The 144,179-nt window shown below is 41.1% G+C and overlaps 5 protein-coding genes across 9 annotated transcripts; 3 read left to right on the forward strand and 2 right to left on the reverse strand.

Moving 5' to 3' along the window:
• Positions 1-23,966: 23,966 nt before the first annotated feature.
• On the forward strand, positions 23,967-32,795 carry cbfa2t2 (CBFA2/RUNX1 partner transcriptional co-repressor 2). 2 transcript variants are annotated; one of them, XM_070902729.1, is made up of 11 exons: positions 23,988-24,141; positions 24,286-24,527; positions 24,682-24,771; positions 26,842-27,026; positions 27,128-27,381; positions 29,285-29,370; positions 29,820-30,016; positions 30,973-30,977; positions 31,525-31,593; positions 31,802-31,992; positions 32,445-32,795. In XM_070902729.1, the coding sequence occupies exons 1-11, from the start codon at positions 24,006-24,008 to the stop codon at positions 32,793-32,795; spliced, it is 1,806 nt and encodes a 601-aa protein (XP_070758830.1). In that variant the 5' UTR covers positions 23,988-24,005. The 2 variants fall into 2 exon arrangements, with proteins under 2 accessions (XP_070758829.1, XP_070758830.1); XM_070902728.1 differs by lacking the exon at positions 30,973-30,977 and having other exon boundaries at positions 23,967-24,141; positions 29,820-30,012.
• An 11,052-nt stretch (positions 32,796-43,847) lies between these two features.
• Positions 43,848-79,039, reverse strand: necab3 (N-terminal EF-hand calcium binding protein 3). The gene is made up of 13 exons (XM_070903292.1): positions 78,908-79,039; positions 73,337-73,361; positions 63,208-63,316; positions 61,361-61,386; positions 59,668-59,765; positions 58,199-58,335; positions 54,853-54,974; positions 53,138-53,217; positions 50,975-51,028; positions 48,051-48,163; positions 47,587-47,664; positions 46,892-46,983; positions 43,848-43,876 (listed from the first exon to the last, which is right to left on the reverse strand). The coding sequence occupies exons 1-13, from the start codon at positions 79,037-79,039 to the stop codon at positions 43,848-43,850; spliced, it is 1,095 nt and encodes a 364-aa protein (XP_070759393.1).
• A 1,037-nt stretch (positions 79,040-80,076) lies between these two features.
• Positions 80,077-87,573, forward strand: rbck1 (RanBP-type and C3HC4-type zinc finger containing 1). The gene is made up of 13 exons (XM_070902552.1): positions 80,077-80,254; positions 80,337-80,384; positions 80,799-80,943; positions 81,191-81,287; positions 81,630-81,828; positions 82,309-82,436; positions 82,539-82,712; positions 83,825-83,985; positions 84,120-84,216; positions 84,744-84,923; positions 85,024-85,122; positions 86,165-86,308; positions 86,436-87,573. The coding sequence occupies exons 2-13, from the start codon at positions 80,345-80,347 to the stop codon at positions 86,514-86,516; spliced, it is 1,545 nt and encodes a 514-aa protein (XP_070758653.1). The 5' UTR covers positions 80,077-80,254; positions 80,337-80,344; the 3' UTR covers positions 86,517-87,573.
• Positions 87,574-87,706: 133 nt separating this feature from the next.
• tbc1d20 (TBC1 domain family, member 20) lies at positions 87,707-94,537 on the reverse strand. Of its 3 annotated transcripts, none has more exons than XM_070902554.1 (9): positions 94,210-94,537; positions 93,753-93,938; positions 93,442-93,522; positions 92,301-92,487; positions 92,003-92,104; positions 90,859-91,000; positions 90,269-90,372; positions 89,705-90,027; positions 87,857-87,961 (listed from the first exon to the last, which is right to left on the reverse strand). In XM_070902554.1, the coding sequence occupies exons 1-8, from the start codon at positions 94,271-94,273 to the stop codon at positions 89,763-89,765; spliced, it is 1,131 nt and encodes a 376-aa protein (XP_070758655.1). In that variant the 5' UTR covers positions 94,274-94,537; the 3' UTR covers positions 87,857-87,961; positions 89,705-89,762. The 3 variants fall into 3 exon arrangements, with proteins under 3 accessions (XP_070758657.1, XP_070758655.1, XP_070758654.1); XM_070902553.1 differs by having other exon boundaries at positions 90,269-90,447; XM_070902556.1 differs by lacking the exon at positions 89,705-90,027 and having other exon boundaries at positions 87,707-87,961; positions 90,269-90,447; positions 94,210-94,529.
• Positions 94,538-96,812: 2,275 nt separating this feature from the next.
• znfx1 (zinc finger, NFX1-type containing 1) lies at positions 96,813-112,735 on the forward strand. Of its 2 annotated transcripts, XM_070902536.1 has the most exons (19): positions 96,813-96,936; positions 97,741-97,832; positions 97,943-98,862; positions 99,669-99,903; positions 100,066-100,421; positions 100,590-100,769; positions 100,878-100,984; positions 101,909-102,147; positions 102,319-102,450; positions 102,735-102,883; positions 103,211-103,354; positions 103,480-103,597; positions 104,686-104,915; positions 105,632-105,771; positions 106,317-106,449; positions 107,309-107,476; positions 109,261-109,371; positions 109,469-109,564; positions 109,800-112,735. In XM_070902536.1, exons 2-19 carry the CDS (start codon positions 97,793-97,795, stop codon positions 112,251-112,253), a joined length of 5,952 nt encoding a protein of 1,983 aa, XP_070758637.1. In that variant the 5' UTR covers positions 96,813-96,936; positions 97,741-97,792; the 3' UTR covers positions 112,254-112,735. The 2 variants fall into 2 exon arrangements, with proteins under 2 accessions (XP_070758637.1, XP_070758638.1); XM_070902537.1 differs by lacking the exons at positions 96,813-96,936; positions 97,741-97,832 and having other exon boundaries at positions 98,321-98,862; positions 104,683-104,915.
• The last annotated feature ends 31,444 nt before the right edge of the window (positions 112,736-144,179 follow it).

A 144,179-nucleotide genomic window follows, 5' to 3' on the forward strand; every position in this document is an offset into this window, starting at 1 on the left:
TAACTCTGGCGAAACTGGTACTCAATGACGCGGTGTACTTCGAGTGGACTTCACGGCAGCTGTGTCTCAATTCAGGTGCCACATCCTTCAAAGGCTGTATATGAAGCGTGTTCTTAAAATACATCCGTGATTTGAAGACGAATGCATCACAGCGGCGCGACAAGGCTGTCGCATGTTCCTGATTTCTGTGTTACAAGAGATACTCCCCCTGATGCTTTCATCCCGGTCCTAACGACCACGCGCAGCTCCCGAATGGAGTTTGAGGGAGGTTTTTTTTTTCTGCGACTAACCGACCAATGAAAACTTGATCGACTAAGACTCAAAGGTTTGGTCGACCATTAGGGGTCAGACCCAGTATTTTCAGGTATGTATGTTGAAAATGTGTGGAAATGCATGTGGCTGGCTGTGTTTTGTTTCTGTGTGTTGCTATGTGTCATGCATGCAGTTGGCTGTGTTTTCGTAATATGCGTGTGCTTGGGTGTGTGTTTGTGTGTTTCAGGCTGTGAGCCCAGTATCCTTCTCACTCCCTCTGGTCTCTGCGTGGGTCTTTTCCACCAGCGCTACCACCTGTTTGTGTTTTACTCGGGCCCCAGGGCTACAATGACTGCAGAACCTTCCAGATTTGCTCATCAAGCCCATCAGACCTTACCTCAAATCTGGCTCCCATTTCCTATTGCAGGACCAATCTGAGCTTTATTCCCCGGTGCAGTTTAGCTGAGTCAAGATGGTGTGCAGTTGAACTGGTTTGAGCTGAGCAGAGTTTGATTAATGACTCATGAGCGACAACATTTTATTCAGTGTGTTGCACTGCTGGATCACACTTTAGTGTTTGCTAAGTGTGGTTTTAGTGGGAAAAGACTGGATTTATGGGGTCACTTTGTTGCCCAGTGCTCCACATGCGAGAACCACAACAAAGAATCTGGCATCTTCTGTTTGAGTAGTAATATGTGACCAAATGACAATTTAAACAGACTTTAATTACATGGTGTCACATATCTACTGTTGGGGTAACATGCTGTGAAAATTGGAGTCTAAGATTGAACTGTAATGAAGCATTTATTACCCAATGACAGAAAATATATCATCTCTGCATCTTATTATCAAGTTCCCTTGTGTTAAATCCCAAACGTCTGCAAACAGCGTCATCAGCCTTTTCAAACAGATAGGATTTGTCATGTTCTGTGTTTCGTGAGACCTCCGAGCTTTCTGTCCCATTGCCTGTTTCCAATTCAGCACACTGTGTTCCCCTGTCTATTACTTCAGACAGTGCGGCAACCTGAAGCAAAGTTGAAAATAAAAAAAAAAAAAGAGAAAGAGAGGAGTGACCAAACAGTTAAAGGGGGGAAAAACAGTGAGAGAAGGAGAGTAGAAAGGGATTAACTGTCAGGGAGAATGTGAGGCTAATTGAAGCCAGTTTTGCACAGCTGTTTCTTGTTGCTGTGCGGCACTGCACGGAGCGGCTGGGAGGATAGGATCCAGATGTGATCTTGCACCGAGGATCACCCGCCAATAACAATCCTCAGAAATACCAGCCGTACAGGAGACGAGGGCTATTAAGAGTGTCCGTGTTGCCCCCCCGCCCCCCCGGACTAAACATCTCTTCTCCGCCTCTGAAAGATAACCCAACTCTGTGCTTTTTACTCTTGATTGCAGCTCTCGGCTCGGCTCCTGAGCGTTGTTAACACTGTCATTTTGTTATACTGCCAGCCACTGCCACGACCTCTGTATTCAGGTGTCACAAGGCAGCGTAAACATCGCTTTGACACATTTGACTATTCCAAAAAGGCGGCTCGCAGGGTTTGAGAGCGGTTTTGCATATTTGTCATATGGCTTTTGAAACATCCAACCAAAAGGGATTAAAGCGTCTTTTGTGTGTTCTTCTGTGTTTCATTTAAATCATCATGGAAAAAAAAAAAGAATCATGTATCCTTTATCATGACGGCGGCATGCAAAGTCCCAGGATTGTGTGCAGGCATTTATTCGGCCCTCTACTTTAAGTGGAGGGAACAAAAGGGCCCAGTCACTTCAGAGTGAATCTGAGTGGTCAGGCAAAAAAAAAAGCAAGTGAAAGGAACTTATCACCACATTATGCTTTTTTAATGCCCCTGTCTCTCTTTTCCCACTGCTCATGCCTTTCACCCCCCTTCCATCATTTCCCACTTGGCCCAGACAAAGAGGAGTTAGCATTGGTTCCCCCTTTTCTCCACGCCTTCCAGGGTTACTGCAGCGCTTCTTTCTCACCTCCTGTTTCTGTCTGACGTCCGGCCTCCCTCCTTCCATCCGTCTTTGTTTCCTCTTCTTCCCTCTTTCTGCCCCCATTCCGTTTCCATATCTCGACTTATCTGTCCTTATCCTTCTCTCCGTCCCCGCTCGTCCGTCTTGGCCACCATGCAGAGAGTCGGACTGCAGCTGGCCTGTCATCCCCCAGACGAAAGCTGACATCCAACTGCGTATGAGCTCTTATTAAAGACTCAAGTCTCAGTTCATGGTTTGACAAGATATACACTTTTTTTAACCCTTCTTTTTTTCCTCTTTCCATTTTCCCTATTTTTTTTATAGAAGGTTTCATAAGTTGTCACTCACCTCTTCTTCAGTTCTGTCAGTGATACCTCTGTATATTCGGAATAGATATTTCTTTGGCATTATCAGAGGAAAGACATGTAATGCTTATGTAAAGCATATGCAACAAGCATATCCAGCAAAGTCTCTGACCCAGATAATGCCTGCTTCACACACTGACAGATAACGATGAAGATGATGTGTGGCCTTGGACTAGTCTCACTTTATCAGACACACACACACGCACACACACACACACACACACACAGTAAATGTGACAGAGGATCTTAGCCTTAGCCAATATCATTCCCGAGCTCTTCTCCCCACGTGTCAGTTGTGAGTTTTATGACTTTTGTCAAGTTCACCTCATCTGTCCCTTCTCTGATTTCACTCCTGCTGGGCCTTGTGCTGTCAGAGAACAGGACCTGTTCTCCTGCTACACACACACACACACACACACACACATATACACTTGCTTTTCACTCTGTCTGCTCTTGCTCCCAGGGTGGAATGTGTTCTGGGTGCTGTTGTTTATGTGTCTTGTCCTCAGCTGGTGTCTCTGCTTGTTGTCTTTGCTTGTCTCCTTGTTTGTCCTAGCAGAGTTCTGTAGCGAGATGTCATACCCGCAGTGGGTCTGCAAAGCAACAACAAAGCAGGTGCTGCCACAGTCGCCTGTTGTTCTGTTAGGAGATATTTGTACCATTCGGTCCACAAAACTAAGCAGGAACAACTGGGAAGGCAGGAGGAGGTTTAGGTTTGGTTTGTTATGTCTTGATATGAAAAAGAATCTGAACAAGTAAAACTGAAAATTCACCCCCTCTCTCCTCTACACACACACACAAATGGAAGATTGTAATGCAACATTGACAAGCCCAAACATCCCAGAGGCTTAACCTTGGGAAATGCCAACACATGTCTCTGAATGTGTGTTTGTGTGTGTGTGTGTGTGTGTGTGAGCAAAGCCAGCCGTTATCTTCCCTCAACTTTAATTGAGCCCTTCAGAAATCCCCCAAACTATTACACACACACACAAACACATGCCGAGAGTAAAGCCTGTAGGCTCTATCTCTGCCTGGCCAGGTGTTCCCGGCCCTGCTGCCAGATGAGCCACCTGCAGATCACAGGTGTGGCCATCGCCAGGGAAGAGAACAACACAGCTGCTCCTGCAGCCTCAGGGAGAGAAAATAGAGAGATGGAAGGTTTATATAGAATCAACTGCAGGTAGCAGGAAACTCCACACACAGGATAAAGTAACATTATATGTGGTGTTGTCATCGCCTGCCTTTCAGTTAAGACAACTTTCCCTTTCTTAGCCCGCTGGCAATGTGCAATTGTTTGAAGCAGCTGAGTGTGATGGCTTTGACAATAGTGGGAGTTGTTAGGAACCTTGACACAACATGTAAGTCCATTTATTGCAATGACATTGAAAACAGAAAGCGATATCCATGCTATTGCGTTCTTTTACTTTTTTTTGTGGCTCCCCTCTTTAAAGGCTGCTTCCATTTCTGACAATTAGTGGGACAACCGATCATCTACAAGTGGACAACCAAGTTCTGGGAACACAGATTAACTGATACTACACATTCATCTTTGTTTTTGGATGAAATATTCAGTTTTGTCAGTTTACTGACTGACTTTCGCCCCACTAATTATTTATTGATTATCATAATTATTTAATCATGCTTTTCATAATGTAATTTTTAAATATCTAAACAAAATGTATGTGTTGTATTAGTGAGTATAGTGACAGTGGGAACAAGGAGGTATTAGCTTGCCTTCATAAGGTGACACCCTCTACAAAGACTGGTGGCAAACTATAAATGATGTAATTGATGAATTTGAGTTTTGGACCATCATTAATTCCCTATAAAAAGAAAAAAGGTGGCAAAGTCACAACTCTTTTACTGGCCAGCTGTGAACAATATACAGTACTGTCACTGGAATAAAGCCTGTTGTACTGAGAGGAATGTCCAGTGCGTAGTTACTCACTGTATGTGTTGCGTCTGTGTGTGGGCTTGTCCGAGCGCTCACTAATTTAACACACAGCTTCTCCCGAACATGGAGTTGTTTATGAGAACTATTCATGTTTATGTGCCGACAATTGGGTGAGGCTGGCAACGCGGAGCAAGTTCTGATCCGTGGTATCATTTTCTAATTAGCCAAACTGCTGCATTTAAGGATTTAACTGTGAGTGCCATAGATGGATATCCCTGTCAGCGTATCTGGTACTTAAGTTAAACAGAAGAGCGGCTGGAGAGACTTCGAAAAGCCCGTGGTTGTTGAATATCGTTTAGGCGGAGTTATTGGTGAGAAGGGTTTGGCGTCTGGCTACGCGCTTGGCTTCCCTGCGTGGAAACTTTCGGAAGATGCAGCCAAGTGAGCGTGAGACCCACCGCTCATAAATTTTAAGCACACATGCAGCCATTCTCTCATTCTGTCTCTCTCTCTCTCTCTCTCTCTCTCTCTCGTACCAACGCTCAAACACTCCCTCACTCACTTTCCCTCTCACTCATAAACACACACTCATGCATGCATTTCTCTCTCCCTCCCTCATACCAGCACTTCTTATATTTACTCATCTCTATTTGTCTCTGTCTAGTATTTACACACATGCACACACTCGTTGCACCCGAAGAGCAGCCGTGTGTCTCCCCTCTGTGCACGGAGTGTAATAGGAGATCTGAGGGTTTTCCGTGGGTGAGTAGGCGGGTCAGACCTTACTTAAACTAATGGCTCCCAGCAGTGTTGAATAGCCAGACACACTGGAGCCGAGGCCTGAGGTTTTGGAATGCCACTGCCGGCTCAATGCCTGCCTTTCATCGGCACCGAGTGAAGGAGAGAAAGAGAGAGAGAAAATAAGAGAACGGAGGGGGAGGAGGAGGAGAGGGAGGAAAATACGGGACCCATTTGTTTTGGGTGATATGAGGATGCCTGAAAAGGAGGGCACAATAGTCGTGGAATGGCAGGACAGAGGGGGGGCAAGGGCGGGTCGGTGGACTGTGGGGAGGGGAGAGGCGTGTTTGGGCTGGTGGGATGTCAGGAGGGGGTAAAGTACCAGTCAGTGGTTGTTTTGTGTCAGAGCACAGTGAGACCCCCCCGACCAGCCACCCATTTGTTGTTAATGTCTGTGGGATGAGCTGTGAATGAGTCCTGAGGGAATCAATATAGTTTTGAACTAAGGTCATGTCCATACTAATGAAGATAATTTAAATGTTTTTCCTTCTTTATGGCCTTCCATCAGAACTACGTCAGCACTGTTGACGAAGAAAAACACATCTTGTCGGAAATGCCCGAAAAAGTGACTACATTTGAAAATAGTGTGATGACATATGATATACCTTTCACAAAAGTTGTGTTTTTGACTACGAGTGGTGTTATGGAGCGATGCTTTGATGAGCCCATTTTTCTTTCTATCTCATGCTCTACTGGCATGCGCATGATGATGCAGATGTAGTTGTAGTACAGCTGGTTACAGTGAAGCGCCAAGAAATGTAGCATTGTACCAGGAACAGGCAGAGACAAAGACAACTGCTAGCCAATTAAAAAATGGACATTTGGAAATAATTAAAAAAAGACTGGCTTGTTTTACCCAAAATCCACACATGACGTGAGTCATCAGTGGCACATAAGCTCTACTAAAGCCATTTATTCAATTCACACCAACTCCAACCTCACTGTCCTCAGAAGCAGCTGTCGTAACATCAGCTGGTATCAAAAATTCAAATGAACCTCATACTAAGTGGTAACAGAAAGAGGCACAGAATTAGAAGCTTTGCCATGAAAACTAAGCCTACGTCATTTACAAGTTCGCTGTGGAGTTGTAGACCTCTAGTAGCGCTATGGAGGTGTTTTTTCGATGAGTCGACCCCCGTTTTGTTTATCTCATGTACGCACATGAGGACTCACACACACGTGCGGAAAACGTATCGTTATTCCACTGATCAACAGGTGGCGATGACACGCCAAGATATGCAGAATTGAGCAGGCAAAGGCAGGAGAGAAGAAGACTGCAAGCTAGAAAACATGGATGTAAATAATGCTGCATTTAAAATACTTTGAAAATTGACTTTGCAAATGTTTTATGAGGAAGGAAATGCACTTGATGCTTTTGTTAGACCTCAAGGACACACAATGAGCTTTGGTGAGTAACACTGAATGTAAACATAACTTTTGTTTGTTTACAAGAGAACTCCACAGGGCCTCTTTAAATAGAAGTGGTGTAAGAAGAGATTCAAATGTTGTTTCTATTTCTTTGGTGTTTGAGAACATTGAAGTAGAAGCAAAAGTGTGGGTGGGAGGGTGATGTTCTGGGAACCTCACCCTTCCCCTTGCCATCCTCCAATGCTACGCTTTAAATTTCACTGCCCAGAACCAACACATACAGTAAAATCTGTTTATATGACCTATCATTTATCTGACCCTGCAGACAGACAGAAAATAGCCCTCAGTTTAGCTTCGAATACTACCGAGAAGCATCTTATTTGATCTTTGTGTTTTTTTCGTTGTTTTTTTTTTTTTTTTTTTTTACAGTAAATGGTCCTCCAGACAGACATGGACCTGGAAAATGACGTGTCCCTATTAGATAAATATGCTGTAGGAGATGTAATGGAAAATGTGGCCATGATCAGACAGGGAAATCTATGGCTGCATCAGATTAGCCAACATCGGGAGTCTGAACAGTGATGAGATGGAGGGAAAGAGGGGAAGGAGAGGGAGGGGAGCCATGCTGGTAAAATAGTTAGAGAGAAGGGGGGGCAGTAATGATGAGGCTTAGTGGGAAAAATCGCAACAACATGAACAATTAACCAAAAGAGACATTTTTATCTGATAGCCAGGAAGAGAGACGCATAGAGGGGAGACAGAGAGACATCCAGGTAGGTAACAATTTTATACACAATAAACCAACTGTCTTTGTCCATTGTTGAGCACCTGCAGGTGACAGAACAGGTGTTCTCTTCTCTTACTGGCAGCCATTTAGCCCATTCACCAATCTGATTGTTCTGGTTGTTCAACTTAGCAAAACAGTGATTGAACTCATTTGATGTGGTTTCTCCTTAATTTCCAGCTCTGTTTTGTTTTCATCGTCCCCAAGCAAAAGATGACAGGCTGAAAATGCCAAGGGCAATGCAAAGCAACATTTTAGTGGCAGATGCAACTGTTAAACACACCACTGTTTAAACAGATTTGCAGAGATGAGAATTTCTTGATGGTTTGTTTTGGTTGTCTCTGAGCTTGGTGTGTCAGGGCCTTATAGAGATCTCCTGGCCAGTGAAGTTGAGGTTGGTGGGAGTCCAGCCAGAATTGTTCCGGCTCACTTTCCACACTGTGTGACGATAGACAACTTGATAACTGATAAGGCCACATTCATATCACAGACACATGAACCACATGCACACAAATTCTCACAAAAATTGACTTAACACAGTGTGAAGGGGGGAAAGCCTCTGACTGTAGGAAGCTGTGGCTGGGAAAAGACTACGAAGTGGCAGCATAGTTTTTTCTTTTTTAATTTATGAAAATCTCTTTCATCATTTCACACTGATTTAGCAGCAACTCCCAGCGAGACCCCATCACCCCGATTACCCTTTCAAACTCCTCCAGTGAGTGTTGAGAACAAAACGCTCTCGCCATGTGTGAGTTGTATTTCCTTATGAAAATGAATGTGGTTCCAGTTGCACAGTGTGTCTTGGAGGCAGAGTTTCTGCTTTCTTCAACACCTAGCGGCGCTGATGTGGCCAGTTTCCCAAGAGACCTGGTTTCTTCAGGATGTCTCAGATTTTCGTCTTGACGTTAGCTACACTAGAAAACAGCTGATGAAAATATAAATTGGGTTATCCATGCAAGATCAGGATCATTCGTATGCAATTCAAAGGGGGTGGGGGAATTTGACAGTCCTATTGTCTGTGGCAAAAAAGCCCACAGGTTCCTTATTCACTGGACCAGTTGACAGAGTGGAAAATCCACAGCTCTGCGGTCATCTGGAAATGCATTGTGTTTCCCAATCAAATATTGGCATGCACATTTAGCATACTAGAAACCTTGTTGCATGTACCATCTATCATTGGGCTAATTTACTGCATGAGTTGCACAATCCTGACTCAAAGGAGTATAAACCACCTCTATATAGTGTATTTGCATTTGTTAAGCCTTGAAATTGGTATTTTGTCTTTGTTACCTGTTGCAACATGCCCACAGAAGTAGAGATCCTTGTTGTTGTTTTACTGCACTGCCATTGTTGGCGTGAAAGCCCAGCTATCCAGAGTTAATTAGCGTCTTAGTAAATTGAAGGTTAGCCATTGGTCCCCTTTTACAGATGCAGTCTCCCACTTCTGTCTGCCATTCCTGCAGCCATAGGCAGGCTGCATGAGCATCTATTGTCATGATAATGTCACCTTAGAAAACACTGTTTTCACTCGAAGCTCGTGTGCATCCTGTAATTCAAAGACTGTGTTAAAGGTGAACGGAGGGAGTTTGTGATCAGTTACAAATTAGTTTTCTTGCTGCATGAAATATCATATGGCTGAGGCCAGTGGCCACATTGAATAACATTGAACAATACTTTGAAAATGTCTTTAAGCCAGATCGTACACGAATGACGTAACTGAAAAAAGCAATCCAAATGCAAGTAAATGGATCATTTAAACACAATACAATGAACCTTTATTTCTTCTTTTCAAACTTTCTGTGGTTTTAAATGGATATATTCAGAAAACCCATGTTCTGATTTCAGTGATTCCTATCTCGTGTACTCAATCACCAACTCTTAAAATCCCTTATTCCCTCTTTTCCTCCTTCTCCTCCTCTCATTTTTTTCTGTCCTCTCTAAAAAATGCTGTTTACTTTTTCTAAAAGTGGAAGTTTGGCGAGGGAGCGTGTGAACAGAAACAGATGCTGCATACTCTCTTGCTCTGTCGTCTCTTTATCTCACACACATACACACAATGGCAAACAGCTGCATGAGGCTTGAGCAGCTACAGTAAAAGGCCATACAGTATGCATACATACAGCACGCTGACTTTCCATTACAAAGATGGTATGTATAGCACAGTGTAGTTTACTCTCCTTGGTGGGGGGGCCTTTTGAAAGGAGCAGTGCTTTGACTTATGGCCAATATACTTCAAAGTGCTGCAAAAGATTTTCGAACATGTAAAAGTGGTCATACGTACCTTTTTGATGATCACACATGGGGGAAGAGATGTGGCTACTTGTGTGCTAGCTGTAAATCCAATATTGGATTTACTGTAGCATCTTTATTGATCTCTTGTAAAAATGGCTGCTTCTGCTAAATAATGGAAAGTTACCATGACAGCAACTGATTAGACCACTACCATTTGACTATTTTAACAATTATGAGGTAAACAGTAGAAATACAGCGTTCACGTTACGAAGTAATCTACCAGGAATGTATGCTTGCACGTATTTGATTGGCCAACACAGTACTTTGCCGAAAGACATCGCGTTGCAGTAAAAATTTAGCCTGGTTCAACTTTTTTGCTGGACTCCCCCCGCTGCTTCAACGGACCGGCTCCATTATTGTTAGCTGATGAAGTGGTTAGTCTTTTTTTGATTACACAATTTTGGTAATCAATTATTTCTTCCCTCATCTCAAAAGTGGCTGCTTTTCTTACTTTTCTATGTGTAATAAGTGTTACTTAGACAAAGTAAGCCATTTGAAGACATCACTTGAGGCCTTGCTCGTTTTTAAATGTATCTAGACTGAACAATAAAAAGAGAATAGTTGATTTTCATTAATTTGCAGCCATAGTGTTGTTATATGGCTAATTAGTTTTGTTTCAAAATAAGATGCTGGTGGAACAGAATTATAGGGATTGTGGTACTTAAGGAAAAACAGTTGGTGAATTAATTAGGTGGTGTACCAAAATTATATAGCTTATTCTATTGAGATATTGAAAGAAGTCTATTTTTTATATTGCCACTGTTGTGCAGACACCTTTTAGTTACTCTAAGTTCCAAAGTACCCTTCTGGAGAAATGATAAAGGTAAAATCAGACATGGTTTAGCTTGGATGTGGGCTACTCAAGGTGTAACTTGAGTGAAATGAGCTTTCAGCCTATGATAGAGAAACTGGCAAAGGACTGTAATGAGCATGTTCACTCATCTGCCACCTGCGTCATTACACCTGGGTTTTAATCTAAATCTGCTTGTAGCCTCTGTCCGTCAGCAGGGTCAGTTGCAGCTCACCACCTTCTACGTGCTACAATAGCATGTGTGCTACAGTATATAGCTTCTGATACAAGGCCTTCCTCGTTTCTCCATCTTTCCACCCCCTCCCTCTCTCACAGCCACCTGGCCCTGCCTCTGAGCCTGCTGGCTGACCAGATGCACCCTGAATAAAGCAGGCCTACAAGGAGAGAGGAGGGAACATAGAGGTTATTATGGGTGATTATGCAGTCAAATCTAGTTTTTGAGAAATATAGTAACCCACAATAAGCCTTTTTGCGATTGCTTAAAAACAATTGGATATCACTTTAGTGTGGATTTTCCCTACGTTCCTTAAAGGCGTAAAGTTATTCAGTGCTGTAAAGAAGTGTGTATTCAGTTGTACATGACGGCAAAGAGAAGGGGCAGCACCTTTTCTTAATGAACTGTTTGTGTTTCTCCAACAGCATTTGCTTGTTTGTTTACACAGCCAAGTGCATGTGGATTCTCACACGTTGATCATGTTCTCTCAATTGTCAGTTGTCTCATTAAAAACAGATTAATCTCTTATTTACCCCAGACTTAGAATGAACTTAGCACCATCCTCTGCGCTTTCTAGAAGTAAACTTGTGGAGGGAAGAATAGGTAGGAGTGAATGAAGCATGCAGGCTGCCCACTCTCAGCCAGGCTCCATTATCTTAACCTGCATTGTCTCTACGGCAGCACTTGTGCGCGAGGCATAAATCAGACAGTGATTTAAGTTTAACTCAGTGAAGATGGAGCGCAGAGGATAAGAGAGTAGAAGAGGAGAGAAGAATAACTCATTCATGCTCCTCAAGTGTCTCCCAATGGGTTGGCTGGCGAGGCAGCGCTGAGCCGCATTAAGGAGCTGAGACAAAAGACGGCATCAATGAAAGAGCCTGGAAGGGGGGGGGGGGGGGGTAGTTAGTATAAAAACATTTTAAAAGGAGATCCCCTCTTCTCTTGAAGGGGCAGAGGGGAGGGTGATAGGGAGTGGGGTTGCAAAGGACCCCCTCCCTCACACACACACACACATGCAGATGCACACACACTTTTGTCTCCCTTGGCATGGCCTCTTGTTTAGCCTTTAGGTGCCAAAGCAATTAGTTATGTTAATTGCAGGGGCCATTGCCGGTGAATGCAGGTTGAATAGAGCCAGTCAGCAGTGGATGATTGGCCAGGATCCATGGGGGAATGGGTGGGGGAGGGGGGTCCAGGGAGGGTGGGGGTTGTGACGTAGCCAGAGCACCCGGCCCATGAAAACAGAGGAGAGGACAGTGTGTGGGAAAACAGGGGAGGAGCTAGAGCCGAAAGAGAGAGATTGAGAGAGTGGGAAGCTCAGAGCTTGAGAGAGCGAGCGCGAGAGAGGACGCAAATTCAATGAGAGAGAGTTAAAGAAAATAAGTACAACAGCGGAGGACGATTGAGCAAAGGAGATAGCAAGAGTGAGAGAGAGAGCTTCACATGAGACAAAGAGAAACAACGAAGACACAGAAAGAAAGTACGAGAGAGATAGTGTGTGTGTGTAGTGCAGCGTTGCGCTGGTCTGCTCGGTTATCTGTCTCCATCTGGGTGCCATCTGTGTCTCTGGCTCTGGCCCTCGCCACACTGGAGCTCACATATGTGGGAATGCAAACACATGCCTGACATATGAAGGCGTGGAGTCACAGAAGAGACAAAAAGGAAAGGATAAGAAAGCAAAACCCCGCCACTGCAGCTGACTTTCTCAAAGGACTGAAGAGTGGACTCTACTAGAGTGGAGGTAGGAGAGAAGAGTGGGGGTTTTAACATGGAATTTGTGCTTGTGTATTTCTGGGTGGATTTTCTGCAAATTGTGGTCATTTATCTCTATTTGTGTGAGTGAGCGTGTGCACTTTTGCAAACAGTGCATTTATGTGCGTAGTGTGTGTGTGTGTTCCATCCTAATTCCCAAAGCTGCTCTGCACTGTACAGATGGTGCCTCATCCTCTCCTCTTTATCGCTTCATCTCTTCATCCATGTCCTCTGAGGTAGAAGGGAAGGAGGGATGCATTTGTCTGCCTGCTTCCTTTAACAGTGCACAGAAACTTCTCCTGCCATATGGACAAAAAACCATATCTTGTTTAGATTATGGTCATTTTCTTGAGTGTTATTGAGATGTTTAGCTCTGAGGAAGAATCTCTCAGCAACTGTATAGAGGTAGTCTAAATTTTCCCATGTCTGTTTTTCTCACTCCATATAGCCCCTTTCCCAAATTCAACCCTTAAATGCTTTGGCAACTTTCAGTGTTTGGCACAATGTGGTAACATCAGTAGCAGATTTTTTGAAAACGATGCTGTGGCAATTGGACAACTGAGGTTTAGATTTTTTTCCCCCAGAAAATCCTCTTCACATCTTTAGTGAGCACAAGAGCAGATACATTCCCAGGTCTAGCAGCCAAAACATGGAGCCTTCTGTTGTTTCTTTATTTTTCAACTTGCCTCTGATTCCCCCCCATCTGCTTCCATGTGACAAGTAGAAGAAAAGCAGAATCTACCTGGAATGATTATGATATGTGGGAACAGATCTTTTCTTTCTTTCTTTTTTTTCTATGAGTAATACTTTAAAAACCTGCTTCCTCAACCTGATAAATGAACACAGTAATGTGATTGGCTCCTTGTGTGAAAGGGGCATATGACTCTCAGCTGTCATTTACTCAGATAGTAATCCGCTTTTCCACATGGCAAGCAGAGCTGAAGAAAATAGGTAAAGAAGACTTGTGCATCTGTCGTACAGTATCCCAGACATATGGGAAGAGGAGGGGAACTGCTGTGTCTGTCTTTCATGCTGTGCCTACATGTTATACAACACCGACATCAGTGGGAACGTGGATCCCAACAGAGTGCAAATGTCACATTGTTGTTACACGGATATTGTGTAGAAGTAACTTGAGTTAGTTACCCGTCGACAGTACCTTGCAGGAGAAAACGTGTTCATGGTTTTGTGCGTGAAGGGAGGAGGAGGAGGTGTGTGAGGGAGAAGCAGACAGAGAAAAGGCAGAGAGACCTGGCTAGTGTCACACAGGGCCAGGCCAGTCCATCAGGGAGATAGGAGCGACTAACTGTCGGCTGCACAGCCTCAAACCAGAGACCCCTGTCTGGTCTGCTGGACTCTGTCACACTCCTGACAGCAGGCACTGTTCTGTATCTGTGTGCGTATGAGTCTGTGTGTTTGTTTGTATAATATCTTTTTATAATATTTTTTCATATCTTATTGTATCAATTTTGTATTTTTGACTTGCAGTACTTGCTTTATTTTTCTTTATAGTTTCTGTTTATTGTTATGCACCAAAATACTGGTTTATGCAAAGATTTATTTTACCTCCGTTCATGCCTGACGGGCAGTTACTGTTTTTGTCATGGATGCATGTGGCTTTTTGATCACATACTTTGTTAAGTGTATGGTTGAGTCTAAGGAAGTGAGTGTGTGTGTGTGTGTGTGTGTGTGTGTGTGCATGTGGGTACCAGGTGTCTTGTAGACATTGTGTCTGCTAAAGTACAAGGTTGCTTGTCTTATAGCTTTCTGTAGCTTTTTTTCTTTTCTTTTTGACCTCACTCCCAGCTGTGACTTTCTCTACTGAAAGTGTAGTAATAAATGGAGTAACAGAGCACCATGACCCTTGCTCACCATGCTATTATCTGAAGAATTCATCCACAGAATAACCCTTTTTTCAACACACACATATACACACAGAATAGAGCAGCTGCTTCAAGAGTTTGATACAGGAAGTGCTCTATTAGTTCCAGTGGCAAGGACTGTGATATCTGGCCCCAGGGGTTCAATGAGAGGTTGTGTGTTTGAATGTGTGCGCTCGCTTGTGTGTGTGTGTGTGTGTGTGGACATGAAAGGGCTAGGTCATTTACTCAACAGAAACCACTCAGTCACTACAAGTAGCGCTCTGAAATATTGTTTCATCATGGGTAATGTCTCCTGACTGTGTAAATGGCTGTGTGTGTGTGTGTATGTTAATGAATGTGCAGACGCATATCTGTGTCAATGAGCATCTAACCACCTGCGCTCCCTAATCTTTCCTATTGCAGCCCCATTGACATTGTATGGGAGCCCCTCTCCTTGTGCTAAGTGCATGAGTCAGAGGTCTCTTGCAGGGGTCTAGTGACCCTTTGCCGGCCTGAGAGACTCGCTCAGTGACCCAAGACAAGACCTTTATTTACTGGGTTGCTGCGGTCTGAGAGGGAAGAGTATCAGCACATGCTTCAAAGGCTATGAAATGACCCCAAATCAATTCAACTTCTGAATTTGAGATTAATTGACTGCATAAATAAAAGAATAGTAAATTACATACAACTTAATTGGTACAAAAATGTGATATGATACTGAAGGGCCTTTCATGGGAAAATTAAAAAGTTTAAAGTGAGCTCTGAAAACAATCTCACAAAAACACAGCTGCTAACATGTTAGCGAACAGTTGCCTACTTAGTCCTCCAACAGACACAGATCAACATGAGCATCCCACTGCTGTTGCTTTTCTGGCTACTGAGTGTAAGTTCAATATCTGTTAGCCTTTTAGCTATTGTTTAGTCCACCAATTAATGAGAAAAAAACATCTGTCTTTAGCTTGCGAACCAGTTCGGCTTTCTTCACTGGACATTGTCTGATTCAGGTAGCATAAACACGGTTTGTTGTTGGCTCAAAATGGCTGCCTTCACTTTTATATTGGGTTGATGGGAGCGGTGAGACGTAACTTACAGTCTGTATGATCAGATCAGAGAATCCAAAAAATTAGCTGAAATCTGCGTAGAGGTACAGAGTATGTTGTTTTCACAGACATATTATGTAAAGGAGCCTTTAAGCTAAATTTTCCAATGCTTAACCAAGGAGGCACGGATAGACAGAAGGAACAGTGACATTTTGTAATAGGATGCATTTAAGCTTGTGTAACTTTCTTGGAAAGACAGTGTTGTTTTTCCAATGCAATCTAGATACTCAAGAGGACTTGCAAGAGCAAATAAATTGTATTTGCTTGTGTTGTTGGGTTTGTGGGTGGACAAGAAATGGGTGGTGCAACCTCCTTCCATGAATTGTCTGTCATAGTCGTTATTTTCTTTCTTTCTCTCTCTTCCTTTCCCTTTTTCCCCTTCTGAGAAAGTGTGGACAAAAGTGGGTGTATTTTCACCTACAAAAGCAAAAAGAAACTCATCTTGCCTATTATCATTCCCTTTGCTGAGACTAAACACTTTAAGTAGACACACACACTTTGCAGTAACCCATTTTATGTTGAAACTACAGTATAATCCTACTTCACCATCAAGAAGAGCTGTGTTTGTTGTCAGAACTCAGAAATACACTGTGTTCTTAAACATATGTGCACTCAAACCCATATATATGCATACACACTGATAACGCTCATGTCATGGCACAAAACATGCCTCTGCCCACACGTTCACAAACACGCACTCATCCTCCACAGCTATCTCTGTCTCATTCTCCTCATTGTTTTGAGCACAGCTGGCCTCTTTGTTTTACTTATCTGTCTCTCTCAGCGGCTGTTGAGCTCTGGTCTTTTATACAGCTGGGCTAAGCAGCTCTGTTTATGGACTCTGTGGATCAAACCTACTGCTCAGCTTTGATTCACTGCATCCCCAAAACCTGAGGGTGACAGATTGGTCATCTGCATAGACCATGCTTGGGGGGAAAAGATAATGTCTTTGTTTTACTACAGTACAATAAGTGGAATTGTTTTGTAGTTTTTCATGAGCTTTGCTTATGTGCTCAGCGATGTGACTCACTTCCAATGGGCTTCACAACTTTTTTGGAAGCCTAATCTGAAAAATGCGAGTATTGCACAACTTGTCTCTAGGCAAAATACCATTTCTCCAAAGATCTCCAAAAACTTGTGTACATCCATCAACTGTCATGTTTACTGTTATGAAACTCTGACCTTCTACCTGCTGATTCACTGTATGTCGCTCTGGATAAATGTCAGTGAAATGCCTAAAATGTAATAGTAAAGGTCTTGAGATGAACCTAAAAACAAAGCCTATTGCGTCATTGTACCAACGCTCTCAGTCTGGCCCGTGGTGATAGCAACATCTGGTTGGACCTGAGCCCAGGCCATTTGGCTGTTAAGGCCTCTGACACCTGGTCTGAAACAGGCCAGTCTTAATGTGTGCTTTGTTTTCTCATGTCTAGAGCTTGTATTTTGTTTTATGGACTACTGGAAGTTACGAGTTCAGTGTGTGTTGCTGCGTATGTCTACCATAGTACGGAGTCGAGGAAAAACAGTATTTTGCCTGGCTGCAGGTTAAGTAGATTGTCTGGGTTTATAATGTATAGGAGCCACCCAGTCTTAATCCTCCAGACACACACGATGATATACATCTTCACCGTGTGTCAGGGGAGCTCTATAAGTCTGCTTTGACATATGATTTTCTTTCACCCTGAGAATAAACTAGCTGGGGGAAAAAAAGAAAATAAGAACAACCAAACGCTTTAACGCCGTGCTTCCATAAACGCAATTCCTGCGTGTTTTTCACTTTGCAGTCTTGGGTTTAAAGAATCACTCGGCTCATGGTGATTGATGGGCAGGCTAACCAATTAGTTACGGAGAGGTGAGAAGGGTTGTAACCAGATAGGCAGATAATCTACTGGCCCTCTGAGAAGGGGAGCTGGTGTGAGAGAGTCTATGTGTGTGTGTGTGTGTGTGTGTGTCTCAGCTTTTGTGGTTTCAGGTCATGATTGACAGATTTGAATTGTCCCTGTTATGTCACAGTTGTTATTTGTGTGGGTGTGTGTACACGTGCCTCAGGCAGGCCATTTCACAGGTGTGTGTCTGTTACTTCAAGGATAACTGTCCTCTCTTTCCACTAAGCTGATGACAAACCCGACACCTGGTAAATGGGGCCAACACACACACACACACGATGACACACATCCTCTTCCAGCTCTATCCCTCGTGGCCCAGCTGTGTGTTTTAAAGTTTGTGCCACTCTGAATATCACGCATTTGACCCAGTGACAATGGAGCCCGTAACAGAGGCCAATGCGACTACGTCAGCTACACGCAATTTTACACCTACATTTACTCAGTCCCCAGCCAGGCTAGTATCTTCAATGTCCCTCAACATAGGAGCATGGGTGCCTCTTGGATCATTGAATAACGCTTTAGGTTTATGTTATAGTTCTTTATCAAAGAACCAGATATTTTTCAATGTAGTTGCTCAATGTTTTGTACTGATTCAACCGTGAGAGTTTCATCCCCATCCAAGCCTGGGAAGTGCTTCAAAGTTAGTGCTTCAAGAAACTTAAAGTTGTCTGTTCAGAAAATGAACTTTTCCTCCCACTTTGCTGCTATATAATAGGTGCTGGTGTCACATTAAGTTTTAGTCCTCGCTGATACAGTGATAGGGTTTGAAGAAGTTCCCAACTCCCAAAAATGTGAATTATCTTTGACTGTGGTGTTTTGGTCTGTTTGTAAAGTCGCTAACTTCGAATCCAATCCAGTATATTCCCCTTGCTCTTCTCCCTGCAGTCTGACCTCATGTACACGTGGACACTGTCCGTTCTCGCTGTCCAACCTCTGCCAAACCTCCTCTCCCTCCCCTTGCTTCCAGCATCACATCACTGTGCCTCTTTTACTGCTCATTCTTGGTTTTTATGGACGACGTCTGTCTGCCTTGCCGTCCCCTCTTTCGTTTTCTCTCTCGCTCTGCCACTAAGTACATTTCCATCCCTGGGTCCCTTTTTTTTTCAATATGTGGCATGCTGGATTACAGCAGTGTTATTGTAATTATCCCACTGAGTGGCGAGGTTATGCGAGGGCTTCTCTCACCAACACTGTCTCAGGGAAATGTGACTTCAACAACACATCTGTGTGTGCATTAAAGTCACATACTGTCCCTTTTCTGTCCCTTCCTTCACCTACAGCTCTCTTTTTCCTCCAAAAGCGTCCCTTACTCCTTTCCCTGTCTATGTGTATACCCCCCCCCCCCCACACACACACTGTCAACCTTGCCACCTCCCCATCTCTCCCCTCCCTAGCAGAGTGAGGAGCAGAGTGTTGATATTGGGTTTTGTCCAAATATGTAGTCTACGGGGCTGGAAGGTGGTAATGAGAGCCAAGAAAAACAGGCTGGCTCTGAGTCTGACAACTAAACTTGTCTTTCAGATGAAACCAAATGAAAACAGTATTTTCTATGCTTGTTATTCCCTTCCTCCCATCCTCCATCCTTCTCTTCCTGCGTGCATCCCTCCTTCTCCACCTCTGGCGCCTCTAATTTGCAGACTAATTTCTTATTCCTGTAGGTGCTTGTTTAATACTCAGTAAAGGTGTTACTGCCATAATACACAGGCAACCTTGGTTCAAATGTAACTGTGAGTGAGAAAAGTTGAAATGACTGTTTTGGTTTAATACAGAACTTAAGTTGAAACTAATGCAAGTATGGATGTATTTTTAAATGACCCGTATAAACATAGATTTGTAACATGTAACCAGAATACTCTAAACCATATTGTAAAAAGTATCTGGCCACTGCTTATGTGGAAGTGGGGCAGAACGTATCGCGGCAGTGTAACAGTTGAGGGGGTGTCGGTCCCAAGAGAGCAATAATATAAATTAAGTTGATTGAAATAAGCAGAGGGGACACGTGTCTCCTGATTTTCAGAAATTTGACGCCATACACTCACAGAAAAGCCTCTAAAATACTTAAGTCCTTGAACCTGTTGTTTAGCTATGAGGTTATAAAAACAACCTGACACTGAGAGAGACCACGCACTGTCGAATGATCTGTTTTATAAGTGGATGTGGTTGTGTGAGTGTTGATGCATGCACCCTTGTCTTTGCAGTGTGTGTGTGTGTGTGTGTGTGTGTGTGTGTGTGTGTGTGTGGGTGGAGGTCAGGAGGGAGCGCAGGATAGAGGAACAGATGTGTGCTGTATTGTGGTGGTGTGCGTGGACGGACGGGGACCAGGTGCAGCCTTTGTCTCCCTGGCATTTAAGTCCACTCGCTTGCATTCAGCCGCCTCGTGCCTCCCCTCCCCTCCTCGACCTCCTCCTTCCTCCTCTCCTTGGAGGGAAGGCAGAATCAGTGTGTGGAGGAGGGGGCTGCTTTGGCTTAGTGGTGGAGGCTCCAGCAGTCCTTTCTGCACCCCCCTCCTCCTCCCTCACAGGTGACTGTTGGAGGTCCCAGCTGGCCAGCTCTTGGCCGATTAGATCCATATGGTACGGGAGGAGGAGGAGGAGAGAGAAGTGCCCATCAGTTGCATGGGTGCTAAGGGGGCTGTTAGCTTGTCCCTTTTTTGCCCTGAGCTTCAAGACAATTCCTCTTTTTTTTTTTTTTTTTTATCTTCCTCATTTATCACTTTTTTCCCCTCCCTCATCATGCCTCATCATTTTTTATGTTTACTCTGGGGGGGTTTGTTTTAATATAATTCCTCGTAGCTAATTTTCAAATCTCTTGCTTTTGTCTCTGTCTTAGTTGAGATGTTGTTTTCATTGCTGATAACTATGCTCTGTTAGTTGTTCAAAATGAGGGATTATGTTTTTGTTTCAAATAGTGCGATTTTTGGGGTGATAGAAGACAGAATGATGCTTTTAATAAAGCCAAAGAATACACCAATATTGGAACTTGTGTGCTGTGTATTGAGAGTTAGACAGTAAAAAAAGAAAGAAAGATAAACTTACTGCTACTCAAAATATCTCATTTATGTGTGTTGGCTTGTTAGCTGTCAAGCTACTCACCAAAACACCCAAGGTTTTGTTCAGGGTTAGGAAAATGAGGAGGACATTGCTTAAGTTCTGTTTTAATTTTGCGGTACATTAAACACGCAAGATACAACCTGTATTTATGACAGCTTTGGAGTTGTTGTCGTAAGGCTTTTTTCTATGAGGCTAGGTTAGTGTTCCCGTGTTTGCGTTAAGCTAGGCTAAACATGCCGTATCCTTATCTTCTCGTCTAACTCCTGGTAAGAAAACATGTATTTGACAAAATGTCTTTCTCAAGCTATTTTAAAGTTTGATTCAGTTAGCTGTGTTGCATGTTAATGTGTGCGTCTGTCTGCGTTAGCTAAGTGTCTGAGTCCACGCAGCTGTAGCATTGCACATACTCTGAATTGTCTTTTGGCTCACTGATGAATTAGTCAGGCCTGCGTTACATCTTCTCTCACCTCATCTACGTGACAGGACAGAGATAGCAGTACGGCACACAATCCCACTTGCGCACACATGCCCCGTGACTCACAGCTGCCAGAGAGTTTAAACTTCAGAGTTAAACCATGAGCTTAATAGACCCTAACACTGAACACGTGTATTTATATATCACATCAAGTGTAATTTATTTGTGCTGACTCAAAGTAGGTAATCCATCCTCACTTAACATAAGGAGGTAAATGAATGTTCGCTGCACTTTATTTGTCTTGTCATTTCCAATTTCATTATTGAACGGATGGCTTTCAGTCACAGTAGTAGTTCAGTAGGAATAGCCCCACTCTGTTTCTATCTCTCTCCATCCCTCTCTCTTTCTCTTTCTGAGCCTCATTCTGAATCATCACCTGCAGAGGCAATTAAAGCTGATTGAATGTTTTAATGCAGACGAGCGTCACCTGAAGCTGAACAAACAAGAAACACCTGGCTAGCAACAACAGCCATCACCACAGATGCACATTACCTTTCCATCCCTGAAATAACAACTGTTGTAGAAAGCAAATGAGTTAGCTCCAGTAACTTTTAAAACATTATATGTATGTCATCTGTTTGAGAAGAGATGACAGACGACAATAGGAAGAACAGCAGCACTGAACGGTATGAGCTGAATTTGTCATTATTTTTTGTTAGTATTCTCTTTCTCTCGTTTAAAGAGCGTAGGTGAAGCCGTCTGCTCGACAGTTTGATATTCAGTATGCATTGGGCTGCTTACGGTGTTTTCCCCTTTGCTTCAAAGTGTTGTCTATGCATCATGGCATTTCCATGTAATCCTGTTGATGTGTGGTGAGGAGCTTTGTGTACCTTGTCTTTGTTCCATTAGAACAAAGATGACAGGTGGCATTTAGACCAGACAAACACCCCACATCCTCCTTTAAGCCAATATTCACCTGAGTTAACATTAGACCACTTTGTACACTGTGTGTGTGTTTTGTGGCTGCTGTGACAGCTGCCTCCCCTGACAGTCCTGTGACTATATATGGTGGACTCAGGTGCTCGCAAGCCAGATGAAGTCATCCAGCTATGTACGCTGTCTAATTGACAAGCAGAGGCAATTCTCTATGGGCTGTCAGCACTACATGCACACACACCTGATGTCTCCTGTTTTGGCCATTACCTCTGGCACGGCTAACAACAGACCATGCCACATCTTAAGATTGCATGAACACAGCTGTAACCTAATTTCTCATTTCTGTAATGAAGTGGGACGCACAGTAAGACGTGTACAATATGTTAATGTATGTATTTACATTCTATGGCCTCATGTAGACCTGTCAGTCAAACACAACAGGCTTCCAAGAAGCTTTACAAGGATAACAGTCATTTGGACACAGAACTACCGTTCACTGCCAGTGGAGAACTGTTGATGATGTGTCAACATGTCAACAAAGTACTTGTGAACACATTTCCAGGCAACACTACTGTATAGCACACGCTGAATGCCCAAATACTAGCTCTTGTATATATATAAAGTTGTTTACATGGTAACAGTGTTGACACTAAGGCCATATGCCCCGTTGAGTCTGTTATTGAGATGTCAGTCTAATTTCCTGGCCATACGGACAGAGTGTGCAGAGCTTTGGAACCGGTGTGTGTGTGTGTGCGTGCTGCAGGCTGCTTCCTGCGGTGCACTGGCAGGCCGCGTGTGTGGTGGGTATGACAGTCCAAATGTCTGCATAGATCCCTCCTTCCTGCCCCCTATGTTGGTGAACAGGTGGAGTGATGGCAGGCAGGCCATGGGGCTGAGAAAGAATGAGAGAGAAGGAGGCAGAGGAAGAGAGAGGGTGAAGAGGACTACAAAACAGAAGGAAGAACAGTCAAAGCTGTATAATGAGTTGCAGACATGACAGATGAGTTGCATATAAGGCGGATTGGGAAAGTGTGCAGATAGATTGACTCTGGAGAGAGATTTGTTGTGAGAGTTAAGTTTTTTATGTGTGCAAGCTTGTAATTTAACTTTTCTCTGAATTCTTAATGCATTGATTTCTCTACGTTTTTACATATTTTTTTGCTCTCACAAAACCTAGAATGCTTTTTATTCATTCAATAAGTGTAATTCCTCCTTTTGAGTTCTCTTGAGTTACCTACTAACGGCTTAAGCCTTTATAAACTGGAACCCTGTGGCTCAAGGCCATGCAGAGTTCATAGCTGTGAAAAAGATATAAAGGGTGCCATTGAAGCCAAAGCCCTAAAACCATGAATCCACATTTAAAAAGCTGCTCTCTGCTAACCCATGACCTGTGAGACCATGCTTGTCTATTAATCGTCCATTCTTGAAGCAGTTAGAAAAGTCTGATCCACTCTAAATGGAGACGGGACCCGGCCTTCATGGATCTCCAGGAGACAAAGACAGCTTCTGATCCCACATCTCCCCACCGCCACACCCCTATTTCACTTTCTCCATACCCCCTTATCTGGTGGTCTCATTCAGCGGCAATAGCATATTGAGAAGTTGCGTTTAACATTCAAAAGCTTTGCCGATCTTGTTAGTAAAGCGTGAAATAGCCTCGTCCCTTTCTCTCTCTGTCTCATTTTTTTTCTGCCCCCCCCTCCCCTATTTGCTGGGGAGCTCAATGAGGGGGCATTCTTCTCCCACACAATAGGCTTCTTCAGTATTTCTTCTGTTATTGATCTGAATGGTCGGGAGTGAGGGGCTAAACTTTAGACATCTGGCTCTTTGATGGAGGGGGCAGGGTGGTTGATGCCCTGGCAGTATGTGTTGTATGATGTGAAGTGGGTTGGGGGGGTGGGCATTTTTGTTTTCTTTTGTGGCTACAGACCTGAAGTTTTTGCATTGATTTAAACTATAGAGCTGATAGGGAAAGGAAAAGTGGGCTTTTTATTTGCTTCTTTATTTCTCATGTGGACGCTTTAATGAGTCAATTCCTTAATTTCTATGATTTTCAATAAAATGGTTATCTATCAACTTGGATACGTGGAGTGAGATTTAAGCTGTAAAAACCTGGTTTTAATTTTCATTCACTGTCGTGCCCACAGGACAGCAACCTTTTTAAAAGCGTTGTGGTTTTTGACCGACAGCTGACCTCTCTTTCCTCCCTCTCTGCAGACAGTAGAGAGAAGAAGAGCCCTGCCATGCCCGGTTCTCCTGTGGATGCTAAGACTCATTCCAGATCAGCCCCCAGCAGCAGCAGCGCCAGCTCCACTATGCCACCCCTGCCTTCTGTCAACCCCAGCGGCCCTCGCCCGGCCTCCTTTTCCACCACAGCATGTAAGGGTCACTCTTGACCTCTTTCTTGTCCAGAGTGTCTACTTGTTTGAGCTGAAAATAAATAAGTGGGTTGAAAGCATATGTCCACTCTAAGGAGGGATTGTCCTAATTTCTCCCCTCTTTTTCTCACCTTTCCTCCCCCAGTGACCAATGGGAATCATCATTCCCCACCAACCCTTAATGCCGTGCCATCTCCACCGCAGCGTTACAGCAACGGACCATCCTCTTCCTCTTCCTCATCGCTGGCTAACCAGCAGCTGCCGGCCACCTGTGGGGCTCGCCAGCTGAGCAAGCTGAAGCGTTTCCTGACCACGCTGCAGCAGTTTGGCAACGACATCTCTCCTGAGATTGGAGACAGCGTCCGAAGCCTAGTTTTGGCCCTCGTGGTAAGTTCTTCGCTATCATGTTAACAATAACGTCTTGTTGAAAATCTGACATTTCATCTTCATGACTTGGATTGACTTTGTTTCAGAAGGGGTTTTACCCACATTTGACATTTAGCATTGATAATTGTATCTTGAACTTCACTTTCACTCCTAGAATTCGACAGTTACCATTGAGGAGTTCCATTCACGGCTTCAGGAGGCCACCAACTTCCCCCTGCGGCCCTTTGTTATTCCTTTTCTCAAGGTAAACACCTCCTCTCCTCCTTCCTATATTTGCTTTGCATTATTCGGTTGGATTACTTCCTCTTTTCTTTGTAGCAGTGTTTTTCTTCCCCCTCTCAGTTAAGCCGTACATCCTATGGTTAGCCTATCAGAATCATGTAACCCTGGTAAAAGCATCACTCTTGGCTGAGGTTGTCAACCATGCTGCATTATTAATCACAGAATAACAAGTGATAAAGAGAAGGTCCTTGACATCAGCACAACCCTCTTTCAGTATGACCTGGATAATCTATGTGCAATCACATGACAGCTTGTGAGTCATGATGGAAAAGTAATTCATTAAACGTTATCGCCGTGTTTCCAGGACACAATGCGGTCGTCTATAAATAGGCATCTGTGTAGGTTTTCTAATTGAATAAACGGCTTCTCTGCAGTTCAAAGTAACTATCAAGATTTGCGTGTTAACTTGACAAGCAACAGATGAGTGTGTGTGTGTGTGTGTGTGTGTTAAACAACCTCTTGAGCCCCTTTTGTAACCGGGGGAGTCTGCAAGAGTATACTTTTTAGGAGCTCCCCTCCGTAAAGCAGCCCATAAATCTTCAGTCAGTTGTACCGCTGTAACTTCAAGCAGTCAAAATCTACTCTTTTTCCACACTTACCTCTTACTCACCTTTGGAGCCCCTCCATCTGTCTGTCTTAGAGTGCTGAGACAAGAAACCTCTGTTCCCCCTCCTTCTACTAATTTATTACGAGGGGGTGGGGTCCCCACAACTTGATTCCAACTCCTTGAGAGTAGTCTGTCTTGAGAAAGAGTGGGGGAGAAATTGACAGATGGGACAAAGTCATGGGGTGAGGAAGAGGAAAAGAGAGAGCGAGAGAGGTGGGTGAGGAGGAGAGAGGGAAAAGTGGGAACTCGGAAGTGTGAAACATGCCTATAAAGCGTTCCCTTCCCTTTTTATGGGTTTCAGTGCGCCATATGGAGCCGCTGTCCCGTTAAAAGAGCATTCAGCTGCCAAGGCGCCGCCAATCTAGCATCCGCCCCGCTGAACCCCAGAGAGCCCTCTGCTCAACTGACACACAGCACATGTGTTCGCTAGCTGGGGCCCCAGGGAAAGAAGGGAGGCAGAGGAACATGGGAGACGGGCAAAAGAGAGCACAGGGGTGTAATACAGAGTAGACCATAAAGTGGAGGTATCGGCATCTTTGTGAAGAAGGTACACTAATAGATGGAAGCGCCAGAGATGCTGTAAGTAATAGCTAGTTGAAAATGTCAGATTAAAGGAGAAAGGGGTCTAGGTTTACAGAATCTGCTAGATGATGGTTGAAAGTGCTTTGTGATACGAGAAGGTCAGAGCCACAAAATGAGAACGGTATGGTTATTTAGTTGGTTACTTGAGAAGAGGGAGTGAGGAAGTGGTGTAATTGCAAACACACCAGAGTCTGTTCCTAATTAGGGAAATGCAAGGAACAAAAGCAAGATGGAAAGATAGGACGGAGACAGTCACAGATAAATATATATATAAAAAGAAGGTAAGGAATGAGGGAGAAGTGGAGTCTGTGTATCATTTGTTTTGAAATGTTTCTAAGTTCATAAGCCTCTGTATCATGGTGCATATCTATGCTGTGAGCAGCATATTGTTCTCAGCACTTATTCCGCGTGCAAGCGGTTAGTAACCAACTTCAGCAGCAGCTTAGAAAACTGAGCCATTTTCATTTGAGCCGCAGCCACCATGGAGGCAGCCACAGAACAACACCCAGACCCAAATTGAGTCTTGCAGCCAGACCTCAGGGAGTCAATGCCCCCCCCCCCAAACCCCCTCACTCCCAGCCAGACGGTCCCCAGGAGGCAGATCTACACTGTGTCTCTTAGCTACAGTGTACAACAAGTTCTGCTGTGTGTGTTCTGAATGAGTAAGTGAGGTTATGACTGATATGTGAGTGGCAGACGACGGACATTTACCCTGGTACAACAAGGCTCTCTATCAAATATAGGAAGATTTCTTGATTTTTCTCTTCTTAATCGCTAGACTGGGAATTAGATTAATTCTGCAAATTAGGATGTCTCCTCAACAATTTATTTCTTTCTTGCCAGGCAAATCTGCCCCTTCTGCAGAGGGAGCTACTCCACTGTGCACGGGCAGCCAAGCAGACCCCAGCCCAATACCTGTCCCAGCATGAGCATCTCCTGCTAAGCACCACCATGGCCTCCTCTCCAGACTCCTCTGAGCTGCTGATGGAGCCTCCTGATGCTGTAACCAAGAGACACAGCCCCAGCAGGTTGGATAAAAGTACAACTTATATCATTAGTGGAAGCATGCATATACAACCTTCATCCCACTGCTCATGTTTTAACCACCCACTGCCCCTCTCTTCTTCAGAGGTAAAGAGAATGGTTTCCACGAACGTCCACCCGTAGCCATGGAGCCCGCCGCAAAACGAATTTGCACCATCAGCCCTGCTCCCCGACACAGCCCTGCCCATCCGCTGCCCCTCAACACCCAGCTCCACCCGACCCCGCCACCCCTGCAGCACTACGCCCTGGATGACATCGCAGCACCACACATCCTACACCGCGAGCACAGCCAACGCATGTTGGAGATCCGTGAGCTCAAAGACAGGCCCAGGCTCCCTGGTACGTGATGCTGAAGCAAAGTTATGCTTATTAAGTTGTTTTTTTGCCAGGTTTCCTTGAGTCATTTTTCCCTTCAGATTTAAAGTTAATTACTGCTGACATGATGAGATGTTCAATCTCATGGCTGGTGGTAGTGGAAAAGTTCAGCTCATTAAAACAAACAAACAAGACATTATTTATCTATTTTTCCTCCCACTTTCTCTCACTCTGTGGCGGTAATAAATGATAGCTGCAGGCTGCTATACATTGTTGAGGACATTCAACCAGTCGGATCATGTAAACTCAAATTATTCAAGAAACAAGATTCCTGCACCTCTTAAACACCAAAAACCGTAATTTGGTTCCTCACAGCAGTGTTAATGCAACTGGCTGATTCATTTAGAAATGACCACACTTGCATGAAAACAGACACACACACATTCTGTGAGTGATAACGGGTGGTCTGTGTAGCCGTCCCCGTATATCTCTGGAGTCCACGTGTGTGTATAAACAGAGCCATACTGTCCAGGCAGGGAGGGTTGGATCTACTCTGGTGTATATCTACCCTCCATTTGGGGCTTGTCAGCACACAGTGGAAACAGCAGTAGCTCACAGACACAGGCACACACACACATACAGAAACACACCTTGATATGTTCATGGTAGAGGTGCTGTGTTTACGAGGCCTTAGTCCCTTGTCTGACAGCCTCCCGCCCGCCTGCCGCCACTTAACTCATAGGCACACACACACACATAAACACATCAGTCCACACACTCGTTGCTTTGAACTGATGAACACTGATGAGAACCAGGAGTAGAGAAGAGGTCGAGGGGAAGGCTTGTGTGTGTGTGTGTGTGTGTGTGTGTGTGTGTGTGTGTGTGTGTGTGTGTGTGTGTGTGTGTGTGTGTGTGTGTGTGAGAGGAAATCATTATTCTCTTCAGCAGGCCTAGTGTGCATGTGGCCTCTTGATGGCTGTTTGTTTTTAAGAGTTTGTGGTTTGCTGAGTCTTTTCTAGTCAGTGTGTATGGACATGTATCAAGACGTTTTTGGGGCTCTGCATGAGCACGAGCTTGTGTGTGCAAACTATTATTACTGTTAAATGTACAATTAGATATTGCTTAAGTCATAGTATTGTGTAATAACTGAATTGGAATCAGATAGTTCAGTAAATTACTGTGTGTGTGTGTGTGTGTGTGTGTGTGTGTGTGTGTGTGTGTGTGTGTGTGTGTGTGTGTGTGTGTGTGTGTGTGTGTGTGTGTGTGTGTGTGTGTGTTGTGTGTGTTTGTGTGTGTGTTTATGGTTGTAATGGTCCACAGTGAGTGTCAGACCGGCTGGTTGTGTTTAGAAGTGGAGCCACTCCACTCAGCCTGAGTGTCTCCCTACTGGAATGCTGTGAGCTCCAGGAGGGGAGGTGCTAAGGGAGCAGTTTGGGGAGTGTGTGTGTGTGTGTGTGTGTGTGTGTGTGTGTGGTTGACAGCTGACTTCCAGATGTGTGCAGGCTCTGGGTACTGGAAGTCTGTTTTGCATCACAGGCTTCTCCTTTTCTCTTTCACCGCACTTTCCTCGCTTACAATCCCTCAGTCCATCTCGCATCTTTTGTTATTTTTTATTCCCTTGTCTAAAGTTGTCACTCTTAATTCTGGATGTAAGTAGGTGCTGCCTTTTTGACTTTTAAGCCATGTCTCTTCTGCTATGTGAGGAAAATGTGAGCCAAATTTATGATCATCACAGGATATTTTGTGGCGAAATAATGAAGCTACTGTATCTCAAATTGTAAAGAAAAGTTAAGAAGTTTTTGTCTTCTTAACAAAGCACGGATTTGCCACACCTTTCACTCACTTACTGTCACTTGTGGCTTCTCTTACATTAAGAAGAATGTTAATCACATTGGCCTGTGGTCTGTCGTGTGTGTGTTTTAATCAGGCACTAACGGAGGCTACCGCGAGGAGCCAGTGGACCACAGACTGACAGACCGAGAGTGGGCTGATGAATGGAGGCATCTGGACCATGTAAGTCTGTAGACAAGCACCACTACTGCTAATGGCTCGCGATATCGAAAGAATGTAATTTGTTTTACTGGGGTCCTATGTTAAGGAGGGTTTTAACTTCTCACAGCATGAAAGCAGTGACACATCTATAGCACATCTGGGCGGTTTGCATTGCAATGAGGCATTTGTGTTTTGCTACTAAATGGGATGATTTTCAAGTCATGGCAATGTTATAATTGGTTCTTGGTTCTTTGCTATGAAGATTTAGACACTTTTTTACAAGTAAAACAGATCAAGTATTATGCCATGTGAAGTCAGAGTTTCACTGAGAAGCAATAACCCTCCCCTAACATAGTGGCCTCAAATTACATTTAATTTTAAGTAGTTATAAGATTTGGTTATACTTCTTTCAGAAATAGTTAAAAGCAAAAGTCAATAAAATGTTGTGTGTCCTTCTTCATCCTTTTTAGGTGTTGAACTGCATTGTGGACATGGTGGAAAAGACACGGAGGTCAGTGAGCGTGCTCAGACGATGCCAGGAGTCAGATCGCGAGGAGCTCAACTACTGGAGACGGCGTTCGAGCGAGCAGGAGGACGCACGCAAAGGAGGCTCGGGCTCCGCTCCCTTCTCCAAGACACACAGCCCACACTCTGCAGAGCCGGGTGGGTACCGCTGTTTTCAATTCAATTATGTTGGTGCGCTGCAGAGACCAATAATTTTGTTATCATGTCTGTGATTGGCGCCTAATGTTTTGCACAAGAGAATATTGCTTCATGAAACCTGGGATGAAGCCAAACCAATGAGAATCAGTTCGTTGTTCCACTTTTAAAGGGTCGCTTCACCCAAATTACAAAAAATGTATTGAGCCCGATGGTACTGTCTAGCCATGCAGATGGTTTTACATGATATCCACCCCTATACTTGTGCCACACAAGAGCATGAGAATGAATAGAATTTTGTTTGTGTGCCCCATGATTTGAGTTTTGGATGCTGGACACTGATTTGAGCAGCATCAATGAATTTCCATTCACCTCAAGTGTAAATGAGAAAGTTTTCTTTTCAAATTTTGGTGATCACAGATGAGCATCAGTCTCAGATCATGAAAAGAAAATATTTATTTGCAGGAAAGTGTGTCAGGGACACGGAGGTTAGATAGTTACATTAAGCCTGTTACAAAACCTGAAATTAAATTAAGTGTATTCTTAATAAGATATACTTATCTGAACATCTTGAGGTGTAATTGCATGATACTAAAAGGTCTGAACACCAACCAGGGCAGCCTGTCTTCTAGTTCATACCCTGTACACCGTCTAGTGGTCATTGATAGAATTGCAGCTAAGTCACATGTCAGTGTGTTAGTCCCTCCACAGTTAGTCCCCCAGTCTGCTGTGTACTGGCACGGTTCTCTTTCAGTGCCAGCCTTGCCTTCCCCCTGCTGGTCCATAGTCACAGACAGGTGCCAGGACTGGCCTCGGCCATATCGGCCACAGAAGGACCGTCCTGCCGTCCTGCAGGCTCAGAGACCCAGAGCTGGCTGACTCGCCAGAGCACCATCTGGGCCCCCAGCCGGGAAGCCTGCCTGCCTGCCTGCCTTCCTGGGCTCGGGCTGAGGAAGACTGTAGTGGGGGTGGAGATGGCGGCAGGGAGGGTGTATGCAGGCTTGGTTGAAGGGAGAGGATGTAAAGGAAGGAAAAGAGGGAAAGCGGTGGTGAGACGGAGGATATCAGAGATGGGGAAAGAAGAGATGAGCCAGGCGGCAGTGTTGGAGAGGCAGAGCCTGCTAGTGACACACAAATGAATTGAGATGCAGGGAGAGGGAGAGATTTGCGGGAACAGACAGAATGTTGACACAGCTTGTTGGTCCGCAATTCCCTCCAAGCCAAACACATTCCTTTCTAAAGCTGTCAGATCACAGATCAGTCCAAGACTCTGCTAAACAACAATTACGTTAGTTGTGTGGCCTAGATACGCAGACTTGTTTGCATCGACCACAAAATATAAGACTAGATGACAAAGATAATATCACTGCCTGTCTCTGGCTTTTCTTCATGAGCACCTGTTACCTTGATTGAGCCGTCAGTCACAAAGTCAACCATTGTTTTAACAATTAATCATCTTAATATCTTTATAAGCCCTGGCAGGTGCTAATCCCTTCTGTCTCTGCTTTCCCGCAGACTCCCAGCGCGACTTTGCTCCACGGCCAGGCTCAGCATACGTTACAGATGAGATCTGGAGGAAAGCTGGTAAGAATCGCCTTTTTGATATTGAAATTACTGACGTGTTATTGAAAAAAATGTTGGATAGAAAGGTAATCATAATGTATTTCAGGCAAGACATGAATGTATTGGAGATAGAACACGCGTAACAGCTGTGTGCTGATCCGTGGTCTGTTTTTACAGATTTTAAACAAGCTGAGCTCAACTTAAAACACTTGTCTCCCCTGATATATAGAAGAGGCAGTGAATGAGGTGAAGCGCCAGGCCATGGATGAGGTCCAGAAAGCAGTAGCAGAGGCTGAACAGAAGGCCTTTGAGATGATTGCTGCAGAGAGGGCTAAGATGGAAAAGACTCTGACTGAGGCAAAGAGGAAGGCTCAAGAGGATGCCATCATGGTCATCAATGAACAGGAGGATTCCAGTGAGGTGAGCAGAGATATTGTGGAGATAGAAGTGCATTGAAAAGAGCGTTTCTGCACATCAGATTCTTTTTTTTTTTTTTTTTTTACATCCAGTTAACAAGACATAGTGGAGACTTTAGCAGCTAAAAAGCTATATTAGTGTGAATATTTCCCTCAGGGGATGATGCAGAGCAAAACAGAGCTCAAAGGAGGGTAAATATTGGACTTAACTTTCTCAGATTACCCGGAATACGCTGCTCCATACCTGCTGGATGTGTAAACAGGCAACTGTTTGCTAACAAGTTCACCATATGAACTGAAAAGGTGATAATAAGTCAATGTTAAGATCACAGCTTGTTTACGTTTCTATGTTGGCAGAGGCTTACTCGAATAAAGACACAAATCTGCACGTGAGACACTTGTTTCCCGGCTTTACATTCCTGTGAAAACTTACAGTTGTCTCCTTTTTTTTTTCAGTGTTGCTGGAATTGTGGCCGCAAAGCTAGTGAGACGTGTAGCGGCTGCAATGCCGCTCGCTACTGCGGCTCCTTCTGCCAGCATAAAGACTGGGAGAGGCATCACCTCATCTGCAGCCCAGGACTTCAGGCTCAACCCAAACCAGTTTCTGCCATCACTGCGAGCAGGGTAGCCGCTGTAGCTACAGCGGCGGCGGCAGCAGCCGGGGTTTCGCCTGTTGGTCTTGCCGGAGTCAAGGTCCCCGACAGTGTGCCCTCAGTCTCCAGTCCTGGTGGAGAGAAGGCTTCAGTCGCTTCTCGCTCCTCCACTCCTTCCACCCCCGCCTTGGCCCCCGAGACCAACGGACACTAGGTGGTGAAGGACATCAGTGGAGAACATGTCACCTATCCTCTTTCTAAATGGGGAAGAACTGAATCAGCAGCAAGAGGGGAACTGTTTGTGGGTTAAGTTAGGATAACAGATTTTTCATCATACTCTTTGGCAGATAAAAAAGGACAGATTATGGAAGACTGTTTGAGTGATATGTCAACTGGGACTTTGGCTTTGGCACAGAACAGAAGGACTCGTCTCCAATGCATCTATTGGATGAACAGATCTCCCTAACAGATGGAAACGGGTTTGTCTTCGTCCAAAACCCCAGATCTTGGATCTGCGAGGGTCAGGGGGAAAAAAACTGCCGATTGATCAGAGTCTATCTCTAGCTGCGTGGCGGAAGTTATGAAAGGAAGGCATATGAGAAAAGACAGAGGAGATGAAAAAAGTGAGGTATGAAGACGCCTCCCCCTCAAACCAATATTCTCACTTTGGTGTGTATAAATGTAAGATAGGGAGGTGGTGGTGGAAAATGTAAACAGTGTAATAGTACCAGCCATAAAGCATCTGTCTTTGTCCTGTAGGGAAAACCTGACAGCAGACCACATAAGAGCCGTCTCTGCAGCTCTCCTGTGTATATATAAATATTTGCTTGCCAACTTCTTGTCAGGTCTTCATATGTACGCGTGTCAAACGGTGGTGCCGTCAGTGAAATATTGTACAGCATATGATTACTTTTGTCAAAGCAATATTAAAGTGAAGTGTTCAGGTATCTCAAGCCGTTTCTGCATCACCAAAGTTTTCAGTCACTAAAGAGAGAGAGTCGTTGTGATTGCCTGTAACTGTCCTTGTGGAACAAGAGATGATTATACACTAACCCCACATCATATCTACTTTTATAATGAGCTTAACTAGGAACTCTGGTCACTATTTTTCATTCCTGATCATTAGACACCTTCAAAGAACAGAAGAAGAGAGAGAAAGGTGGTGGTGATTGGATCAAGCGAGCGCAGGAAGATGCAGTTAAGACTTTATTCTGGTTGCAGTTTCATTTTGGCACTTGTTCACGTCACCAGTCGTATATGACAGGGTCAGATGTTGCTCCAAATCTTCCACCATTGCAATAATTGCATCAGGGGACAAGAGTGGCTTGTAATACAGCTTTTTTTAAGCACTGTTTTCAACAAAAGCAGAGATAAGGAACGCCACATTAAATCCATTTGACTTCATTTGAAATTCTCAAAAGGGAGAATATTCTCACTGGTGCTTGCATTGCCGTGGAGCAGGTTTAGAGCAGCGACTCTGTCCCACGGAGAATCTCAGGAGCTAAATTGTATTTGTGTGTACAGATCATTCTGTTCTTTTTACTTTTTTTCTTCTGTCACAGTTAGGTTCAAGTCAAAAGTTTAGTGAGGAACTTTGATCTATCGTACTGTTACAACTGAGACATTGTTCTTGTTTTTGTTCGTTGTAAGATGACTTTGTAAAGAATATTATGAGAGAACGCCTTTATTTTGTGAGCCACGATTTGTCTTCGTTCTTTAAAACACGTTCTTTTGTTATGAGGCATAACTTCACATGAAAAAAAGATATCTTGACATGAAGTATGAAATAAAGTAATAGAATTACTTCAAAATTGTTTTTTTCTCATTTTCTCTGACTTTATATTAGGAATATGTGATGAAATAATCATAAGTCAGGGTGTTAGAAGTAAAGTCTGACATAAACCATTTGTCCATTAATATACAATTAAATATTCTCATATCTGACATTGAATTAAAATGTCCTGCCACAGTCAGTAGATATCAGAAGTAACTGTACTTGATCAATATTAATCAAAAATATAAAAATCTGCTTCAGTCTGTCAGAAACCCAAAAGGCTTGATACAAAAGGCTACATATCCATTTAGACACTAAATAAAATTCTAATAAATAATAAAATTATACAGAATCCCAAATGTAGAGTCTAGTCTTTAAGGCTGTTAAGTCAGCACAGCATTTATGAGGGTTATATTATTTCTTAGCTGCAATATAAAGAGCACAAGCAGCTTTAATTATGTGCTATTTTCAACAGGGCTCTTAATATTTCAGCTATTTGGTTTTGGGTCACTGGTGCCCAGCTTTGCTCCAACGGTGTGTAGGATTTAATGAGTGCAGAACAGAACAAATATCACTTTGATAATAAAGTAATTTGAATTACAAACCAGCATTATGTGGAACCACAAAAGGTTCTTCCAAAAGCAGTGAATAACAGAGCTCCAGATCATTTTTCAGAAAAACTAGTTATTTATATGTATTTATTATTTCTATATGACTTTATTAAACATGTTTAAAAATTTATTTGAATAAATCAAATTATAGACAACATTTGTTTCTTCAATAAAGAAGTAAAGTTCCTCTCAAAAGTCTCTAATTGTTGCATCCTGTTTGTCTCCTTAATGTTGTGAATCATTCAGTGACTCCAGATAAAATATGCAAGATGCATCTTTGAATTTAGGTATGAAGTAATGAGGAGGCTCTCCTGGAGATTGAATTATTCTGAAGTGGGTGGGAATTCTGTCATGTATAATGTATAATGCTTTCCACCTCTGAAGTTAATTGATATTCATGTCAGTTCATGCTGAAGCTCCATAATAAAAGGAGCAGGGGTTGTAGGAGATGACTGACTTCAACCGTTACTTCAGTCATCGTTGTGTTTTACATCAAAGAAGCAAAATATGAATTCAAACAGAGACCAACAGGCAGTAGAAAGATATAATATCATGTGTCACCACGAGGTGGCAGTATAAGCTATATTTTGAGTTGTGATGCATCATTGCTTTGCATCTCCTTGCAAAGTTAGAAGGTCCTTTATGTGGGTGACTTGTTGCATTGTGATGAAAAACAGTAGGTGCTTATTGTAACTTGGATTAAAGGCGAAAGGATTAGTTGTGCAGAATAATCCAAAAGCATAAACATGACTTTTCTTTGGACTAAAGAGCTTTCTGTCTTTAGAGCAGCACTCAGACAAAGTTATCCTGAAATGCCTTTGAGGATTACACCAGAAATAACTTCAAAGTAAAGAATACTTAAAGCTTGCCTTCAAAACTGTACAAGCCAAAAAGTATTGGCAAGTTTCAAAAGTGAAAATACTTGTTATGAGTCACTGCCCCTTTCAGATATGTCATGTGTTAACATGTGAGGAGTATTTTCATGTCGTAGCCTGATCCACATGGTGCTGAGTCAAACTACCTTTAATACTGTTTATGATCTTAATCTACAGCAATGCGTATTTTATGAGCTCATCATGCAGTATGACCAGTATCTACAGCTGCCAGACAACTGTAGGAAAAAAAGAATAATTTTAGTCACACCAAATGAAAATACTGAAGTACCAGTACCTTGGAATTATACTTAAATACCTGTACATTGCTTGAGAAAGTGTACCTAGTTTAAAGGTAGGCAGTGGTGAAAGTATTCAGATCCTTTACTTCAGTGAAAGTAGCAATACCACAGATTAATGTGTAAGTAGCATTTTACTGTTGAGTAGCTTAATGTGTAACAATGCATCAAACTTAATAAACTCATCATATGTTTGTAGGTAAAAACTTAACCTGCAAAGTAACTAGTAAATGCATCTGTCGAATAAATGTAGTGAATAACAGTTCCCTCTAATTTGTACTTAAGTACAGTACATGAGGTAATGTTACCATATTCTGCCCCTACAGGTATATAGTTCCCAATTGTTTATAATGAATCTCAACAAAAGCAGCTACTGTTGTGTGTCTTTGTTCCAGTTGTGTCAGGATTCTTTTTAAAGCAGCGATCTACAAAAGGCCATGATTATAAAGGGTGTTTACTGATCATTAGTTGATCTAAAAATGAAGTGTGACTCATCTGTTGTCTAGAGATAATTGCGTGTGTCAGCATGCGTGCCAGAGTCAGTGTTGTTGTTTATTTCAGTGCCTGTGTAGTAGCAGGATGGTGATGTTTGCTTTATGCTGAGGATAAGTGCCTTCATGCTGTGGCTCAGATGTTACATGGAAACAGCAAACGTCTGAAGCAAGTAGGTTTTCTATCTGGTTATCAACATGGATCTGTATACGCACCGCACACATACAATAGGCCTATGTGAAAGAGTATTGGTAACTTCCTCTGCTCACGTTTGGAGTTGTTTATACATCGTTTGTGAGAGTGTTTCAGCTTTTGTTCTGTACCGCATCAGTAAGTTATTTGTGTTATAATTCTTATGGGTTTGTTGCTCTTGCGTCACAAGTCTATCTGAATAAGCAGCGTCAGCGAACGCACACAGTTGTGTTTGTGTGTGAAATGGTCTGTTTGTCGGAGTGTGGTGAGCTACTTCTGCTCATTCCTTGGCAAAAATGCTACTACGCAATGTTGTAATGATTGCGGAGAGAGACTGGTTTAATTATATCGGGTTTCTGTCCCAACTTCTTGCTGGAGGTGGAGTAATGGAAGTCACTTTAGATGCTGCCCTCATTTTCAAAGCTCCTCTCATGATGCCTACAAAACAAAGCAGTGATACAGAAAACATATTTCTCTCCCTACCCTTCCTCTCTTTTCACTCTTCATCTCCTCTTTTCTCTTTATTTCCTGACCTCTGTAGGTTCTTATATCATCTACTTTGATAACAACTCACAGAGAGTGAATCATTCCTGTAACGGACACTGAAAAAGCGATATGGTTTCTGGAGTTCTCATCGCCAGTTTTGTACCTTTGTTAGTGTGGTTTGTTATGTGACAACATGTAATGGTTTTACTTTATGAGTCATCAGTCTCCTACACAGTAGAGGGACTGCATGTGACAACACTGACCTTTAAAGATGTTGCTATTATGTCACCACAACAAAATTACATTGAACCTTTGACAAGTTAATTACTCTTATTTGTCTTTCCACATGTGGAGCACTTGTGTAAGCTCATCGTCTTTTTCGAAAGACATGTCCAACTTGTTGTAGGCCTACTTGATACTATTTGGTCTAATGCAAACCACTTTTCTACTGCAAACTAAATATACTGTATTTCTCAGAAAACAACATTTGTTATAGATACTTAATGAGATACAGATAAGTGCGTTGCAGTAGAGCGATGTGAACTGGAAAATGCGTCAAACTAGATGGTAGCTGCACTGGAAAACAGTATCAGTACCCAGTGGATTACTTAATAATACATTTAATGTAGGCCTTTACTGTATAGGAGTTATCCTATAAAGCCGAGTGTTCAAAGGGTTTCACAGAAAGGCATAAAAACCCAGATAAGCCTTTATGCATCATAGGGAGATAAGATGAGAACCATACACAAGAGACACAAGACACAAATCTACAGCCATGCCAGCGGATCTCTGAGGCTGTACTTAGGCATAACTGTGACATAACTAAATGCTAATGTTTCCATGCTAGCATGCTCACAGTGGCAATGCCAACATGCTGATGTTAAGCAGGAATAATGTTTACCATGTCCATCGTCTTAGTTTAGCAAATTAGCATGCTAACATCAAATTATCACATGAGAAGGCCCTTAGTTTTGCTAAGTTTGTTAAGTTTTATAAACCAATTTTGACCTGATGGTGGCGCTAGAGGAGAAGTTAAGGGTTCACCAAAGTTGTTACAATCCATCCTGTGGGGAACATTGATATCTCAACCAAATTTCATAGTAATACCCCGGTCATGTTGAAGTGTCCTTGGCAAGACACTGAACCCTAAGTTGCTCCCGATGGAGACCAGCACCTTGCATGGCAGCTCGGTCGCCATCGGTGTGTGAATGTGTGAGTGAGACTTAGCTGTAAAGCGCTTTGGGAACTGTGAAAGTTGAAAAGCGCTATATAAGTGAGATCATTGACCATTTACGTCCAACAGTTGTCGAGACATCTCACTAAAAACCTAAAATGTCATCCTCATCGTGGCGCTGGAGGAAAACTCAGGATCAGTCAGTGGGATTCATTGTCTGGGGAACATGAATGTTTGTATTTCATAGCAAGCTGTCCAATGGTTGCTGAGATATTTTAGTCTTAATGAAAGTGTTGGGGCGACTGACCGAGCAACTGAAAGACCATCATTGCCATCCCTAGAGCCAAGCCACTAGTATAAATAAAAAACTTACTATAGGTTAATACATGACATTATATGAACAAACGAGAAACAGCCTGACCACACAGATATAAAGTGGCAAGCTTAGCCCCAGTTATGAGAGCACCGTAAGGCAAGAATATATAAGTTCACAAAATTACAGTCTAAATTACAAAGACGTCACACAAATCCAGTGCAGTCAGCAAACAAACTCAGTAAACTTTAGCGACGCAGAGGGAGCTAACATTGTGTCTGTCACCTCTGCTCAACATGATGCTTAAATTATATGATCGCGTTGGAGGATCTGTCACAGCGCAGCATCACAGTGACGCTAAGAGGACATCGGAGCTGTACCTTCCTCCCATGCTGGACATCACAAGACACCTAAAACCCATCTCGATGATAAAACTCTCCACCCCTCTCTGTCTTTTTCACATCTTCACATCTCTCCTTGCAGACATTTTTCTTTCTTTCCCTTCTCTGTCTCACCCTATCTGCCCCGCTGTAAAATTGGCTAATGGCTTTTGACAGAATGCTATTATGAACAGTTAATGTTCTTCAAGGTCAGGAGTGATTGATTTTGAGACACATTTCTGTACACTGCTGCTGCTGTGTTGGACCCACATCGAAGCTAAGACACTGCATGAGATGTAGCTTTCATATATTCTGCATTACAAAGCACTATTACACAATTATAGATAGATAATTAATACAGAAACATTCACAAAAACGATTTGGGTGTAAACTGCTGGATCACTAATAGCTTAGGGATAATGAATTGTACAGTTTAGCAGTATGGCGAAACCCAAGTCAGCGTGAGGAATCTCTAAGTCAACGAGGACCAGTGACTCAGTCTTTCAGAGACAAGACGCCCCCTGAACATGCTACCTCCCACGCAATCAAGTTTCCAGGGTGAAAGAAATGGAGATACTGAGGCATGAAATGGGACAGCTGTTGCTTTGTCACCTTTGGCCCCCAGTCTTTAGATTTCTGTGGAGATAAGTTGCACTTGAACATGTCAGACCCACAGAAAATGATTTATTATCGGAGGCCTTCTTTTTGTACGATCTTCTCCGTGAACTGAATACTACATTTAAATCTGTTGTTACATCATATATGATATACTGCTTCTCTGATCTCATATATCGAGTCTGTGAGCCGACGCACATTATGTTTTAAAATATCTTGTACCTTTGTGTTGACACTCTTCAAGGTTTTTGGCCGTCCCCTACATTCACAACTTTAATTCTTCCAACACAAACACAGAGAGGTGACACATGCTTTGACTTTGGATGCCTTCTGTGTGTCGCCTTCTGCACAAGTAACCAAGGCGGAGGAAATGGCAATAGGGAGGAATGAAACAGGACAACAGATGTCGTTTGGACACCTTAGCCCTGGCCTTTGGCTCTCTGAAGTGATGAGATGTGCTTGCACACATCAGAGCCAAGGGCACCTACCTGCCTGAAAGAGAATAAAAAAGTCCTTTTTTTTATTCTCTCCTGCTGAAGGAGAGGTGCACAGAGAGTGTTATTCAGAGAACTGCATTTGAAATAAGGTTTTAACCTTGATTCTGGCTATTCATCGGTTCCCACATTCCTTTCAACACAAACAAAAGCATGTTTCACAATCAGGAAATTAATAATAGGAAATTATTAGTTAGTTAAAATGAATAGAGAACGGAAAAAACAGGGCTTACTGCCAACCTTTTTTATTTATTTAAACCAATATATTGAATACATGGGTGCTTATGTTGTTTCAGTATCATGTTGGAATACGTAACTGCAAGACGAAATCTCCTGAGACTCCTGGGCTGTATTTTGAGAGAATAATGTATTTCACAGTGGTTTCAGTGTATACAGTTCTCATGCAGCAGCAGCAGCAGCAGCAGCACAGAATCCCTACATTGTCGGCAAAAATGGAACAGAGAATGGGCGAGTTAATCCCTGCTGTATCACCAAGATATACAATAAATCAGGTAGAGCACTGTATCCACACCGCATGGCTTGGAGAACATCAGCTATAGCAGGAAGTGAATTTATATCTCGTGAATAGCAGAATGTTACCAGGAGCAGGATTTTGTTAGAGACTACATTTAGAAATGAACTTCTGATGTCTTTAAAGTTTTAATCCTAAAATCATCCTTAAGATTTTCATGAAATCTCACCCCATTTTTGATCAAACATATGATCGTCATTTTTTCAGCAATAGCCAAACAATGTGTTTGCATTCATTAATTACCTCTATATTTATTTATTTATTTATTTATTTACCAGGGACAATGCTCATTAATCAACATATCAGTTCACACATCAATATGCTGGAGTTAGCTAATGAGCTAATTTTCATCCGTAGTCCCCCCAATTAGTGCCAAATGTCATCAATGCTTGAACAAGTACTACAAAACAATACAATACAGTACATAAATGCATTAAAGAAGTAACAGAGACATATAAAAACAATGGGAGTATGTAAAGGCAGCGCTACAGATGAGGTAATAAAATGACTCATGATTGCAAGTTTTGATTTGCTTTAAGCCATATCTTAAGTAGTAGCCATATCTTATAGTGGTTTATATTGTTAATGGTGGTCCGCCATTCCTGTGCTGGATTCAAATGATCTATCTACGCATGAGGGATTCACAAACAGGCTGACTGAGCTAACTGGCTGCTGGCTGTAGCCTTATATACAGTATATACAGTATACATAGATGTAGTGGTGACACTTGCTCCTCAGCGTTTTGAGGAACAGATGAGGAGCAGGAGGTCTACGTACACATCCTCTGAGCCTCATCTACATGGCTGCCCTGCTTGCCACTTCATATTCATTCTGCCTTACCAGCAGACAGCCTGCCTGACAGGAGGCTTAAGATGAGAGGGCTTCAATTTGCCAACCTCAGTCATGCAATCAAATATTACAGCCCCAGCAGTCGGTGCAGTAGTGTGCGAGCCACTGAGCCTGTGCATGTGTGTGCATTCGCAAACTTGGCACAAACAATTTCAGTAATTTCAGCGATGATGTGTTTCTGTCACAACAAGATACTGGCTGCAAGGAGGGATCTGGACTTTTCATTGCTATTCAGAGCTTGTATGGCATTCGCCTCAAACTCATTGCAAATGGAAAAAGGAAATATGAAATAAGGACTTCTGCTGAGCTCTCTGTGTAGCCTTAGTTCAGTTCACAATACATTAGATGCATGCAGCATTCCAAGTCCCACTTCATATGCTGCAGTGCACCACTGCTACGTATTTGTTGCAACCTTTCTGTTGCACCATTGGAGAGACAAAAGGCTGCGTTTGTGTGATGATGCAATGTTTGATTCACAGAAACCTTAAATATATTTCAAGCGCTGTTTTGCTGTTCTTATTTCAAAGCACTGTGGGGACTCTGCAGCTCACAGAAACACTGATGGACACAATTATTGACAGAAACAGAGTGACACATTTCTTTGATCCTTAATTGTGAGCCAGACTTCAGGCAACTTCTGTTTTTTTCCCTCAGATTGCTTATTGGATTATTTGGATTTCTACATCTTACTCCAATGAAGTTCATACCTATCTGTTATATGCAATCAACTCAGATACAACGGTGAATCTAGTTAAAGCAGCATCAATCAGTTTTCATCAATTTTTTATTAGCATTGAGTCATATGACCATGTGAAAGCAGTTGCTTGTGATGGACCCACAGAAAATATCACCCAACTCTGACACTCATACTGAGCTTTTTAGTCTCTTTAGATTGTTTAGATTTATTTTTGGTTATTACATGGTTGAGTGAGCTGCTCTTATCTGCCTTCAACAAAGTTAGCAGCTTGCTGGTGAATAAAATCAAGCAGTCTATGGATCCAGAAATATAGTGTCTATCTGTCAAAACTGAAGATTCAGAGGCATTTTCACTTGTCAAAACAAACGATTATTAGCTTTAATGATTTTATTTAAAGTTGCTTTTCAGTTTGTTTACAATTGGTGTACATTACTGAACCAAAACACAACAGAAATATGAATATATCCGAGTTCCATATGTACAGATGGAATAAACTCTACCATGATCAAAATAAATACATGATACATTAAATACATTTCCTCTTCATAACTTAGTGATATAATGAAATCTCCCCATAAAGTGTCAATTCTCTTAGATACAAACATTTTTAGAGATACTTTTACATGAGACAGAGAGTGTCTCAGACTGAAGATTGAGGAGAAGTAACTAATATAACCAACCACTAGTATATCTAGCAATAGATAGATGTCAGGGCAGGTGTAGCTTTTTTTTTTGGCATATGTGCACATGACAGTAGGGTAGCTACACGAAAGAAAAACAGTGGTACAGGATCATACAGCATATACAGCCAGGATTTAAAGGAACTATTCCTGAAAGCTCTTGGCCACAGTCATCAGCATGCATGTTTAGGCTGCAGTAACCCTTCATCTCCTCATCCTCTCTCTGCTTTTTCCTCCTATTTAATTGTATTCAACAGTAAACAACTCATCAAAAGCACAAAACACTACTGCCGTGGTCATTTTCATTCCAACTGGATTTGCTCTATTAGCCTACGATAGCGTCTTACAGTAGGTTGTTCTCCCCTGGCATAATATCAGACAAACACTGCAAGAGAGAGGAGGCTATAGCACAAGTGAGAGACAGGGTTATGAGGAAAAAATTTGAATAAAATGGCTTTTGCATTGCAGAGAATCAGCCACTTCCAAGTCTATAGATTGGCTATAGACGCAACTATATATAGGTGCAACTCTCCCTTTTGATATAAGCGGCACAATAATGAGCAGTCAAAGACAGAAGAACATTAAAAGATGCTGCTGGAGAATTCTGGATGACGCCATTGTCTCTGTCTCCTGTTGCTTTCAAACACATGGATGCCTTTTGAATTCCTCTGTGTGTGTGTGTCTGTATATGTATGCGTGTGTGTGTGTGTGTGTGTGTGTGTGTGTGTGAGTGTGGGTTGATGCGCCAGTGTGTCTTTGTCCGTGTGACAGCGTAGGCAGTAGATGTGACATTCTGGGTTCAGTTGTTAGTTGTTAGTCATAATCCACCAGGAAGCTGAGGAAACACACATACAGAGAGAGTTAGGTCACCACACACCAATCTACTGTATAACTCGGGGCAATTTATGATTCCTTAGGGAAGCGTCAGGGTACATTTAAAAGTCATTAATCTAATTTACATTTTATTAAGCTCCAATTTTTTTTTCCATCTCAAAATGTGCAAATGATTTATGTCATTTGGGGACAAAAACTATTTAACTGCAGGAAAATCACAGCATTATAGATACAGGACATAAGGTCATAAGGTTGTGTCCACATTGTTCTGCTGTTTTCAAACCGTCCACATGAAAGTCCAGCAAACACACGGCAGATACAAATGATTTTAAAGTATGTTTAACCTGGTGTTCAGTCAAAGAGTAGCACTCGCTTAAGCTGTGAACAGATTTTTTAACGGTAATAAAACAAAGTTTGACAGGATAACTCTGTCCTTAAAACACCTGTCTGCTGGTCCAAAGCTCCTCCTGGAAAAAATATGAAGGCAGTGTCTGGTGACTGTCAGTGGCACAGACAATAATAGTCGCTGTTAGGAGCAGCAGAATGTAGTGTTTTATTTATTTTTCTATTATTGATTCCAGAGTCCACTCCTTCCTGCACTGCACTTCATTAACTATCCTCCTTCCTCCCAATCAGTGCATAGTGGCCTCACTTGTATCCTCAGCAGCCAAACTCATCTGAAACTCTGAGCAAAGTAACCTACTAATGATGTCTCAATGCAAACACATAGGCTGTTCTGTAAGAAGCAGCACAACAGTTATTTTACTGAAAATACTGCACTAAGAAAATATTCATCAAAACACAGCATGCAAGCACCCTCAATGCCAGGACCTTCACTAATGGTGACAGAGTACAATCTCTCCTACTGGTAACTTATAATGTTTTATAGCTTATTTCAAGGAGAATTAATTAGACAAACCTCCAACTAGAACTAACACTGAAAACAATAAATATGATTATTTTAGTGTCATTCACACATAAAAGCTGAAAGCACTTAAAGGACAACACCTATTTAGGCTATGCTTACGTTGTTTTTCTTGATGTCCAACTCAAACTGCCTGTTTACACCTGCTTTTAATATTGATCTATATCTGATTACTTTGTTTACAATGTTATGTCTACGGTAACATAGCAACGGCTGCAACAAGTGCGACCCACACAGCTAAATCGCCACCTGTAAAGGACGCAAAGAGCCAGAAATAATAATTAACACTATTGCTTTCTGAAGCATATTTAGAGGCCTGCAACAAATTCATCAAATGTCAAGATGAGAGAGAAGAGTCATGATTGAGTCCTGAGCTGGAGTGGCGGTGACTCATGCTGCTCTGCCATGTGTTGAGCCCGCAGAGGAGTCGATGACGAGAAAATAAGACATGTGCGTCAGACGGAAGTCACATTGCCAAGTATAAGTTTTCCTGCTGGATTAACTTCCACATGCAACTGTGTCTGAAAGAAGGCAACATAATACCTGATATTCTGTGTTTTTACCCTGTTTACACCTTTATAATACACACATATCTCATCTGTGCAATGCGAGCAAAACGTTAGAACCGGCTCACTTTCCACATGCAGAGTGTTTGGGGAGAATATTCCCGCTTGGATATTTATTTATTCAGAAACGTCCAATATTTGCTCAGTAAACGCCTGATTTGAAAACATTTTCTACCTTTAGGCTCAATAAACAAATTCTCAAAGTGAGTTATTGTCAGGAGGCCCAGAAATTCTGGATGCACCCCCAGATTTCCACAGATGGAAGGTTTTAGTACATCTTAACATACCGCATCCAAGCCTAATGTACTAATGCAATGAACAGCTGAATGTGACACACAGAGCAATTACCACATTGACTCATCTTATCTTTCAGTTGGCCAGAGGAGTAGCCAGTGTGAAGAAGGCCGTAACATTAGTTACGTAATTACTTACTACTTCTAGAGAAGTTTAGACTATATAGTGTGTTCACACTTAAAAAGGGACACAAGTAAATTCAAAAAAGTATTTTAGTATGCACACTAAAAAACACTTGAATTTCGAGTGTTGACTATTGTCCCGCAATGCAAAGAGGAAATGAAGGAGCAACACACAGCTATAAACAATTTAAATAGATTGTAGATGGTGGTTTAACAGCCCCAGAAAGAGTCTGGTAAACACAACAACAGCAACAAAGTATTAAATGTTAGTGCAACGCATTCATTTCTTGTATACCACATGCAGAAACACTGACAGTTTCTTGACGTATTCAGTATGGAACTGGGGAACAGCATATGTCATCCGGGCTACTGGGCGAGCAGATATAAACATTTTGCAGCATGGCCCATGATGACAAAAGATAGGCTGAATAGCAAGTCATTAGTCAATTGCAAAACCTTGCAAAGTGCGGTGAACGTGAGCAGATCCCTGACATGGATACTTGTGGCAAACTCAATATGCCATTTTCTGTTCTACTAGCTAGCCAGACTATTTTTCCAAAGATATTCTTCAAAAGACTAGGAATTGCTGCTGACACAGGGGAGAAACAGTGACCCAGCGCAGCACGATCACAAATGACTGAAAAATGACAGATCACAGAGGCAATGAGCAACTGAGCAGAAAGGAAAGTCTGGCTCTTCTCATCACCCAAGGAGTTTGGGTCTAATGTGCCATCACTATGATAAAACTGGATGTGTGTCGTATATGAACACACTGATTATGAAACCATGGTGTCTGTGGACCTCGTTGCTTACAACGGACAAATGTCAGGATATTTTTCTAGACAGACATTTATTCCTTGTGAAGGAGATAAATGAGGTAAAGGAAGTGACAACGTCCTACATAAACATATGAAATTGTACAAAACTATAGAGGCCTGAAAGTAAATGTCAAAAAAATGTTTGTTTTACTTAATAATTGGAGGTTTGGCCACACTAGGCAGGGATTTTCGCAGTACTGGTTTTCTTGCATATTGTCGTTGACATGACATTTAATGTTCACTAATACTATATACACATGTGAATGCACTCACAGACACACATACACAAACCTGGGAGCAACATAGTAGAAACTACTTCAGCATCCTCCAACATGTCAATGATGCAGCGCTGGAAATCTTTACTGCCGTTGGACTGCAGGTAGCTGCAGAGACAGACAACGAAGCAGTAAGATGGGGGTAAAAAGAGAAAAAGAGACAGATTAGAGGAAATCCGAGCTGAACATCACCTAAATGAACTGTTCTCACTCGATAGATTCTGCATTTTAAAATGACAACTGTTTTGAAGATGTTTCTCTTTATTGTATTGTATTGGAGAAAGTCAAAACTGCATTTTGACTCATAGTGAGTTGTTAAGTTGTTTTGTTTTACTATATACTGTATAATACATAGAAATGTTCGGACTTGTTATTGAAAATCTTTGTTGATTTTTTCACGTTTTTATCAAACGCAACAGGTCTGCAAAATGTTCTGAATGATAGATTAATTTATTCATTGATATGTGTATGGCATAGATACCATTTTAAACCATTTAAGCAACATCCGTGTATGTGTGTATGTGTGTGTTCCTGTGTGTGTGTGCGAACTGAGAGGTGGGCCATCTGTGCATCTTCACTGGTGGGGAACATTTCCATCAAAACGTTAGGAGTGCCAAACAGTCTGCCAATATCTGACAAACAACACACACACTCGCACACATCACACACACAACACACACACACACACACACACACACACACCATACTGACCTCATCCAGGAGATGCGGTCTTGCCAGAACTCATACATTATGTAACACGACTTTCCCGGGAGCTTCTGAATGGACACACTGACAGCAGGATAGAGATGAAGAGCAGAGTGGGGCAAGAAGAGGATACAAAGTGAAAGAGTGGATGAATTATGTGAAAAAGTTTTTTGACAGTCTTTGAAAGACGTCAGTTAGAAAAAGGCAGGGAGCAAAGCTTCTTGCAAGACAGCAGTAAAAGAAAATGAGCCCTAATTTCCATGTAAGTCTGGAAAAACATCAATGCTATAATATCCACGGGTGACAGGTGATAAAATTCTCAGTTCACTCATGTCAGTTTTGGCAGAGTTGACAATTAAAACCCCTGATTCAACACTGCCTCAATATTCAAAAAGGTTACCTCAGCAGCAGAGCCTGTTACAATGTTTAAAAGATATATTGCTTTTCCTGGAAACAAGCAAGTCACTCACTGCAGGTTGTCAGAGTGGGCTGAGGTGGCATCGACGTAGCCCTTCAGAACTTTCCGGAAGTTGTCCAGATCTTTGTCGGTCACCGACATCTGCCTCTGAACCAGCAGGATGTTCTGTTGGCGACGAGACAGCAGACAGGGAGAGGAACGAGATGAGATGACGCATTAAACAACTGTCTGCCCAGAAGAGCAGCAGGTTCCTGCGAGTGTGTGTGTGTGTGTGTGTGTGTGTGTGTGTGTGTGTGTGTGTGAGGAGGCATCAAGCTCACATCACCCCCTGAGGTCCAGGCGTGTGTGTGTGGTTATTGTCAAGATGGATACTTTTGAAGCATTTGATGAGGAACTGATTATACCTTCCTAAGGGTACATGTCTCACTATCCCAGACAGATGAGATATAAATAATCAAATGTCATGTCACATGGTATTTCAGTGCGTTCAGTTTTGTTTGTCACTGTAGCTGAAAGCTTGAGTGGAAACAGCTGCACAAAGTAAGATGGAGGCACTAACTGTAAAGTAATCGAAGTAAAATTCAGATTGCTGACACTTTACCTGCACTGTAATAACTGTGTTGCCTCATCAGTGTCTTTCAGAGTTTGTCACTTTCTTCTTATAACACACTGACGCCAGCAGCTGGTCGTGCTTTTCCCTCTCAACTAAATGTGAGCTCACGGTGAGTCGGTGTTGCAAGTTATTTTTCACATTTTGCTCCCTTTGTTCCTTGAAGTTGACTTGTGACGTAGCGCCAGCGCACTCTTTCTACAACGTATCAACTACATGTACCATGAAAATGTTTCGTAAAACTTGCGTCTCTCAATCACCTGCTTTCCATATCAATCCATGGACCTCCTGACCAAGGAAAAGGAAAGACATTTTAAATTGATATACGTTCTTTTTTTCCCCCTTTATCGAGCGATGGGCCCAGCTAACAAGCAACATCTCTGCAGCTGACAGCGAATCAGCATCTTCCTCAGGGAAACTATGCCTGCATTAAGGTCCTCTGCCTGGCATGTGGTCTCTCAACGCACCACGTCAACCTTTTCAGTGGGAGTGTGAGTCACTACTGCAACCACTATCATCTGAAACTTGTCTTGTGGCGTCTTTTTTAAGCATTGTTTATGCAGACTTGAATCTGCCTTAAAGGGTCGGTCCACCTATGTGCCATGTAGCTTTAGTTTAAAAATATTAATCTCTGAAATCTCTCAAGATTTTTGTCATCACCTCAATAAAATGGGGAAGGATGAAGTTAAATGAAATTATGATGACCATAGCATTTAAAGAGCCGCAGACCTCCCTGTGAAGAGTTACTAAACTACTTTTTACCAAAAAACATTGTACCTATGAAAACTGCAATTTTTCAGTGTTCTGAGGAGCAAACAAAGTTGCATTCAGCTCAATTGTATTGCAGTGGCAGAAATTGTACAAGTAAACTCAAAACAACTTGCCTGAGCAGACTCCACTAAAGGTGAGTGAGAAAATACGTGCTTTTGTACTAAAACTACCATTTAGATCTTGTGATCCATATTCTGAATGGAAATACAGTGAAAAGGGAGTTATCCACTGAAATTGTGTGCATTGTTGTTGGTCACTCTAGAAAGAGAAACATTGATCTTTATACCATTTTCTACCATTTTCTCTTTTTCAACCAGTATGAAAACAAGTAAAAACAGGCATTCACTTCACTATTACTGTTATAAATGCTTTGATATAATTGTCACCATAGTTACCAAATAATAGGTTGTACGCTCACCTATCTGCGAGTGTTTTCATATAATAGAGTCAGTTATTTCTTTCGTCCATATGCGAACACGTCAAATATACTCAGACAGGTTGAGCCTCGTGAACACAAACTGGCCCTTGTCTACTTCAATCTTTCACCTTGAGGCTGTCATATATTGATTCTCATACCTGTAATGAGCTAGAATGAGCATATATGTGCCCAAAAAAATACATTAGACTTGCTAGTACACTTGGTTTGTGGTATCATTTGCTTTACGACGTTTAAAACTAAATAATAAACAATAATAAATTATACCATGTTAGCTTTTTGGAACATACTGTAACTACTGGAGGTGCACACGACCAGAAAGAGTAAAAAGAGGAGGAACTGGAGGAGAATCACAAGTTAAACACATAGTTGGAGATGAATTATGCCAGCAATGGTGTTAGTAAATGTTTTGAATAAATAATCTTGGCATATGACACACATCCAGACAAGTTTGGTTCCTTTTAAAATAAATGTTTTGTTCTTTGTGATAATCAGCAATTATCCACTAGAGTGAGTCCTTTCTTTGTTTGTACTCTACTTGATTTGCACAGTGAGGCGCAATCAAGCTACTGTATAGTCTGCCAAAGAAAGTTATTCTATGTAATCTTTCTGCTGTGCAGCTCTCTGTGCAGGCAGAGAGGTGACACATTTCAACATTACAATGCAAAGGTCTCAGCATAGAGTCCGACCTTCAGTGTTTGATTGCCGTGAACTGTAAAATATTAGTTTGGTTTATATGGACCAATTTGAAATTCTATATTTATATAGTTAAATGTGCATATAGTTATTTTAACAGCTTCCTGTTCAAAAGCAAGGGGTAGAAGCTCATCAAGAGTTGGGAGTTGAAGTTGGTCCGCTTTAGGTGCAGACAAAACCTAAACAGCTTGTTTGTCCTCCACCGCTCCACGTCAATCCTTAACAGTTCCTCTGTGTGTGTGTGTGTGGCTAAGCACGGTTTGGTTTAATAATACCATGTGTGTGGCAGCCTGTGGTGTAATCCATGCACCACTTAAGCAATCACTAACTGTTTACAGCGATTGTCATGACAACAAGTGATGCTACTTTAAAGATGAAAACTGCTCAATAAAAGCTACAAAACAGAATGTTTAGTCAGTGTTTCTTCACTCAGGTCAGTATTCTTATATCCGTGCTGACTTACAGACTTGTATGTGCCGGCCAGTGTGTCCTCTTTCAGTGGCTCCAACTTGGGACCCTGAAACAAGAAGGTAACACATTTGAGAAGAAGCTCTTGGCTCTGTTAAACATCTGATTAAGAAAGATCAGTGATGCCAGACGTGTGGGCAAAAAACAATACAACCATCTGTAATCAAGAAGGGCAAAATGCTTGTGTGCAACTTGCTAACTACTTCTCTTTTTTATTTGTAAATGCATTGAATGTATATTAAAGAGATTTAATATTTTCAGATCTAATCAATATATTCTTTTGAAAGGCATTAGAAAAAATATTTTTATAAGATTTTAGTAACAACCAGAAGGGTTTTTTTTTATACATATTTCACATAACTTTTATTGCATCGCACAAGTTTGCATGGCAAGCTAAAACAACAACAGGCTATTTTTGAAATAAGTAGCCAACATCACCTCATCATACCAACGCAGAAGTTATATAATGATAGAAGCACAGAGTTCTGATGGCTTGAGCACATTTACACACGGTCATTTGCACCTGAGGGCAAATTGCACCTATTTGCAGGCTGCAGGCAAAAATGGGGCACATAAAAATAGTCAACTGGTAAAAAGTATGTGAATCGCAGCCGTTACTGTAAGGCATTTTTTTTTTCTCTGCTGCTATATGATATCTGATGTTTTTATGTGTGTGATTTAACATTTGACCTTAGTGCAAGATAAATTCCCCACAGGGCTTTAAAGGTTACATCTGTTCTTTTAATAACGCCATTGTGTTCCTTAGAGCCTTGAAAAAGAAGTGGAAAACATGTAATTCACAACGCATTATTTATTTTGTGCAACCCCAGGATATATACAGTATCTCGTCTATCTCTAGGATATGATGTTATGAATAATGAAATCCAGAAATATAGTAACACATAATGAGCTTTCTGTCTTAAAGGTTATGGTTCTTGTGTGTGTGTGTGTGTGTGTGTGTGTGTGTGTGTGTGTATACAACATAACCTTTGAGGCAGAAAATTCATTCTGTTGCATTTGAGAGAGCAGAGAGAGGGAGCAAGATGGACAGGAGGTGTGTGTGATGGCGGTGGCGTTGAGGTGTGGGGATGGATATTGCACTCAGAACATCCTGCAGGTTATGAATTGCTTTGATATTGCACTCTGAGTCCCTCTGGGTTGGCAAAGCTGAGGGCTGGAGAGAGGAAAAAAATGCTTCGAGAGACTGAAAGATGGGGAAGAATGAACATCAAAAGATGGGAATAACAGGAGTTAATAAAGAAAAGAACAGACGGAGAGAAAATGAGACGGAGCAGAAGATGGGGCAGGAGAGCGTGAAAGAGGCTTTGAGACGTGGTAGTGAGGATGGGTCATGGGATACTGGATGAGAGGTAGAGAGGTGACTGTGCTTCGTGTTTGACAGACACACAGATCTGCAGAACTCCTCTTAGAAAAGCATATTTTTTTACATGCTGTGAGTGCACCCTTTGTTTCATCACAAACACACACAGATATGCTCTGAATTATTATGCTGTCAGTGCAAAAGTGCACCTAAGTGACTGAAAATACACAATAAATCTGTCGTTTTCCAATCAAGACTGAAACCATTCAAGCACAAAGCTGACACCTTGCCCCGGACATAATGATGAAAACACAACACCAAACCAGTCCAGTGGAATCCACATGCTGTAAGCAATCTACCTCTTACAGGTATTACCATAAAGATATGCACAGTCTGTAGTGCTGCTTGTGTAGCCTAATTGTGTACTTCTCATTATTCTTAACACCTTAATATTCTGTGCCATCAAAACAGCAACAAAAAACGTTTGAAAAGCTAATGCATTAGGCGTTTCTGTTTTGCATATTCTCTGCATAATTTAAGACCGACAGTCGTTTTAAAAACGAGGTGGCAGGCCTGTGACAGTACGACAAACAGCCCCCAAACAGCCTTCGTTATTTTGTTATTTCCTATTACATTGATTCCATTACCTGTTCAACAAACTTAATACATTTAGTGTTGATGACTGCAACGTGATGTATACGTATTCATGGGAAAGTTATCTATGGGAGATCACCAGGACCAGAGGGTGCTCATATTTGCTTCACCTTTCAGATCCAGATTGTTTTCATGAACACATTGTCTTCCACTTCAAAATACACAGAAGGAGCTGCTTTATACCTGACACTCCAGTTTATCCAGCAGCTGCTGCAGCCTGTTGATTTGAGAGCACCAGTTCTCTCCATCTTCCATGCTCACACCTGCAGACAACACACGACTAAATCATCCGAATGACCAAAACAAAAATATATGTATATAAATCTGTGTCCCAGTTCCATTGTGCATAATAATTATAGCTGGATTTAAGCAAGTATAGTGGTATAGTCGTAGTGAATACAGTATTCTGTGTTTTATAGTATTGATATATACTTCAGAGTTGGAACACGACTGAGAGTTTGCTTTCTGTGTTTAATCATGCGATTGGTGACAGGAGACCCCATTCAGTCACATCCCAACAGATGGTTTCACTGACACAAAGAGGGCAACGCAGAAGTGGTTTTATGCCCCGTGTGAAAAATGCTTCCTGGTAGAAATGGCAAAAACAATCTACTCCCACTCCCAAAAAATTGTGAAAGAATATACGATAATTCACCTATATGACAATTACTGCTCAGACTTCTTATTATTACGTATATAAAAAGACATCCAACTCCCAATGCAGCTGAATGACAATTTCTATGAAAGGTTTTTGGGAGCCACAGTTCATTCCTTTTCATTGCCGGCTCAACATCTGATGTTCAGTGTATCAATACAAGTGAAGAGGGAAATAAATGAGGCTCAACTGTCTCTAGAAACTGTCAATATGATCTTTGTAGGTGAAAAACACCCTCAGAGAAAGCTTACGGCCTGCTCTAATTATGCACAATGCTAGTAATGACAGTGATGGGAATCATCCATGTGTACACGATTCCCCCAATGGCTGACAAAGTACATCTCATTATTGATTTGCTTTGGTGGGAATGTTAAACTAATTACCATGATGTTTGAAATGTTGATTTATGATATGGTGTCATTTGGCCACAGACTTCGACTTAATGCTGCATGTATTTACAGGTCAAGGACATTATATAGAACAGAAAGCTAATGTGGGTTGTTTGTCTGTGGCTCTTGTGTTGTGTAGCTGCTGTCTGGCTCAGTGTGACCGTCTGCTCTGCCAAGAACACTGACGTTACTGCTTAATGCAACATTTGATTGGCTGTATCGGAATAAGGTCTCCATCTACGTAGATGGATACACAAAGTGTTTTACAGAGCAGATGTGTATGCTGTAGCAGACAAAAAAAAATGCAATTGAATTTCAGCTGGACTGACACATAAATGAGACACATCGTTGCACTGGGTGACATGTTTCTGCATTTTGATGAAAATGTGCATAATTTATTTTGAGTAAATCCCACACTAGAAAATAGTCTGCAGCAACTGTGTTCTTTACTCCTGTTTGAGGAACGTTTGGTAAAAACTACAATTCCCAGCTGTTTTAGGAATTTCTTTAGCAATTTTTAAAAATGTAAGTATGTTCATGACCCTTTTTTAAAGATTACAAGTTACAAACTTAAGTAGGAACACTGGGCTTGGGGTTGAGAGCCACAAAGTAGTAGGAAAGTGAGAAATATTAAGAGATGAATTAATACATTGTTGGTTTTGGTCTTTTGATGGTATCAATTGACAAAAAAAAAAAGAGAGAGAATATCGCTAGCCTTATCTTTTAAGCACTCATTGTAAAGTTGACTGAAAAATGTGTAAAATGTAAAGGGATAAGATGAGTTTCTGTTTCATTGAGCTTGTTGGGGATACTGAAAATGATTTAGAAAACATGTAATATGATATTCTTCTTACTGGTGGTCAGGATGCCAGAGCAGGGATCTGATGGGGACATGCACAGGTTATTATGGACCCTGCGACCGCACCGCCTGCCATTCCTCTGTACTGCTGTCAGCTCCGGTGCCTTTACCTCTCTCCTGCCATGACAGTGGTGGAGACCCAGGGAAACAAAACATCAGACAGAAAAGACGGCAACTGTCAGAGGGAGAACTGCGGAAAAAAACCCAAAACAGAAATTGAATATATGGCAGACAGAGGTTGTCCCACAGGGAATGAAACTAAGGAGGAAAGAGAAACGGTAGGAAGAAAGAGCGCAAGGGAAAGACAGAGGGAAGCAGGGAGAGAGGTAAGGAAGGATGCATTAATAATTGATTTCAATCAGAAACTGAGATCATGTCTGTGAGAGAGAGAGAGAGAGAGAGAGAGAGCGAGAGAGAGCAGTCAGTGGTGCAGAGACACAAGAACCAGACAAACAGCAAGTGTCCAGAATAAAGGTGAAAACACTTAGAGAAGGGCCGGATACACACCAGTGCTTAATAACCCACAGGCTGCATGTTAAAGAGGATGGACCCTCACACTTACACATCAAATATTCACTCACACACACACACACACACACACACACAGCTCTATCGTAGATGGAAAAGTGTTTGCTGTCTGTAAATGCGGAGTGTCAAGGACAGGACGTCAAGCACTCTGTGTGGTTGTAAGAGTGTGACATGAGAATGTGTGTGTGTGTGTGTGTGTGTGTGTGTGTGTGTGTGTGTGTGTGCGCCTCTCTGTTGCTGTGTGTCTAAATGCCTGTGCGCATTTGTTTGTTCTTGTTAGTGTGTGCTTCTTTCTCCTTCCTTTTGTTGTGTCTTTATGTGTGCATTTATTAAATGTGTGTGTGTGTGTGTGTGTGTGTGTGTACGCAGCATCACGCTGACAGCACAGAGGGAGCGCATTGCTAGGAGGTTCTCATGCTGAGAACAGCCTGGAGCCCAAAGGCCACTGCAACAGCCATAAATCCACTGCAGGGAAGCAGAGAGGAATAAGCTGTTTGTTGCCAACTCAATATGTCTCTAATTCTGCCCCTCCCAACACTCGCACACTCTCAATGCCCTCTTTCTCTTTACAAAATCTATGCCTGTTTGAACAATCTTAAAAGAGTTATTTGTGGCCAAAAAGCTCCTCATCTCCTTCTGTACGCCACCTCTCTCCCTTTTCTGTCATTCATTTACTTTTTGTATGCATCTTTCTTTGCTTTCTCTTTCTCCATGACTCACTTGCTCTGTATTTCAATGCCACCCTTATTATCCTTTCTCCTTCTGCTCCCCTTCTGCCTCCCCCAGTCCCCTCTCAATAATTCACCTTGGCTATAACCACTCCATTATTTCCAATAATACCAGTGTGGCACCCAGAGGGGAGAGAGGAGAGCTCTACTGAGCCCTGACACACGCGGTGCAACAGACAGCGCCAGCTGCAACTCGTGCTACCAAATTGGATAGCTGCGAAATGTGCGGAAAGTATCCTTGTTATTGAAAATGATAACAGTCAGTTGAAAGTGTCACGATATTGACTTGCAGTGAGATAGATTTCCGCTCATTAAATGTCCTTGATGGATTGTTTCTCTGAGCATCCTTTGCATCGACTTTCTTTAATAAGTGATGCATCAAAGACGTGCGGGAGCTCGAGATCCTTAATGAACTACAATGTATAGAGAAAAGTATAAAGTACACGTTTTTCCACTGCAAAATGTAGCGATCAGTTGATACCATTTTACACAGGGAGTCATACGCAGTGGTTCACCAAATCCCCAATTGGAATCTGTTTTTATTTTACGAGCTCCATTTGCATTAATGAACATGTTAGGCTCTGACAGAAACATTGAATTTTAAGCAGTCTGCCTATTAGTGAGGCAACTCTTTGAGCGACTGTGAGAATGTAGCAGATTCAAAGCTTTGAGCTGAAAGGCATACCTTGAAGGAAATTCATCTAAGGTAGCACTGATTAGTAGAATTTCCTTACTGCTTAGACCAATGCTAACTTCGCTGACACGTTTTCATTCTTATCTCAGAGGTGGTCCTGCATTATAGGGCTGTTTTTCTGTGGCAAGTTTGTAATGCAGAAGAATATATTACAGTATATTTAGTACAGTATTTTGCTTTGCTGATTGCGGTCTGGCAAAGCCATTGGGGAATTTACTTAAAAGGCACATCACAAAGTCAGCCGTACGACTAATTGACTCTCCATCAGTCCATCAGACATCAGCATGAACCCTTTCAAAACCTGATTTAACAACACACTACTCACTGGGGTCCTTTGGTCTTTGCCTCCTAATTTCAGCCTGAAAAAATCATGTTTCCCAGGCCAGCAAAGAATATTATAATATAATATAATATAATATACAGCTGTATAGTACAGCATAGTACTCTAGTTTGTGTGGAGTCACCTACATTGTTTTTGTGTATCTGGACACATATTATATATATTACACTTATATTATTATGCTTATATACTGTACTACACTGCGTTATGCAGTATGTATATATAGTGACAATTCCTCTACCAAGTCCAGTGTTTTCACACTGTATAGAGTGCAACAACTCTTCATATCTAAACAACAAAATAAAAAAACAAACAAAAAAGTTTCATTTTGCAGCTTACACGCTCAAACTCGCAGACGAGCTGTGATCTACTGCGCAAAGATCCTTGATTAGCTTCAGGTAGAAAACATAGACAAGGACATGCAGTGTAGACTTCATGCCATGAGATATGAGACATTTTGGTTGTTTTGAAATGCACTCACAAACAGGAAGTTGCATTTCAAAACAACCCATATGAACTTTTTCTGGTCTGTTAATCGTCCCCTATAGGTCCCCTATGTGGTCCTGGATTATTGTTGAGGTGTGTTTAAGTTGAGGCACCTAAAACACTTGGTGATGTTATAGAGATATTATGTTCATGGTGAAGGTTATGGAAAGACCTCCGTGGTTAAAGGAAACCACAGTCAACTATTTTTTGCAGATGCCCTTAGTTTTTGTCGCACTATGAGAAAATCACACTATGTCCTGCTTTGGTGCCGAATGTAAACAGAGGTCCTATTTTGTCCTGATACATGATTGTAATAGAGACCTGCCAACCAATCAGAGTCTTGTCTGCCAGCAGGGTCCTGCCTGAGTATTAAGTGTGAAATAACCCTCTCCAAGGCAACACTAGCTGACTAACTGGAAGAATCTTTTTTATTTTACCAATGCATTTCGGCGCTGGGTGCCTTCTCAGGGTGAGTAAATATTGCCCCAGGCCATAGTGTCGTATAGACAGTGTCGTGAAATCTGTATAACACACAGCACAGACAGTGTCATATTGCAATACTAACGGGGCAGGGCTGCTCTGCTCTTCCACAGCCTCCATGGCACACTGCAGTGACCTCTGTAGAGAAAGTAGCTGACTGGACGTCTCTCTTAGCATGAACCTGGTGACGAACTGGCCCAGCACACTGGAACCCTGGTACTCCTGAGAGAGAGACACACAGAAGGAGAGGTTAAAGCACGCGTAAACAAAAGCAACAAGAAAGTACGGGCATCTCAGAGACAAGACAGACCACAGAGATGGAAAGATGATTTGATAACTTCTCCAAAACAATTACAGGCACTTATTGTGACAGCTGCAATCAAATGGGCTAATTAATTCTCTGAAAACATACATTATTCAGTGGCGCATATCTAAAGTCCAAGGTGGAAGAACTTTAACAGGAGGCATAATTATTGTTCGAGTCCCCAAATACAAACGTGATTACACATTCTCAAAGGAGCCTTATTCACGCAATGTGCTAATGAAGTAACAGTGCAGTGGCTCTCTGTCAAAACTTAAAGTGACAAGTAGCCTCTACTGAAAATGCATCATGGGATTAGCAGTCCAGAGCACTCCGTGACAAACCACAGCTGCTAACTAGCGATTGCACAATCCTCTATGGATTCTCCGACTCCGACAGCTTTAAAGAAGAGCCAGAACAGAGGAGCAAGGTGATCTAATTAAGGAAGGGTGCATAATTATTCAGCGCATATCTCCACTCCTCCTTTCGTCAAACAAGCATGGCTGTTTTCTATTCCAATTCAAATCCCAGATTCGAGGTTGTTAACTCAAAAAGTCCTGAGGCAATTATAAAATATCTTAATGCAATTAAATTATGTCTTGACTGGGGAGTAAAACGTGCAAAATGGTTGCACGTTCATCTTTGGGTTTTTTTGTGAAACACTGGAATATCAAGTGAACAGTTTCCTGCAGCAGCTCCTGCTAGCTACACTAGCAAAAAATCAGAGAGGAAACATGTTAATGAACACTCTCTTTATCCTACTAAGTGAAGACTACCTGCAAAACCTAACGAGCTAACATGCTATATCTCCCATGGAAGGGACTGAACAAACAAGATGGTTAAAAAGTGAACTTTAGAGGGTTGATTTTGGATTGAGCGAGGGCTGCTTGTCTGTGATGCACAGACATGAGAGCAGTATCAATCTTCTCATCTAGCAAACTCTCGGCAAGTAATTAAAAACATTTCCCACAATGTCTTTTAAAATCAAGCATACTGTAATATAATGGTGAGCGATGGAAATGTGTGTGGCTGGAGTGTTTTTCATTCCTCTTTTGTTAACTCATCAGTTTTGGGAGACTTGGTGCAGCATTGGCTCCATCTGTGCATGGCAGTGTTTCCTCTCAGCATATTTGTAGCACAAACCCCCGACTCTGTGTTTGTGCTTTGGAGCACCTACTCTTGTGTTCACACAGCATGAGTTTTTGTACTATAGAAGCCTGAATTAAGGCAAATTCACACAAAACTAAACTTACCTCTTTAGTTTTATCCATTGCCTTTAAAATGGCAAAATTCAGGCTTTCCAGAGCTGAAAGTACATTGAGATACTCCCCCAGGTGCTGAGAGAAATAGTCTAATAGGAAACAGGAGACAAGCTGTTAGTGTCATTGCAATGTCAGAACAATCAAAAGTTTATTTTGACTCCTGAAAGTTGGAGACAAACTCAAATATGTTCCAATTCCAATTCAAAGAAGACCATGACAAGGGCACTGAGAATATCTTAGAAATGGGTAAAGATATCTATGTTTAGTGTCATGAACAAGTTCAGCTGGAAGTATTTGATGTTAATAACACTAAATACTCACTATGTCATGACATTGATACTGTGCTGTTTAAATCATCATTTTAATCACCTAGTGTTATAAAAGCAGCTCATTCCCACTTGTGCACAGTTGGTGACACGAGATGTAAAGATTAATTTGATACCAGATATATCCAAATGATAAATAAAGTCCTCCACACAGTCACAAAATGTCACAAATGATGTTCACAGAAGTGAGAAAACGATTTATTTAAATGAGTCAAAGTAAAAGGATGTGTGGTTAAAGTTCTTCAAACCATTTGTAATACCAGATCAGTAAAGCAGAGAAAGACTTCTTGATTGGTTCTTAATTAAAAACTAAAGAGCAGTTTTGATATGACACGCAGATCCAATGTTAATGAGTCAGCTGCGCCTTTTAGATTCCTCTTACTTAGATGAAATTAAGTTATCCAACTAAATTTTATGCCACCCAGAAACACTTGGTCCAAAAAAAGACATTCAGTGAACTAAATCTGAGATATGTGGACCTTTCTGTTGTGGAAAACAGTCAACTTCTCTTGACGTCAGATGGAAAAGATGCCATTCCCATTCAATAAATTATGCACAAGTGTTATTCTGGGTACTACTTGTATTTACAGGTCTCTGCCCTATTTCTTCACTTTATTTAGGCCATCTGACACACACATGCATTTTTAAGATGATAAAAAAAATAGGTCAATAGATCTGTGCCAGGTTTTTCTCTCATCTTTACAGATTAAAACCAGTGTTGGAGGTGGATGGTGGTGGTGTTGTTGGTTGCTGGGTATTATAATGCAATTTCACCTAAACAAAATAATAGAATGGAGACGATTTAAAGGAATAGTTTTGAAAATCAGCTTATTCGCTTTCTTGAGGAGGGTTGAGAAGAGTGATACCGCTCTCGTGTCTGTGCGGTAAAGCTGTGAAGCTACCGCCAGCAGCTGATTAGCTTAGCTTAGCACAAAGTCTGGACATGGGAAACAGCTAGCCTGGCTCTGTCCAAAGGTAACAAAATCCCTTTTTTGCATAACCCGACCCTAAAGCTCACAAATTAAAATGTAAAAACACCACTTTGCAGTGTTAAGCTGTTTCCATCTGTTTCCAGTCTTTATGCTAAGCTAAGCTAACTGTCTCCTTGCAGTAGCTTCATATGTAACAGACAGATAGGAGAGTGGTAACAATCTTCTCATCTAACCCTCAGCAAGACAGCGAATAAGCGTAATTCTCAAAATGTTGAACTGTTGTTTTAAAGTTTTCTGCGCTACAAATGACTTCATCAAATATGGATGTACAAATGAGACAACACTCAGTGAGTTTTAAAGACGGCAGTTTTACAGAAATTAACGTTCTGTGACGCATTCAATCAGACAAAGCACTCTTCCACCAACCTGATAGCTTGTCAGTGTCCAGATTGCTGTGGGGCACAACACAAGAGGACATAAATCGAGGAAATATTGTGAAAGTTAATTACGGAAATCCAAAGTCATGCTGCTTTTTATTTCTATTTGATAAATTGTGCCGCTCCAAACTGTGTGAATATTATAGACAAGACGTCAGTGTTCACACCATAAAAATCAGTAAAAGTGATGGTAGCACAGCCTATTAACTGAAACACAAGCTGACATTTTTGTTCTGCTTACAAAATAAGTGTTCTTAACTTCTGTCCTTCTACATCAAATAGCTTTCTGGTTAGAAATGCATGTTAATGCACTTGGTAGGTAGTGCCCTTTCATTTTAACTTACTCTGCCGTAAAAACATTGGAAGCAATATTTCTTTGTTTACCAGTCATGGCAGAAATAATTACATACAGAAATGATTATCACAGTTTGATAAAGGCAGTACCATTACTATATGAAAAGTTCCCCTGTTGCTTTGATAGCATTTTACAGGTCATTTTCACTGTCAGATGCAGACCATAAGCGAAGCCGGTTAATGGCTTGTGTTATTAGAAAGCTCACTGTGGGCAAAGCAACACATTTCTTTTTTCAGTCGTTGTTGTAAATTTCCATTTTGATAGTGACAATAAGTTCCCACATATCTCTGTTGCAGGCGACCATTACAATGACCAAAGACATTATTCATCTTTCAGCTGAGGGGGAATATTCACTGTGCAGTGTGACTGTAAGCATCATCACCAAAGCCTGCGCAGGTTTTGGAAATGCTTTCGTTTCTGCAGTGATATTTTATAATTAACAGTATTGTTATTCAAAACAGCAACGCCCTTTAATTAGACATGAGAGCTCAGTTCATGCCAACCGCCTCAAAGCTTGGAGCATGGTTAGAGAGGTCTGAGGGCTGGTGCGTCATATCAGTGACAGTCCCAGCATTGTGTCCACAAGTAATTCATCACACAGTGACGGTAGAACTGGCAACACAACAAAAAATACATGTTGTTACTGTAGCCAGATACTACTCACTCTAATTGGTTAGGTGCAAAAAAGAAAAAAGGTCTTACAAAGTCAATTTAAAAACTTCAATGCATCTCAATGCGTTTGTGTGTGTAATGTACGCGTGGGTTTGTTTATGCTTGTGAGTGCCATCTTGCGAGACTAACACAGAGTTAACAATCAGTGAATTCATTATTTTACCTGAGCTGATACATACGGTTTGACAGGCTTCCAGTTTTGGTACAATATAAGGAAGTGTGGAGTGGGAAAAGGTTGCAAAGTGTCTCATGAATACAAATCCCTAACCTGCCAAAGACAATAAAGACAACCGGCTTCGTAAAATGGATAAAGTTTAAAACCATTCCCATGTACCACGACAGGGGAGACACAGCCTCTTCCTTTGTGGCCGCAGTGAGTTAAACATTCTCTGCAGATTTCAGGAAGTGATTTCAGGAGCTTCCCGCAGGCTGATTTCTTTGATTGCAATTTGGGGGGAGTAGGTTTAGAAATGGCTGGTGTAGACCACAGTATTTTATGTCCAAAGGAAGGGGGTAAACTTTAAATCAGCCTGCTTGGTCACAGGGCTCATTTTTACTTTAAGACCTCCCTCCAGCTTTGAGGCATTTAGCCTGTAACTGATGACTTGAAAGAAACACATTAACTGTGCCCTTAAGCACAAAGCGCTTGCTGTTCAGTCTCTTTTCTGCTTCTTTCTAACTGTGAAAGGCACATGTTGAACACTGCTGGGAAGGTATTTAGTACTGCACTTAAAACAACTAAGCATTAATCATATTTTACCATGAGAGATTAAAATCAGAGCCCATTTAAAAAAAAAAAATAAACTCACTTATTTTGTCGGCCATCTATGGAGTAGAAAAGCTCCTGCAGCTCCTCGGTAGTCAGGATCCCATCCGCAAAGTAAGCGTTGAACTCTTCAAATGACAGCTTTCCATCATCTGAAAGACAGAGGAAGTGTAAGCCTACATTATTACAGAAATAAAAACAAACGTGCAGCAATGTGTTGCCTCTTATGGGATCATAAAGTCCTAAAAAGGCAATTCCCTTGTTTCCAACATTGAAGATTGACAAGCAAATAAGGAAAAAGTCTACATACAAAATTGTATTACTGCCTCAAGCTGGAGAGATAGTATCTTCACTCAAAGAACCATGGTTACGTACGTAATGGTGTTGCCCAGTCTTTTCTGTGCTTCATGCTTCATCATTTTGGCGTCAACTATATCTGTCTTTGAAAATATAAAAGATTGACATATACATGATATCTATCTGAAAAGGACTCAATTATTATAAGAGATTCCAGCTATATTTGATAGCATCTTACAGAACACATGTAGCCATCAGTAATATGCTTCAACTATTAATACTTCATACTTCATTCACTGTGATCCGAATATATTGTTTCATTAGTTCTCTTGTGTCTCATCCCTTTTTTTCTGTTTCTGGTGTGACAGCACACTAATCTAACAACCTGATTAGCGCTATTTTAGTGCAAATGAGTTCTTTGGTTTCATCTACATTCTTTCTACCTCGTTCTTCCTTCCGTTCAACTCTTGCTCTGGCGTGCAGGTCCACATTGCACAGTATGCTAATTTCTAGGGCTGAAACTAATGATTATTTTCCATTTTCAATAAACATGTTGATTATTTTTTCTGATTAGACTCGTTCAGTCTATAAAATGTAAGATTTTGTCCAACCAACAGTTCAAAACCAATTATCAATTTAGGATATAAAAGATACAAAAGCAGTACATTCACATTTGACAAGCTGGAAGCAGTTTTTGGTTTTTGATCATTATTAACAGATCGGATTGGTGGCATGCATTCAAAAGTCATACATTTTCTCAATTTTATATAAGCCATTGGAAAGCTCTGAAAGTCCCATCACTAAAACTGTATTACTACAAAAAAAAACTGTGCAGAAATATTTCACAAAACTATAACTGGGAGAATGCTACATATTGTCAACAGATTGGAATTTTCTACTTCTCCTCAGACTAGTTAACTGTGAGCACAGCTTGTTGTGACAGACAGTGCACAGAAAAATCAATAACAGCAGATAAATAGCTTGGATGTCATCTGTGAAGAAGTGCTCCTTCGTGAGCCTACTATCAATCTGTCTACTGGCACAGATTGCACAGAGGGAGAGGAACTGCTAGATGTTTTAATCCTCATAAAAGAGTCCAGACCAACAGAGAGAGTGGAGTCTGTGGAGGACATTTCTGAGTCGGGCAATCAGAAGCACACTGGAGCGAGTTGGGTACTCAGCCAGTCAATGCGAACGAAAGACAGGCCGGAGTGGTCAGAATGATAAAATGGAGCCAAGATGGCATACAGACAAATGAGTATGACTGTGAAGTATTTGTTGACTCAGGCAAACAGACTGGTTTTGTCATCGAGGGGACCGACAGCTACTGAGACAAACAAAAGCCATCCAGCCGTGTCTTCACTGCACCGATAACCAAACTATCACCTCTCACTTTTTTTGATTTGGCTCCGGTTCGAAACCTTCTGAGTACAGGACCCCACTGAGTAATCTGCCCAAACAATGACTCTGTCTACACAAAGACAAGGTCAAATGAGAGCAGTTTAATATGCCATGGAGTTCCAGTTGGCTGACTCAGCAAAGCTGGAAACTCAAGGGCAAGCTTGAAGACCATCTGTTCAGCTGGAGCCTCTTTGACGCCGCTCATCATTACCTCTGACCAGAATGTGTAATGTGCTGGCCGAGACAATACGTGGCCCTCACCACATTGGCCTATTTTCTCTCTTTTTCAGATAGTCTTTTTTATCTTCCTGCCATTCTCTAATATGCCTTTTCCTCCCCCAACTGAAAGACCAAACTGATGACAGGACGATCTTTTGTGATTTCAAGAAATGTTTCCAATTTGGCTCTGTGCCTCTGTTTCTCTGTCAGGGTTCCAAATTAATTGTACCATCATAGAAATCAGTTCAAAGAATGAAAAAGGAAATTGTTTAAGGAAATTAAACTGTGCTATTTCTATACAGCAGTTCATCAGCATCTTGCACCACACTGTTTTGAAATCTAACATTGCTTCCAGGTACGCAGAGTTCTAAAAACTCTTCTACAAAACCCTTTGGATCAACACAGTCATGTACTATTCATTGCTTAAGGAGCAGTGAAGGATCTTTTTTTGTTTCTCGTTTTAAGATGTGCATGTTGGAGCACGGACCGAACTGTCCTGGGGCACAAGGAGAACATTATGTTAATTCTTGAGGTTAAGGCCATCCTGTCAGTGTGGCTCCGTCTTTTTAACTTACAGAGTCCAGGCATTTAGTTCACTCCTGCTTCAATAAAACTCTGCAGTCCATGTTCTACGCTTCAAAACGTTCTTCTTCAAAATACAGAAATGAAACATGGTAGCAAAACACAATGAACAAAAATAAGCAGCATGACAAGCATGGTCAAATATTACTGTGCTCTACAGGCTCCACAGCTTCCACTAAATTAACCAACACGCACAGGCAGCTTGTTATACACTTTAACCAATCAGAAGGCAAGAACTGATCGCAGTCATTATTGCTCCTAATTCAGAATACTGCAACGAAACTATAGAGCTGCTGATCCTTAGCAAAACATTCATGCAGTAATGCCTTTTATGCCTTTTATACTTAGTTTTTGCAGATTTACTTAGATTCTGATGCCATCTGTAGTTAGTTTGTGGATCTGAGGCTAAAGATCCTTCCACACGTCTTTGTCTCCTCTCACAGTCTTGTATTTGGAAGGCTTCCTATATTTGTGGTGCCAAGACAGACAGCAGTTATGCTCAGAAGTGACAGTCTTGATAATCCGTTTGATGGACTAATGACGGCTACTGGCAGTCTCTTCTATTCGCTTTGACAGTTCTGGGGTAAATTTCTTCTTCATGAAAGAGTATAACCGCAACAAACACACAAGGCTGGGCCTCTTTGTGTTTTACTTCTTCTTCTACTTGTTAGATTGCTAATAAGTCATTTTTTTGTTACTCTGTACATGTAGCTAATTTTGTTTTCTTTGAGTTTTCCGACCTTTGAATTTCCAATTTCCATTTTCATCCACTTTCAGATATGAGCCATAACTGATTACTGTCTTCACTCTAAACAACCTGTTTGTGCATGTGAATAAATGAGGACATAAAATGCCAAACAGCAATCCTGCATTTAATCTCACCCAGGTTCTCGAGGGATGATAGTGACAGATGGCACCAAAAGATGACATTAAAAGCATCAGGAAAAAGAAGATCTGCTGTCAGGTGGGGGGATTATGTGTTTGTTATCTTAAGATTCATACCTGTTCGACTGTTGGACGCCTTCCTAATTCCAGCTGATGCATCCTCACTTCTGTCACATGCATCTCTTTTGATGGCTTGAGGGATGCGAGGGATGATGGGAGAATGGAGGAATTGATGCAACGCTTATTTGCCAAACGGGACATCTTTGTTTAGTCAAGCATCATTCTGAAGTGATGATTACCATTCATGATGTGTTACACAACTGTTTTGTTTATCCCTGGGCATGTATTGGTTGTGTTGCTCTGCACTGATTTAGGGCAGAGTTTCTCTACTTTGGGGTCAGGACCCCATGTGAGGTCACTTAATAAGCAGAAAGGGTCGATAGAATTGATATGGTGATATATATGTTTTAGCTGGGGTCATGAACATTTTGGTACCTGCTGACTCAAACCTGCCAATGGTCATATTTTACAACAGTTCATTAACTCTCTTTCTACCTTAGAGCTTACAGATGTATGTTAATATTTTATATTTATTCTCTTCATGTCCTCTGTGATGTACAACAGCCACCATGAAATCTGTATTTTTCTCACACACTGAAATGTTTAAAATGCATTAAGTCATCCAGCCATCGATCAATGGTGTTTCATAAAACAATTATGAGCATTAAAATGTCATTGACTTATATTGACTCCGTATCATCCTCTCACAGTCCCATCAGAGCAGTCGCAGCTCCCAGTAAATAAACAAATCCCCAACCCAAACGCCAGCTGATGCTTTTAAATGAATAAATCATTCATGCATGGCCCAATGAGATATAAGGAAGACACATAGGTTCTCTAAATAGATCACTGATTCCAAAAACATACACATTATGTATATTATGAACACAACTTATGAGTCATTGCTCCTGTCGTGTATGCAGTGAATGTGAACCTACTCCTTGAACATTTTCAGAGAACAAAACAATTTGTTTCCTTGTGAGTAACTTCTAAATCATAGTGTGCAAATGAATCATACTCATCATCAGCGAATCCTTCGTATGTCTTGTTCACTTAAAATTAGACTTAAAACTTCTTATTTCAGTTATTGTTATTTTTTATTTTGATCTGATGATGTATTTCAAAATAGAACATTTCTGTCCAAAAAAGCGACCAGGCTGGAGACAGAAAGGCTGCAGGGCTGAAAGAAAACAATGTGCATTTAAAAACATTTCCATGGTCAAGAAAAGAGAAAAACAAACGTCAAACATCACAGCTTGGTGACAGGGTAGAATCATGGGCAGTATGGGGATTATGAGGCAAGCTATACCATTTATCACTGAAGCAATTTGTCTGTACAGCTGTTTCATTTGAAAACAATAAACCAGCCAGCCAGTATGTTGAACGCAGATGTGGCAGAGCAGCACACCTGAGGAAAAAGGCACCATGTGATATCCTCCTTTAAATTAGACCAAAATCTAAACAGTTACAGCCTCCATGCAGCACATCGGCGCACAGGAAATTCCATTATTACAGCGGCAAAAAAGAAGCTATAAATCATACTATCGGTTGAGTCACAAGCAATATGCATAAATTGCTCTTTAATACTGAGCCAGAAAAATCACGTAGAAATTTCAAGGTGAGAAATATGTTTCCACTGAAAGTGTGAGGGTGGTGAAGTGTGCTGATTCTTCAACACAGCAGGACACAGACAGCTCGTGTATGGCCTTTTCTCCTTTACAGTTAAAATACACAAAAAGTCAGAACAGTCCAAACAAAGTGCTCAGAGGATGAGAGTAAACAAGAACCAAATGAACAAGTGAGAAAGTCCTGTAAAGTAGGGCACAAAGTAGGCCGCACTCTTATCTCTCCAAAGGTTAGTCCCATTGCAGCCTCTCCTAAGTGGTTTATAAATTCCCACGGATGCATCACAGCTTCAAAAGCAACTAGCGTTACTAAGAGAGTTGGGTCTTGTTTCTTTATGGTAAACTCCTATGCACTACTGTATACACAAACCATTTCACATTCTGGTATTCTTAGTATCAGTGCTCTACTTAGGATGTGCTCCACCTGGCCATCTGTGACGATGTTGGTGATATAAGCTGCCTTTTAGCTTCTATAACCTACTTTAAGCCTGTATGCATGTATGTATATTGAAAACATAAATCTATACATTAATATTATTGTAAACATTATTATATGTCATTTCTTTTGTATTGTTGTGGCTGCTTTTTTGTTCTGCACTATCGCTGTGGGCACTGGCATTTTTTATTTCACTCCACATTCTACATGTGCATGTGACAAATAAAGTTCTTGAATCTTGAATCTTGAAAATGCTGCTTTCATATCACATATCTTACTGCTACCGCTCGATTCTCCACCCGACTAATGATCTGAAGCTCCCTGGTCTTTTCCTCCACATTGGAGCAGATGTCAGGCAAGAAGCGAGGTTCATTAAAAGCTGTCACATGGGAACGTGGGTTCTATATCTCTGGGAAATCCGGATAAGGAAGATAAACATTTTCCAGCTAAAGTTGGAGTTTAGTTTTATATTGATTTTTATAAGGAGAATAGCTTTAAAAATTTCAAACAAGTTTGCTGATCTGTGACCATTTTGCCAATTAGATAGTGACACAGTTGGGGATATAAGATGGCTAATTATCCTCATGCACATGGGTCATAATCAGACTTAAACCATTAAAAGCATATGCTTGGAGTACAAGTTGGACTGAATTCTTCACAGTTCTTTACAGTTAGCTCTTGACAAAACTATTCCAACTCAAAGCTTTTTTTAAAGGACTTTACAAGCTGTGCAGCACACACCACCCTCTATCCTTAGACCCTCAGTAGCTCAGAGACTGTGATACAGTTAGAAGCTTTGGAAATGGCCGGTAAGTAAACCATGTGTTGGGATTGTTTGGTCAAACTACAATTTCCATGTCAAGTACTTTGCCAATACTTTTTTTTGCCAGCTTGAGGGAAGCAAAACAACCTGTTAACACCACACTGACACATTATCTCCACAAGTTGTTATGGCAAATGTGTTAGCATGTAGGCACAGAGCAAGATTAGCATTCATTGGAGTCGTGTTTCTGTCCACCTGACGTCCAATATTCACTTTCCTTTTAGTTCTCGTCCAGTCTCAAACTCACAAACTTCTGAGGGATATGTCCAGCAGTTTAGCTGTTAAAGGCTTCTATATGTTCACCAGGGGGTCACTAACTCTGTCTGTTTGGTGCTGGGCAAGTAGCAAAACCCTTTACAATAGCCTTTAACAATGCATGTCAACAGATCCATCTCCACAACAATTCCATGTGCTGATAAAGACCATGCAATACAGGTGAAAGCTCCAGAAAAATATAGTTGTTGTGTTCTTTTGTCATTGTCATACTCATACTAGGTCTCATCTTGTTTCACCCAATCAGTCAATAACATTGTGAAGTATGCTCAGTACATTAACTAAAGACATCATTAAAATAAAATACTGGGTTATTATTCAACACATTCCACTGCTGAAGACCTCATCTTTATTTTGTTGATATTACATAGATTTTTCAATCGAATCCCAGTGGTGTTTATTACTGACAGATAAAGAGCAATGAATTCAGCGCAGTATATTTTATTTGTGTTTTCCTTTTATATTAAAACTCCTCCTTCCCTCTCTCTCTTCCCTTTCTCCACAACTGGTTCGGTGATGACAGTCATCTCAGCTGAGCTCATTATAATACCAATCTAACAGTGAATATATTTGGCTGGAAGCCACAGAACAATTCAACACTCGCCATAGAGAAGGTTAAGAGCTGTTGAGTAGTAATTGCTGTTTGGAGGCATGCTGATTACAGCCCCTGTAAATGCAACAATGTCCCATTGATGTCCACTCTTTGTTGATTTGGTTTGGCATCTTAGACAGAAATAAATATCTTTTTAGGCAGGGTATTCTTCGCCACAGCACCAGCACAGGACAGTTATGATCACAGAAAGAATATCTAAAAAAAATGTAAAGCTACATTCCATCGTAAATATGTGACGTGTCAGGCAAATTTTACACATGGAACATTTAAGCATGTTAGATTTTTTTTCTATGGTGCAATGTTAAGGCAAGCTGACAAGACGACAGGTCTTGCAGCACTAATTTTTCCTTATCAATACATTTTTACAATAATACAATAATGATGGTTAAATGAAAAAAAAAAGAAGTCACAGTCTAACATGAGTGTTTAAATTAAACCCACATTTAAACACTGTTACTTCTTGTTGTAATTAACATTTTTTGTTTTCTTTAAGTTGCTGTATGTGTTTGCCTTCTCTTTTGCTTAACCGGAGATAATAAATCTCTTTTAGTAGATTTTGATCTGGTTGGCTGTCCGGTTGCTCCTGGTAGAGGTCTAGAGGTAAATGGCTGAGTTTGCAGAGTCAGCAGGCCTTAAAGGTAATAAAAGCTGGCCCAATGACTTTCGCTTTTTTGAAAAATTATCCATCCTGCATGTTGTTCTAATTTACCTAGCACTATTACTCTCTCTGCATGCTAAATACATGCTTCTGTAAGCCAGTTTGTGTCACATTTTCACTCAATCTCTTCTGTACTTGTTATCTGCACTCTAAAAGCTTTAGCTAGCATTTGCACTGGAGGAACAAATGCCTGTTGTTTTGCAAAAAATATTGCAACAGATGATTGAGACAAACATGGGATCACACAGAAAAAGTCAATCTAAAACAATGAGAAACTTCAGGTGATGTCAGCCTCAAAGAATCAAGGACAAAGGATTTCTTTCTGATGCAATACTACTACACTCACAAGAGACGTGGCTCTTCATTTCAAGCAAAGCTTTGCTGAGATTTACTACGAATCCGATCGCACATACTGCATAACCTACAGCTGAATGGAACAAGTTTAGTCACGTTTCCTGGGACTTGTTTAAAAACTGCAAAGTCACGACAATCACTCAAGTAACGTTAGATGACACAGCTCGAGGAGTGGGTACAACAAAAAAGAAATTTAATCACAAAACAACTCCCAGAATGAATTATGATATTGTGTAGCAGAGTAAGAGTATCCACAGGGTATTGAGACAAATCATAACTTCAACAAACCCAGTTTGATCCCTTGTAATTCTTCTACGGTTTGATCGCCATAACTCACAAACCTGTGGTACCCTTAAGGTCCCTACACTCTACACTGTGCAATAACATTCATCTTACTGGGACATTGTATTTCACAATAAAAACGTGGCTGCAATCTTTAACAAATTGTAAGATATACATTTTGAGGGATGTTAGATTTTGTAATGAATGCCTGGATTGCCCCGATATTGTATCGTATGGTAAAAAATGGCACTTACCATAGATATACACCATCCATGATATATGTGGGTGCTTATACTGTTGGCGTTGTATTCTGTATCATTTGATGCCATATTCTGATTGGTTGGTGTGTAGATATGGTCATAGCAGCAGTCGTTCATTTCTAACACTGTCAGAATTGACTTTTGGATTGACAGCCAGAGATGTTTCTCACAATTGTCAACTTTTGTCTGGAACAGCCAAAAATTGCAGTCCATAGATACCATTCCTCACATTTACCTGCTTTAAGGTACTAAACATAGGAAGTGGTCACACACAAAATGTGTGAAATTACTGAAATTCTATGCCTGCTCGTGAAAGCAAGCATGGGTGCATGTGTGTGTATACATACACCGCCATCATTGAGTCCATCCTCACCTCCTCCATCACCGTCTGGTACGCTGCTGCCTCCACCAAGGACAGACGCAGACTGCAGCGTATCATCCGCTCTGCAGAGAGGGTGATCGGCTGCAACCTCCCATCTCTTCAGGACCTGTACTCCTCCAGGACCCTGAGGAGAGCAGGGAAGATCGCTGCCGACCCCTCCCACCCCGGACACCATCTGTTCGACCCCCTCCCCTCTGGCAGGAGGCTGCGGTCCATCAGGACCAAAACCTCCCGCCACAAAAACAGTTTCTTCCCCTCTGCAGTCAACCTGACAAACTCTCACTGACACCCCCCCGAACACTACCGCAAGCTATACGTTATATTAACGTACATCACCCCTGTCCCCACTGCGTTACATTAACGCACTCACCCCCTACTGGACACTTTATCTGGACACTTTACTTTACTTTATTCTGGTCACTGCACTGTTTGTTATTTATCTTATCTTATTTTTATTTTTATTCTTATTGTTATTTTAGCTTTTATATTCTACTTATTTGTTATCAAAACAATAGCACCTTCAGACCACAGCAAATTCCTTGTAATGTATGTTACTTGGCAATAAACAGTTTCTGATTCTGATTCTGATTCTGATTCTGATTTGTGTACTCTCAAAACCTAGGTTACCTTGTTTGCACTTGCTAATAAAGCCATATTATCTGTGATTCACTGCTATAAAAGAAATAACTCGGCTCAGCCTGCGTTAACATGAGTCACATTCATTTGTAAACAGCACCCAGTCATCTGTGTCGACACTGACAGGGAGGTGCTTTATTTTGTGTGACTCGTTCTTCCAGTCGTGGCAACAATCCAGCATCTTAACATCATGTTAATTGGGCGGAGAAACTTGTTGGAGCATGAAGAGGAAAGGAGCTTCACTTGAAGAGTCCTTCATGCAAATCCTTTATTTCTCCGCCCAGACTGTCTGAGGCATAATGACAAGTGGAAGAATGTGGGGAAACAAGAAGCTTGCATTGTGTAAAATTATTCATCACTGAACATGTTATGTACTGTTTACTCACCGTTTTTGTCTGCTCTGCGGAAAATCTGAAATAAAAAGAGAGGGGAGGAGATGGTTGTTACTTCTAGAGACAAGCATCACGAAAGGGAGTCGCAATAAGCAGGTTACAGATTATTAAGAATAATGGCAATCTGTCAAAAACACAATAGGATGTTTGACGGCTGCTGTAAACGGTTCATTCGTTCTGCTGCACCGAAGAGAAACACCACATGAACAAGGACATTCACAAAGGCTGTTACACTCTGTATGTGTGTGAGTCCGGCAGTGTTCAATGCCAATCGGTATCTAAAGCTCTGTTAGTTCTAAAGCAGGTTTAAAAATGATCACTTCTGAAGAAAATAGTAATTTCAGAAGAAGCGTAAGGCCACTGAGTAGGTTAAATGGTCATTATCTTGCTGGTGCCACAGTCTTTAAAATTTAAGTATTCTACCCACACAGACAAAACTGTATGAATACAATGGTTATTTCTGAAGACAGGCTTAAAACATAAATAGTATCTCTATCGTAGTGTGGATTGTGATGTATTATCATTTATGTTTTACGATCAATTGTTCCATTTGTTTGAATGTCATTTGCCTGGTTTGATTTCCTTTTATTAGGTTGTGTGTAGTGGTGATATTGTAACAGTTTTATTTACTGCATGCAGTGTGAGTGTAAACATTTGTTAATTATACTGTATACTTTCATATGGGGGAGTAGTTGTTACCAAGGCAACAACTAATGGGGATCCAAATAAAAAACAAACAGAAGAGCAAAGGCCTCAAGCTGAGGCTCATCAATGGTGCCCATAGTGTAGAAGTGTAGATTCAGGCAGGAGCGTGAGGCCAGCTGATCTCCCTGAGCACTAAAATTCACTGAGCAGAGTGGCCCATTTAAAAGATCCGCTCCGTCACTGCCCCTGCTGCCATCGGCTCCTGTTGCAGCTAACTTGCATTTCACTGGCCAGTGGCTGCAACTGCAAGCTGAAACACGACACCCACCACTCCAGGCTTCACCCCTTTGTGAGTCAACAGACCATTTTAGCACGTCATAGAAGTGAAAGCACAGGCGCAATTAATAACATTAACGATGGCTGAATTAGGTGTTCCAGTTCCAGCGCCGTGCTGTCGTGCACGCTGGCTCATTTACTGGTGCACAATTAAACAGAGCCATCGTTAGTGTTATTAATTGCACCTGTGCTTTTCATGACAAGTCAAAATGTCTGCTGTGAAAAAATGCCTACTTGAGCTACTGCTGCTGCCAGCTGCTGTCCCGGCTGCCGACTGCTATTTGCTGGCCAGTGGCCATCGCTGTATCGCAACCTTTGAATAAACTCGACTGTTATTGGATTTAAGCTGATGTATGAACTGTTGGTTAAACTTGATTAATTGTATGAATGTGTTGTTTGGTTTTTTTTGCGGTTGTTCAGACAGACAACACTGGACACTGTCGTATTAGTCTGGCTCCTTTCACTCTATTCCCACCGGGCTTTTCTGGTGCACTGTGAGATGGCTTATGATTAGCAGGGGAGGCTGCAACACTGACGTCAGTTGTGTTTGTTATAATAGCAACTATGATGGGGATGTTTCTGAATGAATAAGGGATAAATGGGCACACAAAACTACCACCTCTGTTATGAGCTTCACAAAGCTCTTATTATATGGCGCAGATACTGTTCATATACTTTAAGGTAAGGTTGTCTGCATGCAGTTATGCATATTGTAAGAAGTATGAAACCCCTGAAAAACGAGGGATATGACAAGGATGAAAGCAGGACCGGCTGACAACAAAGAAAAATTCAAGTTTACAATTCCAGTCATTACCACAAAACATGATTTTAAAAGATACCGATATTAAAGACAAATAACAGATGTGTTGTTTTGTGCGTCACTCCAATACGTTATTTTCACTCACTGGCTTAATTTCTGAGATCTAACGACGAGGCAGGGTCTGAGGACCACAGACTGCACTGGGCAACAGCACAAATAATCAGACAGGTTTTAATTAAGTCCCCAGTGTAACCGTAATCACTAAACCACTTATCTGGACTGAAAACAAAGGTTAGTGCCCCTCCAAAATGCCTATTATAATCACCCATTGAATTGTTAAGTTGCATGCATGCACAATTAAAGTACGGTGAATCAAAGTTGAAGCAGTTTGAAGTAGCTCTCGAAAATCCAATAGATGTTTAGAATTGACAGTTTGGGTGACAGTTTTAATGATCACCTTTATTTTCATGTCCAGTAAGTGGTTTAGATAATTGGACTAGACTGCGGAAAACTTGCTCCATTATAAATCACTGTCAACCGGAGTCCCTGTGAGCCCCCTGTAGCACCAGTGAAGCTGGTGACTAACATGTCACCGATGGCCGAAACTATGACAATAAGAGGATGAAAAAACATAATTTTCCTGAAACTAGAATTTTAAACCACCGCATTTAGTTTCAACCCATGCTTTACAATTTAAACTTAAAATTCTTATTACTTTTACAACACATTTCTTAAATCAGCAGTTTAATAGGACTATGACACATTTCTGCTATACAAATACAACATATGCTGGCACTATAATTTGTTTTAAGAATCTATTTCCATAAGCGGCACAGTTATCAACCAGGCACAAAATGCAGCTCCTACATGAACAAATCTGACTTCATCATAGATTTTTACAAAGAAGCTATAGAACGAAAATGAAAACAAATGTGTTGTATCCTATCGATTCTTTTCTGTTTCCATTGTTAGGTAGCGGTCAGGACTGACATGCTCGTCAGTTGTGACCTACAGGTTATTAATAACAGCAGAACCTGCCCCTTGCTTTCATTTCCCATAGGTCAACAAGCTCAGTGTCTGCACTTCTGCCCTCTGTCTCTCAATGAGTGCCTCTCTACGGCTGCACTCCTGACTAATAACAAGAGCCAGGTCGTTTCAAACCACATCACAACACACTCATTGCTCTATTTTTGATTCACACGTCCGGACTCAAAGGTGACTGCGGAGCTGCACACTGCTGTCCACCAACCCTTCTTATTTATTACTTGAATCTACACTTCATATTCCTGTAGGTATGACACAATATTGCTTTAGGCCTATACATCTTTTTCTTCCTCAGTCAGCAGTATTTTCTTTTCCTCTTTGGCACTGCAACCCATTTGAGCAGTATTTTTTCCCTGCTGCTTGATTCAGTGGAGACGAGATACAGTACTGTTAAACTTGTTGTTTGGCTGTGTCTTTGGGCTCTACAGTGTCGGCAGACGATAGCGTATCATTTACAGCAAGCTCAGAAAAGGTCAGACCTGCTACCCAGAGTGCTGCTGTTCTGATGTCATGGTGGCAGGTGTTAAGACAGTGGGTTCTCTCAGGCTCTGCTGACACAATGTTTTGTGCAGGGCTTTAGATTTTGCATTTGAGAAAGAGGAAATTTGTATCATATTTTGTTGAGTATATTGTATGTGCCATATTTTCTTCTTGCCATTTTTCCTTGGAGATTCTTAATGATTCACTGAGATGTATATTTTTCAATGTATGCCTCATTCTTTTATGCCATTTGTTTTGTCTCTCCAGCTCAAAAAGCAGCGAAGCAAGAGCAGAAGGAGAAAAGATGAACATCAGGGGAGGGAGGACACGCGCGCATGCGAGAGAAAATCAGAGAGTGCTGGTGATCAAGCAAGCCTCAGAAATTCAGAACCACAGAATACACAAAACAAAGAGACAAAAACTTAAAGAAGCCAAACCTCCCACGACCATCACCAGCATCATTAACTGTCCCTGGCCTTTGAACAGGACATTTTTTGAGGCACTGCTTTGTCTCTCACTCTGGGAATGTGAGTCAAATACTGTGAATCTCTGAATCATTACGGACTGGCTCATTATCATGTGAAAACTATCAATTGAAAGAGTATCTGTCTGTTGCATGTACAACCTGGAAGCATGTTTTTAAAATAAATTGGTCTGATGATTAGAAAGAAAATACTTTTTACATTAATTGATAGGCCCATCTGCTTAGCAATCCTACTGCACCTCCAGTCGACTGCTGAAAATCAATGTGAACCACTGCAATGATAAAGTTCATCCACCAGCATTTTCTCTGAAAATCAATCACCATTGATCCACTTTAGAACTTTTACTCCAGTCACACAAGATGTTTATGCCTGTTTTTAGGCTTATCAGCTGACCATTTGACTCCATTCAACCTACTTCTCTCTGGTGCTGGTTCTCTTTGGTGGATTTACCATAGCAGCACAGCTCTACCTGCTTTAAATAAACAAATCTGTCAGTTTTCCAAGTGGAGCTTCTGGGTAACCTACAGGCAGGAATAAGGTTTCCAATGTCTGCACATTGCTTCTCCTTCACCAAATAAGAGTGGAAAGAGAAAAACAAAAGGAGGTGAAAAGAGACACTGAACAGACAAGCACAACAATCAAAAACAACAGCATGTCCTTGTCTGGCCATGGAGTATTTAATATTTCTCACCATGATCTCCTACAGAGGCCGCTTTAGGCAATTCAAGCCCAATTATGGTTTTGAGGAGGGAACGAGCAGAGCGTGCCTGTTAGCGTGTTTGTGCTCCATCAACAGAAAAGCTCAAGGTTGAAGGCTGAATGTGGAGGCACTTCTGTGCTGCACTTTTTTCAGGGACAGACACACAGTGACAACTCTACAAAATGTGAGTAATGTGTCCTTATTTAGACAAGGCCGTCTGTGTACTGCATTAGTGGCAGAGTAGACAGAAAGCTGTCAGTTAGAAGGAGCTCAGATTTGGACACAGCGTTGGCCCACTAACCCAGGACGGCATGTGATGGACGGCTAATTACTGTGTTGATGGACAGTTTCTACTGCAGTGATGCAGGTTAATCAGTCGGCAGGTGTGTCTGTGTGCATCTTTGTGTGTATTTATGTGTGTGTGTGTGTCTTTGTGTGCGTGTGAGAAATAGAGAGACAAGTCATATCACTCAATAAACAAAACTCTGCTCCATAAAACATATGGCCCAAAGCGATTCAGTTTTATCTCTTCACTTCATAATTTTGATAAAGCATACAAAGATTTTTTTTCTGTGTGTGTGTGTTGTTTCATAAGGCTTTTGAAAAAACTAGGGGTGTGTGTGTGTGTGTGTGCAACAAAAAGATGAGAACCCCCAGCAGCCCCTAAATCTGTCCAACTGTGAGAGCTTAATTTATCATGCAGAGGCAGCAGCTGCAGCTCTTCCTACTTTCCGCTGACACACACACACACACACACACACACACACACACTCACAGCCAAATACTGTATCATCTTTGGGTGTGTGATGTGGGTATACAAGAGAAGAGCATTTGATAAAACATTTGTGTTTTCACTTCCATAGAATTTTTCTAAAGAAACAAGCAAAAGTGTCCAAATGTAACGGTGCTCTGTCTGTAGTCTGTGCTATAGCCCCCCCCCCCCACACACACACCTTATGATTAATCGCATGTATCTTGACTTTTACAATTTGGCAAGACACTGACAAATAATGTTTGGATTAATAACAGGGATAGCTAATAGCTGTGATAATTAGGTGGATAAATACCACTTTTTTTCACAGGTGATGTATGAGTAAGAGAGTCGAGCCACTCACATCATGAAAGATAGTAAGCCCTTGTCCGGCGGTGTGCAGCGGCTGCTGCTGCTGCTGCTGCTGCTGAGCCCGAAGATGCTTCTGTTTGGCCGACTGCAGGCACATAGTGATCATCTCCGTACAAGCCAGCATCTTTGAACGCGTCGAGGCACACCTTGATCGGGGGTGGGATAGCCCAAACTGTTGACGGGGAAAGGTGGAGGTAAAGCTGAATGTCTGGAGGAGAACAGGCGGCAGGCTGCAGGTGAGACAGCTATCAAGTGAAGCCCGGCAGGCGGAGACTCAGAGATGCTCTGCAACTTTGTGGTGCGCTGCTGAGCGGAGCTGCCAGCCCCTCCTGCTGGAGCCGCTGTGATTGGCTCGTTTATCTGCGCCGTGCATCTGGACCAACCTGTCACCTCCATCAGGACCGAATGCTCCGTAGCCTCTGATAACCTTTAGTTCAGCACAAGTAAACTTAATCTTTAAATGCTATAACATCAGAACTATAACCCACTATCTGAATATCAATATGCTGCAAGGGGAGATCATTAATCAATTTAATTTCAAAGTCAGTGACACTAATAAAGATGTATTATCTGTCACGTGCATCTTATGGTTCAGAGGTCAAATATACAGTCAGACTAAAAGTTAAACTGAATGTAAAGTTCGACGTTGTAAAATCTGTATTATCGTGATGAATTCATGTCGACGCCAACTGTGAGCTGTAAAATTCCACGAGACCAACCTTTGAGAGACACCGCCCTCTACTGGATGTTGGGAGTAATTGTTTTGACTTTTTTATGTTATGTTTATATGCCATTACATTGGCTATTCTATGGCATACTGTTTTATTATGTCATTACTATAAACCTGTTTTTATTGTTGTTGTTATTATTATTATTATTATTATATAATTGAACTGGTGCGGCACAGCCCTGTGGTCTGCAGTACTCTTAAGTGAAAAGTGAAACGATAGTGTGAATAATGACTTTATTAGATGTTTTATCGGTTTCGTTTTTACCGTGTGTTTACAATCAACACCATGAAGTGTAAAAGTATAAAAGTATTTTCAGCAGTGAGACTGAGGGGCGGGGGCAGAGCGAGTCCAACGCGACCCCTTTAAGTTTTCTCTTCCTGAACTTGAGTCCAGTTTCACTTTCTGTGCTTCTACCTGTCAGAGAAGTGAGAGCTGGACGGCAGCAGTAGAAGAAGAGTAGTAAAAACAAACAAACAGTAAAGTAGTTTAGTCTTCTCTGGGCTGTCATTTTTCTTCCAACTGGATCTATAAAGTCCCCTTTTTGCCATTGAAGTCGGCGACAGAAAGTGTCGGATGCGGACAGGACTGCAGCAGCACGACCTGAGAAGGTTGGCTGTGAACTTGTCTTACAGACAGCGCTATTCTGTCCTAAGTGTAAACGTTTACACTCTGTGTTACCTGTCGTTTCAGGTGTAATTATGGCTTCTGAAGTTACACCGACAGTCAGCTTGAAAGAAGGTGAGCTGCTCGACTTAGTTTCGATTTTGTTATGAGGGATCTAACCTAGTTTCATGTCACTTACTTAATATGTGACAAACACAAACACACACCTAATTGAGTTATGTCCCTATGAAAATAATATGTTTGTATGTGTTCCTGTTTAACATTGAATTCTGTCTCAAGCATTTCAGATGATAATGAAAGTGGGCCATTGTTTTGATTAGTCATAGACCTACATTGTCTAAACTGAATAAGTCTCACTGAAACAAAGCTCAGTCAAATGTAACTATTTCTCATTTTCCAACTGGAACCCTCTTGATGTGTGTATTTGTATGTGTGACCGAGGTATAGAGAGAAAACTATAGTTAATGCACCACAAAATACACCCACCCATCCAATGCTAACACAACTCTTCCTCTGCTCCCTGTGCAGCAGAGGAGCTGGCCCTCTCTCTGAGTGAAGCCCTCAGCAGCGGGGACGGACAGGAAGCAGCCAAGCTGTGCCAGAGACTGTCACAACTCTCTGTTCCAGTGTCTGTCAGCATCAACAGTCAGGCCTACCCGCAGGACTCCATAAGGTGGGGACACACACAACTGTGACTTCCTCGTTTTGGCCAAATGTTTCCAAAACAGAACAACATAAACCTTGTTGCTTGTGGGGAAGTTCATTTGTAGAGTGTGGTATGTTTTGAATTGTGATTTAGGTAATAGATAAGGTGGTTACAAGCTAGACATCTGAAAACAACTTGAGGGTTTGAGGTGTCTTTTATGCAATAAGCAGAAACAAATAAGACAAGGCTGGTTGTATTGTTTCCTGTTCTATAGGCTGTGGGTTGGAGTGGAGGATGCTCAGTCAGATAATTGCATCCCAGTGAACGTTGAAGTCTCTTGTGACATGACGATTGCACAACTTAAAGCGAAGGTACTGGTGTGACAACACTTACAGCAGATCATCTTCGTATTGTTATCAAACAGTATGCTATAGTATGTGATAGTAGGTCAATGGGCCGCTGTTATTGTGTTTTAAGTTTTATATTTTTTGTGTAATTCATAGCATGAAATGTAATTTATGCTACAATTCTGTCATGTACCGATTTTAAAGATTTTCTTTATTTAAATGCATGAACCCTGGCACAAATACACGCTTTCTGTTATCATCAGTCATGATCGCAAGTTACAATCATTTAAAAATAAACACATCTAGACAAATGTTGAATCGAAGTGTCATTGAATGATCTATCTATCCCTCATTTTATGTGCACAGATCAGCCATGACTACGGGTTCTCCCCGTCGCTGCAGCGCTGGGTGATCGGGAAGCGATTGGCTCGGGACCAGGAGACGCTGCACAGCCACGGAGTCCGTCAGAATGGAGACAAGGCTTTCCTGTTTATCATCTCCGCCCACGCTGCTCATCTCACACGGCAGCAACACAAGCTGGACCTGGAACAACAACGGATAGAGGGTCGGTAACACACACACACACACACACACACACTCAGACATATTTCCATCACTTTAGAGGATATTACATTGACTCACATTCATTTCCTGGAAACTTACCAGGAAACCATAAACACTACTTGCCTAACCCTTACATTAACCTTAAACCAAGTCTTCACCCTAAAATGTACTCATTTACATTATGGGGACTTGTCCCCAAAAGGAAGGTGAGTCCCCACAACGTGACTATAGACTATATACACACAGATCAAGGTTGTTATTTTCTTTATCAGATAATCTGATCAATTATACTTTAAATATACTTTAATAAGGCAAATTCTGATCAGATAATGAGTAAAAAAAAACAAAGAAACAATTGCACGATGTAAACGTGTGTTCTTTGACAGTGTTTGCTACTTGAAAGTATATCGATACCTGCCATTACAGGTGGAAGTCAACTTACCGGTTAAATTAGTTTAATGGAATGATAATCTATTTTTAGGCATCGTGGAGTCCATGCAGTCGATGCAACTTTTACCCAGAGGGCTGGGCGGAGGTGGTGGGGAGGAGACGGCTCCTCCCACTCTTCCTAAACCCCCGACTAAACCTGCTGTGCCTCCTAAACCTCAGGTCAGAATACACACTCTGCACTGGACATGATGTCTGTGAGTGTCTACATGGTGCATGTCCTGGGGCTGTGAAAGCATACTGCATGTCTGTGTTTGTGTGTAGTTGGGCTGGACCTGTGCTATGTGTACGTTCGTGAACAAACCAACGCGTCCAGGCTGTGAGATGTGTGGAGGGGAGCGGCCAGAGGATTACGAGGTGCCTGACATCTACCAGCCAGACCAGCAGGAGATTCTTCGAATTCAGCAGGAACAGCTGGCCACGTTGCAGTACGAACAGGTAACAGTGCTGTATTCAAAATCAGGCCACCAGGAGTCCTGAAATCTTTTCAACCTGATGCCAGCTTTATATCTAAATGTTACCTATTCCTGGTCACCGCGACCCATTAAAACACATGGTTGTTGTGTGGGGACCAATCGACCTGCAACACAGTGCAGCTGGCATCTTAGCTGAGGACCTGGTACGCCTGTACAAAATTCTGCCTTTACGAGGTTTATAAAGTTCACTTTTTGTTTATATTGTCGGAAATTAGTAAATTCAATACTGTTGTACTGGACGACATTATATTGAGAGGTGTTTCTAATTTTTTGTTCTTCCTATTTACAGAAATGACAGATGCAGACTATTAGGAACACCATCACTAACTATGACCTCAATGCTAAAACAAGTAATTGAATTCACTCCTTTATGACAGTGTGAAAAAAAAGCACTGAACATTATAGGACATTATATATATCATAAAAGTAGACTTTATGGCAGAAGAGTTGTATTGGATTGCGATAGATTGTACAGATTTCCAGCTTTCCAACAAGGTTTTACACTCTGTGGTCCACATCAGCCCCCAGCTTAAAAGCTTTTTACATTTTTGTTAATATTTCAATTTTGAAGCTATACGTTTTTTGCATTTTGCAAACTGTGATATCTTCTAGATGAAAATGAGTGTGTAGGTCTTTGTTAGCCGCAGAGCTAATTCCTTCATTCATCAAAAACCTGATGTTGTATGCATGTACTCATTCTGGAAAGTAAAAAACTGAAACTTGATCTGTGGTGATCTGAGTGCTCTCAGTGTGTATTGTGGCTCTCTTCTACAGGAGAGGATGCTATGAATAGTTAAACTAACATTCTTTATTAAATTTATGATAAATGCAGAACCAATAGATGTCACTTCAAACTACACAACTAAATAGATTGAAGTATGGGTAAGTAAACGTAACACCACCACAGAGTAGAGGCCATAAAAACTTTGGTGATGAACGATTTGTTTTCGACACTCTTTCCATTTCCATTTCCATTTTCAGGAAGCACAGGGTTATGATGTTTGTAACGAGTCATGACAATCTGTGATGAATCTCTTTGTTGTTATTGCCGCCCTCCGTTTCTGGTTGATGAAGGCTCAGCAGGAGGAACGACAGAGGAACTACTTGAACTTGTTGGCAACAGAGGACCAGCACCTTATCTACAACACCACAGAGACAGAGTGTCCCATCTGCTTCTCCACCCTGCAGCCAAAAGAGGGCATCGTGCTCAGAGAGTGTCTACACACCTTCTGCAGGTCTGACAGCAGCTTTGTCATATGTCGTAAAAGTATTGTCCGCACTTTATAATGGCTACACGCATGCCATTATCAGCAAAATGTGCAAAGGTTAGTGTTTCATGCATTTATACATTTGTTTTTTTCTTGTTCAGGGAGTGTTTAATAGGGACAATAGTGAACAGTAATGATGCTGAGGTGTCCTGTCCTGACAGATGTGAGAGCAAGCTACTGGACCGAGAGATCAAAGCGGTGAGAACAAGAAATGGCCGAAAAAGACAACTGCGTCCAGATTTTCACTTCAGTTGTTTCAGTGAACAATGATCACAGAAAATTAGCACAACAGCTTTTGACAATGAAGGCCTAATTATATATGACATTTCACTGCGTGTGTGTGTGTGTGTGTGTGTGTGTGTGTCTGCACTGCTTGGTCAGACTAACAACAATGGTTTCTCATTCTTCTTCAAACCTTCCTGTAAAATGTAAGAACTGTGAAATAATATGGAATAGAAGTTAAGTACGTTTTTGTCATCCACAGAGTAACACGTGATATAAAAGTCTACATCTACAGTATCTACAGTAAATGGCAAATCAGTCAGTGGCGGTGAACTTTACAGTAATATTAGGCTGTAGGCATTTACTCAAATGTCAAATCTGCACATTTTAAAGTAATTTTTCCTCCCCTGGGTGAAAAAACCTCTTAACAGGCAAGTTCTTTAATTCTTTTCCATAGGTAAGATATGTAAGTATACTCCTACTCTCTCTCTGTTACGATGCAGCTGCTCACAGAAGAGGAGCACCAGCGCTTTCTGGAGTTGTGTCTGAGCATCGCTGAAAGCCGCTCGGAGCACAGCTTCCACTGTCAGACCCCCAACTGTCGAGGGTGGTGCATCTACGAGGATGAAGTCAACGAGTTCCTCTGTGAGCTCTGCAATGAAACCAACTGCATTCTCTGCAGGGTAGTTTTCTGACATTCACCGTTCTAAACCGACCAAGATTTTCTTACAGTGTAGTAATAATAGAAGCACCAAGCGTAAAGGAAGTTATGTGTGGTTGCAGGCCATCCATAATGGCATGAATTGTAAGGACTACCAGGATGACCTGCGCATCCGGGCAGCGAACGACGAGGCGGCTCAGCAGACTAAGCAGATGCTGGAGGTGGGTCAACCTGTGTCGATCTGTGTGATGACTTGGCGTAGGAGTGCAGCTGCAGTCAGGTGCACTTTTGACAGTGAACAGTTGTGTGCTCCTTGGCGCTGGCTGATCAGTGTGGATCGAGAAACACGTGTAACAATAACAACCCTGTTACAGCTAAACCAAAGACAACATCACTTCCTGTGCAGCACTAGAATTTACCGCAGTACGACATAAACCAGTACAGGAAATTCTGAAGGGCCTTAAGTGTAGCTAAGTGCTTCCATTACATCCTGTAGGAGTCAACTAAAACACTGGTAAAAAGGAAAAGTTTATATTTTACTATTAAAAAGACATCACACAGAGCTTTTTTATTTTTAATTATTTAATCTTGTCTAATGGCCTAAATATTTTATGATGAATAATGAATAAAAACAGATATTTGTATTGGAGTGTGGACTGGAATCGCTTCTAGGATACTCCTTTAGCTACAAACTGGGAGGGCTGGAGTAGTGTCTGTTTTCTTTTCAATTCATTTTGAAGTGCTCTTTCATCGATTTGGGGTTCGTAAGTACATTTGAGGCATTTCTTTCCTAAATCAAAGGCTTACCATCTGCACTTATTATTTTATAGAGTAGACGTCAAATCATTCCTAATTAATGTTTACAAAATTTGAGTTCCGGCACTGACCTTAGTTAGTTGTATACTCTATATTTTAATATGTTTTTGATTAATATGTTTAATATGTTTGCTTCGTGTTCTTAACTCAGACTGATTCCTTCAGTTTGGTCCATGCTTTCCCAGACTGGCTGACTGGTGGCCAGGGGTTTGTCCCATGATCTAAGATCAACATCATTATTTTTGAGTTAGCTGGATAACTGGTATTATGTAACGGTTTAATGTTGCTGTTTTGTGCACTTTTTAAATCGCCATCAAGCTTCTCGAAATGCATTTTTTTGTACCACAAGTGTTATTCAGTGTTGATTGTCTGAGTAGTTGTATTTTTGTGCATTTCTCCCTATGGCTACTTTTACATTTTACATGATTTCACTGTCTCTCGATATAGAGTATGCTACAGAACGGGGAGGCCATGAAATGTCCACGGTGTGACATCATCGTCCAGAAAAAAGATGGCTGTGATTGGATCTGCTGTTTGATGTGCAAGACAGAAATCTGCTGGGTCACCAAACAAGCTCGCTGGGGACCAAATGTAAAAAAACATTCACTTACATGTGAAATAGAAAGACTGTTTTTCACAGTGTTGGTTCAGAATTCAGGAAAGTTCGCTCATGTGTTTGAGCTGTGCATGTAACTTTTTCCTTTGTTGTATTTTACAGGGCAGCGGCGACACCTCTGGGGGCTGTAAATGCAGAGTCAATAATCAGCCCTGCCATCCCAACTGCCAAAATTGCCACTGAGGCAATCACACTAATGAACACACGCATGGCTGCAAGCGCATGCGCTGTCTGAAGAAACACAGACCCAGCCGATGCTTATGCTGATGGCTTAATGCTGATGGCTTAACGCTGGCAATATTTATGTTCTTTTGATTCATTTTACTTTTAGCCTTGTATGGTATAGTGAAAAGACATTTGAAAGGTGTGCCTGTCTTGTCACTGAGGCAATGGTGCAGTAACCACATATAAAATCTTCCACATCTCCTCAGGTCAGGAGACTGTCAGTGTGAGAAAATAATCTTTACTGGGATATTCTGCTATAATAATACATTTTTTTGTTTTGAATTAATGATTAATATACATTTCGACCTCTGGTTATGGCTTTTATCTTAATTCAGTTTGATGAGCCAGCATATTGTAATTGTCTATATTTGGCTTCAGCTCAAACTTTGATCCGACACACCAAAGTACCATTTTATTTTAATCTTTCTGGAAGAAAAGGCTGAAATAGGCTCAAATACAGTAAATAAAAATGTCACTCAACAGCTAACAACTCCATAAATAAGGAATTCCCTTTGTTTTTCCTGTGTGAAGCATGGGAACAACTAATTAATTAAATTAAGTCATCATTTAGTCTATAAAACACCGTGACTACAGACAAATTACTTACAATTACTGGAGCCCAAAGTGATGTCTTCCTCACCAAACTGACAGTTTTTTTAAGTTGTAATTGTACATATAAATTTTTAATTTATCAGAATTGTGATAGCAATAGATTTTCTTTCAGTGGACTAATCAGACTATAGTGAAAGATGTTATTTTAAGTGTTTACATTAAATGAATGTGTTCATGTGAAACAAGCTGCTCTAACGCCCTTAACAACAAGTATCAGATTGAAACACAGCCAAATAATGATGCTGTATTTTTTGTAAGGTCTTCAGGATTTTATCAGTACTCTTCAAGAGCTACAGGAAACAATGTATTATCACATATACATTATATTTGTTTGTCTTGTATCTATGAAGTTTGTCGGGTTTCACTTTAACCTTGACTCTAATAAACTGGAAGTACAAGCATATAGGATGCTAGCATTATTGTAACACAATGAAATAACATTTAGCCGTCATAATATGTACGTTATCAGGTACATATGAATTAGTTTACACATCGACGTGTAACTGTGTCCAAACATATACACTGAACATTTTCACTCTAGTTTATTAGCATTCTCATGTACATCTTTACATTAGTATGACAGATTCATTATAACAAAATAAACATAAAAAGGCAGATAAATCATTTAGTGCATGAAAATAAACAAAAACCACTGAGTGCAGATACATGGTGCATTACAATACTGCTTAACAACTCTACTCCCGGGCGCTGCAGAGCATCCTTGGACATGTTCCAGGTCACCTTCTTCGTGATCAGTTTGTAGATCCCTCATTAGCTGAATCAGTGGGTCACTACAAAGGCAATAAACCAATCAACTTTAATATAGGAATGGGACGCTCAAGTGTTCAGTTCCTAATATATCGAAAACAACTTCTCTCCACGTGTCACTCTAATGACTTCAACTGACGTGAGAAGTTTTCAGTTGGCTGTTGTGCTGCACAATGTATGTGACCAAGAACTCTTTCTGAATTTCTGTAAAATAAATCACAAATATTACAGAAACCTTAGAATGAAGTGCTCTAACAAACTATTTGCTGTGTATTTTACTGAAGAATTGGCTATTCAAGTGAGTGCCATACCACTGAAACCTAAGCAATCCCCTATTGCTTTAAATACATGATTGAATGAAAATGACTGAAACATTGGAATGAGCTCGACTGCCTTTGAAAAGCAAGTGCTACACTCAAAGCAGTCCAACTTACTAAATGGCATGTGTTCAAATAAAGCTAAATTCATTGTTGAAAACAAAAATATTAGACAGCATTAATTTGAAGGCTCAGGCGCCTTTTCTGACTGGAGCACTGTTGCAGTAGGAGTGAGCAAAGCGCCTATCAAACTAATTTCAAGGTGATTTAGCAAAACTAACGCAGTCAGTGCAAACTGGTGCCAACAAAAGGACGACCATATCCACTTCATTTTACTTGCTATTTATCCCAGCTTTGATATTTTCTGTTGCCAGGCATTGAGTGAGTGAGTGTGTTGCTGAACTACAAGGAGAGATTTAATCATCGACTCCAGGAAAAGTGACGCAGAAAACATACCCTAGTCATTTGGGGCCATGAAACACAGACACATTTTTAAGGTTATGCAACCAAATAAATGGGCGAATATGTCATTGGAAAGCTCTAGTAAAACAATTTCGATATGGTTGTTTTTTTACTTCCTGGACTGTGAAAGCTGTACTCCATTCTGGGACCTAATCGTCAGATTTAAGTTTTGAGATAGAAAAAAATTACTTACTCAGAACACCAATAACATTTTGTATAAACTTCTTACAGATAGTTGATGTTGATGATGATGTTTTAAAGATACTTGGTCCCAGAAAGGAAGACACTTTTTTTCTCTTCTTGACTAATAAGGCGTATTCAAACAACTTAAAAAGGGACTCAATGACCTAAAAACATAATAAAATGGTGACCTTAAAAAGTGCCTGTGTCATAACCATAGCTTTACACAGCTGCTCATATACCTATAAACTAAAAAAAAGAAAGTAAAATTATACAAAGAGAATTCTAACAATCCTCTATTTGGTCTCAGTCCAGGTATCAAATAGATAAGAAATGGGTTGCAGTCACACACGCACACACACACACACTCTCTCTCATACATTCACTCTAGCTCTCTTAATTGGCAGCAGTTTCAAGTGTAGTGAGTCCACCAAGCTTTTCAGCATAAATCTCTTATGTGAGCATAACTCAATATCAGATTATCCTAATACCAATATATAAATAAACTTTAATAATGACACCGTCAGTCATAGTTCTTCGAAATACAGTCCCTCCATTGTAACAGGATGGATTATTCATTTCAGAACACCAGCAGTTGTTGCTGTTACACTGGTGCACACTCTTCAGGAGTCATTAAAAGGACCCTCAGCTGGAGCCTTAGAAGCCCTGTATAGGATGTTTAGCTACATCCTAGACAGCGAGAGAGGAGCATTAACTGGTTCAGTTTGGAGAGTACACTCCAGACAGTGTTATCGACTGCAGGGTTTGTGGTTTAATCAATTCAAGGGTTCTTAGAAACAGACCCACCAGCTAGATTCAGTCAAGGACAGATAGGTTGGAGCATAGGGGTAAAAAGAGGAGCAGTTCAAGGAAATAAGTCCAGTTTGGGGGCCCACTCCAGGGCAGTGTTGACCACGGCGAGAGCTGCTGCCCCTAAAGCCACCGTCAGACCCATGACAGCCAGTCGAACAAATCGCCGTGCTGCTGAAGGCTGGGCTACTGTCACTACCGAGTTCGCTGCTGAGCTCTCCAGCGCAGCCTGTTTCTGTCTGCGCCGGCGACGGAGAACAGAGTCTGGTCTCTGTTGAGTGGACGCAAGGTCAAAGTCCTTAAAGGTAGAGCTTGCCATGCTTAGGAGGAAAAGAAACAGATACATAGAGAGACAAAGACAGAAAGTGAAAGTGTTAAGGAAAGAACAGTGAGTAACTGGAGTTGTTGAGAAGTAGAAGAAAGCAAAATATGAATGTTACTATATATATATACATAACAATAGTCAGAGTGCAAATGAAGAAGCAGAGAGATAACAAATTCCTACCACTAAGGCAGGTAGTATCTGTAAAGGTAAAGCGGTAACCCTAAGGAGTTGAGTACCTTTCATGTGAGGCAGCCTCTCTAGCCAGTTCAGAGGGAGGGAACTGGACAAAGAGGTCTCCTGCCCGGCTGATGAGTGTCTCATATGGCAGATCCTGGGGAATCTGAGACAGCAGATGATGAACCATGGCCATGTCGCATTCACACTCCAACACCTCCTCCTCTCTGTACAGTACGATCTGCAGCACAAGTACCAATAACACACACAGGCACATTCGTTATTACACATTGCTATTACCTATCAGAGATGCAAGGACTTAAGAGTGGCATGACGGAGATGATCAGGTTAGCCAAACTTGATTTGTTGTTATGGTTTAATACAGCTGCAGTGACTTGATTGTAAGAGGATGGACCAATCAATCAGCCATGGATAGTTGTAAGTCAATAAATGTGTGAAAATAGTGTGTGAGCAGCCAATAAAAAGGACCTCTTCAAATAGTAACTGTTGGCCTCTGAACCACACATCAATAAATGTAGCTGTATACAAATATTTGTGCCTATAATTGTTTCAGCAGACTGAGTTTGTGTAGTGTCCATGAAAAATATGTTTCTAAATCAGTCCCTCTGAGTGCTGATTATAGGAAACTCACCACAGCAGCAAAGTAGATGGGCATCAATGGATGGCAGGCCAGGAAGAAGTCATACAACCGGACAACATGGCGGAAGTCTGAAAGGACGTGGCCAAACCAGGTGATCAGCCAACTGAGAGCGAAGACGGTGCCCACCTCAGCCCTAAGAATCAATCAGTACATGACAGAGATCAACTTACATCAGCACACAAAACTACAATTTGTGCTCCTGCTCCGCTTCAGGGGCAATGTATAGCACTCAAGAAATTATCAATTAGCTCTGGATCTGAAAGATATAATAGGCAACAGTCATGTTAGCCCTCCAAGCAGAGGACTTAATGGCCTGTGTTGTTAAGTCTTTACAGACGTAACTCAAGCTGTCATAATAGGATCAGTCTGCTGTAAGCACACAGTCACCCATTACCACCATCTTTTGATTTAAGCATGCTGAGGTTTAACATTAATCTTAATTGTTTTAAAACACTTGGAAGAAGATATTGCTATAGGTGTGTCACAAAGTTGGAGGATACCACCAATAATCAAATTAACATATCATCCATTATGGAATTTCTCTTAATAATAATACAAATAATAATAATACCCATAATATTGGAATCATTGCTGACGGGCTCTTTACTCTAGATACAGTTGTGTCTGTGTGCCAATAATCCCTACTGGTTAATGCATCCTTCATTTCTTGAAAAAGTTATGACACTGATACTAAAGGTTGAATGTCTCAACATTTCATAATTCTTGGAAACTTTTTCCTTCAGCATGCGGCTTGAAATGTCAAAGCTCATATTGTTACTGATTCTTGCAGAATAGCAACAGTGGCAACAGTTCACATTAACTACCACCAAAGATACTGTAACCTTCCAGCTACCCTCTTGACAGGGATGGCAGGATTCATGTAAAACAATACTGCTTCGGACAGAAACAAACTGAATACACTTGTTTAACAAAATGCATTCAATTAGGACAGCAGACGTTAACGTTAACATTAACATTCCGCCTTTATTATAGCTGCCTTACCTTGCATGTTCATACTACAGATAAAGAGAGGATGGGTTTCTCATTTTAAGTTTCATGTCTTATAAGTAACCTCTAATGAGAGACAGAAAATATTTTGATTTGGCCTTTTATCACTAAAACAGCAGAGTCTTACTGTTGCATGAAGTCATGCACATCAGGGTTGACCCTCTCAATGATGGGCATCAAATAGTTAAGAATATGTTTTGTGTTGTCCATGGTAGGATCCATGAAGTCCCTGAAAAAGAGGGTAAAACAGAGAGCATTTTTAGAGCGTACAATAATAGACCATTGTTGAAGGAGATTATGGAGGGAGGCAGGGAGGAAGGGATATAGTTTATTCTGACTCGTGGACACATAACAAAGAAAGAAACACTGAGAAAATAGGTAAAGCTGCTGCAGATTCATTTATATATACTGTATATGGTTAGTACCTGAGGTGATGCGTGGAGAGCTTTTCCACAAGCGCAGTTGCAAGGCGCTCTCCCAAGACCAATAAGAAGGTGACAACAATGTCATGGTATCCTTGGTAGTAGTGCAGCTGGGGATTACGTTTCAGAACTAGGAGGATGATGTCAATTAGCTCTTCCTGGAGACCCTCCCTCTGCTCATCTGGCATACCTGTACATGTCCACCCAAAATAAAACAGTTGTAAGTATATATAAGCTTTGGGTATTCTGCTACCACAATGACCCCATTACTATAAAATGTCAGATAACCAATTCAGTCATATTTTGTTCATGCTGACTTATACTTCTGTATGACTAACCAATGTAGAGACTGTGCTGGTTGTATTATACTCCTCAGTCAAAGAGAAGATAATCCGAGTAATTAAAGAGCATGAATGGAAACATTCAGTGCTGGTTCACCTACAAGCCAAACCTGCCAGAGAGAATTAATGAAAATAAATAAATAAATAATGCAATTCCAAAATACATGAATATATTTTAAGGACACAAAAATACAGTACAGTACATTAATGCTGAGTTTTTTTCCCCCCTCCAGAAGTAACAATATTAAATTCTACAGTTTTATTTTGAAGGCAGACCTGTTGATCGCTGACAGACGTCACAGTTTGGCACTGATCAAACTTCACAGAGATCAGAGCTTGCAGAGGCTGAGATCACCAGAGTACAGGCATTTTTCCTCCCACCAGAGAGTGTCAGTGTACCAAGTTGACTAACAGCAAAAGTTCCACTAACAGCAAGTAGCAAAGCTTTGACACTGCATCAATCTGTAGGATAATAAATGTAGATTTTCTAAAGTGAATGACATTTAGTCATTTGCAGAGGCAAATAGATGGCTTTAACAAAGTCAATATGTGGTTTTCTTTCAGCTTCAAAGATAGAGTGGAAAATCCCACGAGTTACAAATTATAAGTGGCAATACACATGAATGTGTTTAATATACTGTAAGTAAAAATCTCTACATTTCATGCTCAGGACTGGTGCTCCACAGATTGGTTGTGGGTGTTCATCTGTGGGTGTATCAGTGCTTCTATAGGAATATACACACAGCAGGGTCCCATGAAACTGTTCTCAGATCAGACTGTTCACAGGTATGGGTTTAACTCACCAGGTGGGAACCTCCGCAGTGAGCGCTGGACATCCAGCAACACCTGGTTGTAGTCCTTGTTATTCTCCCGCTCGACTTTTTCTAGATAAGACATGTCAGCATTACCATACACCAGTCAAATACTGTATGTGGAAGCGCTTGCACCTGCTAAGACCCTGTGTGTTCATATTTGTCATGCATGGTGGGAAAATGAAGGTATGTGCTATGACATGTAGATGAGCAGCCTACATTGCTCTGTTTGTACATTTGTAGCTAACATAATCAGAATCAGAATCACAAATACTTTATTGATCCCCGGGGGGAAATTGTACCTGGTTCTTGATCCAAGATGTGAGGGGGGACGTTGAGAAGCCGAGGCCAGACTTGACAGCGTATCTCATCAGTCAGCAGACCTCCTTCACTGATAGCCATCCTCCTCAAAGCTGCCACATCCACAGGACTCACACTGAGGGCCTGTGTGATATCCGCAATTTTCCTCTTCCGTCTGGTGTCCCAGTCTGAGACACACAAAACGCCGTGTTTAACTATGTTAGCTAATTAGCCTGTGTTTACTTTTATCTTACTACATATTGCGTTAATTTTACAAGCAGCCACCGTAAGTTAGCACATTTACAGCGGTTATGGATAGCATGGTTTGCACACACCAGCAACAGACACCTTTTTGGCATTAACAATAATTTGTAAACTGCTTTTGCTGCTGAAATGCCCAAAACAGGATGGCCCAGAATGAAGACAGCTAACGTCAACTTAGCATCATGCCACACTTACCGTTAATGTTACCTTGCTTTCCATTCACAGGTGACAAGGCACCACCGCTGCTAGAATTGTTCATCTTTTCTGCACTTCTTGGTTTGTCCTTGTTAGATTGTATTTCTTGCCATCCTACTTTGTTTGGCTATCTCCAATGTAGCCCAATTTCCGCAGCTGCCAACTGGAAGCTAGCTATCTAATTAGCACGGTTAGCCTCATACAAACACGGCCCGTTAGTTAGCTAGCGATTCAGTGTTAGCTAAGTTACTTATCAAGCTAACACTACGCTGCCTTGGCTCCGAAACTGCTTTTTTCAGCAACACGGTCATCATTACTCGGGCCAGTGACAAACTGGTCAACAATTAGGAAACACCGCTTAATAGCAATACAGTCACACGGCTACATGTTTACATTGACGGGAGCAACCAATAGGATACATGAGCTTTAGCTAGCCTTCCTGCTCAGACAGAGTGGTGACGTAGGGTCAAGATGATGGGAGGTGCCGAGGAGGAGTCGTCTACCTTCCTGGCTGTTTGTTAATAATAATTATACTTGGTCTTTGATTTGTAGATAGATAGCCTACATAGATAATGATAGTTGGTTGATTGATCGATTGATTGAGGAATGAAACTAAGTGGGCTTCATTTACTCATTTACATTATTTGGATTTTCTCCTCCTTTTCTTAATTGGACAACTTCCAGTTTACTACAGAGGGAAATATTGGACTTTTTACTCCCCTGCATTTGCTGTATCTGACAGTCGTGGTTAATACTGAATTAGTTACCACATTAATACGTCATACTTTAATGAACTTTAATTGTTAAAGATTTTAAAAAGGTGGCATAAAGCTACCACCACCTTTGTTAACCCAGTCAGAGGCATGATAATAGTCACCACACACACACACAGACACACACAGATATGGTACAACAAAAATAGCCTTTATTAAAAATACAAATTCATTAACCCCTAATTAGGTACAGGCGGCCACCCCACAACCCAGCACACAACACTGCAAGTGAATTAGGATAAACTTTGCACACAGTGCCAAACCACCGCAATCAACACACTGCACATTAATGGAACACAATATCAAAATGCACATCAGTCAATAAGGACCACTCCAAATTGCAGGCAGGTCAGAACCGTTTCTACCAAAAGGGGGAGGCAGAGGGCCCCCATAGCCACTTGATGATTGGTTAGCACACAGCTATTTTCTGGTCCTTTGAAGGTCACAGAAACAAAAGAGAAACATCAAAATGTTTCATTTCTTGACCTGCACTCATCTACTATGTTAAAACATCTCGAAGTCACTAACTTTTTCTTTTGGTCAGGATAACATTTCAGTTGTATAGCATAGAAAATTAAAAAAAGTTGTCTGTGGACTAAACTAGCCTGAAACTGATATTGGAAGATATGAGATATTGGAAATGTGTTACTTCTAGTTAATAGACATAAGAATCAGCTACATTTTGATATAATATTTGAAAGTCTGATGAGTCATGGTAGCTGGCTAACATAATTTCATCACAAAGTTGGGTCTAATGTGAGCAGGGTTTGTTGGCACATGTATATTTAATTCTATTGGGGTATTTTGAGGGATTAAAACCAATGTTTATATTGTTAGTTAATTATTATTTTAAATAGTCAAGGGCAAAAGTATTCAGACATTAGTAATGATGAATTGCTTCAAAATGTTGTTTGGTTTTAAAAATTGGCAGATTCTATTAAATGTTAATGTTTTCTGGTTCTTGCTTGAATTAAATGTTGAAATTGTGTCTTTTGGTTGCCTCATTTTTGTGTGACTAGCATATAGCGTTTTAACATTGTGCCCGCCAATATTCTAACATAAATGATGCCAGAGAAATATGGCAGAGAGTGAACCAACCCCCGTCTCCCTACTAGTCCCCGGTGCCTGTCCACCTAAAGGGGGTGTCCAGCCTCCTCTCCTGACACAGGAACGGATCCCCTTGCTAGCTGTCCTCACTGTCGCCGACACTAAAAGTCGTCCCTCCCGTCACAACCACGGACAAAGACAGTTCAGTCTCTCTCACGCGCTGCCCGGTGTTGTTCAATCGCCTCTTTTATTCCTGCGTCATCCTCTGACACAGGTGAGAGCCATCAGCCATCAGTTCTCTCAGGTACGCGGGAAGTCTTCCCTATGAGTGTCCACAGGGAGACAGAGACCCACCCTCACATTTTGGCCAACGTTTTGATTACTCTAGTTTCATACTTATTAAATAATTCGAATGCGGGGGATTTTATTTGCAGTGGAGTATTTTTCCCACTGCGGTATCACGTAAAACACCTGAATACTTCTTCCAGCCAGCTACAGGCTACCTTAAATGAAACCAGAAAGGTAATTTAACTCCGTATCCTGCCACCCACGCTCTGTAGGCTGCTTGTGACTAGCCATAGACAGTGAACTGTAATGTTATTGGGCATAATGTGTTGTGTGCATAGATGTTAATCATGTGCCTCTGAGTCATAAACAAAACCATGGTGCACACTGACTGACTGCTAGGTGTGGTGTGTTTGTTCTGATGAAACGAAAACGAAAATGACAGAGCATTTAAATAGCAGCTTCCTGAGCTGAGCTGGGCAGAGTGAGCAGCAGAGGAGCTGGGACAGAAACTACCGACTGAGCAGGATAGATGCTAATAGCCGAATAGCAGACAGGCCTGCTTCCTTTAGAAAAGCTTGATGCTGGTGGAGATATTGATGCCAAGTGGATTTCAGTCCTGGTAAGTTCTTTCTTGCTTTATACTGCATTTTGGGGAGATGAAGGAAGGTAGGGACAGCTGGCTGAATTATTAGGAAATAGACGTATGGATGAAATATAGAACTGAGAATAAATAAACATCCGGATTGATAATCTTGTTAAAAATCTTGTCGGTACAAGAAATGCAGCCTATTAGAATTATTGCGGAGTATAAAACATGAGAAAATCAGACCTCCCCCCAAAAAAATGCTTTGCACATGTACTAGCTTGTTGGGCATGTAGCCTCAGGGTATTTCAACGGATCCGTGAGAAAGAAGAAAAAGAAATGTTGTGGTCAAAAGCGCTTGCGATTTCTGGTGAATAGAAACCTACACTCCCATGCAAGTCCTTTGTGCATCCAGTAGAGGGCACACCTTTCATTTGGGTTAAGTGAAGTCAGCATTGGAATAAAATGTGCATTTGAATTACAAATGTCGCACATTACAGTTCAAATCCCAGAATAATTTCAATGTAGCGTGCACGTTGTACCAAGGGCATTCAAATACATGCCACACAAGACAACATGGTGACAGGTGAGCAGACAGAGTGGCTGCTTTGATTTCCTCAGAAGCAATAAACAGTGAGATCACCCCTTCTTGTCTGACTCCAGCACTCCTGTGACCTTGCAAATCATAATAGTGAGAAACATGAATAGAACACGGTGCATAATAGTGAAAGTGTAACCACTTTTTTTATGGGTTTATACATAACGCATCCTTCAAATTCTTGTGTAATAATGCTCAAATGTGTTGTTTTAACTTTTACCCTGTTTCTTCTTGCCACTCAGAGATCATCAGTGTTACCTAATCTAAATTTCAACAACTACCACATGCAGGACCATGGAAAATCTGACTTCATTATTGTGGAGAAGACCTGATGGTAATTAGACAGCATAAGAGGCAATCAAGTAAAAACCTGAGTACAAAGCCAGCAAAGTAGGTGTTAATTTTCAAGGTCTCAGTATATGAATGTTGTTTATTTTTCCTCAGGTGCTGATACGGGCCAAAATGAAAATGCTGGTGGAGGCAAAGGGAGAAGACCAGGAAGTGCACAGGGTGACAAGACGTTGGGGACAGAGGGCAAAAGAAGAACACAAAGTTGTGGGAGAAGTCAAGCTGAGAAGGAGGAGACAGATGGTGGAGAAAGAAGAAGAAGAAGAAGAAGAGGCGGAAGAGGAAGAGGGGGTGAAAGAGGTGCAGGAAAAGACGGCAGGGAGGAGACAGGTGGAGGTGAAGGTGTATGGGGGAAAGGAAGAGGAGGAGCAGCAGATGTAGGAAAAGGGGGGGGTAGAGATGCAGGAAGACAGGGAGGAGGAGGAGGGAGGGCAAGAGGAGGAGAGGGAGGAGAAGGGGCAGAGAGTAAGAGAGATGGGGCAAGAAGGAAAGGAGAGCAAGGTGCGGCTGAAAGAGAAGGAGCAAGATGGAGGCCAGCAGAAATGGCTGTAAGGAGAGGAGGACATAGTGTGGATATAAGAGGACGTAGAGGGGGTGAGAGAAGAGATGGTGTGGGAGACAGACAGGGGAGGAATGGAGGGAGAGCAGATGCTAAAGGCAGAGTCGGGGCACCAAAGGGCAATGGACTGGGCTATAAAACAATGGAAGAACTCTCTGGAAAAGACCCGTCTGTTGTGGCAATCACCCTGTCCTGTAAGCCTGCCCTACAAGAAGTCCTGAATGGGACAACGATGAGGCAAGACCTTGTCGAACTCTTCTGCCTGGTGCTGAGTAAAGCCTTCCAATCGCGGGTAGACAGAGGCGCCCAGCAGCACGTGGCTGGCATCATAAAAGATTCAGGGTTCTTCCGCACCATCCTGCCCCACTATCTGGTGGGCATGGAGTCAGAGTTCAACCCCGACCGCAGGGCAAAATACCCACAACATCTGGAAAACATCCTGACTATTCTGTCAAAGGTAAATAGAGCAAGGAAGGAATAAAACAACCAATCAATTAGTAAATTCAGCTGAATGATAAATGAAGGAATACATGTGTGTGCCTTTGCACCAAAATAATTGCGCAGACCCAGAAGAGTTGTCTTTGTTGAAGGACATAAACAGAAGTCCTCATGGGCAACTCAATCGTTTTAGCAAGTGAGTAGTGCTTCTTTGCAATAAAATATATGTTCTGCAATTTTAGTAGATTCATTAATTAAGTAATTTTCAAACTTACTTCAAAAGCTCTAACTAAATCTACAAATAACATAATGAACAACTTAAAAACCTGGTTTCAAATCTTACAGTATGTATTTCATTAAATATTCATGATTAAATGAGCAACAGTCAGAATTTAAGTCTGGGGGGAAAACATCTGTTGGTATTAAGAGTTTAATGCTCAAAAGCATTGTGTAGGTGTGGTTTGATCAGATTTTAAATATGTGATTATATATATTAGCATTGTCTCGCTAAGCCCCGCCCACCACAAACCAGTAAGAAAAACACAGACAAAAATAGAAATATAATAAAATATTAACAAATGCAGAAATATCTCGTGTGAAATAACCAACAGTGTTCAAAGTTTTACATAAAGTGTTGGTTTCCTGTAGAACTTCATTGCATCGTATAGCAAGAGGCTAATTGAGAAAACGGGTAACTTCTAAAACAAATAATTAAAAACAAAAACAAAAACATACCTGGTTGTGCTTCTTTCTTAAATTAGTAATTTAACTCCTTGTAGTTGAATATATACTTTTAATTAATTATGCTAAATATATGCTCAATAGGTCCTCAGCATCTTCCCTGCTAGCTCGGTCGCTGCAGTGCAGTTGCTGCTGACGCTGCTCCAGTCCTCCATCAACAGCCTGAGGGCATCAGGAGTGGACATCCAGCCTCAAATGGAGGAGAGTATGGAGAATGTTCAGGGCCTGGTCAGGCACCTCCAAGAGAGATCCAGGGAGGGTACCCTGCGCTCAGACAAGGACACTTACACCCTCCTACAGGCTGGACATGATAACCCAGGTAATGGCCTCTTACTGAAATATCTTTACTGAAATGCTGTTAAACATTTTGATACGCTGCACTCGAGCCAACACTGCACAATTAACCAAAACACATTTTGGAATTTGCCACACAGTTTTATAGTTATGTGAGTAACTGAAACTCCCACTTTTTCAAACCCAGGTGAAGAAGAGCAGCAAGATTTCAGGACCATACCCATCTACCCAACTCGTGAGGAGTTCCATTGCGACCACAGGCCCTTCCTCAGACCCAACCTCACCTCTAAGCGCTACACAAACACCCACCTCTACCTTGACACGCACTTCCGCCTGCTGAGAGAGGACTTTGTGCGGCCGCTCCGTGAGGGGATCCAGCAACTGGTTCTGAACCAAAGGGGAGGGGAAGGAGGAGGGAGTGATCAACTGAAGAAGAAGCGCTTTGATGATATCAGAGTATATTTTGACACAAAACTTGTGGTTCCCAAGTGCACGCACTCAGGACTTGCCTACATTGTCCAGTTTGACATTCAGCCGCTAAAGGTTAGCCTCTCGATGGATTTACACGTTTGTTACATTTACTGTTTGTATGACATTTGACTAATACAATCAAGCACATTCTTTAAGAGACACACTGGTATTTTGCTTATAGAATTGCAAAGAGACATATTAACATGTATATTGATAATACTTTCCCCATCTATCCTACAGTTTGTGCGCTGGGAGAACTCCAAGAGGCTGATCTATGGTTCCCTGGTCTGTCTGTCGTGTGATAATTTTGAGAGCTTCTTGTTTGCCACTGTGTCAGATCGGGATCCCGTTACCCTGCAGAGAGGACAGGTCCAGCTTACCTTTACAGAAGAAAGCAGATTCATGTTGGCTGGAATTGAGGTAGGGCAGTAAATTGTGTGCAACAATTGTTTCTAACATGCAGGATAGGGGCAAGATGGTTTTATATGGAACAGATATACAAAGAACTAAACTTATTTTATCCCACAGAAAAGTCAATTGTTCCTGATGATTGAGACCACTGCCTACTTTGAGGCCTATCGGTATGTTCTAGAGGGCCTACAGGAACAGGAGGAGGACAGCCTGCCCTTTCAGAGGTGGGAGTTTGTGTCAGTGTCTGTGTGCTGCGGAAGAGTTTCAAATTTTATCGTCAAGGTCATAGTTTTTTATATAATCCCACAGCACTCTCAAAATTAGTTCACATGTAGATTTTTCAAAGGGCAGTGGGGGGGGGGGGGTGATACAAAGCACAAAGTTCAGTAATCACATTTTTAATTGGCATGAGTTAATTATATCGCTGCAGTATTCCCAAAATGCTGTCACGCATGGATGAGTTCAAAAGTTTGGTTATTGTCTGCACTCCCTGTGCCCTTCATGGATACCACAAAGTAATGTTTTATATGAGACCCTTTGTTGGCCATCTGTCTACCAGACCTTTCTCTTGCAACAACTTTAAGCTGTTTTCCCTTTAGAACTGCACCATGGAAGTTATCAGTAACATTTTTATATATCTAAAATAGCTCTCCTTTCCATATATCATTTTTATTTATATTGTTTTGCTTAATGTTATATGCTAATTTTGGTCAGTGCAAACACTAGTGGTCTTTTTCCCTGACCATAATTTCCAGCTTTTCCTGAGAAACCCCCTAGTTCAGCTGGGGGTAATTCTCCCTGAATTCAGTACACTCAGGCCTTTGCAGCTAAAGCCTTGCTTTTGTCTGGTATGACCAGTAGCTTATGATGGCGACATTAGAAAGATATTGCTGTGTAATTGACATTAATAAGTCAGTCCAACGCTTTTATGACTCCTCTTATCTTGTGCTAATGTTACACTGTGTTTTTAACCTTTATTATTATCCTGTAAATTCTTGTGGCCACAGTTGCCGCTATTCAGCAAAAGTTACATAGGCTCACTTTCAGAAAGAGCATTAACAAGTATCTGTTAATGAGAAGTCTCTACATCCTCCTTTCACACAGATAGTAGACACTAAAAGATGTAGTCCTATCCACGATGCTTCCAGGTACATCGTTGAGTGCAGTACAGATGTGCAACCCCCAGCTTATCTGCGAAGAAGAGATGGTTATAACCTGTCAGCCATTGCTGCTCCTGACTATAAGGACAGTTTACGGACCTTTCACAGCCTGGACGAAAAGGCCTGGCCGAGAATGGAGGAGCTGGGGCTGGATGAGTCTCAGATGAAAGCCTGTCAGCAGGCCCTCACAAAGGAGCTAACCATCATACAGGGACCTCCTGGCACTGGTGAGACATTGAGAAGCTATTGTTGGAAGGATGACGTCATTTGTTTTTTAATGAAAAGTGTAAAATGTATTTCACACATTTGTAAAATGACAAAATTCAAAGACGTTTCACTTTGCTTCTAAAATACATTAAATCAGCCCACTCTGCTTCTATTCTCTTCTATTTTCTCAGGAAAAACCTATGTTGGCCTTAAGATTGCTCAGGCTCTGTTGACCAATCAGCATCTTTGGAGAGATAGATTTGGATCGGCTCCAATACTGGTAGTGTGTTACACTAACCATGCCCTGGATCAGTTCCTTGAGGGTAAGACGTGATGCCAATTCATACTAATATCAAATGTATTTTACATGTTGTTTGAGTGGTTTGGGATTTAAAAACACACAGCGACATATCTGTTTCTAATTCAAACAATAATTGGGAGGTGTACTTGTTTATATGCTGAAATGTTTGCTGATGAGCCACAGACATCTACTCCTAGAGTCTTTTGTCTTTGCAAACTCTTGCTGACCTTGAATGGGCGATGTAAGGCAAATTAGCTTTCTGTTTTGGAGGATGTGATGTGCATTTGTTTCGCCTCTGCATTCAAGGTATTCATACATTTCTGCAAGAGGGCATAGTGAGAGTAGGAGGCCGCAGCAACAGTGAGATCCTGAAGCATTTCAATCTGAGAGAGCTGACCCGCTCGCATGACTTCAGAAAATCACTGCCGTCTCACCTGCGTTTTGCATATAGTGAGGTGAGCTCCTCATGCCGCCTGACCTACAGTGTGACTCCTCCAACTTAATTTGATGTTTCAAGCTGCTCCACACTTTATTTCTTTCATTTTCTCGAGCAAAGTGTTGAATATATGAAAGGTTATAATATGTTTAAATAATTCCTCGCAATTTGGCCTGTTAAATTCTATTAAAAGTCTTCAGTTTATCGTATTGATGTTTGTACCACATCTTTTTGTCTCGCATTAATTTGCTCATCACATTACTCAACTCTACAAGTTGCAGTATATCACACACATTCTTGTGTGATTTCTCCACCTGATCATTCTACTCATGACCTTTTTTAACAGATTTACAAGCAGATGTGTGAGGAGGAGAGGGGGATCCAGAATGAGAGTATGAGGCTGGAGTGTTCCCTGAAAGGCATCCTGCGTGAAAACTTCTTACATAGGTTCATTTCAGACATACACTGGGACAGTCTGCACCTACTACCTGTGAGACTGATTTAAAAACTTTAATTCTTAACATACATAAGTCTTATGTATATGTGTAAACTGAGCTAGGCAGAATAGAAGACGGCGCAGTCTCATCGGTTTGTGTTTTATAAAATGATTTGTAGACACAGGATGGTTTTGAGACCTGGACCGAGAAGAAGCCCAGTCTGATAATGGAGTGGTTGGGTTTGGGTTCCACCATCTTCCTGCAGAGGGAGACAGAGAATGCATATGGAAATGAAGGTAAGGCTTTTACTGTAAGTTGTGCTCCACTGAAACAGTGTAAGAGGATCTGATAATTGGCTTCTTTTCACTGAGAATGAGTAAACAGCACCTCAAAACTATAACTGTATTAGTCTGAATGGATCATTTTAACAACAAAAGTGGCCTTTACATGTTCTAAGCAAACAAGTGAAAACCAGTTAAGCACTATTCTCATTTGTTTTAGCAAACCACTTGCACAGATACATGTGCATCGTAACTTTCCACATGTTCATACTACAACAGTGATAACAGAACATCTGTGAAGTTGTTTCACCTTGCTATTGTTGCATACACACATAAAACCTGTGCTGTTATAAGTTTTGAATTGCACTCCACCATTACCGATTGATATAAATGAATATAAATGTGATCAGTGCTCGACACCTCAGCTCAGTGTTAATGGCAACTGAAGTCAGGCTTTTCGGAGTAAGCCCTGCTCTTTGTAGCCTGTTTTCTGGAATACACCCTGGTTAAGACTTATTTGTTGTATTTTATTGCATTAGTTGTGATTGCGGTGTAAAGCATAAAGCAGGACTTGTCCCGCAGACAAATATCAGTTTAAAATTGACGGTTATTTTTAAAATGAAACTGGATTCAGTCCACAGCAGTTTCTAGGCCACTCAGCCAAGTAGACCTTGCAGCTCCATTTCAGCAGTCTCCAGATCGACTGACATTAACACTTACAAGCTCCAAAAATGGCAAAATGACCATCAAAGTCTAAACTCTAAACAGCTCCAGCAGGATTTTGTAGCTAAACAGAAATGATCCAGCACCCAGTTCAGATAGGCCATTTCAGTAACTGATGATATATAAAGATATATAAGACGATATATAAACCATGACCTCTACCATTTATCATGGAATGCACAGTATAAACAGTATGTTGAAGGTAGACTGATATTAGCTGTTCATTCACCTCCTATGGACCTTTTTCTTTTCTTGTTTGTTATTACTCTGCATGCAACTTTATAAGTTGTCATTGAAAACTAAAATTCAATACATTTATTGAACTGGTGAATGAAATCATTCTCATACTGATTCTTACTGCAATGTGTTGGATATAGCAGCCGCAGAAGCGATGGAGCTGGAAGAAGAGGACCTCATTGAAATCGCAGAGGAAGCAGATCTGATCCAGGAAGAGCGGATTATCGAAGACAACACTGGTCCCACAGGTGGTACAGATGGCAGAAAGAAGGAAGACACAGAGGAGGCTGTCAAAGCAATAGAAGAACTGATGCTGGCTATGAACCTGAATAAAGTTGAAATACAGGCTGAGCAGAGCGAGGAAGGATGGGAGGTAAAATTAAGAAGAGATTTATGAGTTTAACATTTCACAAGTTTAACATTTTTGCAATCCCTATTAAATCAGACAAATTGATTGAGGAAGCTATTATATAGACCAATAGTAGACTGGTTTGAGAGGAGTAGAGATATGCACATGCATAAATCCAAGTAAATCTAGAGCTGTCCTATTGAACAATATCTTTACTGGTGCTGCACTGTATTGTGTCTAACACGTGTTGAATGCATTTCCTCCCACACAGAACCTTTGAAAAGCTGCTTTTTGGAAGAATTTGTAACATCCATTATTTATACTCATGTTTGCTTGCTAGCAGTCTTCGTCTTACCTGCCTTTGTTGGCGCATTGCTTCATTTCTTGGCATGTAACTGCCACCAACTGCTTTCACGTAATGCTTTTCACATTGCTCCATAGCACTTCTAGTGCTCACATATTCCACAGGCTACTTTTCACACAACAGTGCAGCACCTGCAAAGGAGATCCTTATGTGTTTGCTTTAAGGAATCAAGTATCAAATACTCACCACCTGTAGGCTTGAAAGGTGGCTCTGAAAAGTTTGGCGCTTGCTTGTTTGCAGAGAAAGGCAGCTGTCGTCAGCTTGAATTCACAGCAGTTACATTGGATTCTAACATCCAGAAAGATCCAGATTAGCTAGAATTTCAATCATTTCAAGGGTATGACGTTTAAAGTTGACCCTGTTCTGATCTGTACAGATGCAACGGGAGCAGAAGAAAAAGATGAAGAACAAAATCAGGAAAGAGCTGGGGAAGAGCTCGGCTATGACTGACAAAGAGGAAGATGCTATCTTTGATATTTGGACTCTTAGCCTGCCAGACAGATGGAGACTCTATCGGTATGTCTGCATTTGCGTTTCACTTTTCTTTCTTTTGTTCACTACATATATGCCTCTTTTTCAACTCTTATTTTCCATCACCTCTCCTAGTACCTTTCTTATATTTCTGTCCTCCTTCGTCTTCATCTCTCTTCCTTCTCCCTCGCTTCCTTTCAGCCCCCCAAACAACCTCAGTCTGGTACAAGTAGTCCATTCCCAGTGTGTATAATTAAGTCAACTAATCACCAGGAAAATGTTTCCCAGAGGATCTTCTCACCTCAGAGATCCAAGGCGTAACTTCTATTACTATGAAAACAGGACTGTAACGACTCATGTTTACATAGTCTTCATCATCATTTATACTAACAAATAGGGCAATTTCCCTCCAAGACAGATATAATAGGTCGTAATTGTTTAACTACACTTACGGTAATCAAGTACCACAGCATCATTTTCTTTTAACTCGGCTCTGAGTATACTTCCAGATGCAGATGCAAATAACGAGTCTGCAGGCTTCCATATAATTGAGTCAGTTTTACTATTATTAATTTACTTTGTGTCTGCAGGTTGTGGGTGTCACGCTACAGGTTACAGCTTTGCACCAGAGTCCAAAAGTCTGAACAGGCCTATCAGAATGCAGTGGACAGATTGGCTGATATAAAACGTCAGGAGAACCTCTGTCTCCTCAAGGAAGCCACGGTATAGTATAATTGCAGTAATGGATGGTATGAATAACAGTATTTTTTAAATGATCTACAGTAGATCCTTGTCTAGTTAAACACAATCAACACAATTATCACAGTAAGCTAAGTAAAACACTTCTTGAACTCATATGTTATCAGCTTTATGTAGTCTACAATTAAATATTGGGAGATGATAATGAAGCATATTGCTTTACATCCCCCTGATACAGGCATATCATGATGGTGTGCCTTGTATTCGTGTGGCCTAGACCTTCTAGGCACAACACTAATTAGTCGAAAATTTTAAGTACTCAGTATAGTTAGAAGTCTGGACTTGTTACAAAGTTATGTAACACTCAAACTTCCTGGCACTAGGAGAAAGTAGCGAAAACTTTTTACAGCATCTGTGGATCATCAACGATACGATAAGACTTGGGTGAGGTTGCCAGGCAATCAGTGGAGACTCCAGGAAGTTATTGTGCCTGGCCAAGAAATAGTCCAGCACACAACCCCCCCATCAACATCTAATGTGTTTATTAATTAATTAGTGAAATTTAGAGGTGCTGGTAGGCAGATTTTGTTACCTTTGGACAGAACCTGAACTGGACCTGTCTTTGTGCTAAACTAAGCTAACTGACCGCTGGTTGTAATTTCATATTTATTGCATAAAACTGAGAGTGGTGTCAATGTTTTCATCTGACTCTCAGAAAGAAAGAGAATAAGAATATTTCACAAAAATACTATTCTCTGAAATAAATAATACATGTTGTACTTTAAAATCTTAAGAAGAACTGTGGGGCTTGGATATAACGGGTTCATGTAAGGGAGGCAGCAATGCAACTGTTTGTGGTTATAGAATGAATCCTTTCCATCAGGTTATTGGCATGACAACAACAGGGGCGGCCAAGTTCCGTAAAGTTCTGCAGGAAGTGCGTCCACGTCTGGTGATTGTAGAAGAGGCTGCAGAGGTTCTGGAGGCCCACACCATCACCACACTGAGTGAAGCATGCCAGCACCTCATCCTCATCGGAGACCACCAGCAGGTAAGAACCCACACAGACAAACAGGGCAATGGTTCCTAAATTCTTAGTGGCATCTCATTAAACTCTTCGTGGCAATTTGTGCACTGGTGTATTTTAATAAGCCATCACCCTCTGACTGAAATTACCCCATTTACATGCCTAGGTGAAAATTTAAAGGACAACCTGTCATGAGGGATTTTGTGTATTTGTGTGGTTGTCAGTAAGTTTGTGTGTGTTGCCTTGAGGGAAATGGCAAGAAAAAACATCCCATGCCAGCCATTATGAGAGATGGAGAAGAGTGAGGAGTGATATGCTGGACATCAGTAGACTATTACAACATGATGTCAGAGCCTGCCAAGGACATATGGCCAGGCAGCCTGTCTAGCAATCTGCAGAATGCGATCACGACTACACACAATTTTATCACACATCTCAATATTCTGTCCTGGTCTCTTCTTGCTGTGTAACTTCTGTCTGCGCTTTTCCTAATATTTGCTTGTTGTACTGTGTTTATACATGAATTTATGCATGCATTTGACTATACAAACAAACCTGACTTCCCTGCAGTTGTACTGAAAGTTTAGCAAGTATAAGAATAGAGTTTAAAATAGAGTTTAACGGGAAAATTGCTTTTATTGTATCCCGGGCTTGGAAATCAATGGTAATTTTTTGTAAATCAGGTACATCAGATTAATATAAAAGTAATTTACCACTGTGCCTGAGGCCCCCTTCACTGTTCTAGTGGGTGCAATTCAATGTGCCAGACATGTGTTGACTACAAGTGCAAAATAAAGTGCAGGTGTGGTTAAAAAAAAAAAACATGTATAAAAAGCAAACAAGATGAGGTATTCTGACGGCACAGCTGTTTGTTTGTTTCATGGTTTTAAAGCCATTTGATTGTATTTATGTTCACTCTATGAACAAGTGTTCAGAACTTTGTTTATGTGGGACCCAAACTTGAATCTGTGCATGTAATGGAGGTGGATGGATCACACTTTCCGAGTAAAATAAGCTTTGGCATTGTTGTGCTGTTCATTAATCACAGGTTTGGTGTTGAATCGAGCAGAACACAATGCTTCACATTTATACTAGAATTTGTCTTGCCTCCCCCACACCCCTCCCACGTACATGCACAATCACACTCTGTCCTCAAGCTAAAGTAGGTTTTGCAGACACTTACACACACACATACATACAGGAAAAACAGCGAAAAACTTAACAGGACAGCAAAAGAAAGTTAGAGTGCATTTGCATACATTCAATATTCTCATCTACTTACCTTAAAACAGAAACCCATAGCAGAATATTGTTTATCCCTTCTAGGCTTGCTACTGTATAGATGGTTGCTTCATCCTCTGTCTAGGAACTATGTTAAAGTGTTCACTAGTATTTACATAAATGCAAATGGTCTGATCACCTTAGGCACGTGGCCACGAAAGCCATCCCTCTATTCTTCACTTACATGGTTATGATCTTGGGCTCTTCGATGCACTTAAATGTGCTAATATAAGACAGTAAACCTACCAAATTAACTTAATCACTACTGGATGGAAAAAGCCAAAAGCTATAAATATGCAAATTGCCCTATCAAGTTTCAGGTACCCATATGCATATCATCTTTAGAATGGTGACAAAGTCCGTCACCATCAATCATAACAGCACATTTCTAGCCTTAAAAACCTCTCCATTAGGCCACAAGATGACCACAAGTTCTCACATTTGTACAAAAAATAACATGAATTAACAATAATTCATAAAAACTGAAGTCTTTAGAGCATATGATGAACATGTGATTTTTCCTTTAGCTGCGCCCCAGTGCCACAGTATATGAACTTGCTAAAAACTTCCACCTGGAGATGTCCATGTTTGAGAGACTGGTGAAGATGGGACTTCCTTTTGTCAGACTCAACTACCAGGTATGCGGTTCTGCATCTATTAATTTGTTCATCTTATTGCAGGATCTATCAATCCATGAAATGTTTATCTGTGTTTGTGTTTTGGTCTGGTTTTCAGCATCGTATGAGGCCAGACATTGCCCGTCTTCTGACCCCACACATCTACTCAGAGCTGGAAAACCATCCTTCTGTGTTGGACTATGACAACATCAAGGTGCATACTGTATTTGCTCTCCTGCTGCATGTCCATTCTGTTTGTTTTTCTTAGCAGTGAATATCTATTTACTTGCCTGCATGAATAAAGTTCTGCATTGTCTCTTAGACTTTTAAATATATTTTGAGTCAAAGTCAGGCAATGTATGCAAGATTAAGAATACTGAATTCAAATGAATATGATACATATCAAAGAATAACATAGTAATATGTTTTTATTAAATGCTGTCTTTCAGGGCCTTAATACCAATTTATTCTTTGTGGCACACAACAACCGAGAGGAAGAGATCAAAGATGGGAAAAGCCATCAGAACCAACATGAGGCGATGTTTGTCGTTGCTCTTTGCCGCTATCTTCTCCTTCAGGAATACAAACCAGAGCAAATTACCATCCTCACAACCTATACTGGCCAGCTCCACTGTCTGCGCAAACTTATGCCTGCCAGCCAGTTCAAAGGGGTCAAAGTGCACGTGGTTGACAAGTACCAGGGAGAAGAGAATGACATTGTCTTGTTGTCTCTGGTCCGCAGCAACTTGCAGGGTAAAGTTGGCTTCTTGAACATTCCCAATCGCGTCTGCGTAGCCTTGTCTCGTGCCAAGAAAGGTCTCTACTGTATTGGTAACAGTGCAATGCTGAGCCAAGTCAAACTGTGGAGCAACATCTTCCACACCTTGAGGGAGAAGGACCAGGTTGGGAATGCTCTGACCCTGTGCTGCCAGAACCATCCAGATCGACAGGTAAAAGCTTCTCATGCTGATGACTTCAAACAAGCCCCAGAGGGGGGCTGCACCCTGCCTTGCGAGTTCCGTTTGGATTGTGGTCATGTTTGCACAAGAGTCTGCCACCCCTACGACCCTGAGCACAAGGATTACAAGTGTGTCAAGAAGTGCCAGAAGATATTATGCGATCAGGGACACAAGTGCCCACTTGTGTGCTATAAAGAATGCCCAGAGAAATGTCCAGTGAGGGTTGAGAAGATCATACCCGAGTGTCAACACACACAGATGGTTCCTTGCCACCAGGACCCGACAACATTTGTATGCCAGAGGCCTTGCCAGAAGCTGCTTGACTGTGGACATCCATGCGATTCACGCTGTGGGGAATCATGCACCAGTGAGTGCAAGGTGAAGGTCACCTTAAAACTAAGGTGCGGCCACAGCCAGCAAGATGCTTGTTTTTACAAAACACAGACAGAGGGGCCTGAATGTACGACCCCTTGTGAACATCAGCTAAAATGTGGCCACGTCTGTCATGGTACCTGTGGCAAGTGTTATCAGGGACGGTTCCATTTCCCATGTTTACAACAGTGTGAGCGTCTCCTGATTTGCTCTCACAAGTGCAGGGAGCCTTGCACTCGAGATTGCCCCCCTTGTCAGAAACCATGTGAGAATTGTTGTGTCCACAGCAAGTGTATGAAGCCATGTGGACAGCCCTGTGCTCCGTGTATTGAGCCCTGCGCTTGGCAGTGCCCTCACCAAAGCTGCAATAAGCTTTGCCATGAGCCATGCGATCGTCCACCATGCACCGAACCCTGTGCCAAGACCCTGGATTGCGGCCACCCGTGCATAGGTCTGTGTGGAGACAAATGTCCAAGCAAATGTCGCATCTGTAATTATGATGAGGTCACAGAGATTTTCTTTGGCACTGAGGATGAGCCTGATGCTTACTTCATTCATCTAGAAGACTGTGGACACATCATTGAATACACAGCCATGGACACGTACATGGGGATGGACGACAACCAGCAGGCAAATGAAGGAGAGCAGGTGGCCATAAAACTAAAGGAATGTCCAAAGTGTCGAACTCCAATCCGCAAGAATCTACGCTATGGATCTCACATCAACAGCAGTCTGGCAGAGATAGAGATGGTAAAGGTGAAGATAAATGGACATAAGGCAGATATTGAAGAACACAGGTATGCCCTTCAAAATCAGTGGGCGGACAACCTTGAAACGTATGACATGTATCAGCTAAAGGAATATATGTATATCGAAAACCGACTGGGAAAAACTTATCTCACAGCAAACGATCTGTGGGTCCTGGAAAACAAGATGGATTTCCTAGTAAGAGTTGAAAAACTGAGGAAGATCCAAAGGGAAAACAGGTCATTCAGACAAAGCTTCTTATTAGAGAAGTATGTTGAGGAGTTTGTGCACTGGCTCAACAACCACCGCCAGAAATTCACAGATCAGCAGATCTTTGATTTGCAGAGAGAGCTACAGAGACTCACCCTCCTGACTGAACTCAACGCCCGTTGCCATATGGCTGAGACAAGAGGACAAAGTGACAAACTTCAATCCGAGGTACAAAAAGTAAGAGAGGTATTGGAAAAGTCTGGCCAATTCACTGAACAAGATGAGCGCAGCGTGAAAGAAGCCATGAAGGAACTAGTGAAAAAGCTTCCACTTACAGGCTTGGGGATCACTGACCAGGAGAGAAAGATGATCGTCTCGGCTGTGAAAATGCCACTTGGACATTGGCACAAATGTCCTAATGGCCATGTCTATCTTATAACAGAGTGTGGAGGGGCTATGGAGAAACGAACCTGCCCTGATTGTGATGCTACTATTGGTGGGGGCAATCACACACTGGAAAGTGGCAACCAAGTTGCCTCAGAGATGGATGGAGCGCAGCACCCTGCTTGGTCTGAAACCCACAACCTTCTAAACTTTGATCCACTTGACTTTTGAAAACCATCTTGAGGAAGTCTGTCGTTGCCTTCTCAGTCCAATGGTTGGTTGCAAAACCTTTGAGAGGCAACAGCTTATGTTTTAACTGTAATGACCACTTTAATTCATGCTTGACTCTTTCAAGAAATTGAGTTTTGAAAACCTTTATCGAAAATACAGACTTAAGTTGTAATGGCAATAATCTGTGACACTTTTATGTCAACAAATATAAATGTTGCTACTTTCTTTAATTAAATGATGTCACACTTTAAGTTTTAACATTTGCTGATTTACTCATAGTGGGTAGTGATTTTGTTTTTGTTTTGTTTGCTGCAGAAATCCTGCACCAAGGATCTTGTAACCCTTTCAGATGTTTAGTAACAGTTGTCCTGTACTTTAACAATAGGTGGCAGTAAAACACTGTAAAAGAATATGAAGAGAAATTACTTGATAGTTATCATACTTGCAACTTCAAATGGAATAAAACATTTCTGAATCTATAAGCACATTCTTGTCATAATTTTACACACATGCCATAATGTAAGAAATACCATTAGTATGAATGTTTGTATTTTTTTATATGGGGCTTCGTCAGGCTGAGAGCATTAAGCATATACATACACAGTACAAGGGAATAATATATATATATATTTTATTTATAAATCACTTTTAGAGTTGCTGTTCTGCAGAAATATTAACCGCCTAATGCATGAAAAAAACATTACAACAAATATGAATTCTCTCTCTCTCTCTCTCTCTCTCTCTCTCACTGAACTGTTACCAGCAAGAGTTAATCATTTGCGTTTCCAACAGGACATTATTGGCAGTGAAGCCAAAGAAACACCCCTGAAATAGCTACAATTCCTCTTCACTACTGTACAGGACTCACAGTCGCTGAGTTTCATTTCGGCATTTTGTAACAGCTTGCATCACTTTATTACATGATGAATGTGTCCCTGTCATAAAACCAGCTCCAATGCAAACTGTGCTGTCTGCAACAGGGGGAAAAAAACAACAAAATGTGCTGTCAAGACAAGTGTTAAAATTGAGCAAACTTTAAAAGGGTGCCACTCTTGCAGTATTTATAGGATTCAAGCACCAGCCTTAAACAGAGCTGGACGAAAGGAAGCACTGCAGACAAATGGTAATATCCTACAGGGTGGACTGTGCCATCTATCATGTCAGGTGGCCTTAAAATATGTTATTGTCAGAGTTTCAGCTAGTCTGGCCCTGTAATAAAAACTACCAACTACCCACACACAGACACACGCTGTACAATATATGGTTTGATTACTGTCTCTAGCAGAACTGATAAGACTGTGTGGGTGGAAAAAGCATAGTTGAAACAAGGAGGAGCGGACACACCAAGCAGTGATCTGTGAAGAGAAATTACTGCAGAGAATGTAAAAGGTAAAACATCCTAAAAGGAAAATTTGCTTTAAAAAGGTGCCATCTGCAATTTTTCCTCATGTTAAGGCTACAACAGATGTGACAGAGCAGCTACTTAGGTTTGTGAAGTTTTATACCTGGTTTAAGGCAATATGTAGTAAAAATGTCATTAACTGAAAAGGTGCAATAACATGAACACAAATATATGACTCAAGCGACAAAGTTTGATGACACTGATACGGTATACATGTGAAATTAGAAAAAAATTGAATACTGGGATAGGCACACACTAGTCTTGATCAGGACCAAGACGCAGTTTAATCCGGACTGAGAACAAAATTTCAATGCAACCTGAGTGACACATCTGCATCACGTCACCTTTTCTCTCATCTTTCAACAGTACGTAGCCACAGTTAGCAAGCTCATTGTCGGAGGTCAGGTTGAAAAAGTGAATGGCAGGTTCCAAAAATGCACGGAAAAGAAATATTGACGGTAAAAACCTTTTAAGAATGAATGGATTGAGCAATATGTGTTCATTCTAAGGGAAGCCCTTGCTTCAATGAAAACTGTGTCCATTGCCAAGAGTGGTAACGCACATTCTTACGACACCAAACATGCCCATTTTGAAAATATTTGAATCCCACAGCACAGAGGTAAGAACAACAAAACTTATGTCCACCTTTTGTGTCCAAGTTTAAGGACTTAGTTAAACAGCAAAGGTGTCCCTTCTCCCATTAATACACAAATGCACTTTGTGTACACAGTTCAGAAGTTTTTAGAACTTAAATATCCACCAATCTGTGTTGCCTATGTGGACCTGGGAAGATACCCAATATTTGTTGCAGTTCAATTTTTAGCTTTTTGTGGGAGGCTGCTAGACAGTGAAGAAACTAAACTCAATCAAATAATGTATGACTATTTGCTATATCTCTAGTGTATATGTTTCACCATGGGTCTTGCAGGTTGAAGAGATACTAGATTTTTGTCTTCATCTCTGGCTCACACAATGTGTCAAATGTGACAAGGTGCTTGAAACTAGCTGTTGAATAAAGGCTGAAAGATTGTGTTCATACATACAGAAGTGACAAAGCAAGCTCCAATGTCAGCATGATATGTTTATGTTGAATTTAAACAAGAGTTGACATTGAAAAAGTACCCTTTGCATGAAAACTGAAATAAGAGAGTCAGAAGGTCTGCAATCGTGGTGATAATAGTTTGAATGCAAGAATGTAATCACAATGATTTATTGGGGAAAATACTTGCCAAACGCTATTTAAATCGTCATTTTTTGTTATTAAATATGAATAAACCAAAGGTTATGGGTAAATTAGGTGTGTTAAGGATTAAAACAAGGATGTCTGGCTTCATTGCTGCCAGACGTCCTTGTTTTGTAATTATTGTACTGTATATTTTGTTTGCCACCCAACTGTGGTCTTGAGTCAATAAAATCTTTAATTTGTTAGCTGGATTTGATGGTATCATTTCCACCTCTTTGCAGTTAAAATGTAGCCAGGGAAAAAAACTCAGTATTACTCTACCCCTGAGAAAATGCAACAAGGTCTATATTCACAGAATTAGCTGTTGGCATTATGTTGGCTGCAAGGGTAATGGGTTTGTATTATCAGAAAATTGCGTATTAATGTTCCCTTGGAGGCTTTTCATCAGTAAAGCTGGTTAAGGCCCTAGGTTTCTGCGTAACACGGGATACTCTACGAGACAGACTGTGTGTGATGAAGTGTCATAGATAGAATTCATACCAACCTTGTTTTTTTAGCAAAAGATCTAAAACAAAGTCACTAAAAGATTAGCTTTCAGTTACCTTCAAGCCTCTTCGTGTGCGATGAACTGTCTCTAGGTTAAATAATAAATGAGAGGTTGTTTATATGGTAGGGCTCCAAAGAAGTTGTTTATTTATTTATCTATTTTTTTTACTTTTTAAAAAAACTTTTGAAAGAAATGAAGACACAACTTTACAACACAAAATTGTGCTTAGTCACTAGGAATGACATAATAATTAATTAATTGTTAATAAGTACCGTAGTTTGTGAATAACTCAGAACCGAGGACTATATAGTAGATGATGATGAGTTAAACACACCAGGAGGTACTCTATTAATGAATCATTAGGTGATTAGTCATCAGTCAACTAACTAGAAACAACTCATTAATTAGTCATTACTTAATCATTAGTTACTCTTTTTGTGTCCCAAGTAGTTACTAAGAAGTCCCTCATTACTTCATGATTATCTGACCATCACTTACCCTTTTGGTCCCCTTTAGACTAGATGCTAAGCTAACTTGTAAGCATATGACATTATATTGTAATACATATATTTCTTATTTAAGATCAGTTTGAGAACATTTAATAAAGCTTGTTTCACCAACTTCCTGTCTAAATCAGCATCAGCTCTTCAACACTCAAGTAACGGCGGTGGCTCACAACTGGAATTCAAGTTAATTCAACATTAAGCTAAATCTAAATGCACGTCTGTTTCAACAGGTTAGAGAAAGCAGTTAGCACTTCTGCTAACAGCAAACATGCCAACACTAACCTACGTGTGGCTCTGCTAACATAGCATGATGCTAACTCTCAGTTGTCTACAATAATCTGTTCAACAGACGTGGAACTAAAGCATCCAGGGATACTGTGTGGTGCAGTGCTGGAAGGCAGCTTCATTTCTGCTGGCCTTGTGTTCATCCTCCTGGTGTGGCTGGAGTGTACTGTCGTGCCCATCGACACCCCTGATAAATCTATTAAGAGGATTTTGTTATTTGATCGAAGAAGGTAAAATCCAATGTCACAATTGTCAGTGTTTCCCTCTGATTCAATAACTATTCCTTTTGATTTTTTTCAGTTTCTCTACCACTCGGTGTGATGTATTATTTCACTTGGGGAGTGCACAAAAAGAGTTACTAATGATTAAGTAATGAGGAATTAATGAGTCGTTGCTAGTTTTGTGTTGCTCACAGACATTTATGAAATAATCATTACCTAATGATTCATTAATATGGTACCTTTACATCTGTAACTCATCATTACTGTATTCTGAGTTTGTCAGGAACTACTTATTACCAATTCATTCATTCATCAGGTCGTTGGTGATTTGTTCCTCACTTGTTCCTTCGTAACTACTCACAATTTTGTGTACCGCATTGTAATGTGTTACACAAAAGACAGACACTTTCATTAGGTGTCACCTCACATCTCTGTTGCCTCAACTGCCCCACTGGCCCTAATTTCCTTCAAATTTGTCAGCAACCTCAGGTGTGTGTTTCTGACTGAGCAAATCACCAGGTCTTTTTTCCCTCTAGTTGACAGTGGCAGGCTCACTTAGCCTCAACTGGCCATCCATCCCTGGCCACGATTCTCACGGATGCTTAGGGCTCTGTTAACATGCTGGTCACTTCCCACCGGATTTGCCTGATCCCCATCTACTGGACTCCAGCCACACAAAGAGACAGGCAGAAACGCACACACACATTCACATAGACAGAACAAGAGAGAGACGAAGATAACATCAAGAGAGAAATAGTCAGATTGGATGGGAAAGGGAATGTACTGGACAGATAGACTGATCTGCTTTCAGTCCAACAGAGACTCTGCTGATGAAGGGAAGAAGACAGACAGAGAGAGAGAGAGAGAGAGAGAGAGATGATATGGAGGGTAAACAGGCCCCATTTGATATGAAGTGAACGAAGTAGTATGACTGATCCTCCTCTCCACAGGGCCAGCAAATGTGATGGGGAGAGAGATATATAGTCAGACAGACAGGAAGAGAAAAATCAGGATAAAAAGAAATAAAAGAACCCACAAAGGTAAAAAAAGGTAGAAAATGTTAAAAATTCAGGAGGAACTAAAATCCAACAAGAATAAAAGTGAGGCAGACATTTCAGATTCAGGTTGTCGGACTCAGCTCTATATTGTCAAACTTCATACTTTGTCATCCTCAGCTGTACTGTACTGTCTGTGATGGCTGAGGAAGACACATTTTACAGAATTGTAGTATTCTTATTGACATTTATGGTAATGTACTATGTAGGCTTAAATCTGAATCTATAGGAAGAGACTGTATACTGTGTCTTACTGATCGATATAATAACTCAGATTTCAACACATGGACCATATCTGTTATGGCAAATCTGGATGCAATTATTTTAAGGTAATGTGATTAATTCAACCCACCGCTGCAGCATGCATAATTTCTCTGAAGTTTGAGGGAAATGTATGAATCTTGCAATTAAGATTGACAAAGCAGCTGCTGGATTTTAAGATGCATAGGCTTACTCAGCATTGTGTCAACCACGGGAGAAGACTGAGGGTTTTCTTTCTAGAAATATCTAATCATACTAGCAATGAAGACTTTGCTTCCAATTTTATATACTTCCATTCAGGAAAGGGACATGTAATTTATAAAATGACTGATTGGCCCAAATTGTGCCCCCACAAAAAAATATTTCCAAAAAATGGAAAATGTCACTTTATGTACTCTTTAACTGTTTGTTTTTTTGTTTTAAACACAGCTACCTTTCAATCTTCTGCACTATAACCAGGAAATTACATGTATTTTATGAGACTCAGAGGTAAGCTGGAAGCCAGGAAGAGGTTTTAAAGGTTTAGAGTCTGGTAATATGTCAGACACACAACCTGTGGTTTTAATTGCTGCTTAATTTCATCGTGGGCAGTACATTAATAACTTATTACTTTGGCTCTCTTGAGATACTAGTCAGGGTGTGTGCCATCACATCAAAACTTTGATTAAAGCGGTGGGAAAAGCACAGACCCTGATCACATTTTTGTTCAGCTTCCAGGCTGATTTAAATGTAAATTCATTTTTATTTCAGCTCCTCCCATCTTGACAGTGTCTTGGTGTGGGAGCAGGGAGGGAGTTGAAGGGAAGAAGGCAATTCTGCCCAGGTAAGCATATTTAGTTTGTGAGTGTTTGATTCTAAACTAATTTGAATAACTGTGTGAAAGCCAATTTGGTTTAATTGAGCTCTGCTCTTCTGAACACCTGCAACTAGATTAGTGACTGACATTAAGTTGTTTTGCTGCATTGGGCCTTCAAGTGCTGCTCCTGCTGCTTCATAACTCTGGATTTACCTCAAAAATTTTAATACAACACCATATGTGCTTTGCAGAATATGCAATGAGCTTGGCTTGGTGGTTCACAGAGCAGCAGTGAAATATGGCCAAGAAAGGGAAAATAATACCCGGGCTAATCCATTCTACTCTCCCATGCCTGAGTGCTGTGACAAAGGTGGTTTATGACCATTACCATCAGTGTATGATTATCAATATGTATTAGGGCATCTCACCATCGAGCAAAGTCCCAACAGGCCATGACAGGCCTTAAACAAACTATGTTTCTGCTCCATCGAGGGAAAACATTAAGCAAAGATGCACATCCCCCTGGCGCCCAGCACAGCAGAACCTGCCAGAGAAGTTGAATGGGTATTTCTGTTCGCTCACACCAGCACACACCAGCACACACTCCGTCCTGGCTTCTGTCAGCTTTTTGTAAGCCTGTGCGGCTCTATGATTAGTGCTCCACCAAACTCATTGATCCACTCCTGTTCAGAATTACAGTATTACTGCTGGCAAGCCCCCCAGCTGTAATGCTGCAAGAGAGCGATGCGCACTGACATAAGCTCACGCTTTACGCCCTCTGCTGACCTTTTTCATACACAGCAGAGACACACATACACTCTCATTCACAGTCTCAGGTGCTGTCACTGGCACAAATAATATAGTAAAACTACAAAATGTTCTCATATGCATTCTGTGTTTTCTAAACCAGTCTTCACATTACACCATCATCATAAATGCACTGTGCAATGTGCTGTCTAACACTCTCACCTTCCTTTGTTACACATCATTACTGCTACTTTCATCCTGCTCATTTGTCAACTTTTACTTAACCACCTTCAGTCTGTGCCCCATGCCGTCATCAAGAGGTGACGTTCAGTGTTACGTTACGTTTCAGCCACCATCCTATCAAACAAGCAGAGTGGGGGGGCATCAAATGCAGATTGTAGCTGTTATTCAGATTGAGTCAACTTCACACTACTCAATCTCAATTAAAAGAAATGAGAATCATGAAGGTGTGTTTTCAGAAATAAATTCAGGCTTTTGGTCCAACCAAGCATATAAAACATGCTTGAAAACACCCGGCTATGTTTCCACATCCAACTTTGAGAGCAGTCTTCAGTGGAGTTTATGTAAAGTATAACCACTTAGAGAGACAAGAGATCCAGATATGATTACTACTGTCAGTGTTCAGTAAGCCTTACCATGCCTGACTGCTCCTTTCCCAGCAGGGAGGACACCTCAGTGTCTTGTTCACACTTTTATACTTCGCTGAGTTCATTCGAATGTTTGTACTGTCATGTCATCCTCATTCCTGTGGCTTATTATGACAAATGCTAGGCTTTAGATAACACCAAATTAAAGGTTATGTTTCCCTAATTAGGAGGAAGATATGTATGGGTACAGTTGTAGTACAAAAGTTAATGCTGTGTTTGCTAATAATCCAAAGCGGCAAAGTGGCGTCATTCCCACCCACTGTGCATTCAAACTACTGAGCTGGGAAAAACAATGAATGCCTGCAGTTAAATGTCTCTTTAGTTGCTTATGCGCACCAGAAACCTTTATGTGTGCAGTTTAAACCAACTAATGTTAATGTACTGGTGTGCTGCTGATTTAAAAACATGCCATGCTGAAAATCATCAACTAACTTGAGGTGTTTTAAAAGCATACAATCTTGTAAAAGTAATATTTGTTTACAGTTGACAATGCCAGGACAAAACATACACTTGACTTTGGAACAGCCTCCTGTAAAGGCTCAGAGAAGTAGATCAGTGTGCATCCTAAAAGTCACTTGATTTCTTTGGCCTTCAATTGATTTCATAACTTTGTACTCTTAGTGGTTTGTCCAATTGTCCAATTGCACACTTGTCCTTGTTCTCATATATTGTCTTCTCTTGCTCTTTTATTTCATCTGTGAAGCATGCTGAGACAACTGTTTTGAAGAGGCGCTGCAGACTACGAAATCTGATACATCTGTGGGAGACATTGTATGAGTAACATGCCAGCACCTCGATCAGCTTTAGAAATTGGAGGGGATGCAAGGTGAAACAAAATTAATTCTGCAAGCCTGTAATAGGGAAGACATTAAGTGGAGTCAAAGAGCCATAAAATGATAAATGGTTGTTTCAATTTGAATACATTTATATGTAAGCAAAGCCTCAAATGGAGCCCAAAATTTGTTCAAGCACTCCTTTTACTTTCATACCTTAAAGTGGCAGAATGGTGTGGCTAAGAGGCCTCCAGCAGTCAACTCTAGACCTTTATTTGAAGATCATGCTATGGTCTCTTTCTTTCTGTTTCCTGGATAAACTGAGCAGAAATGCTCTGTGCTTTGAGCACTGTCTGAGCGGTGAGAATGAATTTGGACAGTTTTAAAGCCACAGTCACATTGTGCTGAGTCAGCTGAATGGGATCCAGGAGAGAGGCCATTGAAAACCTGTGTTAGACCTTTCAGTGAGAGAACCGCGCTCATGCTGTCCAGCTGGCACTGAATATGATGAACTATGTTATACAAAATGTCTTTCACATAACCAAAGAAAAGTAATATCTAAGAAAACATTAACAACTTCCATGGTGCGCTACTTACTGAAGCATGTAATAGTTTATGACCATTAATGTTAACAATAACATATTGATTATGTACTGCTGGCGATCTCTAAAGTGGAAGCTAGCACAGCCACATCATAACATAGGGAGTGTTTCTTGTAAAAGGGTCATTTTGGAAGTGAAACACACGCTGACAGATGCTTGGAGAGCGGCTGGGGTTGTAACAGTGGCCTGCACAGGCTTGGTGACATTCAAAGAAGTCACCTGCATTTAGGAGGTTATTGTGAAAAGCATATTTCTTCTATATGCATTTTCTGTTTCACACATAAGCTTATACTGAATGGGAAAGTCAATTAGACTGCCAAAGTTGTTTTTTTGTGTGTACTTGGGATCCTTTTTGGGATACGTAGTTTTAAAAATCAGTAATTTTACTTTTGCTTGAGAATTTTTTATTTCAAGTATTGTATTTCGCCACAGTTCAAGTCGCGTCCGTTACAGAGTAAAAAGACAAAAACACATGGAGAAGTCATGATAAACTGTGTGAGAATGGAACAAAAGCCAGGAGCCAGATCAGCAGCTGCAGCACAGAAGAAGCTGCAGGAGGAGTGTCAGGAGGGTGAGAGGTGTATTCACTTAGCAGCTTGTGAACAGTGCAACAATGCTGTATAATAAAGATGTACGTCATAATCACGTTATTTTACCGAGGCATAGGTTAAAAAAAAGGGTTGCATCTACCTTAATTAGTCAGCGGTTTAATGCACCAACCGGTGAGCACGTTACGTTCAAAAAACAAACACACCCACGACGTTGCGTGTACAACAGGTGCACGCTAGGTCTGGTTAACATGCTAAATGCTAACATGTTCATGATGGATCCTCCAGTGGAGACTCCTGCGTTTTTACCTTCAGTGAGGTGTCTTTCAAAACGTTTGAAAACTCTGAGGAGTGGGACAGAGGCTGAGTGGACTGGTTATGGTGGGACAGAGGCTGAGTGGACTGGTTATAGTGGGACAGAGAGGCTGAGTGGACTATATTTTGCTTTGGGAATGAACGAGCTGAGAAGTTGAACCTGGAGCAGACTGTGGAGGACGTCGCGGTGTTGGAGGCTCACAGAGTGTCGTTCGGACATGTGAGTACAACAACAAACTCACTGTGATGGTTGTTACTCTCTCCAGAGGAGCGCGTCAACGTCGCTAGGCAACGTAGCGTCGTGTGCGTGCGCTACGCGTCGTACAAAAACTGCTCTCTGTTTTTTGCTGTAATATATGTGTGTTGGTGGCTGCAGCCGCTGTGGAGTTTTTAGTGTTTATACATCTCTGTGTTGTCTGCCTTGCTGATGTTTTATTCTTCTGTTAATTCTATAAGAAGTGGCAGGTTATTCAATTTCTGTAGTCTAATATGTTGCACCAGCTGTGGTATCCATAGCTCTAAGGCTACACTGAGGAAGGCAGGCGTATATTTGTAATTGATAATCAGTTGTATGCAAAGTGCCAAACCTACCTTTTACTTTTACATTACACGTGTAGTATTACATGTATTTCTACTTGTACTTGTAAAATTCTTCTTGATCACACACGTCCTTGGAAGGGACATATTACTGGGCTGTAGTGGTGATAAGTTCATTTTGCTTTTGTGCATTTCTTTTTTGCAATTACATTTGCTTGCCCAGGGCTATATACACACATAAATCTAGCTCTTGGCTGAACCAATCACAGAGTGTGTTTTCAGGAAGAATTAGGGGCAGTGGCATCATCAGAGTTGTAGAAATTACGGAAAATGACTGAAATGACTTTGTTCTGACCTGGTTGTACTTGAGGTTAATTGTGATGTGCTTAAAAAGGGGGGACAGGTTTGTTTGAGTCCTGAAGGAGCTGCAGATGAGAGTGAAGTACTTTGTGTGCCACCTAGAAAGAACTGCAATTTTCTTTGATCTTAATTTTTCATTCAAGAGGGAGGCGCCCTTCTGTATCCTTTGATGCAGCACACAACTGCATTTAAATCCTCACAAGAATTTGAAATATAAAACCCCTCACAAATTGTGTACACAGACAGCTCCTGTGAAAGGCTATGCACACTACAGTGCCAAAACAATCGCGGGAGAGTGTTATTCATGATATTGAAGTGTGCACTTTTGTCATGTAAATTTGATATACTTGTAAATGTAAACAACAAATTTCCTCTGTGGAAAATTACGTTCAGTGAATAACTGAACGACTGGGCCACCGGTTTCTGCCATGCAGTCTTGTCATCCTGACAAGCATAAGCAACGCTAACATGTATTGTAGGTTATGAACAGTGACGTCTCTCTAATTGGCTCACCGCTGTCTGTCCTGATTTACAAGTGTATCGAAGCTGCTTTCTCACGCCATGCGCATTATAAACAATTGGACATGGCTCTTGCCCTCCAGCTTGCTCGCAGTTCAATCTCCTGTCTGTGTGTGTGTGTGTGTGTGAGAGAGAATTTCTTCATACACTGCTACAATTCATATAAAAAAGTATTTGTTTCAGAGTACAAACACACAAAATGTCACATCTATCTAGTTGTAGAAGAAGGATTGAGATCTTTTACCTAAGTAAATGTATTAATACCTCAATTTATTGTTGAGTAGATAAATCTGTCAATAGACGTCTTATTTTATCATCATAGATGTTGAATTGAAAGTCTTGCAAACTCTATCAATCTATCTATCTATCTTTGATGTACAGCATCATTGGTCTTTGCAGTTGAAGAAACAAGGCCCTAGTGAGTCACATCTACTATGATGTGAAATAATAACACATAGACTATTCTCCTGACTCAGCACACACCCACTGAGGCATTTAGTAAAAAAAAAAAGTTGAGCAGTGCAACAGATTAAGAAAAGAAAAAAAAAAAAGAAATCCTGTGCCCAGTCCGAGAGGGGAAGTTTTCCATTTTATTTTTCATTTTCATTATCTGTCTGGTGAAAGTATAAATGCCAGGAGGATTAGAGAAATTACATGGGCTCTCGCCTTTCCTGGCCTGGTGCTTATCCTCCTCTCTGCTCATCTCTCTCTCTCTTTCTCACTCTTTTTCCATCTCTTGCTCCCTTACCTTCTTCACCTTGCTCTCTGTGTTTACCTACCATCTTCCCCACTCCAATGTCCTGTTCTCTCTTCTTCGCCCCTATCAATCTCTCCATGTCATAGCTGCTCTGTTGCCTTCGTCACCTGGCTCCCCTGTGACATACCCCTATTTATATTTTCCCCACCCCATCTTCGCTTTTAGCCATGCCACTGCTTAACCTCTCTTTTTGTGAGTGTGTCACTCTCTCACCATCCCTCTGGCACTCCCTGCGCGGCTCCCGCTGGATCAGCATCACTGGGCCTGGCCCCCATGGGTCCTGCTAGACGGCCAGTTCTCAGCAAAAAGAAGTGTCTTAAGAAGGACCCCCGTAATCCTTAAGATCTATTACAGATAGCAGGGCTGACACAGGCGACAGAGATTAGAGGGGGCAGATACTGACTGTATTGATTGGCCTTCTCATCCCGAGGCCAGCCCAGCAGCTTGCTCGTGTAATAGCACACTGTAATGAAATTCAGCCAGTACGTCAGAGCCTGCAGCCCTCAATGCATAAAGACTGGACTGAACTAAAGTAAACTGGTGATACTGTAGAGCCACGCAGCGAAGGCAGGGGACAGAGTGCCTTCTGGTGTACCACTTTAAGTGGAGGTTAGCATCCCTGCTTCACCTCCCAAAATATGTGCTGGCCCACAGTGGCCCAAATTTGCTGAGAGGGAAAACCACTTTGTGTTTGGACCCAAGGGTGATTTTTTATGTAATGTCATGAACTTATGTTTTAGTGAGCCGTTTGTTAGGGATTTCTCTTTGGCAGTCACATTTGGGCATGGTTTGGGAGCCAAAAAACAAAAACCAGCTGGACCACTCACGTTGCAGTCCATTACTGGGGGTTACAAGGCCAAATTCATTTTGTGCTTAGCTCAAAAAGATATGTGCCAATTTTTTTCTTTTTTGGAATTTGATGAATGTTGGAAGTGCCCATGGCTAATTTAGGCTGGTACTTTAAAATTAGGATCAGAATGAAACACTAATTAAACTGATACTTCATTTAAAATAAAGATTGATGAGGGTACAGACATCTACTCAAATATGTTGTAATAAAAAAGACGCGTTGACGACAGTAAGTTTTTAGAAAATCTTTTCAATCTGTTGGGTAAATTTTGCAGGTACGAAATGCTAAAAATAGATTTGATGGGTTCAATGTTAAAATTGCGAAATGACAGTATTGACATTGGGAACATACATTATATACCAGCATTGGCAATGTGACAAAAGAACTCAGCGAATGCACATAATGGCCTCAATTATATGTGGTGGAAAAATGTCTATGTTCCAACCATAGTGACTGACTAAAAGCACCCATCCAAGTTATGTTATGTATGAACACAGATTTTGTGTCGTACACTTCCATTGCAGAAGAAAATGGCTGAAGAATAAACAACACAAACATTTTTTGAGTATAACATGCATTCAGCAAATGTTCAATTTATTGTTTATTTTAAAATCCCAATGAAATCACATCTGGTCATCCCTATTTGCAGTTAAGTGTAGTGAAGCAGTGTTATGCTAGAAAAGAGCTAGTTCATGCGATGTGTTGTCCACAATTCAACTAGCTGAATTACCAATTACTAATTACCAATTACGGTCACACTCGAAGGCAGCAACAAGTCCTCCAAATTAAACAACAAACTATTTCGTTTGACCATGTCCTCTAGAGCGACACATAGAAGCATTTTCCAAACTGACGCCAGTAATTATTCTTCCCCTTCCATCGGCAGAACAACATAATTTGTCATGTTGTTGTTATGGTTACAATAATACGTGTGGTTAAGGTTAGGGAACGATTGTGGTCATGCAAAACAACTGTTTGGTAAATGAACAGCTGTCCCCTGTGTCAAAGTGTGATGTTTTGTTGACCCGTCCATCCACCATAACGTCCTCTCTACTTGGACTTTGTTTCTCTCCTTTGCCTCTGAAGCTGTTCGATGGACAATCAGTTCTGATGAAGCCTACTACTGGCAGCTTTAGGACACACCAGTATCTAAGCTGTTTACTGTCTTTTAGCTGAGTAACTAATTAGCTATTCACCCTGCAAACTGACATTAGTGGTGGGTGTTTGTTTGGTTGCTCATTCAGCAAGCGGAAGTGCTGGAAGAGACATTTGTCCTTGTTTGTAAGTCCAAAGTAGACATTATCTTGAAAGCTAATGTGGGTGGTTGTTTAAAATCTTGATGATTTATTTGGCTGTATAGCTCTGTACATAGCAGGGAGAATGAATGACATCCTGACTACATGCAAATATAGGAAAAAGATATTACAGAGCAGATATCGGAGATATATATATACATATATATATATATATGTCCAAGTCGGACGCAAGAGAAGGTTTTACAATGTATGCACTGGTGAGTAGCTTTCATTGAAATGAATGGGCCATGTTTAGATTTCTAGATTTTTTCCATTCATGAAAATACAGAATCAGAATCAGAAATACTTTATTGATCCTCGGGGGTGGGGGGGGGGGGGATTGTACAAAATGACGTCCAGTGTGCTGGCACCGTTTTGAAAGACTTCCTGGCTCTATCAACCAGGGTACAGAGTACAGAGAACATCTCCAGCAATGATAAATGCACACAGATGGATAGAGTAGTCTAAGGTTGTCCTGAACCTTGAAACATGTTGCTTTTTCAGTTTTAGTTATTTATTTTTACGAAATACTAGACATGATGTGAACTTATGGTCAATGTTCTCAGCAAACTATATGCAGAACTCCACTGACTGATGTTGTCAGTCTCGGTTGTATGACATATCCGTTGTGGTATATGTAAGTGATGCTTGAATCAACAGTGATGCTCTACAAGCTCTTGATCTACCGAATATTGTATGAGGGGTGCATCTTAATGTGATTTATTTTGTTTGGAGAATTACTTTTTGTATTTGCTTTTCAAACAGAAAAGTGGAACAAAACTGACAGGTCCCTAAGAGAACAAATACATATTCAATATTCAAATAGCTCAAATTTCTGTCTTCTGTCTGCCTTCAATGTTTGCCTTTCTTTCTTTCTTTACAGTACAATACTGATACTTTTCATTTGACTGTAATAGCACCACATGTCTTAGGCTCCAATACTGCTGTTTACCTATAATAGAAAAAAAGTGTGATAGAATTTATCCTCATTTATTACTGTAGTAAACAATACACTTTCAAGTGTTTGGAGATGAGCAGAGATTACATGTAAAAAACGTTTATTTTTGGCATAACATTGCCAACAATCTATCTGTAATCTTTAGAGGCTGACTACATCTGGCTCTGGTTAGACTTGTTTCAGCCTCTTTCTCACACACTACTCCTCCTCCTTAGGCCTTCATGCTTGGAAGGAGCAACAGCCCCCCTGTCCCCTGGGTTTAGCTTGATGCAATGGATTGCCGACAACACGCTATAGCTACAAGGCCTCTGCTAATCACACTATTGATCCTGTAATTCCACCCATTTGAAACTCTTTACCGTGGTGGGCGGTATCAATGAATAAAGTCCAAGTCTCCGTTTCTTCCCTCGTTCGCTGAGGCACCTGGTGTCTCTGGGGAGGTGATTGAGACCTGTGTGCCTCTCCACATCACAGCCTTGCTCTCTTTTTAGTATTCAGCCGTCACAGACTCCACAGGAAAGTCTACCGCGTTGAGAACAAATGCAAATGCAGAATGGCTGATCGACCTCCTTCCCTTTGACTGCTTCTTTGTGGAACTGTTGTGTTGTGTTGTGGTGGGTTTTTTGTTGTTGTTGTGCAAGTAAAGATTGTCACATCAGTGCAAAGAACTGGGATGCAAGAGAGGAGAGAAGCCTTAGAATGTGAACTCTCATGGAATATCAATAGGCAAAGTAATGGCCTGGTTTTCGAGATGGCAGAGAAGGCTTTGGTCCGTTGCATGACATTTCAAAAGCTGGGTCCGTAGAACAAAAACACAAACATACATCTTATTGTCCCAACAGCTATCTTGTGATTACACAACGTCGCCAAGTAGTTAGTTAGTCTGTCATCTTGTCAGTGAATTAGATTAACTGTGACACACCTCCTTGACAATAATTATGCTTTACTACGACAGGAGCAAACTCAGCAATGCATGCCCTCCGGAGAAAAATCAGGCTGAAATTTACAACATTGCTTGCGCGTGCACCCTGCAATAACGCAGATGGTGCGAAGCAGCTAATGGTGGGTTTAATTTTTCTCAGCACTTTGCATCATATAATTGACCCTTTTACTGTAGACCTGCGAGGAGATGGGCTTGAAGTCCCAGAGTCATAATGTAATGTTTTGTATGCCTTTTTAATTAGACAAGCAGCATTAAAGAGAGAGAGAAGTGGGAAGGAAACATATTTCAGTGAGAGATGCCAAATCACTTGTACTTTGTTTACATATTGTCCTTGAGTAGATGAAGGTCTGAGGGCAGGCATGAGAAGGACATGTTTAGGAGGCAAGGGAGAGTGTGGAAAAAAGAGGGAAAGAAAGTGGCTTGGTATGAGACACAGACAGAGAAACAGAGATAGAGAGCTGAGGATTATAGAAATAGGAGTAACAGGAAAGAAAAAAAGGAAGAACAGGATTTAAATAGAGTGTAGTTCTTGAATGGATTTGCAGGGAAGGAGACTATATCTGATGGATTTGGGAGAGTGTATCAGTGGTTCTGGGAAAACGTAGGTGAGCTCTGTGTAATGTTGACGCCGGGATAAAAGTATTACATGAAATGAGCTAAAGTACTGTAGGCAGAGAGGAGCAGATGAAGTGGTATCATTTGGAATGGGATACAAGTGAATTGGTGGAACTAGAAATGTGGTTTCCTCTCTAAAATAAGAGCCTGGAAGAGGCAGTGGACACATAGCTGGAAGGGATTTTAAATAAAGCAGCTCAGGCAAAAAATTACAAATAAGAGTATTTGACATGACCAGTGTCTTATCTTCTTTAGAGCATAACTCCGGTTTACAACTTGGATCTAATGTTTGTAGCTTTGGTCATCATTTCTATCAGATTGTACTCACAAAAGTAATGGCTTGGATCTAAGAACATGGCGACATTGCTATAACGATGTCTGATGGGACAAGCATACATTTTCAAACATCTGAAATTTGGAGGTTAAAGGAAAAGCTGGTGTTTTGGGAAATACTCTTATTCGCAACCAGCAGAGACTCCAGGTAGTTACTCGTCCCAATCAAATCCCTGTAAAACAGCAAATTGCCGCGTTTGTCGTGTGCTACGCTAAGCTAACCGGCTGCTCGCTCTACCTTCATATTTACTGTATGTACAGTTGTGTTCAAAATAATAGCAGTCCCACATCACTAGCAAGATAAATCACTGTTTTTGTTAAAATTTCAACTTCTACACTGCAAGTAAGTTTCTAGAAGGTTTAGTAAAGGTATAGAAAACCAACAGACCCAACAGGCATGGCGTGCATGCTGCTGATTCTGTGAAACTGAATCATTAACTGAAAGGGGTGTGTTCAAAAAAATAGCAGTGCTGAGTTCAATAAGTGAGGTTATTGATAATGTGAAAAAAACAGGTGTTAAACAGGTGGCCCTCATTTAAGGATCAAGGCAACTGACGCTGCATATGCTGGCTGTGCATTTGTCCTTGAAAAACAGAGTAAAATGGGTCGTTTAAGACACTGTTCAGAAGAAGAGCGTTCTTTGATTAAGGAATTAATAAAAGAAGGGAAAACCTATAAAGAAGTGCAGAAAATGATAGGCTGTTCAGCTAAAATGATATCAAACGCTTTAAAATGGCAGCCAAAACCAGAAAGGCGAGGAAGAAAAAGAAAAACGACTATTCAAATGGATCGGAGAATAACCAGAATGGCAAAGGTTCAGCCAATGATCAGCTCCAGGAGGATCAAAGAAGATCTAAGGTTGCCTGTGAGTACTGTAACAATCAGACGACGTCTATGTGAAGCCAAGCTACCAGCAAGAAGCCCCCGCAAAGTCCCATTGTTAAAAAAAAGACATGTGCTGAAGCGGTTACAATTTGCCAAAGAACACATTGACTGGCCTAAAAAGAAATGGCGTAATATTTTGTGGACTGATGAGAGTAAGATTGTTCTTTTTGGGTCTAAGGGCCACAGACAGTTTGTCAGACATCCTGCAAACACTGAATTCAAGCCACAGTACACAGTGAAGACGGTGAAGCATGGTGGTGCAAGCATCATGATATGGGGATGTTTCTCGTACTATGGTGTTGGTCCTATTTATCGCATACCAGGGATCATGGATCAGTTTGAGTACATCAGAATACTGGAAGAAGTCATGTTGCCGTATGCTGAAGAGGAAATGCCCTTGAAATGGGTGTTTCAACAAGACAATGACCCCAAACACACCAGCAAGCGAGCAAAATCATGGTTCCAGACAAACCGCATTCAAGTAATGGAGTGGCCAGCACAATCCACAAAATTTGTGGGCTGACATGAAAAATGCTGTTCATGAGGCAAAACCAAGAAATTCAGAGGAATTGTGGAACGTAGTACAATTGTCCTGGGCTGCAATACCTGTTGACCGGTGCCAGAAGTTGGTCGACTCCATGCACCACAGATGTGAAGCAGTTATCAGAAACCGTGGTTATGCAACTAAATATTAGTTTATGATTCTCAGGAAAGTTGAATCTTCAAGCATTTCTTAGTTTATACAGTACATTTGAGTTTGTAAAGACAGATGTCAACACTGCTATTTTTTTGAACATTATATTTCTTGACTTTCTGTAAAATATTATCAAATTCGATTACTTTTTCCAATTTTCTTGCTTTGAAATAGAAAGTGCTGTGTCTCCAATGCATTTGTGTTCATTAAAATACAATTTATTTGAGGGATTTTGACGTTTACTCACCTTTTTAATCACACTGCTATTATTTTGAACACAACTGTAGGTAGGTAGGTAGGTAGATTGGACCGAGAACAAAAGCACAAAGGAGAAAGTGATTTGCATTGTGTCTTAATGTGTTACATGCTGCCGCCTGTCAGATTCAGGCATTTAGCCCATGCAGGTGACAGCGAGGCAGCGTGGTCACACCTGTTTTCCAAGGTCAAGAAAGTGTACACCTTATTTCATGGATCTATGCCAAGCCAACTGTAACGGCTCCTTCTGCTTTTTTGACAGTGTGCTATTGATGGATTGAAATTCGATGGCAACATTTTCTCAGTACTTTATACCAAGCCTTCAGCAGACCTTTCGTCCATTCATCTATTATTAGCTTCTGTAACTCACATGGACCTCTGGACGATGAGGGATTGCCATTGTTCAGTCTCTCGCTCTGGTTCATGTGCTGCTTCCTTTTCATTATAGTCCAAAGAGATAATACCACTCAACAAACCCTAAACGCCCATCCGTTCATTTGCTCTCATCATTATCGAAAGTAGTGATTGTGCTTCTGAGGCCCCCTCCCTTTCTCGCCCTCGACTCACCCTCTTTCCCTGTTATAAGAGGCGCTCTTTGCACTCAGCCACAGGCCATTAAAGTTGTCCCACAGCAATAAGCCTTTGTCTGTGTGACCAAACAGTTGATGCTTGATAAGCGTAATCCTGGCCTGTGTTTTAGTCCCCTGAATGGTGCTGTGTGGGCTGCGAGGCCCTTCACAAAGCAGCTAGCACTAAATTGCTCACTCTTGCTTGCCTTTTGTCTCTGGATTTGTGAAACACTTTTAGCCGCTTTGCAGTTCTGAGGGCAATGGCCTCTGTGGGATGGAGTTTACTGAGGACTGTGTTTTGTAGCCGTACTGACCACACATAATCAGGATATGGTCCAGTTCCAGTTCATCAGTTTATTGCAAAAGTTGAGTTATGTGTTTTCTAAGATATATATGTTAAAATGCAGTCTGGGTACAATTCATCGAGCTCAGCGTTTTATAATAGGATGCATTAGAATGACATGTAACATGGCAAAAATAGTTCTTGTCCAATTTTGTGTGTTAATCTAAAAGTGAGCTGGCAGCTAATTTGTTTTTGACAAAAAAGGAGTGGATTGAATCATGGAACAACTTCACAGCTACTCAACACAATTTTCAGATCTACAGACAGACAATAATCAGAATTAAAATGAAGTCATTAGGGTTCATCTACCAAGCCATCGTTTGATGATAACTGCTGGGATACTGGATTCTACAAAAGGTGCAAATTTCTTCAGCAAAATGTCTGTTGCCCTTTTTTTCTACCTTTCTATTTTAAGATGGTCTTAAAAGTGATTTTCTTTCAGTTTTTCAAGTACAAACATATGTCTCTCTAGCACTGCTTTTATCCCCTAGCAAGAGTATGGTCACCCACACCCAACTAGCTTTAGCCACAATCCCATTAATTGCATTAGCACTCAAAGGGGAAGCAGCCAAGTTGGATTAATTGGCCTTCGCTATGCAAAGCAGGCACAGTGTAACAGGAATTCAATACTAAGGAGGGCTGATGAGTGATTACAAAAACATTCACTGCTTAAAGTTTATCAAGAAATGATCTCATGGTAAGTGTTCTCTTCTTTGTTCTAGTCCTTTAGACACTCTTTTGTTTCAGTATGAATTGACTCTGTCTGCAGTTGACAATGGCTGAAATGCCAATGCCTCGTTTTCTTTCTGTCTGAGATGTCAAAGGACGTCAACATTCTTCGCCATCACTCACCTCCAATTTGTGCAGACTCAAGCCCAGCTAATGCGTCCTATATGTCCCCTCTGGGCACCCATACATCAGTCCTTGACCCATGGGAGAGGTTCAGGAAGGAGGTATAATTTATTATTGAAATGTCCAAAGGGGTGGGGTGAGGTGGGGGATTTTCATGAGGCTTATTATTTTTCTGAATTCAATTAATCTGCAGTAAGACATTTGGGCTCATGTGGCTGTCACAGATCCACCAGACAGAGAATCCCATGGCAGAATATGAGAACATCAGTGTGGACTTAAATATGGTGGTCAAATATGAACATTTGTGTGACAAGAAAACCTATTTTTAGTAGCATTTTAGAAACGAATTGGTCGAAAACTCAACATTTGGGTTTTGTCTGCATTTTAGGGCACCAATGTGCACACTGGTCACTTTTAAAAGTGGAATGAGTTATTATTATCATTATTATTATCAGAATAATTCTCCAGTGCAGATGCCACGGTAATTGTTTCATTCTGATTTATCACCATTCTGCAGGAGAGCTTAGCACCAGATCTTTCTTTTTCAAACAAAAACACATCTGCAGTCGAACATAATACAGATGACGTAAACATTCATAGTCCATGCAGTGCACCACTGCACTGTCACCGGTGAACAAACAGTCTGTTGTGTGATCAACGAGCTTGTATTGGAAATCATAGCACAGCTACGGCCCATGCAGTACAAAAGTACCTCATATATCTGGAAAATGCCTGCAATAACTGAATGCTATGAATAATGTACAGTATACCGTACACAATAAATAAGCAATGAGTTTCTTTTGACCAGTCTCGTGTGTCTCTCAAATATCCTTGGTTATTTCAAAAGGTTGCACATTCATCAAAGGTGTTGGCAGAACAAGAAAGGTCAAGGTGGGTGTTTTCCTTTTTCTTTTTCTGTGGACCAATCAGACAGATAATGGAAAACAGATAACAGGATACATACTGTACGATACGAAATCACCTGTCTTAAGCTGGGAATGGATAACAGCTGTACTTGGCATGTGAAAATGGATAGCAGATGTATCACTGCGCTCTTCCAAATATCATTAGGTTGCAGACAGAAACATGAAAACAGGAAATCAGCAGCACTCCAGGAGCCAAAAGACTGAGAAATTCAAAACTTCTATTCATATTTAAATACGTATGCTTCGTAGAGCTAGATTGAGTATTGAACCAAACCTGGGCTACAATACCAGTGGACTTTAGATCAAACCAGCACTAACTGGTCAAGTGTAACAGCTCATTTCAGCCAAACGACAGAGACCACACAGGCCACACAGAACAGCATGCATAATGAGCCAAACCCTAACGAGCATTTGATGTTCCCTAGATTTTCAACATCCACTTTCTTGTCTACCTGCACCAATCTCAAATCTTCTGTAGATGACTGTAACCTGTATCAGATTTAACAATGAAACCTAACATAGTCACTGTAGAAGATGATCAGTTTTTCCATCATGACTTGCCTCTTAAAAACTAGGTCTGTTGTTGATTTGTCATAAAGTATGAAACAACAAGAAGCAAAATCCAGTCAAAGTGGAAATAGGCTTTGGCATGTTTGAGGTGTCATACAAAACAGATATTTGGCTTTGGGTAACTTATTTTGAGGAATCTGGTGCATATTTGTTGGTGGGTTTTTGTTTGGGGTTTCCTTTATTGGTTAAAAGGTCTGAAATTCTGAGAATTCTTGGTGTATTTACATTTGGTTTAGGTTAGGTAAACATGCAAGTCTACTTTGATACATGCACATAGGCTACAGCTTACTACTAAACTAAAACTGTACTTTCACACAGTGCATGAGAGCTCAAGTACCAAAATATATTGTAAGTACACAGTGAAAGGGTAGATACATACATAATTTTAAACACAAGTGGAATATCAATATGGAACATATACTGTAATAATCTTTCCCATAGGGTCAGTTACTCTGTGCAGGTGTTTAGCTGATTCTCACTGAAAACAAATGTGGCTGTTTGGTTAAATTGCTGGCACTGTGATTTAATCGTCAGTGAAACATGTTTTATTCATTACAATGGCAGCATAGCCTCGCAGGTCTTAGATGCCTGGTGAAGCAGCCCTGTAATTTGGTGAAAATATAACTCATTGGATGCAACAGAGACATCATGTTTTCTGCCTGCTTATTGCATTGTCAGACACCCCCAGTGTGTCTCAGACTTTCAGGCCCTCTTTATATATACAAAGACTGTAACCTCGGAGAGCTCACCAATGTGATTTGCATCATCTTCTCCTCCTAGTGTCTGTTCCCTTTAAGGTGTTTCTGAATTACAACCTCTTAAAATGTCATGGCTGCAGTGTCTTGGGGTGATGGGTCTCAGATGGTTGCACTCTGGAGCATTACGGAGTAAATCTGAACCACGTCACTCTGAAAAACTGCTACACATTCACACACTCACAAACTCATGTATAGTAAAGAGCCTATTTCCAAAAAAGAACAATTAAAAGCCATTAGTGGTATAACCATTTTGCCCAATGTGAAAAAAGCTTGAGGTTGTCTCTCGCTTGTGTGTGTGCTGGCCTTTAGACCTAACCTTCTCTTTATTCACTGTTCTAATTACAGAAAAAGTAGCTGATGGGGCAGGAGTTCATATAAATGATCAGACCATTCATTTAAAAAGGCTTCTAATAACTAAATGTACTTACATATGTACTTTACAGAAAACATTTTTGATGTCCAATTCTTTTTAAGCAACAAAAGGTTACCACCATGAATTTGAACATATTCACACATTCGGTCCGTGATAGTCTAAAGTGATGACACTCATATATACTTTATATTTACAGTTTGTCAGACCGTAAACCATCTGCTGTTTCTTTGTCCCTTCCAGCAGTTTCGACACTGACAATGCAGAATTTAGAAAGATAATAATCGGTTGATTCACATTTTCCACAGTAAATCATTGACCAGTTGTCCACTTGGGGCATTAAGCCTTTAGTGTTCAACAAAATAGCTTTTACTGAAATGAACAGCTTCAGGTCTCTGTCAAACCAACAGAGCATGAAGATGTGAACGAGATGTAACAAAGCATCTGCCATAATGGATTCTGTAATTCAAAATGCCCCACAACATACATTTTTTAATATGAATGGCCCCCCATTAGGACTCAGACTAGACTTTTGCTGCTGGACTGCCCAACAGCTGTAGGGAACTTGAAAATTCAAATATATTCATAGTCGCATACTGCAGGATTCAAAGTCTTCATCATCACTTGTAAAAAATGGCTAAATTGCCAAATGGTGATGTTAATGAATATTACATTAACATTTAGTCTGTCTACAGATATAAATACTGCTTTAGTTTACAGGCAATACCCCTATTTAACCAAATAACTCTTAATAAAGAGTATCAATGAATGATGTGTTAATCAATGCTAGCGACTTGGCTCATGGGATGGCAATGTCTGTCAGTCTGTCGACAACTTTGGTTTAGACTGAAATACCTCAACATCTGTTGGATGGATGTAGTACAGATATTCATGTTAGGATTCAGATGATGAATCCTAATGACTTAAGTGATTCCCTGAGTTTTCCTGTAGTCCCCCAGTGGGTCAAAGTTTTCACTTATCACTTACCAAACGGATTGGCACAACATTTTGTACAGACATTTATGGTTCCCAGAGGATGAGTCCACTGGCTTTTTGTACTGCCAACATGACGTTCACATTTGTGGTTTTGAGTGAACTGTCTCTGGATGGACTGCCATGGAATTTGGTGCACATTCATGGTCCTACTAGGATGAATTGTAACTTCTAACTTGTAACACGTGAGCATTCTGATATTAGCATTTAACTCAAAACACCACTGTGCCTAAGAACAACCTCACAGAGCTACTTGCATGGCTGTAGACTCTTTGTCTTGTTTTTATTTCTCTAGGCTGGTGTTGCTGACAACTGACAGTGACTCTTTCTGTTTAATAGTTTTCATGTCTCCCATGTTTGAATGAAGGTCATCCTAATGTGTTCTGATTGAGTTAAATATCATCCAAGGCAACAACACCAACGCTTCGCCCACTTGTTTATTCTAAGAGGTTATCAATGAATGGCAGCACACTTCAGTGTAGATTCAAGAGGATGAACATGGTGGGAATGTGTCATTTTGCATGGAAGGTCACACACAACTCCTTGAAGTGCCTTTCAATTAAACCCTAAATACAATTCCTGCTAGATATTCAATTCCAAACCCAGCTACCTACACTGTGCTGGAAATAAATGTTTTTAGTGAAAACAAGATATTCAGTGTAGACAAGTATTGTATAAATTATTTTATTCTGTGAATTCCAGCTATATTCTTTTAAGTCTGAGGTCACAGTTTAGCTGAGGATGAGAGGGAGAAAGTTAAGCAGATGCCCTGTGAGCTCCCGGGCTCTGGAGAACTCTACTTCTTATTCTCCCAGGGTTTACTGAGGGAGAACTGTAACAATTTCTATTCTGATAGGAAGCAAGTGTGTGGACCGAAGGGCAAAAACAACTAAAGCGGTTTGATCTCCCCACCAGCTGATTTACATTTGCGGAACACAGTCCTAATCTGCCCATTTATAACCACCAAATAAAGGAACAGAGAGAGAGAGAGAGAGAGAGAGACACACACACACACACACACACACACACACACACACACACACAGACCTGAAGCCAATGAAGACCAATGTCGTATATATCCCAACCTCTGTCTTTCTCTCTCCCTCTCATCTTTTGGCTGTCTGTCTTCATTCCTGTCTTTGCCTCCTTGTCTGTCTCTCTGTCTCTTTCAACGTCTGTCCCATCACTTTCTGTTGAACTGACTCTCCTCTCTCACTCCCATCTTTCATTCTGTGTTCTCATCTCCCTGAAGGGTCTCCATCTTATCTCTCAGATAAGCTGAACTGCCACAGAAACGTATTGGTCTTCATCTCCGTCTGCATTCCTCCCTTCTGGGTTTATGGAGGCACATTTGGGAGAATAGATGCAGTTTAATGAAGCATTCACTGTGTGCATGAGTGTGTGTGTGTGCGTGTGTGGCGCCAAATCACTTTTTACTTCCATGGATACTCGAAAAAATGAGAGGGAGGCACACCTCCTGCACACTTGACAACATTATAAACCTCCATGGTCTCTGAACCATGAGGCCCCTTTGGACTCGACATCAAATAGTTTCCTGTTCAAGGAATTTATTCAGAACTTCTAGATATCCCTTGTGTGTTTACCTCGTGAGATGGTCCCAAAAACGTGCCGCACATCCAAAGTGTAGAATTAATTTAAATTCCCTATTACTTTGTTGCTGTCCTCTGCATAAATAAGAGGAAAAATGTCATATCCTATTTTGTTGGCTGTATTCCTGCATACTGTAAGATCTCCTCATTCATCACCTCTTTCTCTCTCTTACATAATGAACACCCACCCACCCACGCACACACACACACACACCCACACACTCCCACACACCCACACCCTCCCACACACTCTCTCCCGCTGCCTTCGTTCACCCCGCTGACACAGGTGGTCTGCTCCTCACCTCGTGAGAAGCCCGCCTGGCCCTACTGCCTGCGCAATCTCCCATGAGCCTCTCTGTTACAATTCTGAGCAAGACAGGAAGGAACTACAGTTCAAAACTTGATCTGTTCTGTTCAGCTGCCGCTCGCTGCCGCTCGCTGCCATCTGCCTGCCCGGCATTGCGTGGCATTACGATGATGCGTGCAGATGTAGGGGAAATCTGTTTGCCTCCAATGCAGGTTGTTTAGTTTATAAGGATGGCAGCCTGGCAGATGTTAATGGTATGCATGTATGCACATACAGAGCAGTATAATATGTAATATTCCTGCATCTCCAGTAGTGTATTTTTCATCAGGTGAAGGCCTCAGCCGACGCCGTGATGTGTGTGTGTGTGTGTGTGTGTGTGTTATGATTTATTGGTGAACGGCTGTGTGTTGTTGCTGAATCTGCAACTGTGCTGCGGTGCCAGTAACTGATCTTCATAACAACATGTTGTTCTCTGTTAGCAACAGGGACAGAGGAGAGGAATGAGTGGAATAGGAAAGCAGAGAATGAGAGAGTGTTTCTTTACCTTAAAAGATGATGCAGTGATTATTTATGGGTTTGTGTGTCTGTGAGTGTTTACCAGAGAGACAGCGCGAAGGAGAGAGAGAGAGTGTGCAGACATTGTTGTCTGACCCTGACCTTGCTTTAATGCCTTCCTTCTGGTACTAGAAACAATATGTTTTTTACTGTAATTACAACTAATGTATGTGTGAAAGCTATTTTATTAAACACAACTTTAAGTTTACTGTACAGTAAAATCAAAGACAAACCTCGATTTAGATTAAGTACACAGCCATGCTTTCCAAAACACTGCAGACGCTTCTCAAGACTGGGACTTCTTTTTTCTTGTTTTATCAATGTTATTAGCACTCATAAGTCCTGGTACCATTTACAAAGTGTGGGTTTTATCAGTGTTAATAATAGATAAGTAAATGGGTACTCCAGCTATTTAGTGCTACACCTCCATAAAGTTGGTAGACTTGTGAGAGACAGATGAAAAGAAGTAGTGTCCTATTCTTTTTCCACATTAACACTCAATAGTGTCTTTCATTAGACCCTCCATGCCTGCTAAACACCCATGTCTTTCAAACTCCACACTCTCAGTTTGAATTGTATTTCTATAGCGTCAAGGCTGACATAACCTTGGTGACATCATCTGGGTTATTTTCTCAGACTTGACAAAAACTCCTCCAATGCACCATAAAACATTATACAGCTGTTTTCTCAGGCTGTGCACTCCTCATGCCCCCCTTAAATATCCGCTGGCATATTTTAAACATTCCAGGAATGCAGTTTGAAAATGTTCTGTGAACTTCTAATACGATCATTTGCCGCACAGCTTTGTTTATTCTACATGTCCTACAGATGGCAAGGCAAGGGATGTTTTTTTTTTTTAATCTTCTTTAAAAAATGTTATACACAAAGCCTATTCAAAGTGCTTTACATAAGACATACAAAACATTTAAGATGACAGCGGAGACTTAAAAAGTGATATACTTATGATCAGTAGAGAACTTATACAACCTTATTGTAAAGTGAGCAGCGGCACCGGGGCCCCAGAGCCCCAGGGTCCAAAGAGGCCCCACATTCATTGTGTCACACTAAGTTGTGGTAATTTTATGAATATGTACTACTTAAGCACATTTTCAACTGACATAATATAGTCCTGCTTTATCTCATCTTGAGTTTCTGACTTGAAAAGGGACACTTCATTATTTCAGCTGATACTGTAATTAATAAGTATAGTTAAATGACCAAACAAGAAATGGGGTAGTATTCCACAGTAGTAGAAACCTGTGCTACTGTATATTAATATGGTTATTATTCTTTTTTATTAATTTAATTATTTTCTGTTGATATATTTCAAAAGGAGCTTTGCTACATTCACTGTGATTCAATGTTGTAAAATAATGAAATATCAGTAAGTGGTCGCCCTCTGTAAATGCCACTATGGACACGTAATGAGATAATACTTAAAAGTATTATCTCATTATAAAACATAGATTCATCGTCAGATGAATAAGAGACACATAGTACTTGTCGTGGCCACACTGTAGAAAGGTGCTCCACAAATTCAATTATGATCCCTGTACAGATTTTTGCTGCAATAATTTATGATATTATCTTGAAATATCAGGAAGTTTTTTAATGAGACCTTTCTACTTCTGCACATTATCTGTATTCACTTCAGCATGTGTACTCAGCACTGATTTTGCTTGTTACTTGTTCCACATCTCCACACCTGACTGTGCAGCATGCCATAGTGTTGCAAAATAAAGGGAGTATGGTGAACATTAGATAGTAAACTTTAATGGTTCGAGGATTTGCTTCTATAAAGGCCAAGTAGAATTTTCTTGAGCTTTTAGAAAGGATTTAATGGGCAGTTATGTTTTTACTCTGCATCTTGGCCAAGGGCACAAATAGAATTCACATGATGTTGAGTCTGTCGTAATCAATAACCTGTAAACCAAGGATGGATGGTGAGCTGTTATGGCCATAAAACAAAGAGCCAGTTGTATTGACACGGCCATCCATACTACTCTGCTAACTCTCTGTCGACCGGAGAGAGAGATTTTTCTACCCTTTCTACCTGTGTTTTGGTGATGTTCTGCTGGTGTTGTCTATGAAAGCAAGCTGAGTAACATTAGTGCTCTCAGAGTTGTCAGCGTCACAAGATTTCTTGAAAATGCTTTGTCTCCTTTTCAAACCTCAGTTTCATGGACAGTGTTTTTAATTCCACTGCCGAGGCTTATAGACGTTATAACATCTAGGCACGCTAAAAGATATGAAGACATTAGTTATGCTTTTTTCTGGCTCCTTCGTCAAATATTATTATACCCAGTTGATAATTTATACAGTACTCCCTTACCCTGTATGGATACGCTGCTGATATGAAATGTAAAGAAACCTTTAAGTAAGTTGATTCTCAAAAAGAAAGTTGTCAAAGTACCTGTAAGCAGTGCTTTTTGTAAAACCCCTGAATCAAATGACTTTCTGTAATGCATAAGGTTTGCTAATACTGCCAATCACTGAATTCAGCATTATTAAACATGGTAATGTCTACGCTCTCACAGCAATGTGTTTATTTACACATAACCGAAACCACAATCTTTCCTGAACTTCGCTTCTTCGCAAAGTGATTTTGTTGTCTAAACATAACCACATGCAGGACTCATCCTGGTCTATGGAGTCACAATCCTGCGCCTACAGTATATGCCCGCCATCCACCCCGACCACCTCCAGGCGACTCTGGTGCAGTAGGTAAATGTAGCACTTCATTCACTCAAAAAAAACCTTTGCTAAAAATAATCCAGGCAGCAATTACACTACAAGTACGCTGAAACAATTTAGCAATATATAAACGTAATTTCTAGGAGACAGTGTTGCTTAGATAATTTTGGTTTGCCAGGTTAACTTCCAATTTTTCTCACTAGCTTACAGCGGCAGGAATATGTGCTGTCAGACATCCTTTTCTGCTCAACCATATGCTGAGACTGTCAATGTAATTTGTTCAACTGGAGAACTGGATGGTTTTTCCAAGTAGTTTTAATTGCTTGTAAGGCCCCGTGAAACCGTTAGGACGTCTTCAGTTTCCGTAAGATGGCTTACTTTCGAGTGTGAATATGTGGGCGCGGTATACTGTATAGTTTTGATATTGAGTGGATCAAATAATTCAGGGAATTGATTGTTGGCAAACATGAATCTTTAGAGAACATGCAGCGATACAGAGTTGTAGAGAGATATGGAGCAGTAGAGGACTGTTCACTTCCACCCACTCCTCCTTCATCTGCATTGTTACCTCAGGAAGAGGAGGACAGGCCTCAACCCCGCTCTTTCGGAAATGTATAGCAAAGTGTTTGCCATCTGATATTTAAACACACACTTTTGGCCCATGATATCTCTCTGCTGCCAACCACAATCGACGGTCGTGTGGTTTTTTTATGATGGGAGGGCTTAGCTGGTCAACCCAAATCACAATGATTGAATACATTTATATTTACGCCCCTGAGTGAAAAGAAAAGGGAGTGATTTGGGTTTTTACATAGACAAATAGATAACACAACAATCAATGTTGGAATTTGTTGAATTGGTTTGATGCAAAGAACCTCAGTTAAATGTGTTTTGGATGAGTTACTCAGTCAGTGACTGAATTGTGTTGTTTTTATGATCATCATAAGATTATTGGTTAAACCTAAGAAAATAAGCTACTCCCACCAGCTTCTTGCACACGCAGTTATTTTGCCCACAGCTTCATTCATACAGAATCTCCTGATACTATACTGCTTTACTATACCTTTGATGGAAGTGATGGGTATTGATTTTTAATAAGAGACTTCTGCGGCTTTTAAGATATTGCTTTCACAATCACAATCAATTAGAGCATCAGAATTGAGCCATTAAGCTGAGTGTTGCTTTACACCTACTGTATTTACATCAGCTGGCATTTTGAGGATAATGGAGTAAACTATCTTGGGCACTATTTCATAGTCTTCCCTAAGTGCTCAACTGACAAGACGTATGCTAACTGAAGTATAGTTTATGGTTAATTTCATATCATTTTTGTGCTTATTAAGCCACTCTGCCCACTTCCCTGGTGTGCTGAATTTACGTGACAAAACATGAAAAGTAAGGATATAAAGTCTTTGTGAGCAATACTTTCATTTGTCAGCAGAAATTCCTATTACATTGTGCAACCAATGTGAATGAGCGAGGCAAGTTCATTTCCTACAAAGAAATGCTCTGTGTCCAGAAAGCCCACTTGAATCAGTCTTGACATTCAGCAGAAGGCTAAACTCTGAACATCCATCAATAAATTGTACTGGTTATTATAACCACTCACAGTCATTAGAAAATGCATTGTGACTGGCTTATATCCTGTTCAAAATTGTTTATGAAGATAAGAAGAAAAACAAATGAAACAACAACAGTCTTGTTAAGACATAGAAGATAGGAGAGAGGGCTTGAAGAGGTCACACATGTAATCTCTATCTGTGTTATGTTCACAGACAACGTTTGTTTTTTAGTAGATGAAATGCTACATTTATGTACCGCACCAGAGTTACAAGGAGGCGGGGTCCTGAATCCCATCTGTGGTTATGTTTTAGCAACTAAAGCACTTGCTTCAAGTCACTGCAGACTTTTTCTGTATTAAACCAAGCCACTGATCTCTTTTGATGCCTAAACATCACCATAAAAAGTTTAACAATGCTGTAGTCTTGTTGGGCGGATATTGTATTGTAAGATCCGATATATTGATGGAAAACAAAGACTTTAGTGAATTAACAACATTTCCTCATTACATTAATAGAAAACTTAACCCACGTGGACTTTTTATTTGCTTTTATTTACACAGGGTTGACTGAAGTAATGATGGAAATGGCTGTAAAAGTTTCTTTCTTTCACCACTTCAGAATCTCCTCCTCAGGATTTGTAGGTGTTCAGTGAGCTGGTAAACATGGAAAAAACATTTGCAAAATGCTATTTACTTTGAACTGGCACAAACACATCTACACTTTCAATTAGTGAATTTCTTCTATTATGATATGTTATGTTTCTCCTAGGAGGAGATACTCAGTGTTCTGGGCCCATTTCCCAAAAGCATCTTAAGGCTACGATTATCCAAGTCCATATTCTTTCAGTAAGGCTATGATCATCTTAGCATTAGGATGCTTTTGGGAAATGAAGGGTAAGTAGCTCTCA

This window comes from Enoplosus armatus, chromosome 3 (genome assembly GCF_043641665.1).
Source record: "Enoplosus armatus isolate fEnoArm2 chromosome 3, fEnoArm2.hap1, whole genome shotgun sequence".
NCBI classification, from domain to species: Eukaryota; Metazoa; Chordata; class Actinopteri; order Centrarchiformes; family Enoplosidae; genus Enoplosus; species Enoplosus armatus.

Bases quoted from the DNA above. Each gene is read 5' to 3' on its own strand.
- cbfa2t2 (XM_070902729.1), top strand. From the start codon at position 24,006: ATGCCCGGTTCTCCTGTGGATGCTAAGACTCATTCCAGATCAGCCCCC. The intron at 27,027-27,127 runs GTTGGATAAAAG...TCTCTTCTTCAG, and splicing joins AAGAGACACAGCCCCAGCAG to AGGTAAAGAGAATGGTTTCC. The intron at 29,371-29,819 runs GTAAGTCTGTAG...CATCCTTTTTAG, and splicing joins AATGGAGGCATCTGGACCAT to GTGTTGAACTGCATTGTGGA.
- necab3 (XM_070903292.1), bottom strand. From the start codon at position 79,039: ATGCTGGCTTGTACGGAGATGATCACTATGTGCCTGCAGTCGGCCAAA. The intron at 59,766-61,360 runs GTTGGTGGAAGA...GTTTCCTATTAG, and splicing joins GGACACTGACAAGCTATCAG to ACTATTTCTCTCAGCACCTG. The intron at 58,336-59,667 runs GTAAGTTTAGTT...TCTCTCTCTCAG, and splicing joins CAATGGATAAAACTAAAGAG to GAGTACCAGGGTTCCAGTGT.
- rbck1 (XM_070902552.1), top strand. From the start codon at position 80,345: ATGGCTTCTGAAGTTACACCGACAGTCAGCTTGAAAGAAG. The intron at 83,986-84,119 runs GTCTGACAGCAG...TTTCTTGTTCAG, and splicing joins TGTCTACACACCTTCTGCAG to GGAGTGTTTAATAGGGACAA. The intron at 84,924-85,023 runs GTAGTTTTCTGA...GTGTGGTTGCAG, and splicing joins CCAACTGCATTCTCTGCAGG to GCCATCCATAATGGCATGAA.
- tbc1d20 (XM_070902553.1), bottom strand. From the start codon at position 94,273: ATGAACAATTCTAGCAGCGGTGGTGCCTTGTCACCTGTGAATGGAAAG. The intron at 90,448-90,858 runs GTGAGTTTCCTA...CTTGTGCTGCAG, and splicing joins CCATCTACTTTGCTGCTGTG to ATCGTACTGTACAGAGAGGA. The intron at 90,028-90,268 runs GTACTCAACTCC...TTTCCTCCTAAG, and splicing joins GAGGCTGCCTCACATGAAAG to CATGGCAAGCTCTACCTTTA.
- znfx1 (XM_070902536.1), top strand. From the start codon at position 97,793: ATGGAAAATCTGACTTCATTATTGTGGAGAAGACCTGATG. The intron at 102,884-103,210 runs GTGAGCTCCTCA...CTTTTTTAACAG, and splicing joins TGCGTTTTGCATATAGTGAG to ATTTACAAGCAGATGTGTGA. The intron at 106,450-107,308 runs GTATAGTATAAT...CCTTTCCATCAG, and splicing joins GTCTCCTCAAGGAAGCCACG to GTTATTGGCATGACAACAAC.